The sequence below is a fragment of the Sphaeramia orbicularis genome, chromosome 9 (genome assembly GCF_902148855.1).
Source record: "Sphaeramia orbicularis chromosome 9, fSphaOr1.1, whole genome shotgun sequence".
Lineage (NCBI taxonomy): Eukaryota > Metazoa > Chordata > Actinopteri > Kurtiformes > Apogonidae > Sphaeramia > Sphaeramia orbicularis.
Genome location: NC_043965.1, coordinates 19,239,853 through 19,381,924, shown reverse-complemented (window position 1 = coordinate 19,381,924; position 142,072 = coordinate 19,239,853). Strand labels below are relative to the sequence as shown.

At 37.1% G+C, this 142,072-nt stretch overlaps 13 protein-coding genes across 18 annotated transcripts; 5 read left to right on the top strand and 8 right to left on the bottom strand.

Annotated features, from left to right (window-relative positions):
- Window positions 1-1,684: 1,684 nt before the first annotated feature.
- znf367 (zinc finger protein 367) lies at window positions 1,685-7,283 on the top strand. Its single transcript, XM_030144332.1, has 5 exons — window positions 1,685-2,236; window positions 2,970-3,120; window positions 3,249-3,368; window positions 4,636-4,774; window positions 4,927-7,283. The coding sequence occupies exons 1-5, from the start codon at window positions 1,958-1,960 to the stop codon at window positions 5,183-5,185; spliced, it is 948 nt and encodes a 315-aa protein (XP_030000192.1). The 5' UTR covers window positions 1,685-1,957; the 3' UTR covers window positions 5,186-7,283.
- Window positions 6,779-22,007, bottom strand: slc35d2 (solute carrier family 35 member D2). Its single transcript, XM_030144331.1, has 12 exons — window positions 21,744-22,007; window positions 21,616-21,649; window positions 16,934-17,020; window positions 16,786-16,853; window positions 15,214-15,285; window positions 14,621-14,689; window positions 14,426-14,528; window positions 10,635-10,727; window positions 10,480-10,547; window positions 10,303-10,381; window positions 8,951-9,033; window positions 6,779-7,582 (listed from the first exon to the last, which is right to left on the bottom strand). The coding sequence occupies exons 1-12, from the start codon at window positions 21,875-21,877 to the stop codon at window positions 7,483-7,485; spliced, it is 990 nt and encodes a 329-aa protein (XP_030000191.1). The 5' UTR covers window positions 21,878-22,007; the 3' UTR covers window positions 6,779-7,482.
- Window positions 22,008-39,918: 17,911 nt separating this feature from the next.
- On the bottom strand, window positions 39,919-40,747 carry ccl27a (chemokine (C-C motif) ligand 27a). The gene is made up of 3 exons (XM_030143119.1): window positions 40,591-40,747; window positions 40,247-40,367; window positions 39,919-40,145 (listed from the first exon to the last, which is right to left on the bottom strand). The coding sequence occupies exons 1-3, from the start codon at window positions 40,652-40,654 to the stop codon at window positions 40,031-40,033; spliced, it is 300 nt and encodes a 99-aa protein (XP_029998979.1). The 5' UTR covers window positions 40,655-40,747; the 3' UTR covers window positions 39,919-40,030.
- Window positions 40,748-44,781: 4,034 nt separating this feature from the next.
- Window positions 44,782-47,610, bottom strand: avp (arginine vasopressin). Its single transcript, XM_030143116.1, has 3 exons — window positions 46,679-47,610; window positions 45,565-45,769; window positions 44,782-45,460 (listed from the first exon to the last, which is right to left on the bottom strand). The coding sequence occupies exons 1-3, from the start codon at window positions 46,796-46,798 to the stop codon at window positions 45,324-45,326; spliced, it is 462 nt and encodes a 153-aa protein (XP_029998976.1). The 5' UTR covers window positions 46,799-47,610; the 3' UTR covers window positions 44,782-45,323.
- Window positions 47,611-50,205: 2,595 nt separating this feature from the next.
- On the bottom strand, window positions 50,206-61,603 carry ubox5 (U-box domain containing 5). Of its 5 annotated transcripts, none has more exons than XM_030143107.1 (8): window positions 61,487-61,603; window positions 60,605-60,666; window positions 59,586-59,687; window positions 57,917-58,662; window positions 55,881-56,476; window positions 55,594-55,779; window positions 53,071-53,358; window positions 50,206-50,592 (listed from the first exon to the last, which is right to left on the bottom strand). In XM_030143107.1, the coding sequence occupies exons 2-7, from the start codon at window positions 60,656-60,658 to the stop codon at window positions 53,132-53,134; spliced, it is 1,911 nt and encodes a 636-aa protein (XP_029998967.1). In that variant the 5' UTR covers window positions 60,659-60,666; window positions 61,487-61,603; the 3' UTR covers window positions 50,206-50,592; window positions 53,071-53,131. The 5 variants fall into 5 exon arrangements, with proteins under 5 accessions (XP_029998967.1, XP_029998969.1, XP_029998968.1 ...); XM_030143109.1 differs by having other exon boundaries at window positions 50,206-50,581; XM_030143108.1 differs by having other exon boundaries at window positions 60,605-60,725; window positions 61,487-61,594.
- Window positions 61,604-62,106: 503 nt separating this feature from the next.
- Window positions 62,107-71,441, bottom strand: LOC115425492 (leucine zipper putative tumor suppressor 3-like). The gene is made up of 7 exons (XM_030143106.1): window positions 71,150-71,441; window positions 69,825-70,298; window positions 69,567-69,734; window positions 68,493-68,621; window positions 67,856-68,047; window positions 66,893-67,123; window positions 62,107-65,197 (listed from the first exon to the last, which is right to left on the bottom strand). The coding sequence occupies exons 1-7, from the start codon at window positions 71,345-71,347 to the stop codon at window positions 64,115-64,117; spliced, it is 2,475 nt and encodes an 824-aa protein (XP_029998966.1). The 5' UTR covers window positions 71,348-71,441; the 3' UTR covers window positions 62,107-64,114.
- Window positions 71,440-74,319, bottom strand: LOC115425686 (serine/threonine-protein kinase fray2-like). The gene is made up of 3 exons (XM_030143373.1): window positions 74,125-74,319; window positions 71,517-72,118; window positions 71,440-71,443 (listed from the first exon to the last, which is right to left on the bottom strand). The coding sequence occupies exons 2-3, from the start codon at window positions 71,993-71,995 to the stop codon at window positions 71,440-71,442; spliced, it is 483 nt and encodes a 160-aa protein (XP_029999233.1). The 5' UTR covers window positions 71,996-72,118; window positions 74,125-74,319.
- Window positions 74,320-78,100: 3,781 nt separating this feature from the next.
- Window positions 78,101-80,577, top strand: sprb (sepiapterin reductase b). The gene is made up of 4 exons (XM_030143114.1): window positions 78,101-78,196; window positions 78,722-78,950; window positions 79,069-79,356; window positions 80,423-80,577. The coding sequence occupies exons 1-4, from the start codon at window positions 78,101-78,103 to the stop codon at window positions 80,575-80,577; spliced, it is 768 nt and encodes a 255-aa protein (XP_029998974.1).
- Window positions 80,578-86,247: 5,670 nt separating this feature from the next.
- smyd1b (SET and MYND domain containing 1b) lies at window positions 86,248-96,431 on the top strand. Of its 2 annotated transcripts, XM_030143112.1 has the most exons (10): window positions 86,248-86,472; window positions 87,394-87,570; window positions 87,835-88,048; window positions 89,388-89,518; window positions 89,691-89,729; window positions 91,486-91,681; window positions 94,098-94,190; window positions 94,291-94,454; window positions 94,563-94,731; window positions 96,123-96,431. In XM_030143112.1, the coding sequence occupies exons 1-10, from the start codon at window positions 86,351-86,353 to the stop codon at window positions 96,285-96,287; spliced, it is 1,470 nt and encodes a 489-aa protein (XP_029998972.1). In that variant the 5' UTR covers window positions 86,248-86,350; the 3' UTR covers window positions 96,288-96,431. The 2 variants fall into 2 exon arrangements, with proteins under 2 accessions (XP_029998972.1, XP_029998973.1); XM_030143113.1 differs by lacking the exon at window positions 89,691-89,729.
- Window positions 96,432-97,559: 1,128 nt separating this feature from the next.
- Window positions 97,560-98,486, bottom strand: LOC115425499 (fatty acid-binding protein, liver-type). The gene is made up of 4 exons (XM_030143118.1): window positions 98,378-98,486; window positions 97,972-98,144; window positions 97,706-97,798; window positions 97,560-97,617 (listed from the first exon to the last, which is right to left on the bottom strand). The coding sequence occupies exons 1-4, from the start codon at window positions 98,442-98,444 to the stop codon at window positions 97,567-97,569; spliced, it is 384 nt and encodes a 127-aa protein (XP_029998978.1). The 5' UTR covers window positions 98,445-98,486; the 3' UTR covers window positions 97,560-97,566.
- A 2,295-nt stretch (window positions 98,487-100,781) lies between these two features.
- On the bottom strand, window positions 100,782-102,465 carry oxt (oxytocin). Its single transcript, XM_030143115.1, has 4 exons — window positions 102,376-102,465; window positions 102,153-102,274; window positions 101,698-101,902; window positions 100,782-100,927 (listed from the first exon to the last, which is right to left on the bottom strand). The coding sequence occupies exons 2-4, from the start codon at window positions 102,270-102,272 to the stop codon at window positions 100,782-100,784; spliced, it is 471 nt and encodes a 156-aa protein (XP_029998975.1). The 5' UTR covers window positions 102,273-102,274; window positions 102,376-102,465.
- A 1,644-nt stretch (window positions 102,466-104,109) lies between these two features.
- On the top strand, window positions 104,110-114,057 carry znf366 (zinc finger protein 366). The gene is made up of 7 exons (XM_030142512.1): window positions 104,110-104,257; window positions 106,013-107,028; window positions 107,319-107,486; window positions 108,489-108,639; window positions 109,112-109,303; window positions 112,483-112,657; window positions 112,741-114,057. Exons 2-7 carry the CDS (start codon window positions 106,016-106,018, stop codon window positions 113,379-113,381), a joined length of 2,340 nt encoding a protein of 779 aa, XP_029998372.1. The 5' UTR covers window positions 104,110-104,257; window positions 106,013-106,015; the 3' UTR covers window positions 113,382-114,057.
- Window positions 114,058-118,072: 4,015 nt separating this feature from the next.
- mrps27 (mitochondrial ribosomal protein S27) lies at window positions 118,073-126,960 on the top strand. The gene is made up of 11 exons (XM_030144435.1): window positions 118,073-118,154; window positions 118,454-118,531; window positions 120,471-120,541; window positions 120,637-120,695; window positions 121,171-121,285; window positions 122,044-122,122; window positions 122,606-122,721; window positions 123,030-123,132; window positions 123,250-123,392; window positions 125,043-125,210; window positions 126,531-126,960. Exons 1-11 carry the CDS (start codon window positions 118,082-118,084, stop codon window positions 126,774-126,776), a joined length of 1,251 nt encoding a protein of 416 aa, XP_030000295.1. The 5' UTR covers window positions 118,073-118,081; the 3' UTR covers window positions 126,777-126,960.
- Window positions 126,961-142,072: the final 15,112 nt, after the last annotated feature.

Sequence of the window (142,072 nt, the reverse complement as noted above, 5' to 3'; positions counted from 1 at the left end):
ATGTTGTTAGAATCCATATTTGATATGTTGCAGTGATTATTTGTTAAATAAAACAACTAACCAGCTAAAATATGGCAAAATATGCAATGATGTCTAGGAACTATATCCAGAAAAATTATACAAACTCAGAAACAGTTTTCTCAGTTGAGATAACTGGCTAATTGGATTAGCTAACATTGCACCTTATATGACTTTGGAAACCATGGCAACACTTGTATGAAAACCTTTTTTCTCTACATAAGCAAGGCTAGACTTAGCTACCATGAACAAAATGTCACAGCAATAAAAAGACTGGGAAATGACAAAGTACAAAAAAACAAACAAACAACTGTATATGATATGCTTTTATTTTTTAAAGTTTGGCTGGCTCCATAAACCATCACATAACTTTGTTAGTTGGCTTTTATTTTGAAAGTCAAACTGGTCCTGAAACATTTGTCAACTTCCTAGAGGCTTTCATTTTAAAATCCAGGCACATCCGATGTGTACACTCAGGATCATGATAAGGGGGAGAAAAGTGATGAAGATTCTAAGGGCCCATGACTGCCAGGGGTCCTAGAAAATGGTAGAGCATTAGTCATATTTTTTTAATGAAAATGATTAACCTAACACCATAAAATGTTTGCTTCACAAGGTACTACTAAAAGTATTTGTTTCTTTGCATTAGTTTTTTGTTTTTAGCAGAAAGCCAAATAAAATTCAGCCAGCCTCTGCACCCCCTTAAAATATCAATATTTTAATACGAGAATCGATTCTACAACATAATGGAGGTATCGATATTTGAATGTTATTTCGCATGCTACTATTTGGTGGCCAAAAAATGTATGGAAGTGGAAAAATAAACCAAAATAATAAAAAAGAACGAACAACAATAGTAATCACTTAATTATTAGTCTACAAGTGATCATTTTACAGTATGATTTTTAAAATATTAGAATGTGTGTATAGTCTGATATACAAAAAAATCATCTGTGGGCTAGACTTGCAAAAGTATGTTTATAGCATGACAACAATTACAAAAAGGAAACAGTGTATAGGTTGTTATGGTCACATATAGTGAAAGACTGTAATGTTATGTTATTTCCCTTTTGAAGAAAAAAATCTATTACATTAGAAAGTCCCTCAGGTGGACGTTTCCTTTAAGATGAATGAGTGCTAATTATACAGCATGAGAGACCGTTTCTGATAACTTGTAGTTTCTATTTCTTTTTCTCTACACAGTACACCTTTTGTTCAAGCACTTCCGCCAGCAGATGATTACGTAACTTTGGCGCCTCTGTACCATAGTTCCCTTTCCCTTTAAACTGACCAAAATGCAATAATATAAACAGACTCCTCAGCGCGGGAAAGGGCCATCTGCTCGTCTGCAATGTAAAAATTAACCGCCCTTCACTCTTATTGGCTCCATCGCCCTCGAGCGTATGTTCATTGGCTCAATCTCGTGAGCGTGCCCCAGAGCGCGTCTATTGTTTAAATTTGATTGGTCAAAATGTTGGACCAATCACGCGCATATACCGCTGCGGGTACTTCGTGTCGGATTCGCAGGGTGGATCAGCTCCTCATTGTGATTGGTTACTTTTCACACGTGGTATTAGATCCATGCAGTTGATTGGCTGGTTAACTGCTCAGGCGCGATTTTGCAACGCGGGACAAGGCTCCCGTGGGCGCTCACAGATCAGTTCAGACGACCCGCTGCGAGAAGGGAACTTATCCTCATCTTCATATCTGACTTTAGCCTGTATTTTCCGGACACTTTACAGCGGAGGACGAATCTGAGGTCGTTTTCTATTTTCTCTTTGGAAATGAAGGACATATTCACCCCAGATTAAAACGGAGAAGTGAAGTTACTTACTTTTACCCGCTGATTTTTTTTTTTTTTTAAATAACCGTCAGAGGATAGTTTTTATAGGGTCTGGTTTGTTTTTACGACTAACAACCGGATTATAACGTCTAAACCATGGCCGATAACAAGCACCCACAGGTTATTTTTTGCAACGACTCGCCTAAAAGAGTTTTGGTGTCCGTTATCAAAACCACGCCGATCAAACCCAGAAAGGAGCAGGCTCTTACACCGACCAGCCCCGGCTTCAGCGACTTTATGGTCTACCCGTGGAAGTGGGGGGAGAACGCCCACAATGTGACCCTGAGCCCGGGCTCACTGAGCGGGGCTTCGTCTCCTACCGGGACCCAGACAGTCAGAGAGGCGGACACGGCTCCTTCACCTGACCAGATGAAGGTAAAAACACAAGAAGTATGGGATGACAGACATGCTAACAATGCACAGTAGCATTTAAGCTAGTTGGCAACACTAATACAACAGTTTGGAGAAGTAAAAACAACATGTCTGCCTACCAGGTGAAAAGTATAGTTATAAGTTATGTGTAAGACAGTCATATTTAATGTAAACTAGCTGAAAGTTTGTGTTTGAAGAGTATAAATGGAGTTAGTAACTATTAATGTGTTAAAATAAGGTTAGTGTGCTTAACATTATGAGTGTATTGATGTATAGTTTGATTAACAATATGGCCTGCATAGAGTCCTTTAAAGAAAAAAAAAAAAAACGCCCGCGCATTAGGGTGTGACATGTTGGATTTTAAACCCCAGTCACTTCCTGGTTCTGCAGCAGCTGCTCATTCATGACGTCTACATGCGCGCCAAAAATGTAACCGGATGGAATGAGTTATAATGAACAAAACGTGCTACACTATCCCACGTGCACGCATGAAAGGAAATTACAATGCACTGTGAAACAAAGAAACCACTCAGTAATCCAATAAAAAAAATACACCTGTGTATTAAAAAAGTTTTGACAACTACAGGTGGTTTTATGAAACTGATATAGAGGTTTAATTATATATGTATGCAAGCATTCTGGGAACATGGATTGGACAGAAATAAGCTTCAGTTCTGTCACTATAAAGCAGACAGCAGGTGTTACTATCACTGATTCCACAACTTTGTCCCCTTAGGATGGGATCCGAAGAGGCCGTCCACGAGCTGACACCGTTCGAGAGCTGATAAGTGAGGGGGAGACTTCATCCAGCCGTATTCGCTGCAACATCTGCAACAGGGTGTTCCCCCGAGAGAAGTCTCTGCAGGCTCACAAGAGGACGCACACAGGTGAGCAGCTGGCCTAATGCACATGAGCTGCTTGTTTGGGCTATTAAAAAGATTTTTCCTAATGTGTGAGTCATCAGCTGTTTAATAATTTGTAAAATGTTAAACAATGATAATTTGTTATTTCCTAGGAGAGAGGCCCTATATGTGTGACTATCCAAACTGTGGCAAGGCTTTTGTCCAGAGTGGACAGCTGAAGACACACCAGAGACTGCACACTGGGGAAAAACCCTTTGTCTGCTCAGAGAAAGGTGAGTGTGCTTTGAAATGCAAATTTATGCTGCTAACAGCAAGTGTCGGTTAAGTGTTGTTTATCTCGTAAACACAGTAACGTCTGTTGACTTTCACTTTTCCCTTTCTTGGGTGCTTTCCAGTGACATGGGTGACTCTTGACTGGAGTTTTACAGTTACATTGTAGTCTCTGGGAAGCACCTGATAAACCACTGCTAAACTAACTTTACCATCTGGCATGGTTTATAACAACATTAATCTTTGTTTCCTGTAAATACTGTTGTATTTACTGTTTTTTCTTTGGTCATTTCCAATTTCTTTACCTGTAGAGAGGAACTGTCTGTAAAGAGCAGTAGTAACTCCTGCACATAAGAGGTGATGTTATTGAGCAAGGCTGTTATAGAATTATCACTTTTTATGGCTCTACAAGGGCTGGGTGATATGACCCAGAAACATTATCATGATTTGAAAAGAAAAATCATATCAGAGATTGATGATTATCACAGTAAGTGTCAAATTTATTTAGAGGCTGATAAATTTATTTATTTATTTATTAAATAAAAGTTGAATAAGCTAGATTTTTGTTTTTAGTCCAGGGTTCCTGCAGGATCTTAAAAAGACTTGAATTTACAAATCTGGAATTTAAGTCTTTAAAATTTATTACATTTTATATAGTAGGTCTTAAGTTATGGTGCCATAAAGGTGTTTAAATGTGTCTGGGAAATGTCCAAACTGCAAAGATAAAAACGTTAGCCTACTCAGTTCCACCTGTTCCAACCCGACAATTTATAATGAAATTAGGAGCCAGTTATCGTTAACTTCGCAGCCCCTGGTGAGAAATGACTCGGAACGGTGGGAATGGAGGCATTGGAGTAAATAAAGACATTTTTCCTAAAGTCTTGGAGTCAAGAATTTTTGCCACTATGGCTGTGAAGTAGGCATTAAATTCTGTTCTAAGTAGTCTAAAAAGTCTTAAATTTAACTTGTAGAAACCTGTAAGAACCCTGTAGTCTTAAACCATTCTTTAAGGATAGAGATGACAAACTCTTTCCTAAATGTCAATATATACATGTTTTAATGACAAAGCATTGAAGCCTTTTTAAATGTAATGACATGAAATGTAAACAGTAGCCTTCAACCCAAAAACAAAGTTTGTGACATAATTATGCTATTTATAAGAATATGAAGTAGTTAGTGGTTATTATCATTGTGTTATTGCCTAATCCTACTTTACTGTTCATACCTTTTCACTAACCGGGTGCTGTTTGATTTCGCTTTTTTCTGTAGGATGTGGCAACCGATTCACACATGCCAATCGCCACTGCCCTAAGCATCCTTTTTCCCGTCTGAAGAGAGAGGAACCAAAGGAAGACCCGGGGAAGGCCCAGTCAGTTGACAACAAGGCTGTGGCAGAGTGGCTGGCAAAGTAAGCAAACACACACACACACACACACACAAGTGGACTGAGCAGAAAGGATGCAGTGACCTGTTTTACACGAGGTTCCATAGTTTCAGACAGCAACTATTGTGTGTATTGCCCAATTATTCACTGAATGTGCTCTTTCCTGTCTCCTGCAGGTATTGGCAAACCCGTGAGCAGCGCGCCCCCACAACAACCAAGGTGAAACAGCATGGCAAGGCCAGAGCCGAGGACCAGGAACAGCAAGATCCCATGGAATTCCTCCAGTCCGATGAAGAGAACGGAGAAGATGAAGAGATGGCAGATGAGGAGAAAGGGAACCAGGGTGGAGCAGCAAAACGCCGTCTCCAAGAGCAACGAGAGCGTCTTCACGGCGCGCTGGCGCTCATTGAGTTGGCCAACAACTTGTCCGCCTAAACACCGACCCACTACCTAATCCTGGACTCCCCGTACCCTGTCCCTTCGTGTCTCCATTCCCAACCTGCCTTCCTGCTATATGTGCTGTTGCTAGAGTCATAAATGCAGATTTGTGGCTAGTTTAGCTGATTGTATCAAGCTGTAAAATAGGGCTGAATGATATGCAAAAAAAAAAAAAAAAATCTTTATTTTGACAGGAATTAGGGAGAATTGTTAAAAAAAAAGACTTTGTAGCAGTCTGCACTAAACAACCAACCATGTGCTTCATTTCTAATGTCCAATTGTGACATTTGATCCAGAAAAAACTGCAGCTACATTTGGATATTGCACTTTGCCACCTTGCAATTCAATACTGTTATGGTAAGTTGTTCAGCCCTATTGTAAAAATCAGTCTGATGAGAAAGAGCTTCATTGGCCTGAGCTCAGTTTTCATACACAGCGTCATCCGTTCCCCCCCCCCAGCACCAGGAAGGCACAAGCTAAAGCACCTTATTCAGCTTCCATTTTATCCTTTTAGGCTGCTATAATTGTAGATTTGACTATATGAAGAATGTCTTTCTTTCTTCCGTCTTCTAAAGGCAAAGAAAGAATATCTTTTATGGTTTAAATTTTTGTTTGCACTTTGATGGTAACGAGTTTTTTAAGTATATTATGAGTGTAAGAGTGTGTGTGGATGGCTGATGTATATATGGATTAAGCTCAGATGGACAGATTGATACAGGGTGTGCTCAAACATAGGATATGGAAGTTGCATTCTGATTGTCAGGTGACCTCTGGTCATGCTCCTGGAAGCACAATTTTGCCACCACTGGTGACAGTAGTGGTGGCCGGAACGGACTGAGAAAGGTTCCAATAGTTCTCTCACCTCGCCAGTACAGTTCCTCCCAAAAGCTCTGAATATAGGTGGATTAAGGAGGACACAAGAAGAGTCTGTAGCTGGATGAGGTTGATATGTGATATGGTCATTCTAATATGGGATTGAGAGGTGACCATTGCAAGCCTAATCCAGAAGTCTGGTTAAGCACAAGCTTTCCCGTAAATCCAAACTCTAACAGCTTTTCCTCTTGTCGGTTTACTCAAAACTGCATCGACTTCTGGACTAAATTATTCATGTTTCACGGTGTTTGAAGGTGCAAAGTACCTTAACTGACATACCACAATTACAGTTTATTTAGAAAAAATACAAAACTCGCAGGCTGAAGGGTGTTTTCCCAACCAGACAGGATGATGGCGGTCATCTTTTATATTAAAAGGTGGCAGGTCTGCTATGGATGCAGTCATCTCATTTCAATGTTTTAATTATGAGATATTTATTTCACTATATTTTTCTTTTGGCTAACATTTTGTTTGGTCATTTAAGGGCAGAGATCTCATCAGTAAAAACCAAGTTTTAAAAAACGTATCAAATCTGGTCAGTATACAGTACATCAATCGAATTCTGTATCCTTTAGTTTAGGATCCAGCACTTACATCCTCTATTAAATCTTGGATTAAGCTTGCAATGCACTGAAGATTATTTTTGGCATATGTGTCCTGGGAAATGGCACCTGTTTGCATAAACTGTTGTGTGTAGTGCTGGATGTTTGATTTTGAATTTGTTTTTATAGCGACACTACATCCTTCAACACTGTATGACGCCTCTCATAACTGCCCTGTTTCTGCTCGCTCTAACAGTGATGTTTCAGTCTGTAGATTAACAAAACTGCCCATGTGAAGTTGATGTGAAACTGGAAGGCAAGTTAATTGTTGATTATCAAAACACCAAATGATTTATTGTACCCAATCATAGTATATTTTGAAGTATTTCTAACCCCTAGTTTCTTTTGTGGTTTGAGAAGATTATGGCATTTAATATATACACTTTGTGTTTGTTAGAGGATTGAGTGTGCACAATTTACCAAAAGCTTTTCAAGTTGATTTCTAGTTTGGATTTTTCCCCTTCTGCTAATATTTCCCAATGGTTTTCATTATTTGCGCATTTATAGATCAATCCTGCTTGCTTAGTAGGCATTTTGTTACACATTTTACAGATAAGTCTTCTCTGACAAGCTGTCCACACTGTTATGTAATTGGTCTTCAATAAACATTCACTGAACCTTAGCCACAACTGGTGTGCTCTTTTACCTTTAATTCTGCATAGCAACATGGAGTGAATGTATTCAGAAAAGCAATTTACTGATTGTAAATAAGTATAAAAGTTAAGAAGCAAGTTTGCTCCAATATGGAGAAAAACACTGCCACCAAGTGGCCAATGTGAGGACGCCCATTTAACCAGCTGGGTACTGTACAGCTGAGTCTTAAGTCACTTGAATCTTCAATTCTTTAGTTCCTTGTGTGGAATTTCCAGAAGGGTTGTCATTGAAAGTGAGATATGAGTACATCAGTCCACCAGACATACTGAAAACCAACACAGAAAAACAGGAAGTCATCAGGTGTATAAGAAGAAAAAATAAATTAAGGCAAAAGGTCGAAGTCCAAGTTGCAAGGCATGTTTAAGTTAGATAAGCAGATGGTGACGAGTTTAAAAGCTTTCATACAAGTTAACTATGAAAATAATTTTGTGTCTTTATTATGCAAGCAAAGGGAAAAACAGCAAACAAAAAATAGTTTTGAAACCAAAAAAAATCAAGATTTAAAAACAAAAATGAAGGTTTCAAAATTTTTAAGTTTAAAATTGATTTTGTTCTCATTTTCTTTCATTTCAAATCTGAAACTTCTGCTTGCAGGCCAAAATATTTCATCATTTTAAAAATTTTGTTTACAAGTCCAAATATTTTACACCTCTAAATCTTTTGCAATTCAAAAACTTTTGCTTGCACGTACAAGTGGTATTTAAAAATTTTGAAACCTTCATTTTTGTTTTCAAATCTTTATTTTTTTGTTTCAAAACTATATTTTTTGTTTGCCATTTTCCCCTTTGCTTGCATAATAAAGACACAAAATTATCTTCATAGTTAACATGTACACCTAGAACCATAAGAAAGCAGGAGTGGTAAGTGTGGAGGAAAACTCCAAGGTTTCAAAGACATCGTTAGAGTGGAGGGACTTCCTCCAGATCAGTTTAAAACACATTTGTCCTGCCCAATAAAAACATGAAAGGAGGAATTTTATTGAAGATGTGAGAACATAAGCATGAGTCCTGTGTCCAACAAACTTTTAACTTGTGAAACATAAATATAAATTATGGGTTTTAAAATCTGAATGAATGTTTTGCTCATTTTCTAACATTTAATGTATGTTGTAATAAATTATGGGTGAATTTTGTTATAGACCTCTCCTAGTCATCTTCAGTTTTCCTTTTAAACCTCTTGAACATGAGCAGAGATTCTATTTAAACAGCCCACATATCAAAATTAAGTTGAAATATATCATATTTTCAAGTACCATCTGCTGTTTGATTTCTATGTTTTCATTTACCCTGGATACCATGTCATCAGTTCATCACAGGGCTAACTTCTATATTTTCTTTTACCCAAATACAGGTAATTCCATAATAAAACCAATACAGAATAGTGTCTGTGGTGCAGAGGTTACAAACTGATGGACCAGAATGCAGGATATTTACCATGTGACACTCAAAATGTCCCATAGGAAGAAACCTAAACCTCAGGTTATTATTGTTGTTACACCTCAGTTTAATTCAGAATTAGGAATTTAATAGTCACTGTCACATAATTAGTGGAGATTTTGGGGTTTCAAGAGAATTCATGAGTCACTCACAAATTGTTAGATGACAAAAACATACCAAAAAAATGTCACTCTTACCAAATACTGAGACCTATGAAGTTTGTCCAAGAAAACAGGTAGTCTCCACCCACAAAGATACCAATGTAGGCTACTGCGACATTCTGAGGAGAAAAACAACAGTGGATTTTATGTGATGATGACCTTGTCAGCAGGAAGAGAAGGGAATTTTATCACATCTAAGGAGATAGATTCAGGACAGTGTTTTCTTGACACTGTAAAACAACAGTAAATCCTAGTTTTATGTCATGAAAACACTGTTAAAGCGGGAAAACATCCTGACATGTACAAGTAGAAACACTCACTGATGACTCATATCATTTCAGATACTGGTGCTGTTTTCCTTTTTGACACATTCATGTTATCAATAATTTCTGTGGTTTCAAACTATGATATATCAAATATATTTGAGGGCTTTAACAGGGTTTCTGCAGGTATCAGCAAATCTAATTGAATGCTTTTTAATGCCACTTTAAACAAATTTAATGCCCATGTCCAACTGCGGACACAGTTTTATTCATAGTTTTATATATACATACGGTTTACAGTCAACAGGCTTGAACCAGGTTCTAAATAGTTCCTCCAATCACTTCTGCTAAAACTTGCATTTTCTCATTTTTCTGACATTTGCTAATATTCCCTCCGCTCTTTCGCCACAGCATGAGCACACTCACAGCACGATGCATTCCAAGCATCCGGTGTTGTGACTTTGTGCATCGGCCATACACTGCAAAAATCTAAATCTTACTAAGTGATTTGATGAGATTTTTTTGCTTAATTCAAGATTTTTTTTGGCTTGAATTAAGCCAAAAAAAATCCTGCCAATGGAACAAGTAAAAATTATCTTGGTAAGATTTCTTGAAATAAGATATTCAAGGCCTATTGTCTAAAAACAACCTCTTTTCCTCACTTACAAGTTACTGTTTAGGTGATTATATCTTATTTTAAGCGTGATGAGATATTTTGACTTGAAATGAGAAAAATACACTTGGAAAGATTTTGATTTTTGCAGTGTAAACAACAGCCAATTAAAGAATTCCGCCTGTCAATCATCACATTATACTTCTGATCAAACTATTAAATGTTTATATAATCAAAATAAATTGTGAATAATAATGCTTTTTTCCATCAAGTGTATTTAATTTTTTAATGCCTCTGGACATTGAATTTAATGCTTTTTATTGCCATTTAAGGCCTTAATTTTCATAAAATCTGTTTTAATGACTTTATGATTGGATATGATATATGATTTAATGCTCTTTAATGACCCGAAGAAACCCTGTTTAAACATTAAACAGCTGCATTAAACAACAAATGCATACGTAAGCAGTACCTTTTCATCTATGAGTAGTTTTCTTATCAGCGTTTCTTACCTTTACTGCTCCTACCACTGTTGTAGTAAGTGCTGAGTTATAATGGCTGCACAGGACAATGGAATACATCAGCACAAACCTGAACAAAACAAACACAAAGTTAAAGATGAATGACTGTTCTTATACTTCTACAGATACAGTAGGCGTATGATTGTAACTGAAACTACTGCGACGTACCCCATGAAGCAGGATAAGAGGAAACAGAATATGAACGTAGTTTGGACCCAGGACTCGAACGCGACTGCCTGATGATCGAAACATACAAGCAGGTCAAGAAGGAAAGGAATATGCATGAAGTTCTGCGCAAATTCAACCACAAAGAAAAGGATCACCTTGTGTAGGTCTCCTGTAAATGCACTCGCCAAAAATGTGGGGATGACAATGATCAGAGCGTTATAAAATAAGACGCCGTATTTTCCCAAACCCTGTGCAGACAAAAGGGGAGATATTATGACGACAAACACAGATTTTGCGTTATATCCTTGTGATGATTTGGTATAATCGTGTAGTCCTGGTGTGGTTGAATAAGTCAACTTCTTTAAAATACATAAAAATGCTATGATATATTTATTAATTTTTTCATTTCCAGAAGTGCTTATTCAAGTACTTTATGTATATGAAGTGCAGTTTTTACATACTAGTACTGTACTAAAGGATTTCCATTTAATTCCATTATATACTCCATTGCATTTCAGATGGAGATATTTTTTAACCCATAAAGACCCAAACATTCACCGCTGACTGAAACCATCTACTGATCTAAACTGTTGATCCACTAATTCTATCAATACATGTAAATAATTGTTGTAAAATACAGTTTGCTAACTTTTCATGGTTATCAGATATGACCTATTTAGACGTTCTGAGGCTCCATAGTTACCATGGAAACACTGTCATCTTCTACAACATTGATTCACCAATAAAACCCATGGAGTTGGATCAATGACAGTGGATGGACATAGTGGGTTTATATTCAGTTAATGATAGATTTGACTGAAAAAGGTCACTTTTTCTCCAGTTTTTTTCTGTTTTCATACAATAACCTTTGAGTTTAATCTGAGCTTTTCTGAACATCTACATGATCAGTGAATTAAATAAAGGAAAATAGATGATTTTCACTGGAAAAAAATTAAAAGACAGAGGATAACATCATAATAAATGGTGATAAATCACTCAGAAAAGGTTAAACAGAGAAGAAAATTCATTTGGAAACTCACAAAAGTCACACTGGGTCTTTATGGGTTAAACCAGTGCATATATTTGACATTTTCTTATATTTTTTCACAAGCGTATGTACTTGTATGCAGTAATATACTACTAATCCTACCTGTAGTAACAAATTAAGACTCAAAAAGATTAAAAGAGACTCCACAGTTCATATAGCATTAAATTGCATGCATGCTATTAATAAAAAACAGTAATATAATGTTCTACAATTATATGACAACTTGAAAAGAGGATACTAGAGCTGTGTGATATGGTCAAAAATGTTATGATAAACATTTTCATGTCAATAAGTGTCAATAACCATCACAATAAGTGTCATCGTTATCATTAAATGTCCTTATTAAATCAGATTATTGGTCCTGAGTGACCATGGAAGACATCAGACAATTATTTATAGCTTTATATATAAAAGATGAAACACAATGAAAACAAGAGAACAACATAAATGACGCAAATAGATGAATACACTGGAAAACATGCAACAATATGAGAATAACAATGTAAAAGAAACAATGAGAGGAAAGTGACTTAAACCACAAAACAAGACGAAAACATCTTAAAAGATGTAACAAGAGTGTGTGTAGAGTCGTGAAATGCGTGATTTCTTAAGTTAGGACTTGTGTTTTATTTGACAATGTGTCGTGATAAAGAAAATGAGCGTAATTTAAGAATATATGATTATAATATAAATGATCATTATTTTATTGTTCAGCCTGAATGAATTCTTTAAATCACAGGACTTTTTGCATCTCAGCCTATGTTAAACAGATGATGTTTCATTTTGTCTCAGTGATCAGTTTATCTCAGACACTGAATCTAAAGATACAACTGAAAAGATAGAAAAAATTGAGAGTTTTTGGCAGTTTATAGTAAATTTAGAGAAAATCTGCTGTTACCATGTGTCACCGTATGTATTAGACTTAAACTTTATTCGTCCCAGAAAGGAGATTTGTTTCCACTTGACTGTGCATAGAATTGTCACACAAACACACACATTGACATCAAATACAAAAGAAAAACACACAGAAGAGGCAGACGTATCACAAATACACTTAGTTGTGGCGGACATGGTGACAAATATGGTGACAGATATGAGGAGGAGAATGTCAGTGGGGTCTGTTGTTTAAAGTGTCTATGGCTACAGGGATTAAACTCCTTCCCAAGCGAGCTCTTCTGAAGGATAATGTCTGGTATCTACAGCCTGAGGGTAGTGGGATGACATATCGACTGAGTGGGTGTGTACTCTCCTTTTCTATTCAGACTGCAAAGCGTCTTATGGATCTGTTGTTGAGTTCAGTGAGGTTGGGTGTGGGAAGACTGATGATTTAATATATAAAACAAACAAATCGAGAACTATGCAAATGTATTTTATAAGCACACTGAGTCTCATGTTAATGTGTTTTCATATTAAACTAGTGGTACCAGGCACAACCAACCCCACCCCTCATACATATTGTAGCTTATTTTGGCATTAATCCAGTTGATGTCATCATGTCTTTGCATGTGGTGATGTCAGCATATCAGTTGCATCTATACATGTGCCAAGTTTGAAGTAAATTGAAAGATTAATGTTTTTATAGACATTTGCAATTTCTGCCATTATATGTAAATGGGAGAAGAAAAAGATTGAAAAAATTCATACAAAATTGAAACTTTGATCTACGTTTCCCAAAATGTAATCACATCTATTCCAGGTCACTGGCAATCTATAAAGTCAATTTGGTATGAATTCAACCAATAGTTTTGCTGCTACAGACATGTGATATTTTGCCCATTATAAGTAGAAGGGGGGGTTAAAAATTCATTAAAAATTTTGAGTTTGACCTACTTTTCCAAAATGTAATGAAATCTATTCTGGGTCACTGGCAATATATAAACTAAATTTGGTATGAATTCACCCAAGAGTTTTGCTGCTAGAAGCATTTGAAATTTCACCCATTATTAGTAAATGGGGGAAAAAAAAAAGATTTTAAAAATTCATACAAAATTTAAACGTTGACCTACTTTTTCCAAAATGTAATGAGATCTATTCTGGTTCACTGGCAATATATAAACCAAATTTGGTATGAATTCAACCAATAGTTTTGCAGCTACAGACATGTGAAATTTTGCCCATTATAAGTAGATAGGGGGGCGGGGTTAAAAATTCATTAAAAATTTTAACTTTGACCTACTTTTCCCAAAATGTAACATCTATTCTGGGTCGCTGGCAATATATAAACCAAATTTGGTATGAATTCACCCAAGAGTTTTGCTGCTACATGCATTTGAAATTTCACCCATTATGAGGAAATGGGGAAAAAAAAGATCTTAAAAATTCATACAAAATTTAAACATTGATCTACTTTTCCCAAAATGTAACCAGATCTATTCTGGTTCACTGGCAATATATACACCAAATTTGGTATGAATTCAACCAATAGTTTTGCAGCTACAGACATGTGAAATTTTGCCCATTATAAGTAGATAGGGGGGCGGGGTTAAAAATTCATTAAAAATTTTAACTTTGACCTACTTTTCCCAAAATGTAAAAACATCTATTCTTGGTCACTGGCAATATATAAACCAAATTTGGTATGAATTCACCCAAGAGTTTTGCTGCTACATGCATTTGAAATTTCACCCATTATAAGTAAATGGGGAAAAAAAAGATTTTAAAAATTCATACAAAATTTAAACATTGACCTACTTTTCCCAAAATGTAATCAGATCTATTCTCAATCACTGCCAATATATAAACCAAATTTGATATGAATTCAAGCAATAGTTTTGCTGCTAGAGTGTTAACAAACAAACAAAGAAACAAACCAACCGAACCAAAAACTACCCCTTGCCTCCCCTTCGCAGGGCGGGGTAATAAAACAGTAAACTACTATTAATTGTGTTTGTGTGCTACCTCTGTGCACAGTTTCTTCTTTGTGTATACGCTACTGGCTGCAGTAAAGACATCATTGAGCAGGATGAGCGTGTAACCCTCCAAATCGAAGGCCAGATCAGAACTAGACGACAGGGAAACGTACAGATGGTTTAATGTTTACTGTGAGGACAAGTTTCTTCCAAATACATCAGGTGTCTCTAGAAAAACCCTTACCTTGCAGCCACCATGGCACCCAGGACTATGGTCACAATGCTGTACACCAGACGCTTTGGAAACGTTTTCCTGAAACAAAAACCCCAAAATTAAACCACAACACATTATAAGTTAAAAGTCTTAAAGGTTCCTCTTCTATATAAGTATATCTTATAGTAACTCCTATCTCGTACATTATCTAAGTTTTATATGAAAGAGAATACATCCAGATAAATAAATAGAGGAAAAAAATGCAAGAGGGGGAATAGTGGGAATGTAAATATGACTGTATGAATTTAAAAAAATGACAATAAATTAATAAGATGTCAGATGAAAATACAATATATAAATAAATAAAAAAAAGAGATAAAGGAAATGTAAATAGAAAACAATGCAGAAATAAATGCAAGGATAAAAATTAAAGAAAGAAAAATATAAATAAGGACAAAATAAATAAATAAATGGTACGAAAATTAATTTATCAAGCCATTTTTATATTTCTGTGTATATTTTTCACTATGGCAAGTTCGGTCCTCCATAAATAAATTCTAAAAAGGCTTTATTACAACAATATCTCTACTGTTCTGAAGTTGTAAAATTAAAATTACACTTACCTCAGTATATAGATTTCTAAAATCATTGTCATCAGTATTGTGAACTTCCTTAACACTGTGAACATGGGCAAGCTGGAAAAGACACAATGTTTTGTCGTTTTAATTTCACTCAAACATTTAATCGTTCAAACTGTTGTGAACATTCTGTACTAGATTTGTGAAATGTTCTGCTGTTTGTTATTTGTCCTGTTCTGATCATAAAGATGAGTCATGACCGTCTTATCGCTCATTTTCATCTGTTTGTGTCTTTCACATGGTTTTTGTTTAGTATCTTTTACACCGTTTTCATCTTGTTTCGTCTTTTACATCATTATCAACTTGTTGCATCTTCTATGTATTCTTCATGTTGTTCTGTCTTTTATATAATTTTTGCTTTGTCTTGTCTTTTTGTTGCGTCTACTGTATATTGTTTCATTATTGTGCAGTTGTTGTCTTACTGCATTTTTTAATTGTTTTTATCTTGTGGCATTTGAATCCCGTTTGGTCATTTACATCATTTTTATCTTGTTTTATCATTTTCATGTTCATCATCAATTTTCATGTCATCTTTTAGCTCAGTTCAGTTTAGTTTTATCTATCTCATTGTATTCATCTTGTTTCATTTTTTACATCATTTTTGTTTGGTTTGGCAGAGAAGAATTGTACAAATATTTTTCAGTTTAAGAGCTTGTATAAGGAGATAATAGATAAGCTTTCTAGAAGCATATAATGAAATAATTTTACTTATAGATTTTGGATTTGTTTTATTTTCATTGACTATCATGTAAACTGTTTTGTAATAGCTGTAACTTCATGCCCCGCCCCCTCCAGGTTATTGGCTGTGCTGCTCTGTCCCATTCAACCAACAAATGAACATTTTAGGTAATCGGCTCAAAGTTTAGACATATTTTCAGCATGGACTACAACTGCTGCTGCTGACAAACAGTTACGGCGTATTCTGAGAAATGTTCGTCGGAAGTCTTGACCTTATATGTGCAAATGTTGTGACGTAACTAGTTATAGACGTAACAACTTTTAACTTTTCATAAAAGTCCATCTAGGGACCGATGCTGCAAATTAGCTTTTGCTATAAGCACTATGATGCATGCATGGGATTGCTGTATTACAGTTGGTATGTTGGTCTATGTCTTTTGTATCTGTCCCTATCAAATAAACCAAATAAATAAATTAATTAATTAAGTAGGAATTAAAATGGGTTGTAGAAATTCGCTTGATTTTTGCCAAAATGAATATAAAGATAGCTTTGCAGCACCTGGAGGGTTCAAATTCAAACTTTTTGAACTATTAGGGTCCAAATACACAAATAAATGTACCAAAAACTAATAGAGTGAGTTTAGCAAAATATGACCCCTTTAATGCTCCTTCACAGATGGATGTGGGTCATGTGACTTCTCAGCACAGCACAGTTAGACAGAGATCTTACTGGGCTTGAGACCATACAGTTTTTCTACCATGTGACTTTTTTGTTTCATTAAAAGTTCTGAACCGGATTATATCTCCTGTCATTCGCATTAGAAGCTCATACATTTTTTTTTTTTTTTAACAAATGGAGGGAAGACCATTAGAGTTTACCTGAGTTTTTTGGTGCTTGCCAGTCCTGTTAAATGGTTCCCCACATACAGCAAGGGAAGAGGAAAAATCTGACCAGAAAGTAAATATGTCAACACTTACATGAAGACAAACAATAGAGACTACATTTTTAGCGATGACACATGCTTACTTTTAAGAGAACACCTCTGTCACAGTCTTGGAACTGGATAGTTTTGCTCACTTTGGCGATGTAAAGGACAACAATAGTGGTGATCATCTGGAAGGACAACAATGTAACACACAGGTGTCAAACATGAGGCCCGCGGGCCAAAACCAGCCCACCGAAGGTTCCAAACCGACCCTTGGGATGAATTTGTAAATAAAATAAAAGCATAATAACCCATAAAGAATGACTCCAAATATTCCTCTTGGTTTAATATGAATAAAAATTTAGATTATGCCTATAAATAATGACAACTTTTCATTTTTTCAATGTTTTAGTGCAAAAAATAACATTAAATTGTGAAACTATTTACATTTACAAACTATCATTTAACAATAAAATGTAAATAACCTGAACAAATATGAACAACCTGAAATGTCTAAAGAAAATTGAGTGCAGTGTTAACAATATTCTGCCTGTTACTAAATGTTTTGCGCCTTTGTAGATCTGACCCCTAATGCACATGCATAAATGAGAAGTTTAGGCATAATAGTGTGAAAATTGCATGAAATTTCCTTTTTTTTCAGGTTATTAATGTCTTTTTTGTCTGGATAGTTTGTAAATGTAAATATTTTTATAATTTAATGTTATTTTTTGCACTAAAACAAAGAAAAGTTTGGAGCTGTCATTAGTTAGGGCTTCTGTTTTACTGGTCGAGCTCAGTTGAGATCAAAACTGAACTTGGATGAGTTGTAATGTATTTTCAGGGGCCACGTAGCTACAGCTCAGTTTGATCTCAAGTGGGCTGGACCAGTAATAGAACACCCTATAAATAATGATAACTCCAAATTTTGTCATTGTTTTAGTGCAACCCCCCCCCCCCCCCCCCCAAAAAAAAAACCCCATTACATTAGGAAAATGCTTACATTTACAAACTATCCTTTCACAAATAAATTTGAATTATCTGAATATCCTGAAATTCCTTAAGAAAAATAAGTGCAGTTTTAGTAATATTATGCCTCAGCTGATCAACTATACAACAATAGACCTTTTCCACACTTGCTTAATTCAAGATTTTTTGTTTTGCCTAACCTCCTAAGACCCAGGAAATGTCAGCAAAGTACAAGCTTTTTGTGTTTTTTATTAAATAAGTGCCTATATTGGAGACATCATGATGCAACAGTTTTTTCAGATGTAGTATTTAAAATTTTTATGGAATGTCCTTTGTGGTGGACAGTTTTCTTTTCTTTTCTTTTTTGTTTTTTTTTTGTATAAAGTTGTGAAACGCTTGTCCACAAATGTGGACAGAAAACCCATAGCTGGATCTTAGGAGGCTAATTCAAGCAAAAAATCTGCCAATGGAACAAGTGAAAAGGATCTTGGTAAGATTTCTTGAAATAAGATTTTCAAGATCTATTGTCTAAAAATAGGACCAATGGCCCTGTAGCTTACCAGCCAAATTAAACGCTTTGGGAAATGTGATGACATTTATTATCACCCAGTTATGTGTATTTATTATATTACAGAAATAGCCCATGTTTTGGTCATATTCCAATCCGATCTGTAAAAACTTCAAATTCCGACTTGATATCATTGATATTTACTGATTTATTGGATTGATCCACTTCCTATCTCTTATAATGGGAAAATTTTTCAAAGTCGCACCAAATCCAGAATCAGCTCCGGATGGAAATAACTGCAAAACCTTGTGTTGACATCATCATACGGAAGCTGTATACCAAGTTTGAAGTCAATCAGAACTGTAGTTTCAGAGAAAAAGACAACTGAAATTTTTTCCCCATAAGAGCCCATGTTAAATTTTCCGTAAGTTCCCGGATCCAGAAGTAGATCCTGATCAGCATGTGGACATTATGTTTTGGTCATCTCCCCATCAGGGCTGGACTGTAGAAATTTACACTTGATATAATTTATATTTACTGAGTTATTGCGTCAATCACTTCCTATCGCTTATACTAGGGAAATTTTTCAAAGTGGCACCAAATCCAGAATCAGATCTGGATCCAAATAATTTCAGTAACCTTTGTTGACATCATCATAAAGAAGCTGTATACCAAGTTTGAAGTCAATTGGAATTGTAGTTTCGGAGAAGAGGACGATTGAAATTTTTGTAACGGATGACGGACGACAACGACAACGGACACCACATGACGACAATAGCTTACAGCCTGTCAGCCGGTAAGCTAATAATAAGTTCTTAATATCTCACTGACAACTTGGTAAGATTTTACAAAACATCTATCTACATGCATAATACTGTTAAAATTTTGGACATTCTGAGTTTGGAGCTAAAATGAGTTTGACACCTTGAACTGTTCATATCTTCACTGTAATTTTTGTACTTGGCAACTTCATCCCAGGGGCCAGGTTGAAACCTTTGGCAGTCCAGTTTTGGCCCGTGGTCCTTCCCCAGAGTTTTCACACAATTTATCAGTAAATACATGTTTCTGTGTGTCAAAAATGAAGCGTGTGGTGTCCAGCTAAGTGGACATTTTTGCAACTTCATGAAAAATAGGTTAATAAGATCTTTTTTTTTTTTTTTCATTATTATTTTTAAAAAAAAATTTTTTCTTTTTCAATTATTTTTATTTTATTTATTTATTTGTTTTTTTTGTTTGTTTGGTTTTTTTTTTTTCAGAAGAAAATTTTCAATTGCATTGTTTTTTTTTCATGCCTAAAGAAAAATAAAAACACTCAGGAAAAAATTTTGATTAAGGTTCTCATAATTCGTGCATGAAAGGGTTAATCTGGCTGCAACTGAGAAAATTAGTCAGTGTAACCTAAAATGCTGAGTTGAATGGTTGGATAGTGGGGTTGATTTTACAACAGATTTAACCCTCCGGTACCCCGTCCAGCAAGGCCCTTACTAAGCACCAAGTGTGCCATTTTGGCACACTTGTGGAATAATGTCAAAAAAAATTTCATACAGTTTATTTTTAATTCTTTTACACTTTTTTTTCTATTTCATCAACTTGAGCCATAAATAAAAATACCAAATCCTCAATAATTCTCACATTTTTTTAACCCTTTAAATGCCGTGTTTGTATTGTAAACAAACCTTTTTTTTTTTGGATGCAAAAAAAACACAAAAAATATATTTTTTCAATATACTGCATAAAAAGTGGATCACATATTATTTGATTTTTGCAGCCTGGCATATGTCAGTGATTAACTCCAACACTGGTTAATTAGCATTATTATTTTTGGCGCTAGGTCAAATGTTCATAAATACTAGTATCTGTCAAAAGTGTGCAAAAAAGGCACAACTATAAATCAACTATTAAATATTTTTCTGCTCTAATTTGATTTTATTTTTGTAAATCAAAGTCAGCCCTAATCATACATATCAAATGGAAGAAATAGTACGTTTTAGGCACACCTGGGAGACAGATGCTAGTCTTGTAATTTTCTTTTATTTACAATGTGCACATTTTTACGGAAGCGTATTGCATTCACAAAAAAAAAATAATTTCGGCACTGTTTTTCTGAATTAATGAGATAATTATCTCATAATTACGAGAAAAAATAAGTTTAAAAAAAAAAAAATCGGCGCTGTTTTTCTGAGTTTATGAGAAACTGTTTCCTGAAAAAAAAAAAAAAAGCTCTGTTTTTCTGAGTTTATGAGATACTGTTTTCCGAAAAAAAAAAAGCTCTGTTTTTATGAGTTTACGAGATACTGTTTTCCGAAAAAAAAAGCTCTGTTTTTATGAGTTTACGAGATACTGTTTTCCGAAAAAAAAAAAAAAAAAGCTGTTTTTATGAGTTTACGAGATACTGTTTTCCGAAAAAAAAAAAGCTCTGTTTTTATGAGTTTACGAGATACTGTTTTCCGAAAAAAAAAAAAAAAGCTCCGTACATTTTAGTTGGTGGCCAGAATTTTAAAGATCATGCACAAATGAACAACTTTTGAATTCTAAAATTCCAGTATCAACATTTCCTGAAATTTTTATCCAAATTAAAGGCACAGTAGGCCAAAAAGTAAGGGCACCCCCATTTTTTATATAAATTGAGATAAAATCCGCCTTCTGGATCAGATCCGGATCAGCCTTTGAAATGTGATAGAGGACCCCATTGTCAATTCCTGAGTTAAATTTCATGAGTTTTGGTCAATAATTAAGCGAGATATTGGGAAACGAAAATTTTGGCCCCATTTACCACAATGTTAACGAAAATTTCAAAGTGATCCAGAATCCAGGATTTCTTCCGGATCACCCCCAAAAGTTAATCATTTCTTCCTTATCCCATTTCCAACAAACCCTGAAAATTTCATCAAAATCTGTCCATAACTTTTTGAGTTATGTTGCACACTAACGGACAGACAAACAAACAGACAGACAAACAAACCCTGGCAAAAACATAACCTCCTTGGCGGAGGTAAAAATAATATGAAGTTTTTTAACACAAAGTGCCAAGTGTGCCTAAAAGGTGCACCTGGATACCGGAGGGTTAAAGTAAAAAATAACTTGTCTTTTAGTGTTTTCTACTTAATAGTTTAAGTTCAATACTTTTAGCATTAAAGTTGAATCTACTTAAACCAACTGATTAGTCGATCATTACTCAAATCATTTAAGTGCAATCACTTGCCCCACATTTTTGGAGTAAACTCTACTTATCCAGGCTTACAGTATGTAGAAGTAAAAGTGTGTGTTTGGATTTAAATGCCAAAGGGCTAAAAGTGAAAGTAAACTCACCTGACCGAGCCCTAGACACATGGAAGAAGGAAACCTGCAAAGCCAACAGGTCCCACATTATAATCTGACACTCAGAACGTGCGTATTTTTGCCCTTCTAATAAAGTTGCGTCAGTGTGCGTCACCCACCTGAAAGTCGTCAACACGGTTTTATTCACCACCGTGATCAGGAAAGAGCTGCCGGCGTAAAACACCGCGGAGAGGAACTTGACCAACCCGGAAGGCTGAACAGACTCCTGCAAATATTTATTATTCTCAGACATTTCAGTCCAATAGAAAAACACCGACGGGCTTCAAAGTGCGGCTTTGCAAATGGAGGGGTCTAATTCCTGGTTCGTCTGGGGACACTCTGATGTTTCCTGTCAAATCCAGAATGGACAAGGGGCGGTCCAGTCCTCATCCTCCACACTAAACGGAGCCTGAACGCCTCCTTCTGCTCAAACAAACATACTTATTCTACATGCAAAACACCGGATCCCACTACACCAAACGTGGGTCTTAGACAGGGGTGTCAAACATGCGGTCCGGGGGCCAAATCCGGGCCGCCAAAGGTTCCAGTCCGGCCCGCGGGGTGAATTTATAAAGCGCAAAAATTACACTTAAGATATTAACAATCAAGGATGTCGAAGTCGTTTGAGTTGAGGTTCCACATACAGAACAATGTGATCTCAACTAAAATAATAACATAATAACCTATAAATATTGGCTCCAAATGTTCTTAGTTTAACCCTTTCATGCATGAATTATGAGAACCTTAATCAAGATTTTTTTTTTTTTCCTGAGTGTTTTTATTCCTCTTTAGACATGAAAAAAAAAAACAATGTGATTGATTTTTTTTTATTTTTTTTTTTTTAATCAACCTGTTTTTCATGGAGTTACAAAAATGTCCACTCAGCTACACCATGAATTTTATTCTTGAAGCAAAGGAACATGTATTTAAAACCCAATATCATAAAGTGATATGAAAACAGTGAAATGAAACCATGTTTAATGCAGCTAATCTGATGTTTTCTCACATTTTAACATATTCTAATACTAGTCATTACTCACTTCATGGAGATAATATGCAAAAAATAAATATTAACAATTGATTTCCACTCAAGAACCAATCAAGAACAGCAAAGTTACAATAATGGTATGAATTGGAGTTTATGGGACAATGCATAAGTGTCCGCTGTGTTGGTTGATATGGAACTAAAACAACAAAACCATGAATATACAAGAGTAAAGCTGTAGAGCAGACCTGGGCATTGTAAGGCCCGGGGGCCACATGCGGCCCGGCAGCTGACCCTAACTGGCCCACATGAGGTCACTGGCAAATTAAAAGTCAATGCAAATATATATCATCATAATAGACGTAACCAATACAACGCCACTGCTTTTATTTTGAAGGATCTGCTAATTAACCGTTTTTTTTTTTTACACATACTTCCTGTACTTGCATAAGGCTTATGCACTGATTGGTTTGTTGGTCAGTTTTAGCTCATGAAGGTGTCAGCTAACAGCAAAAAAGAACGATTGATTCCGAATGCAGAGTTTTTAACAAGACATGGACTTGAAAGTATTTCTTTACTGAAGTCAGAGGTAAAGAAAAAGAAAAGGAACTGTGATATGCAAACAAAGCTGGATGCATTTATAGTTTTTCATGTAAAGTTAATGTGGAGCTGGTTTTGCACATTTTCAAAAGTCTTTTTGCGGATATTCATTAAATAGTTGTATTCTGCGCTCCACATTTTCATTTTATTGTTGTATTGTTGCATTTACTGTTTTTGTATTATAGTAAAGTATATATATATATATATATATATATATATAGAGAGAGAGAGAGAGAGAGAGAGAGAGAGAGAGAGGGAGAGAGAGAGAAAAAGAGAGAGAGAGAGAGAAAGAGAGAGAGAGAGAGAGAGATATTAAGGAGAGCTGCAAGTGTATTGATCCGGCCCTTAACAACTGTCAAAATTTCTCATGTTGCCCCATAGGAAACTTAATTGCCCACCCCTGCTGTAGAGTAACTGTCCACTGTAGTGACCACTATGCATGAAAGGGTTCATGTGAAAAACATAATATTACATTACACCTATAATGAATGAATGTTTTTATTTCAGTTATGTACAAAACACATACATATTAAAAAAAACAAACATAAAATTAACACAATTATTAACTGAAAAAGGAAGAAGCTGAAGCGAGGCTTATTTCTGCCTCTCCTACTCCCATCCTTTCTCCAACTCCACACCTGAAGTCACAGCAGATTAAACATTAACACAAATTAGTCTACATTCGGTTTCTTAAGTCACTTTGAAATCGTATTACTTTCATAGCCCTCGAGAATTTGACAAATTAAAGCTTTTTTGAAACTCGACAGCGAGCTACACAGTTTCACTTCATCCTTCAATTTGCTCCATAATCTGACACCAGTAACAGAAACACAGTGATATTTAACATTTGTTCTTACTTTACATGTTTCAAACATAAACATCCCTCTTAAATTATAATTCCCTTCTCTTAACTTAAAAATTTTCTGAATACAAACAGGAAGATTTTTACTTTTAGCACGAAACATAAATTCCATTGTTTTTAAATATACAATATCAAAAAATTTTAGTAAACCAGATTCTACAAAAAGTGGATTACTTGATTGAAGATAACCAGCTTTGTTTATGACTCTAATAGCTTTCTTTTGGAGTTTAATTATCGGGTCTATATTAGTTTTATACACATTGCCCCATATTTCCACACAGTATGACATATATGGCATTACAAGTGAACAATACAATATATGCAAACATTTTTTGTTTAACAGACCTCGAGTTTTATAAAGAATCACAACAGTCTTGGACATTTTACGTTTGATATACAGGGTGGGGAAGCAAAATTTACAATATTTTGAGGCAGGGATTGAAAGACAGTGTATGACCACTTAGTTTATTGAAAGTCATGAGAATTTATTTGCCACAAGAAAATTTACATAATAGAAAATGTTTTTATTCTATGTGTCCTCCTTCTTTCTCAATAACTGCCTTCACACGCTTCCTGAAACTTGCGCAAGTGTTCCTCAAATATTGGGGTGACAACTTCTCCCATTCTTCTTTAATAGTATCTTCCAGACTTTCTGGTAATAGTTTTGCTCATAGTCATTCTCTTCTTTACATTATAAACAGTCTTTATGGACACTCCAACTATTTTTGAAATCTCCTTTGGTGTGACGAGTGCATTCAGCAAATCACACACTCTTTGACGTTTGCTTTCCTGATTACTCATATGGGCAAAAGTTTCTGAAAAGGTATGGATAATAGTGTTAGGTATGATTATGACATCAATATATGTTTGGTTTCAAAACAATTGACGTAGTGCCTGCTGAGAAAAAACAACTAAATGTTCATTGTAAATTTTGCTTCCCCACCCTGTATTCTATTTGTGGTTTCTATATAAATAATGAACTCCCAATTTTTCTTAGTTTTAGTATAAAAACTTACATTAAATTATGAAAATTTAAAACATTTATGCATGACACATCCAAAAACCCTGACCATCAGTTAATACATTTCAAGTTTATACACAGGATGTATTTAACTCCCAGGAAACGTCACGCTATGAAAATTATTCCATCTCCTATGTGTGACTTATGTGCACTAGATACTGTAGGATCATTTATACATATGTACTGGGAGTGTCCTGAAGTGTATGATTTCTGGAAGCAAATGTCTGTTACTTTGAGTGATATGCAGAAAATTAATATCCCTTTATCACCATCTTTACTTCTGCTTAATGATGACTCTACCTTAGAACTTTCTCTTCAGCAAAGGCGTATATTATGGGCTACTCTCACTGCAGCCAAGAAAATGTCGGCATTGAGATGGCAACCTCCTCATACTTTATCACGGCAACAATGGATAAATTATTTTCTAGATATAGTTATGATGGATAGGTCAGTGGCCCGGATGCATGCAGCCAGTCGAAAAACGCTTAGAACACAGGTGTCAAACATGCGGCCCGGGGGCCAAAACCGGTCCGCCAAAGGTTCCAATCAGGCCCGCGGGATGAATTTGCAAAGTGCAAGTTAGGGCATCAAACTCAAAAAGAGTATCATAATAATCTATAAATAATGACAACACTTATTTTTTTCTCTTTGATTTAGTGCAAAAAACATTAAATTATGAAAATATTTACATTTCCAAACTATCCTTTAACAATAAAATGTGAATAACCTGAACAAATATGAACAACCTGAAATGTCTAAAGAAAATCAAGTGCAATTTTAACAACATTCTGCCTGTTACTAAATGTTTTGTGCCTTCATAGATCTGATCTGTAATGCATATGTATAAATGATAAGCCGAGGCATAATATTGATAAAATTGTACTTATATTTCTCAACAAATTTCATTTTTTTCAGGTTATTCACATCCTTTTTGTTTGCATTGTTTGTAAACGTCAATATTGGCATAATTTAATGTAATTTTTTGCACTAAGGCAATTCGGAGTTGCCATTTTTTAGTGGCTATCATGCTATTATTTTACTGGTCTGGCCCACTTCAGATTAAATTGGGCTGAATGTGGCCCCCGAAAGAAAATGAGTTTGACACCCCTGGCTTAGAATGTGGGATGGTGTTTATTTTATGGTTAAAGAAAGAGTGCAACATAATTGTCTATGACTCTCCTGATCACTATTCTGTTTATATCTGTAAATTATATTCTCTTTCATCTATATACATGTATTTGTCTTTATTTGTCTTTATTAGTTGGTTTTTGTATTCTGAGATCCAGATTAGGTTGGTATGGGGGTCGCCACTGGTTCTGAGGGGGAGCGGGTTTATACTTTGTGTGTCACAGAATCTTGTATTATAAAATATGAATTTCTTTTTCTTTTGTATTGTACTTCTAAGATGCACAATGAAAACAAATAAAAAATTGATAAAAAAAAAAATAAATAAAAAAATTAACATTTACAAACTGTCCTTTAACAATAAAATGTGAAAAACCTGAACTTTTGAAAGTGAAATTTTTAACATTATTCTTCCTGTTATTAAAAATTTTTGCCCTTGTAGATCCAATCTCTTATATGAATGTATAAATGGTAAGTTGAGGTGTAATATTGTTAAAATTGCACTTATTTTTCTCAAGAAATTTCAGTTTTTTCAGGTTATTCACATCATTTTGTTTGGATAGTTTGTAAATGTACATATTTTCATTATTTAATTTTGACTGCAGTAAAACAAAAAGAAAAATTTGGAGTCGTCATTATTTACAGGTTATTATGCTACTGTTTTACTGGTCTGGCCCACTTGAGATCAATTTGGGCTTAATGTGGCCCCTGAGCTAAAATGAGTTTGACGCCCCTGGTCTAAGGCAAGGAAAGGCAAGTTTATTTGTATAGCACTATTCATACACAGGGTGTTTTACAAAAGGATTAAAAAATCACAACTAATGCAAAAATAAGACATTGAAATTACATTGAAATTAAAAAAAAAAAAAAAAAAATAGGGGGGTGGGGGGGACATTAAAATCATCAGAAATAAAACGTAATTTTAAAATACATTCACAGAACAAAAGAAAGACATTAATTATAATAAAACCATACATTAAAATTAACATTAAAATTAAAATAGAGTAAAGCAAGACAAAATAAACAAACAACTCAATAAATAAATAAAAATAAATAAATAAATAAATAATAATAATAATAATAATAATAATAATAATAATAATAATAATAATAATAATAATAATAATAATAATAAGTGCATTTAAAAGACAAGGGGTGTCAAACTTATTTCAGTTCAGGGGCCACATTCAGCTCAGTGGGCCAAACCAGTAAAATAAGAACAGCAGAAAAAAGTCCAATTACATTATAAAAAGGTTTATATCTATGAAATTTCCTTAACCCATAAAGACCCAGTGCAACTTTTTTTTGCCATTTCCTAAATTAATTTTTCTCTCTATTTAACCTTTCTTAAGTGATTCATCATTTATGATAATATCATCCTCTGCATTTTGCATTTCTTCAATAAAAATCAGGTATTTTCCCAAATTTCATTTACTGATTATGTAGATCAGGGATGTCAAACTCATTTTAGTTCAGGGGGCCACATCCAGCCTAATATGACATAAAGTGGGCCGGACCAGTAAAGTAATATAAACAATAGGATAAGAACTTTTGAATGAAAAAAGTAAATTCTGTAAAATAAAAAATACACTTAAATATGCTTAAATATCCTATAATACATGCAGAAATACACTTAAAATTCCATAATTAAAATGTTTACATCTACGAATTGCAGTTGAACGTAACATGAACAAATATGAACAACCTGAAAATTCTTTAGTAAAATAAGCGCAATGTTAACAATATAACATCTTAGTTTATCATTTATACATGTGAATCACAACTTAGAGATCACAGCGGATCTACAAATACACCAAACATTAAATAACAGGGAGAATATTATTAAAATTCCACATACTTCTCTTAAGACATTTCAGATATTCACTTTTTTTTTGTAAAAGACTAGTCTGTAAATGTGAACGTTTTTGTGTAATTTTACATTTTTTACACTAAAACAAAGAGACAAATTTGCAGTTTTCATTATTTATAGTTTATTATGATAGTATTTTACTGTTCTGATCCACTTTAGAATTAATTGACCTAAAATTATTTTAACATCCTTGATTGTTAATATTTTCAGTGTAATTTTTGTACTTCACAAATTCATCCCATGGGCCGGATTGAACCCTTTGGTGGGCCGGATTTGGCCCCCGGGCCGCATGTTTGACACCCCTGATGTAGATATTCATAAAAGCTCAGATTAAAGGTAATTGTCACAATATCAGAAACAGAGAAAAAAATAAGAAAAATTGACTTTTTCAACAAAATGTATCATTAACTTAACATAAACCAAGTGCGTCCATCCACTATCATCTGATCCAACTCCATGGGTTTTACTGGTGAATCCATGTTGTAGAACAGGGGTATTCAAATTCGGCACTTGTGGGCCGGTATCCTGCATGTTTTCGATATTTCCCTCTTCCAGCACATCCAGAGGCCGTTACATCGTTATCAGCGTTCTGCAGAGCTTAATGATGAGCTGATCATTAATTGAACCAGGTGTGCTGAAAGAGGGAAATATCGAAAACATGCAGAATACCGGCCCTTGATGAATGGATGTGGACACCCCTGGTCTAAAGGATAAGAGATCTGCTTTCTGTTTCCACAAGTTCTGTTCCCCGCCTGTGTTCCTGTTTGTGTCAAAGTCTGTTTCCAGTCCATGTTCCTGTCTGTGTCATGAGTCCTGTGTCTGAGTCTGTCAGGTCAAAATAAAGGACATTTAAGACTTTCACCCCAGTGTGTTGCATGTGGGTCCTCCATTCTCCACCTCCATAATACTGGTGACCAAAGTCATCTACTGATCTAAAATGTTTAATAACTTTTGATCCACTAAACTTATCAATACATCATCAATTGGTGTAAAATGCAGTTTGTCATCTTTTCATGGTCATCAGATATGACCCATTTGGACGTTCAGAGGCTCTGTAGTGAACATGGAACCACTGTCATCCTCTACATCATTAATTCACCAGTAAAACCCATGGAGTTGGATCAATGACAGTGGATGGAGACACTTGTTTTATGTTCAGTTATTGATATCTTTTCTTCAAGTCACATTTTTTTCAGTTTTCTTTGTTTTGGTTTTTTTAAAACAATAACCCTCAACTTTAATCTGAGCTTCCATGAATATCTACATGATCAGTAAACTAAACACAGAGAAATAGATGATTTTCACAGAAAAAATGCAAAATACAGAGGATATTATTAGAATAAATGGTGATAAATCATTTAAGAAAGTTTAAATCTGGAGGAAAATTCATTTGGGAAATGCCACTAAAGTACAGTAGCTCTGGGTCTTTGATCGGTTATTGAGTTGATTTGGCGCACCATGAAAAAACATATCACTGTGGGCCTCACCATTTCAGTGCCACAAAGCCTAGAAATATAATAGGCCTATTTGTGCAAATTAATATTTGGCTGACAAAAAATTTTAAGATTTTGTGCAAGATTGATGAGAAAAGGTGGAAGTTGTCTTTTATATTTCAATAATATTTTTAAGAACAGCATTATTGTTTTTTCCCCCCATTGACATACAAATAAAATGCTTTTTTTTTTTAAAATGGAAGTAAATTTCATTCTGTCTGCCTCTCTCATGTGCTTCTTCCTGCTGTTCTTCAATTCTCCCTCCACTTACACACCTGTCTTTGACATTACAGTGTCACCTACACATGGTCCTGACTCATAATATAGCCCTAATAGCAATAATAGCAAAATAAAAGCAAAATAACTTCATGATTAAAACTGACCAGTATCCAATAAGTACTATAGGTTCTTTTTGTTTTGTCTATGGATCATTATATGGAATATGATAATAATAATAATAATAATAATAATAATAATAATAATAATAATAAGAAGAAGAAGAAGAAGAAGAAGAAGAAGAAGAAGAAGAAAGAAGAAGAAGAAGAATCATCATCATCATCATCATCATCATCATCATAATCATAATCATAATAATTAAAGCCGCAAGCAGCATCGAAAGGCCCTCACCACGGGCACGTCCAGTATAAGTATGTCCATCGTTCAGCAGGTGGCGCTCTAGCACCAAATTATAATGTCTTATGATGAATGGGTGTAGGCCTGGGAGATTGACAACTGATTCAAATTTGAGGCAAAGTGGTGTTCGTATGTACAAACGGAGACAATTTTCATCAAGTTATATTTGTAGGGGGTGCAATTGTGGCAAATTTCAATTTCCTTTGATGAATGGGTGTAGGTCTGAGAGATTGACAATTGCCTCAAATTTGAGGCAAATTGGTGTTCGTATGTCTGAACAGAAAAATGTATTGTATAAGTAAATCTGTAGGGGGCACTATGGAGCCAAAATTCAATTTCTTCCATTGAATGGGTGTAGGCCTGTGAGATGTACCACTGAGTCAAATTTGAGCCAAATCAGTGTTCGTATGTCCGAACTGATGCAATTTTTGTAAAGGTAAATTTGTAGGCGCTATAGTACAAAATGGAAATTTCTATTGATAAATGGTTGTAGGGCTGGGAGTCTGCTTCAAATTGGATTTTAGAACTGGGGGACCAAACTGTAAATATTTGTGTGTGTGTGTGTGTGTGTGTGTAACTGTATGTATATGTCATTATTAGAATCTTGACTTTTCTGACGCACTACCTGATCAACAGTAGTCAAACATGATCAAACTGTTATTTGTCTGGTGTGTCAATCATCAAACTTCATGCCTCTACTTATTTCGACAGGATGAAGAATCTCATTCTCAGCACAGAAACTTGAACTGAATTCTGACAAAAAAGCAAAGAACCTATGTGCAAAAATTACTAACAAAATAAAATTGAAGTGATTCACAATTGTGCCTTCATGTAAACCATTATAAACATAACAAAATTTTTTCCTGGTATTTTTTCCCCACTAATGTTGTTTTCCAGGTATTTTTTTTGCTCACTAATTTTTTTTTTTCCTGGTATTTTTTTTCCTGTTTTTTTTTTTCCTGGTATTTTTTTTCCCCGTTATTTTTTTTCCCACTAAATTTTTTTCCTGGTATTTTTTTTTTCTTGGTATTTTTTTCCCCGGTATTTTCTTTTCCCACCAAATTTTCTTCCTGTTAACCAAGATAATTTCAAGATTTTTTTTGCTTAATTCAAGCAAAAGAAATCTGCCAATGGAGCAAGAGAAAATGATCTTGGTAAGATTTCTTGAAATAAGATTTTCAAAATTGATTGTCTAAAAATAAATTCTTATATCTCACTGAAAAGTTACTCTTTTAGGTGATTATGTCTTATTTAAGTGTGATGAGATATTTTGACTAGAAATGAGAAAAATACACTTGATAAGATTTAGATTTTTGCAGTGAACTATTGTGGTAGCAGTAGTCTGCAAACATTATACATCTGACTGGTAAAAGATGAACTAAGACACAGCAATAAGAGGTTTTATAAGAGGTTAAAGTGGATCCGCAGTGGTAACTAATTGATGTGAAATCTGATGTTGTATGAAAAATGAAAAAAATAAAATAAGACTTGAGTCCAATCATGGAATTGTTTACCTGGTAGATGTTGTGGGCGGTGATTGGTTTATTGAATATATTTGCTATCACCTGCCAACCATCAGGTTCACTTTCACAGGATATTTGTGAAAATCAAGTCACAGCCTGAAATATGCCAAAGCAAATATTTGGAGTGTGTTTTGTGTCATTAAAGTATTTTTTTTTCTTCCACAAACTGGTATGTGGATTAGCATGACAGTGCAAACAGCAAGAAAAATCTGTAATTCAAACCTTGACACCGACACGTGACACTGATGGATCTGTATAGAGCTTATTTGAAGGAGAAAAATATCAACCTTAAGGAATTTGAATGTATTAGTTTTCACATTTTTACCAAATAATTCCACTAGAGGGAGGTATAGCACTGATAACGCAACACAAGTACATCCTGCCTTTCCTTTTAACTCTTTATTCTTCTCTGTTATATGGTACACATTACATTTGTGACTGATTATCCATGTGCTTTTTTACTCAAATTACATTATATTTACATTTATGCATTTGGCAGATGTTTTTCTCCAAAGCGACTTACAAGGGAAAGATTAACAATTAAGCTCTCTCTCTGTCTCTCTGTCTCTGTCTCTCTCTCTCTCTCTACTTTATTTGTAAAGCATTTTAAAACAACCACAGTAGACCAAATTGCTGTACAGAAGAATAAATAAAAACCAAAATATAAGAATAAAATACAAGAATAGATTAAAGACATATAAACATCTGTACAAATAAAAACAGTGTCATACAGTCGAATAAAAAAGCAAAATAAAAGAATAAAATACAAGAATAGATTAAAGACATAAAAACATCTGTACAAATAAAAACAGTGTCATACAGTCGAATAAAAAAGCAAAATAAAAGAATAAAATACAAGAATAGATTAAAGACATAAAAACATCTGTACAAATAAAAACAGTGTCATACAGTCGAATAAAAAAGCAAAAATAAAAGAATAAAATACAAGAATAGATTAAAGACATAAAAACATCTGTACAAATAAAAACAGTGTCATACAGTCGAATAAAAAAGCAAAAATAAAAGAATAAAATACAAGAATAGATTAAAGACATAAAAACATCTGTACAAATAAAAACAGTGTCATACAGTCGAATAAAAAAGCAAAAATAAAAGAATAAAATACAAGAATAGATTAAAGACATAAAAACATCTGTACAAATAAAAACAGTGTCATACAGTCGAATAAAAAAGCAAAAATAAAAGAATAAAATACAAGAATAGATTAAAGACATAAAAACATCTGTACAAATAAAAACAGTGTCATACAGTCGAATAAAAAAGCAAAAATAAAAGAATAAAATACAAGAATAGATTAAAGACATAAAAACATCTGTACAATAAAAACAGTGTCATACAGTCGAATAAAAAAGCAAAAATAAAAGAATAAAATACAAGAATAGATTAAAGACATAAAAACATCTGTACAAATAAAAACAGTGTCATACAGTCGAATAAAAAAGCAAAATAAAAGAATAAAATACAAGAATAGATTAAAAAGACATGAAACAGCTGTACAATAAAAACAATAAACCAATACCAAATTGTAGTATAAATCAACATTTTACCCTCTGTCATGAACTGCGGTTCCTAAAGATAACATCTGTCTGGAACGTGTTGATGATTTAGGAGACTTAAGACAACACCTGAGAATGTTGGCAGGAGCTCAGCTGTCAACACACACAGCATGTTTTTAAGTTGTTCAGTTATTTGTTTTGCTCCTGATTTATTATCGTACTTTGGCGATAATATCACAGAGGCTGACTTATTTCACAGTTTTGACCTCTATTTGGCCGCTGATTTAATAAATTTACACTCTAATGGTTCATTAAAAGATGCCAAAACATTGCTGCTTAAATGTCATTGCTGTAAGGTCTTTATGAAAACGGTTCTGCCTCAAGACACATGAGGGAGCGTTCAAGTGTCTGTGCGATGCAAAGGTGAATTACTGTCAACACATAACCTGATGCTTTGGTCTGTTGGGGCCCAAGGCAAACATTCCTAAAGGGCCCCTTCGACAAACGTTCTACACAGTTACGGTCTTACATCAATCAAAGAGCTACAGGCCATCCATATTCAAAGAAAATTTTAAAATGTAATTTGAGAGAACAACAACAATTAACCCTTTCATGCACAAATTATGAGAACCTTCAAAATTTTTTTCCTGAGTGTTTTTATTCCTCTTTAGGCATGAAAAAAACAATGCGACTGAAAAATTTCTTCTGAAAAATAAATAAAATAAATAAATAAAATAAAAATAATTGAAAAAAAAATTTAAAAATAAATTTAAAAAAATAATAATTAAAAAAAAAAAAAATTCTTATAAACCTATTTTTCATGAAGTTGCAAAAATGTCCACTCAGCTGGACACCACACGTTTAATTTTTGATGCACAGAAACATGTATTTACTGATAAACTGTGTGAAAACTATGGGGAGGGCTTGTAATTCTGGGGGTTTATGATCAGGAGAGATCTACATAATGTTACCAGTTCATGTCAGAAAAGATATGTAGTGTCTTAAAACTTTAATAAAGAAATGTGTAAAAAAAAACAAACAAAAAAACAACAACGAAAAGAACAACAAAATCCATGAATATACAAGAGAACAGCTGTAGAATAGCTGTCCACTGTAGCGACCACTATGCATGAAAGGGTTAAAATAAAGAATTAACTAAAGGTCCAGAGAATATTGTCTTTAGCTTTGATTATGACATGCTTTTACTGTGGCATTGTTTCAATAACTTTATGCAATGTGACAATTTATTTCCATCATTTTTGGACACATAATGTTAGTGAGCCAACCCCAGATCATAACACTGCAAAAAACAAAATCTTCCCATGTGTATTTTTTCTCATTTCTAGTCCAAACATGTCATCACACTTAAAATAAGACATAATCACCTAAAGACTAACTTGTAAGTGAGATATAAGAACTTATTTTTAGACAATAGATCTTGAAAATCTTATTTCAAGAAATCTTACCGAGATAATTTTCACTTATTCCATTGGCAGATTTTTTTTTTTTTTTTTTTTTGCTTAATTCAAGCAAAAAAATCTGCCAGTGGAACAAGGGAAAATTATCTTGGTGAGAAATGTGCAAAATGTAAATTGTGCAATAGAAAACTGGTAATGGAAACAAAAAAATGTTGCAAAAACTGTCAAAGATTGCAAAAAGTTTTTACAATCTCATGAAGCGGTTTGAATTAAACAAAAAAATCTTGAATTCAGCAAAAAAAATCTGCCAATGGAACAAGCAATCCAGGTTGCTCTAGTTATGCCCAAAAGCAGCCGTATCTGTCTTTTCATTCTTTTCCTGTGGACAGTGACGTTAGGCGGGAATGGATTCACAATTTTTTTTTTGCTTAATTCAAGATTTTTTTTGCTTAATTCAAGCAAAAAAGTGAAACTTATCTTAGTAAGATTTCTTGAAATAAGATTTTCAAGATCTATTGTCTAAAAATAAGCTCTTATATCTCACTGAAAACTTTCTCTTTAGGTGATTATGTCTTATTTTAAGTGGGATGAGATATTTTGACTAGAAATGAGAAAAATACACTTGGTAAGATTTATGCTGTGTAACACTGCACTCACAGGCTTGTACTGAAGGCACTAGGCATGATGGGTAATCACTTCGTCCCCCTCTCTTCTGTTTTGCACTAGTTATTCTGTTGTTTACATTTTGTTTAGCTATTTATTCTTTATTGCACTCATTTATTTTTAGCTTGTATTTAAAGTTATATAGATTATATTTTAATTCTGTGGTAATCCGGAAGCCAAGCAACGACATTTCGTTGCCAAAATCTCACTGCTGTGTTTTTTTGTGCAATGACAAATAAAGGAAGTCTAAGTCTAAGTCTTCTAATCCCGATGTATCCATCACTCTGTAAACAGGGCCAGTCTGGACTCATCAGACCACATGACCTTTTTTTCCATTGAAACACAGTCCATTATTTATGCTCTCTATCAAACTGATGGATGTTTAAGAAATGAAAATGAAAGAATTTGTCTCCACTTGAAACTTATGAATCACTTGCAGTAATTATCTAGTGGACGTACTTTTTTGCCAGTCTATGGATATGTGTAAATCCAAACTGAATTTTTTTCCTGGGGAAATAAAATCCTCATTTTAAAGCTGGTGCTGATCAGCATTGTTCTGACTGCTTTTCCAGTCATAGACTTCTTTTTGTTTTTGTTTTTTTTGTGTGTTACCTTTAAACACAAAGCCATTAAATTACAGACTATTTCATGTGCTACCAATTAGCAGTGTAAAATACATGACATCAAATAAAAATGGAAATCCATTTTCCTAATTAAAATATAAAAATGAAGAGTTTATAAACAAGAATAAAAGGAAAAACTAAATAAATGACAGCACAAGAAGACAATTATGAATAAGATAGAATAAGGCAAATAATTACAAAAATTTTAAATTAAATAAATAAAAAAAATAGACCAAAAAAGAAAGAAAAAAGACATAAACAATGGAGAAGAAAAATATCACATAAAAGTTGTACAAAGTTGAAAAAGACATGAAAGATGCATTTTGTGACTAATTTTACTTGTCAGTTTTAGAAGTGATGTTGACAATATCTGTGTTTTAATGTTGTGACATCTCAGTAAAGTATATTTCATTCCATGTTGCTTTAATAGTGGAAGAATACGTTAAAATGTGAACATGATAATTCATGACATATTTCTGTAAATGTGGATCCTGAGGCGACAAGAGAGATAAGATTAATTTTTGAGACCCGGTGCTTTACGGGAATAACGAGGGAAATTCCCCACTGAGACGTCAAAGATGACGACTTCTGAGATTTATTCACTGTTTGTACATGTTGAGGTATTACTCCATCACTTTTAACCTACACTGAGTTATACATATGATTTTCCCCTTGTTATGGTGTGTGTCAACCAGATATTATATTTTCAGTGTGTTTGTGTAACTCTCTTTATTCAAATGGGCAGATAAAAGGTTTGTTTTAATTGACTTTTTAAAGAGGTGGATTGGATTGGACTGGATTGGATTGGATTGGACTGGATTGGACCGGACCAGACCAGACTGGATTGGACTGGACTGGACTGGACTGGATTGGATTAGATTGGATTAGACTGGACTGGATTGAATTGGATATGACTGTTAGTTTGGATTGGATTGAAACTGCAGAAGAAGCCTCATATTGCAGAACCACGCTGGTGGATGACTTCACTTTCATGTTGACACTTGCACAAAGTGTAAGTACAGATGTTCATGTACCGTAGCACTGTTTTTAAGTTTGCTTATTTGTACTCTACTAACTCTGGCAAAAAAGTTATGTCTGTCTGTCTGTCTGTCTGTCTGTCTGTCAGTCAACAGGATTATGCGAAAACTGCTGCATGGACTTTCCAGAATCTTGGTGAAAGGGTGGGGATGGATAGATTTTGGAGCAGTTCCAGTGAAAGAGGGAGGATCCCGATAGTTTGTTTTCACATTTACTGACATTGCGAAATAGGGCATTGGGTTAAATGACGGGACCGGGGCCATGATGTGTAACTGTAGTAAATACACTGAGCAAAAATATAAATGCACCATGTGACACTTTAACTTTTTTATAGCAATAGGTGTTGCGCAATAGTTTGGATTGCACACAGTTTAGTCCGGTCCTTGTATGACCGAAGCAGGAGTCTGGTTTGCATTGCCGGGAGTAAGTCAGACCTGTTCCAGGTGCATGTTGGACTCCGGCAGGGCTCCCGTTTGTCACCGGTTATGTTCATAATTTTTATGGACAGAATTTCTAGGCGCAGCCAGGGGCCGGAGGGGGTCCGGTTTGGGAACCACAGGATTTCATCTCTGCTTTCTGCAGATGACGTTGTCCTGTGTGCCTCATTTAACCTGGACCTTCAGCTTGCCCTAGGGCGGTTTGCAGCCGAGTGTGAAGCAAGTGGGACAAGGATCAGCACCTCCAAATCCAAGGCCATGGTTCTCGACCGTAAAAAGGTGGTTTGCCTTCTCGGGGTCGGTGGGGAGTCTTTGCCCCAAGTGGAGGAGTTCAAGTATCTTGGGGTCTTGTTCATGAGTGAGGGAAGGATGGAGCGTGAGATTGACAAACGGATCAGTGCAGCGTCTGCAGTGATGCGGTCGGTTGTGGTGAAGAAGGAGCTGAGCTGAAAGGCGAGGCTCTCGATTTACCGGTCAGTCTACGTTCCTACCCTCACCTATGGTCATGAGCTTTGGGTCATGACCGGAAGGACAAGATCCCGGATACAAGCGGTCGAAATGAGTTTCCTCTGTAGGGTGGCTGGGCGCACCCTTAGGAATAGGGTGAGGAGCTCAGTCACTAGGGAGGAGCTCAGAGTAGAACCGCTGCTCCTCCACATCGAGAGGGGCCAGCTGAGGTGGCTCGGGCATCTGTTTTGGATGTCTCCTGGACGCCTCCCTGGGGAGGTGTTCCGGGCATGTCCCACCGGGAGAAGACCTCGGGGAAGACCTAGGACATGTTGGAGAGACTATGTCTCTCGACTGGCCTGGGAATGCCTCGGGGTCCCCCCAGAAGAGCTGGAGGAGGTGTCTGGGGAGAGGGAAGCCTGGGCATCCATGCTTAGACTGTTGGCCCCGCGACCCGGCCCCAGATGAAGCAGAGGATAATGGACAGTTTATTCTGTTGATCAGTGTGGTCCGTTAGAACATGATAGTGGCATCTGATATTCAGGGACATTCAAGTGGACACGGTGGGGGCCAGTTGAAAGAAATCACAACTCCGTATCTCATGTGTCCACCATTGGCTTCCTGTAGAGCAACAAATCATCTTCTCATTGAGTTGGCAATATTGTCAATTGTGGCCCGTGGAATGTTATTCCACCGCTCTTTGAGAATCACACAGAGCTATGGGATACTATCCAAAACCATTTACGCATGATTCATGACATCTGAGGAAATGTGACATTTCGAGGTGTCCTTTTATTGTCCCCAGTATAAGGAAGGTCTGAATACTGTTAACGCTGTTTTAGCAACGTCTGGACATGCTACACCTGTGTTGTGGGTGGAATCACTAGACCACTGAGCAAGTGCTCACTCCCAGAGATGGACACAAAGTTTATTTATAAGTCAAGAGAATTAACCATGTTTTACAATTATGACATCATGAGCTCATTTTGAGACATCCGCCTCTAGTTACACAAATACTATACACGGTGTGTTTATATTTTTGCTCAGTATACTTCACGTACATTTCAGGCTTTAACCTTTGACCCCACCACTTCTCAGAAGAAAATAATCAGTACTTATTTGACAACTTTAGTTAATATTTTCCTACATCAGAAAAAATGTATGATCTAAAAAAAATTACAAGTTGTCCCTATATTTATGAATCGACAGGTAGAGTACATGGCAAATAATGATGATACGATCCTATTCTTATGGACTTTTACTTGTAAAGTACTTATAACATTAGTTTAAGAGAAGATCTACATTTTGTTACTTTTTCATCTACTGTTTGAAAGCTTGAAAAGCAGCTTCTGACCTCAGATTCACTGAATTACTTTTTTATTTCTAATTACTATTATTATTTCTCCATCTCTAGGATCAGTGAGAATCCAAAGTTGAACTATTATCGTCTTTTAAATGCTAACCTCTTTCCACAATATGACGGAAACAATCAACACCCAGTTTTCTTTGGTTATATTTTATTTAAGTTTAAAAATCAGAATAATAAATGACATGTTACCTGAGAGATGAAAGATTGCAATGTTTTTGTAATTTATTTATTTATTTATTTATTTTACAACAAAAGTCATCATAGTGCATAATATGCAATGCTCATAAAAATGCAAATGAAAAATGATCATAAAATTTTCAAAAGGCGAGGCTCAGAAATGAGTGACAGCAGTAAACACAGTTAATTATATTACAGATGCCTGCTTCTTGTCACCAGTGGTTTGGAATATTTACATACTTTGGAATGAAATCAAACAAAGGAGCTCATCAAAACTTTCCAGCAGTTTTTATAGTGTTTTCTCTTTGCAGTAGGTTACCTCTTTATAGACTAGTCATGCCACAGGTGAGTCAGGTCAGGAATTTGACAAGACTGAACACAGAAAATACTTTTAAACATACACGGCTGAATTTCTCATAATGTGGTAACTTACTTGAGCTCTGATTGCTTTTCCTGAGTTACTGTTTTCAGGTATTTAGAATTTAGTATTATCGATAAAAGAAAACAATCTGAGAAACATTAGAGCTACTTTACTGTACAAGCTCTTGAAAGTCTTTGACATGCAGTACAACTACACGGGAGGGAGAGGTTTGTCATTTCACATCTCAGAGAGTTGTTGATTGGCTCTGGCTCCATCTCTTCCTTCGCTGAATGAGCATCAGAGTCTTCTTCAGCTTTGGGTGGGCACATATGGGCCTCCTCATGTCCTTCACATGAAGTCTGTGAACCCAAACAGACAGGACAAGAAATTAACCTACACTTGTACCGTCAATAATAGCCAGGATGTACGGTACTGCGCCTCCTTTTTGATATGAACTTACATCAGAGCAGAAATATCACAGACTCCGCTACTGGCTAGCTGCATATCCCATCTGTGTACCTTCATCAGAATGCGCAAAGGGATGTCCTTTTTTGTTACCATACAGCATTTTGGGATGCCAGCTGCAATGATGGGCAAATATTATTGTTAAATGTAAAATTAAAAAAAAAAAAAAATGACATTCATTTTTGACTGAAATTTTGTTTGTGCAAAGAAAACTGCCTCTTAAACTGATGACATCATCTTCTCCAGAGTATATATATATATATATATATCAATTTTTTTTTTTAAAGTTTTAACAGCATATTGTGCAGAATAAATAAACATATTGAGGTGTTGTCCTACCGTCACTGTGGTTGATGGTTAGCGCCCACAAGCAGACGATCACAAACCCAAGTTTCAGCTCCATGGTAGCAGAGGAAATGAGGGTGAATGATGGGAGGAAAATGGTGCAAGCTACTTAAACACTGTCACCAACCCACCCCCCACCTCCACCTCCACCTCCACCTGCTCCTCCACACACCCCAGGGTATGTGCGATATGTGAACACTGGTTCGATCAAACCAGTTCTACATCCTCTTAAGAGCAAAAGTCATAACTCATTTAAATGTGAATGCATCCATGAAAACAAATCTTACTTTTACGTTAGTTTTTTTTTCTTTGTTCAACCACCTTGTGTGTGGTACAGATAGGTTTATTCTAGACAGGCTTGAACAAGTTTAATAACCACTTTCAAAAGATTGGATCTTATTTGATTGATAGATACTGAATGAATGCAGATGACTCATCCCTAACACGTACTATTTTACAGGCCACAGTTACACACTTGAGGCTACTTGTCAGTCTGATTGAGGTCAAATGCGAGTTTAACCGATAAAGTTACTTTTATGGCTGTTCGCAAAGGAATTTTCTCTTTATTGAACCTTTCTTAAATGTTTTATCACCATTTATTTTAATATTATCCTCTGTATTGTGCATTTTTCACTGTAAATCATATATTTTCATGTATTTAATTTCCTATATTTAATTTAGATGTTCATGAAAACTCATAGTAATGTAACCCTGAAATATTGTTTGTCTCACCGGGGCTGTGGGTAAGGCGGGTTACAATGGTATTCTTGGTGTTGATGTTTTGCTATCTTCCGTGCTAATAATCACCAAACGGCAGGACAGTTTCAGCAAGCTTTATTGTCAGCAGCTCAGGACAACATACACTGCTCACGCTCCACCATGGACTTAACTCTCGTGTCACGCCAAAACAGGTTGTACTACAAACAATAAGCAGGAACCAAAATATTAAGAAAAAGGCAAGAAGAAACATAATAAAAGAATATATAATATAAATTGAGTAAATAATTAATGAAATAATATGTAAATTACAACATAAACAAATGTCAAAATAATCAACAAAAATTAATGATTTGGAAATAAAATAATATTCAAATTAAACGTTACAGTAATATCAAAACAGAGAAAGTGACTTCTTCAGCAAATCTATCATTAACTGAAAATTAAAAAGGTGTTTATCCACTGTCATTGATCCAACTCCATGGGTTTTACTGGTGAATCAATGTTATAGAAGATGACAGTGTTTCCACATTCACTACAGAGCCTTTGAACATTCAAATGGGTCATATCTGATGACCATGAAAAGATGACAAACTGCATTTCACAGTAGAATAGAGCAGAATAGAATAGAATAGAATAGAATAGAAGCGTTATTGTCATTGCATAATGAATACAACGAAATTGCACATGCCCCCCACATAAAAAAAAACAAAAAAAACCCAAAACACAAATAACATTCAAACTACACTCTTCCCACTCATAAATACATTCAACAAGCACAACAAACACACCAAACACATCAATTTTAAAATAATTCAATATAAAAGTGCAACTGTATAAAAAAAGTGCATCTGTATTTAAGTCCCCTGGCTTGGATTTTAGTGTGCTGGTGACGATGGTGTATGTTGGTGGTTTAGAGCGTGGATAAAAACTGTTAATGAGTCTGGTGGTACGTGATCTGAGTGACCTGTATCGTTTCCCTGAAGGCAGAAGAGTGAAAAGGTGATGACCTGAGTGGGAAGTGTCTGCGCTGATGTTCCTGGCTCTTGTGTGGTAACGGGAGTTGGCAATGTCCTGAAGTGAGGGAAGAGGGCAGCCAGTGATTTTTTCTGCAGTTCTTACAATCCTCTGTAGTGCTGTTTTGTCCGCGACAGAGCAGCCTGCATACCATGCCGTGATACAGTATGTTAAAATGCTTTCAACAGCAGAGCGGTTAAAGGTCACCAGCAGCCTCTTGCAATTTTACAACTATTATTTACATGTATTGATAGGATTAGTGGATCAACAGGTATTAAATATTTTAGATCAGTAGATGCCAGTGGATGTTTGGGTCTTTATGGGTTAAGAAAAGTAGGGAAAGTCCTTAAATGACAAATATGAAGAATGAAAATAAGCAGGGAAATCAAGACAGGCCTCCCATTGTATCTGACATCTTGTAACAAATTTGTAAATATTGCTTTTTGCAAATTTGTGATGTTCAGGTTCATTCTACTGCACTTAGGTGAACAGATTATTATTATTATTATTATTATTATTGACAACAACAACCAGTATCAGATTAACCTGAGGTAAAACACTTGAATCAACATGTAATAGCCACAGTTATTGCATTCAGGTGTGTTGTACAAACCATTATTACATGTTGTGCAATATAACAGTGCGTGCAATACAGACAATATAATTAATGAAAAGAAAACAAAACCAAACCGTTCCCTTGGGAATTCTTGTATCAGGACTGGTGACAGACCGAACACTTGGTTGCTGAAAGCCGGAGTTTCGTTTGTATTTCAGTGTTTCAGCCCGCAATAGAAAAAAACATCGTACTGAATCTTAACAGTTCTCAGGTGGTGTATTCATGGATGGTTTATCCATTTCTGCATCATAGTTCAGAAAAATGTCTTCTGTCCTTATCTTATCTTATCCTATCTTATCTTAACTTAACTTAACTTAACTTATTAATTCTTATCTGATCTTTTCTTATCTTATTTATTCTTATCTTATTTGATCTGATCTGATCTTATCTTATCTTTTTTATTCTTACCTTATCTTATTTATTCTTATCTCGTCTTGTCTCGTCTGATACTCATTTATTGTTGTTACATGCCCTCCAGAGTACACACACCACATACGCCCATGTGGTTGATACTGGTAGAATGCTTTAATAATTCCAACATGTATTATTGGTGTGATAAATAAAATTAATGCATGGATTAATATGAATGATTTAAACTGTACATTAGCATTTTTAATACTAATCTTTGTAATGTCACGGACGTTTTTAACACTGGACACAATTTTGAAGCAAGAACACAAAAACTCACTGAATGAGGTTAAAGGAAATATATTGCTACATATGTAAGAATATTGACACAACAGACCGCACCCATCCACAGCCTTGCCCCCCGCTGTCTGACCACCAGAAGAGTTTTCAAAGCTCATATATGTTTAGTTCTTTCCTGTGTTAGGTTAACTACCAATTCGTTGGTTACTTCTCAACTCCACCTATGGACACATTTTACCTTAAACAGTAAAAGGAGGACGCTTGGACAACGAGAGGGTACACAGTAAGTCTCTGACTCATCAAATTGTGGACAGTGAAGGAAACAACAAGCTTAACACATAACAGCAGGTGGTGAAATGTTATGTCATATTTAAAACACTGCAACATTCTACCTTTCTTCATCAGTGCCCCGTTAAAAGGCCAACCAGAAAAGATTTTTTTTAACCTGTTCCTGCATGAATAGAGTTTATATGTAATGCATTTGGATGCACCATGTAATTCTAGCTTTCATTCATTCACTGTGCAGTTAAGTGAAAAAAAGGAAGCATAAGTGGCAAAAAAAAAAAAAGCAGATATGCCAAACATTAGTTATGAGTAGCGTCAACATTTGGGAGGTCTTGCATCTTATTCCAGCTGGATCTGGGAACACGTTATTTAACTTCCAGTAAAATTTTGGCAGACAGACCAGCTTTCAATCATCTTATGCATGCAGACACTTTGAAGTCATCTCCAGAAATTGGGCACGTTTTATACAATGGAGTACAATTTGTGCCCATAGATTACTCAACAGGCTTTATCGATTCCTTATCAACACTTTGAATGACCATGATGTGTGATCTTCACCTTATTATAGTTAGGATCTAGTGTTCTTAAATGATCAGTGTTCTTACCCATTTCCTAAAGCACGGTTCACAAATAAATTGTGCATTTTGGAGGAATAACATGAGAAGATTTCTCATCAATTGCAGACAAATTCAAGTAAACTACATGAGTTCGCATAAAGCGGTTAGAGTAGCTGTGGATTACACAATAACGCATTCCTTTCACTCTTACTCACCTCTATAAAATACAAGCAAGAACAAAGAGGATTAACGATTTTATCAGATCATCAATTTATGGTGTCATTTTGTCAAGTGTGAAACAAGAAGGGACAAGATGAAGCTATTTTGGCAGTGATACATCATTTATTGTTTCACCCCTGTTGTGAATATACAATCATATTTCTACCACATATTATTTCAAACAAGAAGCAAATGCACAAGTGTGGTCTTCCAGATATCTGACACTGATGTCTTTAACAGCTGTAATCTCCAATATCTGACTTATGTACAGTGTTTTTCTTCTGTGGCTTTTTTATTTCAACTAGAGCACTGTGGTCGTAATATTTCTCTCATTCAGAATAACATTTGTTTACAGTATGTGCATTTGTATGTACATTCATATGAGGGAATCAAATGGGGAATGTATAGTCGCTGGCATTATCTTGATTCCTTACCCCAAGGATGTGGAAGAAGAAAAACTGTACCAATCACAAAAGAAGTTAAAGGTATTCTCTTGTGACCAAAGGTCGTCCTTACTGATACTTAATTATACAGGATTAATAGAGTTCAAAGTTTGACTTGGCACAGGGTTTGCTAGAAGGTTTCGAGGCTTGTAGTGGAGCAGGGATGATGTTGGTTTTTGCTGCACCTCTGGTCCCTGAGGAGCAGATGAAGTTCCAGGCACAGTGTCAGTACTCAGTCTGTCCTCTGCTGGCCACGTGCAGCAGACGCAGCAGCAGGTCTGCAGGCAAACTCCCCACAGAGCTGTGGGCTGGTTCTGAAGCCTCGGCCTCACCCAGGCAGTCGGAGTCAACCACACAACTCTCTGTGCAGGGGAAAAGAAAAGAAAAGAAAAGAAAAGAAAAGTTATTTCCACTGTTACCTTGGAGAACCCAGTATTACCTCTATTCCTCGTCCCACCGACTCTACCTGAGTTACAGCAGAGTCCAGAAGCAGCACAGTGTCCTCCCTCAGATCCACAGGATCTCCCTCCGGCCTGGCAGGGGGTAAACAGGTAGTTCTCCTCCACACAGTGAGCTGTTTCCGGGGAGCCCATCAGGCAGCCCAGCCCCTCCGCACAGCAGATACTGGGGCCAAAGCAGCGGCCCCTGTCCCCAGGACCACATGACATGCACTAAAGGTAGAGACAGGTTATTCTTTCTATTTTGCACTGGAATAAGTAGTCAGATTTCCCCTCTTTTCAATTTTTATTTATTTATTTATTTATTTTTTACCATATTGCATTTGCATGGATAAATGGTGTTATACAAATAGGCTGAAGTGCTGTTGCAATATACTACTAATATGCAGAGCATCTATCCTGACATGTTTGACTCTGGAGAAGACCCTCATTTTCAGACACTAATAGCTGATGAACATATGGGCTGACAAGAAACTGATCTGTAAATACATATCTCACATACAAAAATTCTCTGTTTCTATGTGTAGATTCAAGATTTTTATTTGTCACGTTTGTGGCATGAACAGTGAAATGCAAAAAACTGTCCGAAAGACCATGCATAAAAATGAGTCAAATCTACAAAAACGTACTCTTAAGGAGTAAAGTCCCACAAAAATAGACATAAAATATTAAATATATAATAATAATAATAATAATAATAATAATAATAATAATAATAATATATTAAAGTGACTGAAAATGCTATATTACATCTCATATACTTAATGAAATTTGTTTCATAATTGTAGGTCTCGTCTGTCACATAAAATTGTGACAAAAGAACGATTAGAATAGAATATTATAGTGCTCATACGAACATATGTGCAATGACATAAAAATTTTTTTACAGCAATATTGAGCCATTTTATTACCTTTTTCTTCTGACAAAATACCAACCAACCAAATAATAATAATAATAAAAATAATATTAAATAATCATAATAATATCCTTTTCCACTTCTAGGCTATTTGGTAAAATAGACTCGTGGTGAACTCAAAATGTGTCATTTCTCAGATTAAATCCTTATTAAAGGTCTGATAAAGTGAACTAAAGGTCCATAATCAAAGGGTGTGTGTCCTCACCTGTCTGATCCCGGTCTCGGGCAGAGCTCTCTTGCCTCCTCGAGGACAGTTCTGGATGTAGCACGCGGAGGAGAGCGCGATGAATCCCAGGACGCACAGGGGCAACATGGAGTGAGACATGGCTGCAGGTTGTGGATGATCGGAGACTGACAGGCTCCATCCGCCGATTTCTCACTTATAAAGTGATGGACATAATCTGGCAAAGCCATTGACACTCGTATCTGACGTCAGTGTCGCGCGGACAGCCTCTCCTCCGCGCGCCGGTGGCCTTCGGGCGCGAGCGTATGCGTGCGGAGGTGCGTGTGCGCGAGAGGTCACGGCAGATGTGGTTGTGCATTGGATGTGTGTCATCAAACAAATATACACAAGAAAACAGCGGAGGGACCGACTGGTAGAAGATGTTCGTTCTGTATTCCAGACTGCGCTACACGCATTTAGAATAACTGAATAATGTCATCAGCTGTGGAAGGTAACAGGAGGGCACGCAGTGAAAAGACACCCACTAACACCTGATTGGACTTTGTGGACAGATAATTACATTTTCGCAGATAAGGCCTCTGATGAAGTACATTTCATGATGATCATGTAAAGACATACTTGTGGATTTTTGTCTCATTAGAACATCTGAACCAGCATCATGGAGACCACAGGGTCACACATATTACACCCCTGTTATATACAACTCTGATAATGAGACAAACAAGATTAGCATTTCAAATAAACTAAAACACAGCAGGGTCATTATTCTGATCAGTGTATCCATGCTTAGAGATGACTCACACCAATTAGTTTTTATGCAGATGATTAACATGTAAATTATAAGTGGTAAACTGAGCATCAGAGGCAGGCAAAGGTGTCAAAGACTTTGTCTAATATTCAAAATCAGAAAGTCTGATGTTATAACACTGAAACTAGTTAGTATTAGTCTAAAACATGATATACTGTATATTAGTATTAATATTATTAGTAGTAATGTATTTGTCCATTTAACGGAACATAATACATATGTACAGGGTGGGGAAGCAAAATTTACAATGAACATTTAGTTGTTTTTTCTCAGCAGACACTACGTCAATTGTTTTGAAACCAAACATATATTGATGTCATAATCATACCTAACACTATTATCCATACCTTTTCAGAAACTTTTGCCCATATGAGTAATCAGGAAAGCGAACGTCAAAGAGTGTGTGATTTGCTGAATGCACTCGTCACACCAAAGGAGATTTCAAAAATAGTTGGAGTGTCCATAAAGACTGTTTATAATGGAAAGAAGAGAATGACTATGAGCAAAACTATTACGAGAAAGTCTGGAAGATACTATTAAAGAAGAATGGGAGAAGTTGTCACCCCAATATTTGAGGAACACTTGCACAAGTTTCAGGAAGCGTGTGAAGGCAGTTATTGAGAAAGAAGGAGGACACATAGAATAAAAACATTTTCTATTATGTAAATTTTCTTGTGGCAAATAAATTCTCATGACTTTCAATAAACTAATTGGTCATACACTGTCTTTCAATCCCTGCCTCAAAATATTGTAAATTTTGCTTCCCCACCCTGTACATACAATTTGGATATCTATATTAACCCTTTCATGCATAAGTCACTCCAGTGGACAGTTATTTTCCAGCTGTTCTCTTGTATATTAATGGGTTTAGTTGTTTTAGTTCCATATCAGCCAACACAGTGGACACTTACGCATCATCTCATATCCTGACATTCACACCATTACTATAACTTTGCTGTTCTTGATAAACTTGATCTGCATTAACATGTTTGAGTGTAAATCAATTGTTATTTGTTAGACAAGAAGGTTTTTTTTTTGCACATTATCTCGGTGAAGTGAGGAATTAATAGCATTAGAATATGTTAAAATGTGAGACGACATCGGATTAGCAGCATTAAACATGTTTTTGTTTCATTGTTTTCATATCCCTCTCTGATATTGGGCTTTAAACATGTTTCTTTACTTCAAAAATTAAATGCATGGATATTTTTGTAACTCCACAGAAAAAAAAAAACTCAATCGCATTGTTTTTTTCATGCCTAAGGAGGAATAAAAACAATGAAAGAAAAAAATCTCGACCATGGTTCTCACAATTAATGCATGAAAGGGTTAAGTATGGACGAAAAGGCATAGGCTGAAGCAACAGCTTATTTTTGCCTACCCCATTTACAAGACGGAAAGTTGCAGAACCAAAACAAGATGGCACAGTTTTAAACAGTATACTATAAATAAAACAAATAATAGAAATCTAAGCAAAATTTGGAATTATACTGATAATTGGCTTACTTTAGCCTAATATTTTATATTTATTGAATACTTTAGTTTTAAACATCCTTTTAAATTCAGTGACTGATGTGCATGTTTTTAATTCTTTATCAAAGTTATTCCTTAAGTTTGCTCCAATTTCAGATATACATTTGCCTTTTGTGTAAGTCCTTGCCTTTGATATATTAAGGATCAATCAGCACTTTTGTCTGCTGATACTGATTATTAGTAGCCTGATCAACTGCATATATTTAGTACTGATTGCACTACAGACTGACTAATCTTAGTATCAAGTAACCCAACACAAAAAAATTCATTGAAATATATTAAAGCACATAAAAACAGAGACCATACACAGTTCAATATTATGAGTTTTCACACTGAACTGCAGGGATTATGAATAACATCACTACTGAATGACTACTATTTTTAGATGTCAGTGCTAAAAGTATCATTTGTCCGGTAGATTTCACTATGGGCCAGACACTGATAAGGTTGTCACATTTATATATTTAAGGTGAAATTGGATAAATTAAAATGTAGCGACTGATCAAGGCAAGAATAGAAATATCAGTCCCTATATTTGGTCATTTATGCATTAGTTACATATTATCTGCATTATACGTACATATAAATATATTTTAAAGATATGATAAAAACTGAAAGCGCATTTTGATTTAATCTTACATTTGACAGTGACTGCATAACCTGAACATCAATAAAAACACCAAACCTCATTATTAGCATTATTAAATTTTAATGTGTTTAATGCACCTCTTACATTAAACCTGCTCATCTGTGTCTGTGTTTCTCAAGCAGAAAACTGATTCTAGTCTGTTCTTACCAAGCGGATACAGGATCATGACCTTGGTTAAGTTTAATGTTGTCAGGGAAACCAACATATAAATTATGCTGTTTTTGATTTTGGAGCTTATAACATACAGTTTTTCCTCCCTACTGACTTCGGCCGATTTGACTTGTTTGTGTGACAAATGACTAAAGTAATGAGGGTGAAGTGTTAACGGGTAGAAAAAGCATAGATGTACAAGGACACTCAGGAGATGTTATAGGCTCTGCTTGGAAACAGCGAACATAATGTACTACTTAACAGTGCGCCATTTTGGGAAAGAAGAAACATACTGAATAAATATACTGGGAGATGGATGTCGTCAGCAGCATTTCATAAACTTTTACAGAAACACAAAACTGATTCTCTTGAACACACTAACGGTAATAATTGAAAAAGTATTGAGAATTCAGTCAGCAAGTGCACTTTATTAACATGTCAAAAAAACATGTACATCTACAGACAGGTCACTAATATTAGACTATTTTCCATTTATTATCTACTTACGACAGCAGAACCTATTGGATTACACACGTGGGTAGATGAAAAGATGTAGCAGAAGGAGATGGACCTGAGATGAGGCCAGGGTTGATATGAAATTCGGTGGTCAGCTGAAAAGGTGAGCAAGGCTATGTCTATTTCCTCACAATGATCCTACAGCCTTGGAAAACCTACTTGAATTCTTCTGTCCTGTTGCTCTCGGTGCGTCTCTTCTCCAACCCTTCCTTGTTCAATCTCAAGACATCCATAAATGTTCTGTACAAGGCTGCGACACTTAAGTCCTCTATGAAAAGGCTAAGCCAGAGAGAGAAAGAGAGGGGGTGAGGGGGGTGATAAATATTTTATATATATATTTGTTTTTACATTCTTTTCACAAGATTTTTATAAAGTTCTTTGCTTTCAGTAATTTCCTTTATTGACCTGTGACCTTATTCACCTGTGGAAAGTAAAAAAAAACCCCAAAGCCATTTCGATTAATGTTGGTGATGTTGCGACTCTAAGGGAAAGTTTAAGATACTTATCCCATAAAGACCCAAACAGCCACTGGCGACCAAAACCATCTACTGATATAAACATGGGTAGATGGGATAAATTATTAGCATAATACTGGACTGGTTTGGATTTCACCCATAAAGACCCAAACAGCCAGAATCATCTACTGATATAAAATGTTAAATACCTGTTGATTCACTAATCCTATCAATACATGTAAATAATTGCTGTAAAATGCAGTTTGTCATCTTTTCATGGTCATCAGATATGACCCATTTGGACGGTCAGAGGCTCCGTCATGAACATGGAAACACCGTCGTCTTCTACAACATTGATTCACCAGTAAAACCCATGGAGTTGGATTAATGACAGTGAATGGAGACACTTGGTTTATGTTCAGTTAATGATAGATTTGACTGAAAAAGTCACTTTTTCTTCAGTTTTCTCTGTTTCTGATAAAATAACCCTCAACTTCAATCTGAACTTTAATGAACATCTACGTCAGGGGTGTCAAACTCATTTTAGTTCAGGGGCCACATACAGCCTAAAAAGATCTGAAGTGGGCCAGACCAGTAAAATACTAACACTAATAAGATAAGAACCTATAAATAATGTTAATGCTAATGTTTTCTCTATGTTTTAGAATGAGCAAAGTAAAAATCCAATATGAAAATATTTACACAACAAACTGTACTTGAACATTACATGGAAGAATATGAACCTAAAAATTCTTAAGAAAACAAGGCCTAAGTGCCAAATAAAGAATATTATGCCTCAGTTGATCATTTATACATGTGCATTACAACTTACAGATCACAGTGGATCTACAAATACACAAAACATTCAGTAACAGGCAGAATATTACAATATTTATTCATGTTTTGGTTTGTAAATGTCCACATTTTCATGTAATTTTACTTTTATACACAAAAACAAGATCCCCTTCAGATCCAGTTAGTGTGTATGTGGTCCCTGAAGTAAAATGATTTTAAAACCCTTGATTTTTAAAATTTTCAGGGAAATTTTTGCATTTCACAAATTCATCCCATGGGCTGGATTGGACCCTGTGGCGGTCTGGTTTTGGCCTGTGGGTTGTATGTTTGACACCTGTGATCTACATGATCAGTAAATTAAACAGAGGAAAATACCTGACTTCCACTGAAAAATGCAAAACACAGAATATTATAAGAAATGGTGATAAATCACTAAAGAAAATTTAAACAGAGGGAAAAACTCATTTTGCGAACTGCCACAAAAGTAGTACTGGGTCTTTATGGGTTAAATGAAAGGCTGATGCCAGTATTAATGAGAAAGTTCTGCTGCACCAAACCACCAGCACATAAAAAAAAAAGACCAATGGTCCTGTAGCTTACCGGCCAAATTAAAAGCTTTGGGAAATGTATCCAGATGCCATTTATTATCACCCAGTTATGTGTATTTATTATATTACAGAAATAGCCCATGTTTTGGTCATATTCCAATCAGATCTGTAAAACATTCAAATTCCAACTTGATATCATTGATATTTACTGATTTATTGTATCAATTCACTTCCTATCTGTTATAATGGGAACATTTTTCAAAGTCTCACCAAATCCAGAATCAGATCAGGATTGAAATAATTGCAATACCTTGTGCTGACATCATCATAAAGAAGCTGTATACCAAGTTTGAAGTCAATCAGAACTGTAGCTTGGGAGAAACAGACGATTGAAATGTTTTCCCCATAAGAGCCCATGTTAAATTTTCCGTAAGTTCCCAGATCCAGAAGAAGATCCTAATCAGCATGTGGACATTATGTTTTGGTCATCTCCCCATCAGGGCTGGACTGTAGAAATTTACACTTGATATCATTTATATTTTTACTGAGTTATTGCGTCGATCCACTTCCTATCTGTTATAATGGGGAAATTTTTCAAAGTCACACCAAATCCAGAATCAGATCCGGATCCAAATAATTTCACTAACTTTTGTTGACATCATCATAGAGAAGCTGTATACCAAGTTTGAAGTCAATCGGAATTGTAGTTTCGGAGAAGAAGACGATTGAAATTTTTGTAACGGACGACAGACGACGACGACAGACGACGACGACAGACGACGACGACAGACGACGACGACAGACGACGACGACGACAGATGACAGATGATGATGGACGCCACATGATGACAATAGCTTATGGCCTGTCGGCCGGTAAGCTAAAAAGGCCATCAAGGATCTGCAAACTGCTTGTACATTTGACTCATCATGCCACTTGTGGTGATCGGCGCTGTGCTCACCTTGAGACAGCCCTGACCTCCTTTGAATATGAAGGTGTACGTTGGTCTGTTATGCCATCTGTCAGTGATGCACACGTGTGACATCACCACGCAGAGTACAGCTGTGGCAGGTGGGACACAGGATGTGATTGGATGTAGAGGTAGTGACAGAGTGGAGCTGCGGTGACGATCGCCTTTGTTGTAGACAGATGCGGCAGAGCAAGTGTCCACAGGTGAGGCTGTAGACGGGGGAGGCAGAGGAGGAGTAAACAGACAGTGAACGGGAACAAGCACAGCATGTCTTGTCACCTGGAAGGAAAATATAAAACCCACTGTTAGAAAAAAATCAGTTGACTTATCAAACACTTCCGTTTCAAGACAGAGTAATCTATAAATAATGTTTTTATGTCACAGCTTCTTATTTGTGGAATAAACCAATTACATAAGTCATATTTCAATTTCATGGATAAACTAAATAACTGGACACTGCCACAAAATGAACTTGGCTTGTATTTTGTGAAATAAACTTAGACTTTCAAAAGTTTATTGAGTACTTCATTTTATTTTATTTTTTTCAATTGTGTGTGCCAAGTAATAGGTTCAGTTTAATCAAGGAAAGCACTTAATAACTTCTAATAGTTGTAGAAAAGGTCAGCTAATTTCCCAATTAAACATAAAACAACAAGACAATTTAAAATGGATTTGGAAAAAAAGGAAAAGACCCCTCCTCTCTTCTCAATGAAGGAGTGAGAAAAGCTGTAAAACAGAAATAAAACATTATTTACAAAGTTGTTTCACAGTGGTTTTATTCTAAAGTACAAACGTGAGTCCATACCTTTCCTGAGTGTAGTCTCACAGGGAGACATACCTGCTGCACACTAAAACTAGAAAAGGGATGGAAATGGCAGCATACCCTTAGACTGTACAGTTTATAAGAACAAGACAAAGCCAAAATTATGACTCCCACTGGCTTTTGCAGGTTTGAAGTGAAGAATCTTAATTTTTTCTGTTGCCATATTGGCTTCTGGAACCTGAAGTTCTAAGAACAGACATGTAGGTATTTTAATTGATGACTCACCATCTTTCATCCCTCACATATAGCAAGTTGTAATGAGACTGAAACTAAAATTGGGTTTTTATTTTAGGATAAAATCTTGCCTTTCTTTTGAGGCTAAGAAGAGACATGTTGCTGCCACTTTTGTCTGTGCTTGATTCTGGGGACATTATTTATATGAATGCGTCATCTCAGTGTTTAAATGCCCTTGATACTGTTTATCACGGTGCACTGAGGTTTCTTTCAGGCCTCAGAGCTCGGACTCATCATTGTGTTTCATACACTCGAGTTAGATGGACAGATCTTTTTACACACAGACTAAAACACTGGTATTCTTTTATCTACAAATGTATTTTAGGACTGCTTCTATCATATTTGCTGGTCTATCTGTTGGAATGACTTAAATAACTGTAGTCTCTGATCCCAGGATCTGTTACCTCTACAAGTTCCACAAGTCACACCAGAACTGGGAAAGAAAGCTTTTAAATTTTCTGCTCTCACTGCCTGGAACAACTTAAAGGAGATAAAACTGAAGTAACTGGTCTCTTTAAATACATTCAAAGTCATTCTAAATCAATGGGAAAAAGATAAATCCAGATGTAGATGTTTTCCTAATTGACTAAATCTGCTTTGAGATACTTTTAAGGAACATTGTTGTTATACATTTAGTACCTTTTAAACTATTGATAGTGTTTTATATGGATGTTCTCAGTTTAGTGTTTTATGTATGGTTTTAGAACTGACTTTTATTGTGTTTTATGTATATTTTCATTGTGGATGTATGGTTGTGATTTCTATTTTATGTAACTTCTGCTGCTGCTGTCTTGGCCTGGACACTCTTGAAAAAGAGATTTTTCATCTCTATTAGCTTTTTTCCTGGTTAAATAAAGGCTAAATAAATAACAAAAGATCATATGTGGACAAAAGGGGTAGATATGAAAAAGTGAAACAGGAGATGTGTGAGCTAATGCTATATGCTAGTTTACCAACCAACTTGTAGTTGCATAAAAACCCAAGGGGATACATTATTTTTCATATTTTGGAGGAACTAAAGGATTCTAGGTGTAAGTTACAAAAATTTTAAGTCAGTAATAACAAGACTATGAGTATTATTACTATATATTGTCGTGTTGTCGTTATTATCATTATAATAATTAGTTGCACTCTCATCCCCCCCTTTTCTCACTCTCATTCACTCTCCCCCCTTCCCTTTAACCTATTGCCCCTAATCAATCCATATTGTTTAGTTGCTCTTTACATTATCTTTTTCATTGTAATATGATGTTGTCGTTGTTTATCATTGTTTTTTGTTTGTTTACTTGCTCGATTTGTCTTTTGTTTGTTGTTTTTTCTTTCCACTGTCTCATTAACTGTATCACTAATAAATAAATAAATAAATAGAAAAATAAAAAAATTTGAAGTCTCCTTTTAGAGCAATTTTCACATTCACAGGACTTGTGTGTTTCAGAGTAGCTTTGAATAGACCCTACCTGTTATGATACTTGCTGTGCTGTTAATCTGACTGTGCTGAGGCTGGTCCAGTGCCTCAGGGTCAGGACAAACCCGTCTCTGCTGGGACAGGTTTGATGTGAAGGAGGGTCGGCCTCGCAGGGCGGAGGACAGGGCCTCGTCCAGGCTGGCTGACAAACGCTGCTCATGGGAGCTGCAGGTGGGGGCTGGGAAAATAAACAGGAGCAAATATCCACAAATAAACATGGCTGCTATGACTATGAACAGGATTTGTAAATTTAACAAAAAAAGATATTGCTAGACTGACTTGAAGCCTCGTCATTTCTTGGTCTTTTTGATTCAGGGGGTTGGTTTTCAGCTCCACTATCTGAAGTTTCTGTTGAGTCTGTGGGAAATCTATTAGGATCTTCTTTCTTTTCTCTGTCCAACTCTAATTTAGTATATTTGTTAAGAAACTGGTGGTTGGATGAGTCTTCCGTTTCTCTAGTCCTTTTTGTGCTTCCTGTACCAGTGTTACTTTCAAGAGCAGTACAGTTCATGGAACTTTCACCGGTACACAGAGACTTTAGTGATTTTCTTTCTACTGTAGATGCCACAAGCCTTGATGGATGTGGATTTTCTCCTTCCATTTGTCTCCCCAGCTTCCCATCTGTCCTCATCTCTCCTTTCTGCAGGAGGAAGTGGTCAATGCGACTCTTCAGCTGTGGGTTGGGAAGGGGTTGGGAGGATGCAGTGAATGGTACGCCAGTGAAGGGGTCACTGGGTAGTCGCCCCCAAGTGGCTTCTCTCTTCTGATACTCCTCCAAGGTCGTGTTATCTACAGACACACCACTGGGCAGCAGCATTGGTAGCGTCATAAGCTCCTGAGTTATGGGGTCAAGGAACTCTTCGGGGATTGAAACGCTGTAAGATTTAGGAAAAAAAGAGCAAACGGATGATTATTAATAACAAATTAAATATATTTTACTGTTACAATCTGTCATGTATCTATGAAAGAAGCTCAGAGACAGAGATCCAGATTGCCACACTTGGGTTGCAGTCTGTCTTTGTTGCTCAGGAAGGTGAAATGACCCTGAACCATCCAAATTCTATAAAAACTAAAGAGAGGAGCCTCCATGCTTCATATCATAAAACTTATAGCAGAGGATACACAAAGCATCTTTTATCAAAATACAAGAAGCAATGCAGTCCCATAATTTCTTGCAGCATCAGCCGACATCACAAAAACAAATGAAAAATAGGTTCAACTTGAAAATTACGAGCTTTCCCATTTTATGCCACTCCTTGCCCTACTTAAATATTTTGGGGTTTCAACAACATGTTACTACTAATAATAGAGTGAAATTAACAATGTAGCACAAATGTACAAATAATACATTCAGTTTACTTGAGTTGTTTTCTAATTCTCAAGTAACAGATGCCTCACAGGTTGTCTATGTATGATTTGTGACCATGCGCGTATGTGAAGTTTGTGCTGAAGTGTGTAGCTGACTAGAATTCTATGCTAAAGGTAGCTCGTAGTACACACTGTTGGATGAGGAGAAGAGGCAATGAAGAGGTTGAGTGAATGATTTTCACAACCCTCTACATAGAAATCTGTGTACACTGTGTATACTGTTATTGTGGATAAAGACAGTGAAGACTGTTGTTAGCTCTGTAAAGGAGTTCACTATTGTCAACAGACATCAGCTACCAGCACAAAACAGACTCCAATATAAATGTAATGTAAGCACACAAGGACAAATCTTCCACACTGCACATTTACACCAGATAAAGGTTAAAATGGATCATCTCTTCAGCAGGAGGAGATTCAACTTAATCATCAGTTAGTATATTAAAGGCTAAAGAGGTTGTTGTTATAAATTCAGACAATAAGATGCTTTTAATTGAACTGGGATTCATAATAAATATCAGTGGACAGGAGGGTGAGCATGAGCAACAATTCTGAATCTGACATCTGGTTTCATGTTTTTAACTGGTATTCTATATTTTCAGGTTGAACGCCCTCCTTGGTAATTTAGTAATAGTTTTCACCAGACCATCCACATTTATTTCCTGTATCAAACAACACAGTAAGAACATACAGAACAGAGCATGCTCCTAAGTCGTTCGTTTTCAGATGAGTCATCACAGCAGATCTACATCAGCTGCATTTGACATCACATTATTAGAAAGCTTAGTATTGTGTTCCGTCCCATCCAATTCAGTACATATTGTTCTTTATGAATCCTTATTCCTATCTTTCCTTGACCTTGAGACCTAGTCCAATGAGGTCAAAAAGTAGACTATTCAGCTGCAATCTGGAAAGCCTTATAAAGAAAACAATGGCTAGTTTAGAAATACCTTTGAGGTGTTGCTACTTGCTGTGGCTGTTTGGTTGGTTTGCATGAGGGGGCCAAAAACACAGGGCGTGGCAGCGGTCTGTCGTTGGCCTCATGGGCTTGTTTAATTCTCTCCACATCTTCTGAACAACAACAGCGAGCAGGCTGTCCCCACACAGACAAAGACTTGAGTCCCAGAGCAGATCCAGCACCGCCAAAAGGCACAGTCACACGCAGTTGTGTCACAGCGCCCAAGGAAAGCAGACCCCGGCTCCACAGCTCCACTTGCCGACAGTCTGAAGGTTGCGCAGGTGGAAGGGAGAGGAATGGAGGCCGTGGATGGAAACGTGAATGTGCGAAACACACTTTGGTTTCTTCTTTTAGTTCACAACGACCCACCAGTTTAAACTCAGACTCATTATTACTGGATTCAGTGTTTGTCTGATGTTTGTATGTGTGGTGTTTTTGCTCAGGTTCATCTATTGCCTCTCTACCCCACTCTTTGGCCTGAAGACTCCACTGATGGCCCTTACTTTGCTGGTATTTACTGCCACACTCCTGTGGCTTTTCTTGCTTCTGTTTATTTTGGTCCCTTGCTTCTTTCTCCTTTTGCTGAGCTGCTTTGCAGTTTTGGACTGGTGGAGATAGTGGATCAGAGCTGGTGCTTATCTCTAGTTTCTTGCAGGCTTGTCCTCGGTCCATACCCCAGGGCCACAGCTCCACATCCACCCTGCACAGCTCCACCTGGAAACCAAACTTCAGTGTCACCTAAGAGGAATGAAACATGGACACATAATGATAAGGACGAACTCTTTAAATCAACAAGTTTACAAAAAAAAAAAAATCACTTTTAAAAGTAACTTTCTAAGGATTTACTTTCCCCATTAGAAAGGAGGTAAATGTTGCCTTAGAAAACAGTCTGCAGACACACTTTCAGGGTTTCTTCAAGTTTCAACATTTTCAGTGATTAAGTTTAAGACCATTTTAACAACTACTTCATGTCCGTAATTTTGAAGAAAGGGCAAAGGTTATGAAGTTTCATATGGATAAAATTCACTACTAAGATGCACTGTTCCACTGTTCTCACACCAGATCTTCTCAAACTTGCACTTACCCATAATGCTTTTAATTTGCTATACTTAAAAGTAGCTATTTTTTACAACACTTTTTTGTCTGCTCCAATAAATTCTGACCAGCCTGCACAGTTTACATCAGCTATTACAGGTTTTATATTGGTCTCATTTTACAGCTTTGTTGAAGTCTGATCAAATACAATTTTCCCTAGTCAACATTTGATGCAAAGAGGATGATAATGAAAAAAAATCCTATTTAAGGCATTTAGATGCCTAAAATTCAAATTATTTGGATTTAAGGCTTTTTAACATTTCCTAAGGACCCACATGAAGTCATCTACTGAAAGCCTCTCTTTAACCATAACAGGATAAACTCATCAGTATTAATGCTGTCAGATGGGAAATGTTTAAGGTCTGAAATGATACTGTATTTAATAGAAAATACCTTAAATTACCTAATTAATAAAGAGAATACTAGTACAACGTCACTTCTGAGTCATACTCATCATCACAACAAATATGACTGTCTGAAAAAGTGGGAGGATCAAAAATTAATTCTCTTGATATCTGAGAAATAATTAAAAAGGCATAATCTTGACTGATTACAACAACACTGACCTGTACCGGTGGACGCAGGAAGTACTCCAGCTTGAAGCCCCGCCTTCGCACAGAGGGGTCTGATGACACAAGATTTGTGACATCATATCCATCAGCACACAGCTGTAAAAGAAAGGGAAAAAAATCAAAAAGAGAAATCTCAAACTGTGTATTTAAAGTTGGGGTACTGCTCTGCAAATGCAAATACTGGTCTGACAATGTAATTAGCCAAGATTTTGAGAAAATTGCAGTTTTTACTCTGCTGACATTTTACACTTAAAAAAAAAACAGTCTATTTATTTATTTGTATTTATTTATTATGTTTCATTGTGTTTTTATCTTAATATTTTATCTTCTTATTATAATTTATTGTGTTTATTTTACTGTACAGCACTTTGGAAACCTTTGTGATTATTTAAATTTGTCCTTTATAAATAAAAATTTATTGGATTGGACAAAAAAAAAAAAAAAAACATGTCGGTGCACACTACAAATGACAGCTAAGAGGTTGCTGGTACTGGTAATTTACAGTATGTCCATCTACCAAATTTATCTTTTTACCCCTTTTCTCCACTCTGTTGCAACTTGTAAGTGATTTTATTCTTGATAAATTAGAAAAAACAGCTTTAAACCATATAATAGCAGAGGAAATAAAGCATCAGATTACAAAATACCAACAAAAAGAACATAACAAGGTCAGCAGTGATTCAGTCTCCCACACAGCACTTTGTCCCTCTGCTTTTTTTTTTATTTTCACATCTTCATCCTCCTCCTCCTCCTCCATCCAGGGCTACTTCATGTCAATGTGACTGATTCTCTTTTCAATGTGGAATGTATTGGACCACCTTTGACAACAGTATTCTCCTAAGATGCAACTTCAAAGTACAAATAAGGATTGAATGAAAAATTTATTCAATGTGACTTGAGTGGTGTTGACTGCAAAAATTAACATCCCTAAGAGAAAACAATACAGAGGGGTCATCTGCAAACCTGTAATCCATGCATCCATACTTATCACATGTCATGGAACAGTGCGTCACCTTGTTGCAGTGGGCTGTCGTATGAAAGTGAGGCAGGCAGAGGTTCACAACCATTGTCCAACCTGTGAAGGCACATTGATTTCAGAGTTGTACACATCTCTTTATGCCACTTAGGCAGCCCCTAGGTCAAGGTAAAATGTGGTATGAATGGTATCAACTGATGACAACTATTCAGCTCTTACTGTCAGGCATCCGTCCTGCTTTATTGAAAGGCTACTTTTTGTTTACATCTGTGTTTATGCGTTTGACCTCCAAACAAACTTGAGTCATTTCAATTTATGTATCACGAAAGACCAGAATGAAGTAAGATATCTAGTAAAATGTCAGAATAACTTACTGAACACCAGAGGGTTGAACCTACCCAGTGTCACTACGTTCACTGATTTGTAGTACGTTATGTTAGCCAAATAACCAACAACTGGTTAAATACAGAACATATTTCAGTATCTGGAATATGAAGCATTTCCGTTTGCAACAATGCTAATCGCTTAATGGACTGTTTAAACATACAAGACAGACTTTCATGAAAACCAAGAAAATCAAGAGACAGCTAAAGCAATTAGCTTAACCAGATTCTATTTTAATTGTGTTTAATTGTAATAAATAATTAGCAGATTCGCCTTGAATTAAAATGACATTACGATAAGCACACGGCCCTAATATTGAGGTAACTAACGCTGGTAATTTAATAAACATACTGTATTTTATGATCTTTACACACCGTTAAAACCATAACATATCACAGTGTATTACATTTATCTGTACCGTTAGCGTTAGCTGTTGACATGAGGCTAGCTACGTAGCTGCGGTAGCTAATATAAAATTAACAAACAAATCCTCTTCAAATCCCCTTGGTAAACTAAAGGATCTATAAAAGCTTACTTTCGATCGGGGACAAACTGCGTTACACTCCTTTTTACGATTCCTTTCACTGACTTTAAAATGTTGCTGCTAGCCTCAAGCTAGCTAAACTAGTGCAACTACGGAAGCCGGAAAGGACATACCTTCCAAAACTATCCTTTAAAATTGAAATGTTTACTGTTGCGGGAAAGGAGGCAGCTGATGTTTAGAAAAGTAACATTTAACATTTATATTTTTTCTCTAGCATTTATGTGTTCTACACTTCAGTAAATAGCCTAACACTTGTTATAGATCTTCCCCTCCATGAGGATTAAACCAGAATTTACCCATCTTTAAAAGCTGCAACCTTGACAGACTGTGGTTGTTTTTATTATTTTGTTGTTGTTGTTTTTGGTATTTTATTGTTTTGTTCGAAAGCATAATAGGAAAAACAAACACTTATGTGTAGTTGTGCTAGTTTAGCTAGGTAGAGGCCAGTTTCCATGATTTGAAGTCCTGACACTATTACCATGGTGGTAATCACTGAAGGCCTTGAAATATAAATATTTTAATTTTTCTGAAGGGCCACTATGAGCATGTGATCAAACCATGAAGATTAAAGTCCAAAACAAAGAACAAACAATTCCTCCAACAACAAAAACTGCTGAATTATTCACATATCTTTATTAGTTCTGCTGAATTTTAACAAAGGGGTGGTTTAATCAAGCCAGAACAATACTAGTAACATAAATGCAAACAATAATTTTGAAACATGTATAAAATCAGTAGCATTTTGTTCTCTAAACAATGCAATACTGTAACTACATTTATCAACTACATTAAAAGGAACATCATTTTTGGACAGGGTTGCTATGATTGCACCATTATGGTAGGCCAATAATAGGCTATCTACACAGTTAAAAAAAACACATAAAAGAAAGCTCAAATGGCACATATTTTCTCTGTCAGTTCACCATAATATAATAACAGTAATAAAGATGATAATACTATGTAATACCTTAGAGATAAGTTAATATTCTTGAGCAACATCTTTGTATGCTGGCATAAACAACACATATAAAAGCCATGATATTCACATCTGAGTCTACTGTACATCATAACTTGTGTGTAGGACACTACATAGTGCAGTTAGCCTGAATGCTCCATTTAAAGAGGCAGACTTTTTACTTTTTTGTTTTTTTTTCTTTTATTTTCGTAACCTTTCTCTCCTCTGCTCAGTCTAAACGAACTATACAGAAGAAAGAAGAGTTTTCCAGTAGGATATACAGACTCCTGTTGTGTGAAATGTTCAGTCTCACTGCTCTTGTATCAAGCTTTGATGTACATTGTACTGTACGTAAAGCCCCCCCATCCCAAAACCCCTTTACTTTTAATATATCTTCACTTGCTGTATTGCCACTAGTCCCTCTATCCTCAATCTCATAAGCTGAAGCTTTTCATATGTATACACTCATGCGCACTCCCTCACACACTCCCACACACACATTTACAATCTATAACTATTATAAGTATTTCTTTCTACTATATCATACATTCTATAAAATGTTTTTAAACTTTGGGGATACTGACTGCTTTCTCTTATTTCTTGGCTGTAAATGCACCAGGTGAATGATACAACAACACTAGTAACCAAATTCACATTGTGTGCTTCCATTTGTGGTTTCATTGCACTCTTTCCCAGTTCAATACTTAATGTTTCGGTGGGATCACTGTCAAAGGTCTTTAACGACCTCTAGTGTTCATTCTTACTCACTGCAGGGACCTTGCATTGAAGCTGAACCAGGTTGTACAATGTCTTAAAACATATTTAGTTGGGGTTGATTATCTGTTAAACATATTAATTTAAGTCAGTTTGTAGAAAATATAAACTCTGTTTGTCTTAATGATATATTTAGATGGGTCATGCATGTTGGACCCTGTGCAGGAAATGAAATGCAATCAAGAATCGTGAAATAGTCCAGTCGTGTGCAATAAGATGTGACCTGTTTGCTGATGTACAGTTAAAGCACTGGAAATGATAATCACACTTGATTTTTTTCATCTATTCCCAGCATTAGTTATTATCTTATATCATGCTGGAAAAAATGGAGTAAGGCGCTCTCTGGCCAAAAATGCAAGGTAACATCACACACTCTGACCACTAATTCTACTTTTACATTACCAGTGACACAGACTTACAATTAATAAATACCGCATAATATTCTTGTTGATCATTTTTGACAATATCCCTGATTGTCTTGGTCCTTTTCTAGCATGGGCGTTCGATGACCCTGTCTTAGTGCTGTAATCAAAACATTGTCATTTAATATTTTGTTTTCTCCCATCAATCAGTGTGGCACACTTTTCATGAACACTGATTATGTTGAATGTGCAATTATTAAGCGAAAGGCTGCTTAGGAGGTTGAAAAATCACTGATAAATTGAGTGTAGCTCAACTTATGTCTAGAGGATCTGCTTTTTACAGCTACAGTATGTTACATTTTACAGTCGGCCTTTACTGCTGCTTTGTGTCCGTAATTACTTTGAAAAGTATGTCACTCTGTGCTGATTGGTTTGAGTATAGGATGAAATGTTTTTCTAATATTATGCTGAAGTTGTTTCGTGTCAGAGGCCTTGTAATCTGTGTTTTAGACTGGGATGATGATGTCTTTAAATCTCAGTGGATTCTATCCTCTCCAGGCGAGATGGTCCTGCCCAGGGAGGGGCAAGTTGGTGGAGAGAAGGTGGACCCTTCTGGTCTTCACAGGGTGGAGAGAGCGTGAGAGCAATAGGACCAGGCAGAGAGGGAGGAGGCTGAGGAGACAGAGGTGAGAGGGCTAGTGCTGGAGGTGGAGAATTTGACGAGGAGGGGGATGTTGTGGTGGTAGTTGTAGTGGTGGTGGTCGAGGTTGTGGTTGGTTTGGTTCCCAACTGGCTCATTCGTTTTTCCAGAGCTTGGTTCTTCTGCAGTGTTTCCACATAGCTGAGCTGCAGCTGAGCCTGGTATTTCAAAACGCGTTCTTTCTCATCCTGCCAAGTGTGTCGCTCCTGGTCGAAGTTGAGGGCCTGACGCTCCCGTTGCTGCCGCTCCAGACGTAGTGCCGCCTGTAGCTGCTCTAGCTGTCTACGTAGCTCCCCTGCCTCGTCCCAGTGACCCTCCTGGACTCGCTGAGGCTGGTGAGCATCCTGTCGCAGCTGTACCTCCTGGCAAATTTGGGAATCGTGACGGAGCTGGGCTTCTTGACGAAGTTGGGCCTCATGGCGGAGTTGAGCCTCCTGGCGAAGTTGAGCCTCTTGACGCAGCTGCACTTCCTGTCGGAGCTGGGCCTCTTGACGTATTTGAGCTTCATGGCGAAGGTGAGCCTCCTGACGTAGTTGAGCATCTTGGCGAAGTTGGGCCTCTGGTCGGATCTGCATATCTTGCGGCATCTGGGCGTCTTGCCGCTGCTGCACATCACGCCACTGCGCTTCTTCACGTTGCTGCCTCTCTTGCCTCTGAGCTTCCTGCCGCTGGGCTTTGGCTTCATCACTTTGAAGGCTCAGCAGGGTGTCAGAGGTGGGTGTGAGGGAGCTGGTTGAGGGTTCAGTTGGGTTACGGGGACAGTGAACAACTCCCCAGGGAGGCAACAACCCCGCTGCAGCTAAGTTTGGGCTCACAACAACTTCTGCGCCCCTGCTCACTTCACTCAAAGCCCGCTTTAAACTAAGCACCTCTGCCTCAAATACGCCCAACTTCTCTCTGAGGATGGACACCTGTGGGAAGGGAAAGATTTATCACAGGAAAGTAATACTGTATAGTGGGCATTTCAAGTCACAAGTAAGTGTAAGTGTCAGTATCTATGTACAGAGAAGAACTGAACACAGATATGGACCATTCCTTTAGATAAGAGGAAAATAGGTCCTCATTCAAAATCTGACACCAGTGCACTTACAATAGACTTATTAAAACTGTTGTCATGAAGTTTTTGAAGTGCAGGACTTTTTTGATTAGTTTCTCATTTCATTGTAATTGGCATACATGGATACTTTTCTGCAGATGCTTAAGAAATATTTACCTATTTCATTATTACATATATTACAATTTGCTCTGAATACATGGTTGGTGGAACCATAATATAAAAAAAGACCTTAACTGTAAAATATTCTCAACATCGTTTTTCTTGTTATTGGTACCGCTTGTTACTCACTGTCCCTTAAATGCTGAGCTCACAGTGCATAGTACAAGACAAACACTGCTATAAATGTCTCCAAATCCTCAATTTGTCCCAGTCTCTTAACAAAGACTTTACAATCCGTATTTTTTCTGAGGATAGATTTTGAGGATTAAATATTCAACAATCTAGATTTGATGGTAAACTTAACAATCCCCAAATCTTGCTTTCTAAATTGTATTCTTTTTGTTCTGCGCTGTAATAACATGGGCTTAAAAAGCTTTCAGTGAAACTTATCATTCCCTGGTGCTGCAGGAGATAAATCTATAATAACGTAAGCCTTAAATCAAATAGATTGTAGTAAGTGTCATGCATTGCTGAATGATGATAAACTACAGACCATAACTGTGTGATAAACACACTGTGATGTATATGTCTTGTGTATAAATGCTACTAATACATAGTACAATAGCAGATAAAATGTACAGCTCTGGAAAACAGAGAACACCCACACCCTTTCCCACACTAAGACAGAGGTTATTCCTCCAAATACTGATTTCTGAACTTACACTAAATTCAAACATCAGTACTGTGTTGTTGAATATCATTATATTCTTTGCATTATTTTTATTACTTGACTAGTCGTGCCATTTCATGCTTTTTTCTGGCAATAAATACTCTACACAACAATAGTTTCACTTGAATTATTTAACACAAATGTTGCCAGTAGTTGCAGGAATGAACAAACATGTTCATTTTACTCATCGGTCTGATTGTTCCCAGATCTGTAACTGCTGGATGTTGAAGTCTATGGCTCTTTTATAACATTTTTGCATTAATAGGAGGGTAAGGTAATACATCCTCTGCATTATATTTACAGAGATAAATAAACAGATATGTCTAATTATGCATCCTTAATGATGATGATCATACTAACACATATAACATGTAATTTTAGGGATAAATTCACCATAATATCATAAAACACAGTAGACAAATGTGCTAAGGAGGGCAGATGTACAAAGAGCAGGTGCATGAACACAGCCCTCAGTATTTTTGTCCCCTTCAGTCCATTGGTAGTGGTGGCTTAATGCCCTGTACTAAGTAAGTCATGTCTTCAAACATCAAACCCTTGCACAGTTCAGTTAAAAACAATTGTAAAGTGGCTGTTGGAATATTATGATGATATGTTCTTACTGGGTGAAGAACCTGTTAAATAACATTAGGTTTTTGTTCATTACCATTCTAAGTTTTGAAACTTTTTCTCATGTTAAATAGAAACTGAATGTGAACATACCTCTGACAGAGTCCGTCTCAGCTCTCCCTCACACTTCTCCAGCTCCAGACTCTTGGTACTATAGGAGTCCTTCAGGCCCAGCATGGCCTCCTCCCGCTCCCTCAGCTGGGCGTTGAGCTCCTTCAGCTGGCCTCTGAGGGCCACCATCTCTCCTGCTCGCTGGGTGACCTCGGCCTGGCTCTCCCTCAGCTGCTGCTTCAGCAGGGAAATCTCACCTGCTTTCTGACACACCTACCGCATGAACAATGAAGGAGTTCCAGTTAAACCATAAAGACCCAGGGCTACTTTTGTGGCAATTCCTAAATGATTTTGTCTCTCTATTTCACCTTTCTTAAGTGATTTTTCACCATTTATTATGATATTATCCTCTGTATTTTACATTTTTCTATGTAAATCATGTATTTTCCCCTATACTTAATTTACTGATCATGTAGATGTTAATTAAAGCTCAGAGAAAATTCAAAGGTTATTATATCAAAACAGAGAAAACTTAGGAAAAAGTGACTTTTTCAACAAAATATAACTGAACATAAATCAAGTGTCTCCATCCACTGTCATTTTTCAAACTCTATGGGTTTTACTGTTGAATCAGTGTTGTACAATGTAGTGTTTCCACGTCCACTACACAGCCTCTGAATGTCCAGATGGGTCATATCTGATGACCATGACTGGATGACAAACTGCATTTTACACCAATTATTTACATGTATTGATAAGATTAGTGGATCAATAGGTATTAAACATTTTAGATCAGTAGATGATTCTGGTCACCAGTGGCTGTTTGGGTCTTTGGGTTAAATCCAAACCAGCCCAGAATTATACTGATAATTTATCCCATCCTTGACTGCACAAGCAGTGATCATTCCCATGTTTGCTCATACATACACACACACACACACACACACGCCCTGTTCAATCTACTTGACTTAACCAGGATTATAATTTAGTCAGTTCATATCTCACCTCCCACTTAGTCTCCTCCAGACGAGGTAAGATGTCAGCCTGCTCCTTCCTATAATCCAGACACTTTCTCTCCAGCTCCTCTCTCTGGGCGAGCAGAGCAGCCATCTCCTCCTGCAGCCTCCTCTTGTCCTGGGATAGACGGGATATCTGGGCCTGCAAGGCAGTCTGGGAGCGCTGAGCACGACGTGTGACCTGCAGATGGTTAAAAAATGTACAATGTGACTGAGAAACATATCTACTGTAAATAATACAATACAACTCAACTCTTGTCAAGTAAAACTACTGTATTTTTACAACACATTATTTCAACAAGCGAACAATCAAAAGTCATTTTCAGATAGAGCTGAATTTGTCTAGAGGTTTCCAGAATCACCTCAGCATAAGAGAAACTCTTTATGAGCTATTATTTTGAATGAAACAACAATGAACATTCCACATCAACTCTAAAAGAACAACCAGCAAAATCAGTTCTGTCAAGTCAGTAATTTGACCACATGTATCTTCCTTATTATTTTTTGTCAAGTCTCCGTACAGGAGCTTACTCAGGGTGTCTATTTAATGAAGTTATGGGTAAATGCAGATAAAGCATAGATGCATGCTGAAGTTGTTTGTTGGATCAGAGTATTAGTGAGGTCACCTGCTGCAGCCGTGAGGCGTAATTCTGTCTCAGTTCATCCATCTGCCGCTCCCAGACACGTTGCTTCTCCTCAAACACCTGAATAATCGCTGCCTCACTTTGGTCCAGGTTTCGTCGCATATGCTGCACCTAGTAAAAGGATAAATAAATCAGGACGAAAAGCAGACACTTGATTGGAAAAACCAGAAAACAACTCATTTAGATAAAAAAAGAACTACTAAGAAATAGCTATTTTTTTGCCTGCAGCCAAACTGGATCTACAGATGATTTATTCATCTACAGGGAGGTAGGGTACCCTACTACAGGTTTTACAAAATATGTTCCTAAATGTTATTGATATAGTCTTTCAGAATCCTTAACATAGGTACAACATTTGAAATACTTAAATAAAAGTGCTACCTACTGAGGGCTGAAACCAGGAATCATTATGAATATATATAAACATTTACTATAGAGATACATATGTATATAAAAACACACAAGCAGCGTGATGTATCTGGAATTAAGTTAAAGTGGAAATTAGTAAAGACTGACCACAATGAAACAACATGACATTACAGCTCTATTGTGGAACATATTGTATTTCTTTCATTTGAAAAGAGACAAAGATCTAAAACAAATAACACAAAGTTATTGTTCAGTCAAACATGTAATTTATTTGCCCATATTAATTCCATCCTCTGCAGTGTATGGACAGGCAGGCTGGGCCCCCCTATGGTGCAGATATCCTTTGGTTTGAAATCAGGTTTATGGGAAATTAGTGATGTGAGTAAAATATAAACAAAAACTTAGATTACAAATAATTGAAACTAATACATATTATTTTACTGTGACAGAAACACCTGATAACAGAACTGTTTCTCTACCACTACACAAGTGTTCTCAAAAAGCAGGACTTCAACTTAAATTGATGATGGGTGAAACCTAATTGTTGGTCAAAGGCTATGTTACTCTTTAACAGCAGAGCTACAAACATTTTGGACAGAAAGTAGATGTCCAAAAAGCAAAAATGAGGTTCACCTCTTTGCTCGTCGCTATATTCTTTGATATAAACACCTCTTTGAGACCTCTGACCTCTTGCTCTTTCTCCCATAAGCGATCCTCCAAGTCTTGGATGATGTCATCAGAGGAAGGGGAGGGCCGCAGAGGTGCTGGAGCATCACTCAGGTGGCTCAGCCTTTGATAGGACGAGGAGCTCTTTCCTGATGAGGAGCGGCCACTGTCTGAGGCGCTCAGTCCATTCTGGAAGAACCGGTTCACACTCACATGATGCCAACAGCAAGAGCACATTTACAGTTATCAGCTGACTGTCCAAGTGAGTGACCGCCCTACCTGGTATCCAGGCTTTTCCAGCTTGTCCAGGCCTGCAGCTGCCCCAGCCATGCCCAACCTGTTGATGTGGCTGGTGGAAGCACTAAGAGGCCCCAGGACTGCGGGGGGCCCACAACCAGACCCCGAGCCTGTATAGGTAGGCAGGCTGGTCAGGGAGTTCCTCCCTGAGTCCGACATCCCTCCCTGAACCACCTCATTGCTATTTCCCACGCCCTCACTTCTGCTGACCCTCACTGGGCTGTCCTGGTCGAGGAGCAGGGCCTCCGGGACCTCTCCTGACTCCCCTCCTCCTCCTCCGTCCCTGCCTCTCCTGCCACCTCTGCCCTCACTGAAGCCCTCACCCCTCGCCTCAGCCTTGCCCTCGCTCCCAGCTCCTCCTGCCTGCCCTACCAGGTTCTGCATGGAGTGGAAGCTCTTGGGAACCACCGGCTTGAAGGCAGAGGGACGAACGAGGCCTGAGTTGTTCTGCATCGCCTGCAAAAAAGACAGTGACATATGAAGAAAGAAAAAGAATAAACAAATATCATTGCAAGATTGGTGGGCAAACCACTTAGTTCCTATTTGGTACAAAAATGCACAGAACAAGGACTGGAATTTTGTCTCCACCTCCTACAGTGGAGCACTCAGAACAGACTGCTTTAAGGCAAGTATGGACAGGAGGAATGACAGCAATGACAGCCAAAATGTCTTTTAGGATACAGTACAATTATAGCTTTTTTCAGACCCATGAGTAATTAAACCATTTTAGATTTGCTCCTTGGACCTGTTAAAATCCACTGCATCTGTTATGCATTGAAGTTTGTGGCTGTTAGTGACGCCACAAACTAAAAACTCATTGGTTCCCATAAAGTCTCATCCTCAGAGCTCAAATTGTATGTAGATGTATTTGACATGGTATGTGGTGACTTGTAGCTCTAACAATGAGCATGGCCAGGTTAATGCTGTTCTAAGATGACCAACTGAAAATGAGAAACAGAAAAGTCACTTTTTAAATGTTTGAGCTGATGTAGTGTGGGATGTGTTCTAACCTTGCACTGAATGAAAACATTTTCACAAAGTAGAGTGTGTTGCCTTTTAAATAAGTCCTCATATGTGTATTTCAGCCTCATAATTTTTCTGTTACAAATGTTTTTAAATGGATTGCCAATGATGAGGGTTTAAAAAGTTGTAGAGGCCTTAAGAGGCTTCTAAATGATTGGAGTTTTTTTTTTAGTTTTGTTCTTTGGCTTTTATATACATGTAATTACCTTAGTCCCACCTAAACAAACCCCTTGTGAAGTTCCTGACCCCCACTTTGGGAAACACTGTTTTAAAGCCTGAAGTACCTGCTCTAGTTTTCCGGATACTGGCATAATCTTGGGCGGGTTGTGGTTTGGAGGGTTGTGGCCAGTTGGATTGTTCTCACTGTCATTTCTGATGGCGGCCATCTCTCTGTGCTGGTGCTGGTTCATGATAACACCGTTCTTCTCGTTGGCTCCTCGTCCCACAATGTTCCCACAGACATCTAGACCTGCAGCCTGCATTTCCCTCTCTCTTTCTCTTTCCAACCTCTCATTCTCCAGCCTCTCTCGTTCCCTCTCCCTCTCTCTCTCCCTTTCCCTCTCCCTCTCCCGTTCTATCTTCTCCCTCTCAATCCTCTCTCTTTCCCGTTCTCTAGCTCTCTCTCTCTCCCTCTCTCTTTCTCGTTCCAGCCTCTCCCTCTCCACTCGTTCCCTCTCTCTCTCCCGGTTCCTCTCCCTCTCTCGTTCCCTCTCCAGCCTCTCTCGGTCCCAGTCTCTGTCCCGGTCCCTATCTCGCCCCCTCTCTCGTTGCCTCTCCCTCTCCCTTTCCCACTCCCTCTCCCTCCTGCCTGCTCCGTTTCCACACTCCAACTGGTTGTTGTTGGATGGGGCTGTCATGGTACATTCTGTGTTGGTGGAGGAGGCTGTTTCGGTGGGCCGGTCAGTCCCGGTACAGGTCCCAGTCCCGATACTAACACTTCCTCGTTCATCACTAGAGGCCGTCCCGTCTGATATAGTGGCCGGGAGGCGGGGCAGTCGCTCTGCGCTGCAGCTGCGGTCGGCAGGGCAACGGCGAGAGAGAGGAGGGGCCCGGGGCAGGGTGGTCCTCGTGCCCACAGACTTCATGGCAAACTCCTGCTCTCCTGCCACCCCACTGCCAACACTGCCCATAGTGGGGGTCAAAGGTCAGGGATTAGAGGTTAGGAGTCAGGATTGGGGGAGGGGGGGGTCACAGATACATTTGGAAGTAGTGTGGGTCATCACAACCTAATGCAGGTAGTGGGGGCACACACACTAGGGGAACACAGAAAAACGAAAGGAGTTATACAATAATGTAATTACATAATGACTAGTTATACAATAATAGCTAATGCAGAATAGCTTCCAGCCCACATACAGGGGCAGCGTGGTCCTCCCACCATGATAAAAACTGAGAAAGGTCAAATAGATAAATCTGGACAATCACACATATAGTGAGGGCATAAGTAAGTGTAACAGCACCTTTCCTCCAGTTGAACGATGCTAATGGAGACAAATCATAGTGTTACTCTCTGTTTATTATAAAAACACTGAGCAGAGCTATCCTTGCTTGTTTTTTTGTTTATGTTGCAGTCATGCAGTGAAGGGATGCTGGATGAAGAAGTCACTCATGCCACACCACTGTACTGCAAAACAGACACCAGACACAACTTTTTTTGTCCATTAACATCACTGAACTGGAGCTTTGTATTTGTCTGTTTCTTTGCATTTTTGTGGACACAAATACAGGAACACCTTCATACAACAGGCCTGAAGCAATCAAAGCAACAAAAACAAGAGGCCTGCAATAAATACACATCAGGGATCATGCTCGTCTTTTCTTTTCTTTTCTTTTCTTTTCTGTCTTTTTTTTTTTTACAGCATCAACAGAGGTGTTGATCCAGTTCTTTTCAACTTTTTCAAGCTTTGGTCATTGTATATTAGACTACCTATATAGCTCTAAGGTTGAACAAAATGTATGTTTACATGTACATTGTCTGTTGCTTCATTAGTTATAACTAGTTACTAAGAAAACTAATGCAGTCATGAGGGTAATAACATTCAGGTTTTTGTTGGAACTCATTTATTTGACTCTATTAGTTCTGGTTGAAGTTGACTTGTATTTTACCCAAGGCCTCAACTACAAAAACCTGTCTGTGTAGCAGTTATGGTAATCCACTTAACAGCAATTTAGTTTCTAAAATGAACAACCAAAATACACACAAAAAATGTAAACACCCAAGAATAATCCTGTCATGTGACCCCATGAAATCTAACAATCATTATTTTAGTGCTGGGTATTCTTCAGAAATGTTAAAGTATTGTATGATTAGTAACGAACAGCAACATTTAACTAACCAAGTCTTTTAGTTTAGTAATATTTGGTAAGTTCTTGACCTTTATAGACAAAAGTGGTTATGTATAATGTAACTGTGGAAGGCCAAAAAGGCCAAACAGATATGTGTGTGTGTGTGTTTTAATCCAGACAGTTATTCCAGCCTCAGAAATTCTTGCTATATTTGCTTTACCTTGGTTGATAGATGGAATGGGCAAAAAAAAAAAAAAAAAAATCAGAAAAACAAACTACAGCCAACAAAAAGACCTATAAATCAGCTTCACCTACAACTAAAATTTTATAACATTCATTAAGTTTTTTTCAGATCTAGTGTTTTAGACTGCATTTATATACATTTATATAAGACAGACATGAATTGCAATGTGCAGGGATAAAAAAAACTTGGTATTATGTGGACATTAATGCACTAAAATCCTATAGCAGATGATAGACAGATAGATAGATAGATAGATAGATAGATAGATAGATAGATAGATAGATAGATAGATAGATAGATAGATAGATAGATAGATAGATAGATAGATAGATGCATTGGTGCCAGTGCACCTCCCCTTCTCAGCCCATTTACTAGAGGTTTACTTCCACTTGGGTGAATAGTAGTAGTAGTAAAATACACTGCCTATCTATCTGCTGCTCTGCCTCAATCCCCTCCCCTCACGACTGCCTCTCTCTCCCTTTTTCTCTGCATCCCTGGTCGGCAAGGGCGGCTTTGGCAGCATCCGCATCAAGCCTTGAATCGACTGCGCTACCAAACAATTACTCGCTAGGCCTGTGACAAAACCCAAACGCACGACACTCGGTGAGGGGGGGAAAAAAAGCCCCTAAATTAAAATGCACAGCGTCATTGACATTGACGACGTATCATGCAGTAGCTTTGATTTACCGATTGTAGCATCCTGGCGGTCCATCATCAAAGGCTACTCACTATTTTGCAGCTCGGTGGTTTGTAAGATGGCAGCCTCAATAAACAATATTGTCACAAGAGAGCAACGTCAGTCCTGGTCGGTCGGGCTCGGAAATATCCTGCGATGTTACCGTGGGTCGGTAATATTAGGGATGCTGTCTTCGACCGCTGTCAGCCAGCGTCGGATGCTGATGATGGAGTCGGCTGATACGCGCATCAGCTGAGAGACACACACCCACCTCTGGCCCCGCCCCTCCGGCTACATGATACAAACGCCCCCTTTTGGCATTAGTCCAGTGCTTTCCCTCGGGAAAAACCTATAGAGTCATATACGGTGTCCCGGATGGATGGATGGATGGATGGGACTTTATATGGAAATGGCACTGTTACGTTGCTTTGTTAGTATTAGTCTACAGAAAATGTCAATTTTTCTAGCTGCTGAGTGAAATCTACATGTCCATAATGTCCACATTCACTGTTTAAGACTTGTTTCACCTTTCATGTATTACATCTCATCTTTCAGAGTGAAGCCACACCATGAAACTGCTTAACAAAATTCCCAAAATTCCTAATTCATGCATCTTTACAAAGTGCTTTCCTCCTGGTGTGTAACATAAATGTCTAAAAGGCCATCTGCTCTCTATGTTACATGTATTTTGTCACATGTCATTTGGGGGAAAAAAAAGGATTACACTACAGAAAAAGGAAATTTTCTAGCTGCTGAGTGAAATCTACATGTCCATAATGTCCACATTCACTGTTTTAGACATATTTCACCTTTCATATAATACATCCCATCCTTCAGAGTGAAGCCACAGCATGAAACTGCTTAACAAAATTCCCAAAATTCCTAATTTGTCCATCTTTACAAAGTGCTTTCCTCCTGGTGTGTGACATAAATGTCTAAAATGCCATCTGCCCTCTATTTTCCGTGCATTTTGTCACATGTCATTTAAGAAAAATTATTGAAAAAAGGATTACTCTATAGAAAATGTTGATTTTTCTACCTGCTGAGTGAAATCTACATGTCCATAATGTCCACATTCACTGTTTTAGACATGTTTCACCTTTCATAGAATACATCCCATCTTTCAGAGTGAAGCCACACCATGGAATTGCTTAACAAAATTCACCAAATTCCTAATTTGTGCATCTTTGCAAAGTGCTTTCCTCCTGGTGTTTAACATAAATGTCTAAAAGGCCATCTGCCCTCTATTTTCTGTGCATTTTGTCACATGTCATTTAGGAAAAAAAAAAAAAAAAGGATTACTCTACAGAAAATGTCAATTTTTGTGGCTGCTGAGTGAAATCTACATGTCCATAATGTCCACATTCACTGTTTTAGACATTTTTCACCTTTCAAATAATGCATCCCATCTTTCGGAGTGAAGCCACACCATGTAATTGCCGAACAAAATTCCCCAAATTCCTAATTTGTGCATCTTTACATAATACTTTCCTCCTGGCGTGTAACATAAATGTCTAAAAGGCCATCTGCTCTCTATCTTACATGCATTTTGTTACATCTCATTTGGGGAAAAAAAAAAAAAAAAAATGACTCTACAGAAAATGTACATTTTTCCAGCTACTGAGTGAAATGTACATGTCCATAATGTCCACATTCACTGTTTTAGACTTTTTTTTTTTTTTTTTTACCTTTCATATAATACATCCCATCTTTCAGAGTAAAGCCACATGAAATTGCTCAACAAAATTCCCAAAATTCCTAATTTGTGCATCTTTACAAAGTGCTTTCCTCCTGGTTTGTAACATAAATCTCTAAAATGCCATCTGCCCTCTATCTTACATGCATTTTGTCACGTCATTTGGGGGGAAAAAAAAGGATTACACTACAGAAAATATCTTTTTTTGTAGCTACTGAGTGAAATCTACATGTCCACAATGTCCACATTCACTGTTTTAGACATGTTTCACCTTTCATATAATACATCCCATCTTTCAGAGTGAAACCACACCATGAAATTGCTTAACAAAATTCCCCAAATTCCTAATTTGTGCATCTTTCCATAGTGCTTTCCTCCTGGTGTGAAACATAAATGTCTAAAAGGCCATCTGCTCTCTATTTTCCATGCATTTTGTCACATGTCATTTAGGAAAAATAATTTTGAAAGGATTACTCTACAGAAAATGTCCATTTTTCTAGCTACTGAGGGAAATATACATGTCCACAATGTCCACATTCACTGTTTTAGACATTTTTCACCTTTCATATATTACATCCCATCTTTCAGAGTGAAGCCACACCATGAAACTGCTCAACAAAATTCCCAAAATTCCTAATTTGTGCATCTTTCCATAGTGCTTTCCTCCTGGTGTGTAACATAAATGTCTAAAAGGCCATCTGCTCTCTATCTTACATGCATTTTGTCATCTTACCAAAATGGCTGCATTAGTTAAACGATTGTATAATGTTCTGAAATTTCCCAAAAAAAAGTGTAAAAAGAAAAAAACAAATTGCAGCAGAAACTGGAGTTGGAATAAAACATTTTCACCTCTTCTTATGAAATGATTGTGACAGTGTAATTTATTCTTGATAGATAAATTGTAAATGCAACAATGAATCTGAACATAATCCCATAATGCAATGCAAATTCCATACCACACACATGATTGCTTGCTTGTTTGTTCATATCAAAATTATTCAAAGTGAAGCAACACCTTTTATTAATATTGTTTTGGTTTTTTTCATCCTTCTGTCGCATTTGTCAGGTATGTCTTAGTATTGTGTTCATTCATAAGACTAACTCACACACTTCTCATGCCGACTGTAACAGATGTGTCAGTCCTCAGCTGGGTTGTGTGGCATGTTGTGACGGTTTGTCATCTTCGCTTTGTGTTTTCCTTCTATGCTTTGGCCTGTTTCTCTGTTTCTTAGATAGAGGCCTCCCTCCTCTTTTTACTTGTTTTATCTTCCTTTATTTTTTTTACCCTCTTTTTCCATGAGCTTATTCTGTTGAAGCTTGAACGGGCATGTTTACAATAAATCTACCCAGTTCTCACCTCTTTAAAAGTTAAAAGTGATTATCAATCTATACTATAATTAGACAAAATAATGGCGCAAAAAGCAACTTCACATAGTTATCCATGTTCAAAACTGGTTTCCATGTACGATACAGTAAAAGGCCTCTAATATAGACCTCTGTATTATTGTTTTTCCATGTGTGTTGGTGTACATTTGTGTCTCTGTGTGAATCAATCTCCTCATCATGGTTTTACTTGATGGAAACTATCATTGTTTGTGAATTCACCATCTTTGCTGCTACAGTGATGAATAAAAAAGGTAAAAATGTGCCTCCTATGGGTTGGAAGTGGTAGCTCAACTACTTATTCTGACAAAACTACAGTATACTCCATGTTGGGCTTGCTCTGCAGGACACACTTTTACCTGTCATAGTGAAATATAACAGTTAAACACCACCTGCTACTGATGTGCATAAAAAACTAAACACTAACAAAGATAAGGTTTGGAAATAACATACTTTAGCATTCAACTTCCAGCTTTTGCCACACTAAAATGTAGATGTGTGCAAACTTAATCAGATTAAATCAGTGTAGTGGCAGTTCCTCATCTGACTACTATGAGCCTGAGAAAAACTCAGAATGCAGGACTTGTATGATATAATAAATAGTAAAAGTGCCAATGTGCCTTTTTGCCACATTAATTCAACTGTCCATGAGGTGGCAGTGTGGACTTAAATTTGCAGTAATACAACAATGTATGAAAAGTTTTTTTTTTTTTTTTTAAATCCTTGCACAGTCCAGGAAACTACAGATAGATCCTTGTAACACTCATTTGTTCTTATTTTCTTTAACTTAACATGAAACTGATTAGTTCTACATTTTATTTGCATGTTATAAAAGTAGGTCAGTGTTCATATCTCTGCAGACTGTGCTCTCATTTCATCCTGTTCACTCACTTTGCTTTAGTTCTTATAATTCTAACTTTCTCCATCTGTTTTCTGCTAATCAAAAGGAAATGTCAAACATAACTACCTGCATCAAGACTCTCGGTCGGGGCATCTGTATCATCACTGGAGCTTCCAAGGGTTTTGGACATACCTTGGCGCAACAGGTAAGTGATAAACATATTAAATGTGGTTTCAGGCACAACAAACCTCCCACCTCGCACATATTTGGCCCATTATAAATAAATGGGAAGATTTTTAAAATTCATAAAAACTTTGAACTTTGACCTACTGTTCCTAAAATGCAATGAGATCCATTCTGGGTCACTGGCAATCTATCAACCAAATTTGGTATGAATTCACCCAATAGTTTTGCTGCTACAGATATTTGAAATTTCACCCATTATAAGTGAATGGGGAAAAAGAAGAATTAAAAAAAAATCATGAAAATTTTAAACTTTGACCTACATTTCCCAAAATGTAGTGAGATCTATTCTGGGTCACTGGCAATCTATAAACCAAATTTGGTATGAATTCAACTAGTAGTTTTCCTGCTAGAGTGTTAACAAAGAAAGAAACAAACAAATAAACCGAACCAAAAACAATATCCCTTGCCTTCCCTTCGGGGGATAGGGTAATAATCTGGTTTTACAAATGTGATCAAACATGTGGAATGTGTTGTGTTGGTCCAGGTGTGTAGTCTGCTGGAGTCTGGATCTGTCCTGCTGCTGGTGGCTCGCACTGGGACTTTGCTCCAGAAGCTGACAGAAGAGTTGCAGAGCTCCACATCAGCCCAGCAGCTGGTGGTTCGCTGTATAGAGGCTGATCTGAGCACAGAAGAAGGGGTGAAGGAGACAGTGAGGGCTGCAAAGCAGGAGGATGTAAAGGATGTAGACCATGTGCTTCTTATCAATAATGCTGGTGAGACTGATTGAGATTTCCCATTCAGGAGCTTATGTTTATGTTTAGACCATTGTTTAACCCATTCTTTTTTTTTTTTTCAATGCCTTCCCTCCTCCTCACCCACTGCTACCCTCAGCCTCTCTCCCCTCCATTTCTCACTTTTCCAGCTTCATCAACCCTGATGAAGTGAATTCCTATCTTTTCTTTAATGTGACTTCTGCTTTGACGCTGACTGCTGGGATCCTACAGGCATTTCCACCAAGACCAGGCCTGAGATGGACTGTAGTTAACATCTCCTCAGCGTTTGCACTGCAAGCTTTACCATCCTGGGTGCTGTACTGCACCGGTAAGGCCGCAAGGGAGATGATGTTCAGGGTATTGGCTGCAGAGGAGCCAAACGTCAAAGTCCTCAGCTACTCTCCAGGTAAGCATATGCATTTTAATAGAAGTTATTGTCAAGGGGAATGGCCATAAAAATAACAGAAGAGAGAGAGATATGATGCTGTTCCACATCCCTGTGGATAAACAAAGCCAAAATATCATGATGAGTTTATATTAGAGGATCTGGCGTGCATCTGGAGAGTAGAGTCTCATCTGACAGTGTCTCAACAGGCATCAGTGATTAAAGCTGTCAGTCATATTTAACCCACTTACTCTGAAACAGTGGCTCCCACACTTTTCCAACCCAAAATCTAAAAGAGAAGTTTCCTCGAGTGCAAAATTTACAAAAAAAAAAAAAGCATCACAAAGGACCATAAATGTACATTTTTACTCTGTCTTACCACAGTAAGACAAATTTCATTCCTCTTGTATCTTTGACATTGTTTTCAACTTGCTAACTTTACAGACTTTCCTCTATATTTCACATAGTTTTGTTAGTGTCAACATTTATAAACTCTTCCGGAGACCACTCCTCTTCTGTTTAAATTCACATGTTATTTCTGCATTTTTCCTCTAACAATTAGTGAAGCGTCTATTTTTGAAGTGAATCAATCACTCACTGGGCACTGAGCATGCTCAAAAGTCACTGGAAAGAACAAGGTCTACTCTATTAACATGTTTTGAAATTTTTCTTATTGAGCAAATGGTTTAAGTTTTAGGAATATTTAAGATAATAAATTCAGAACAAGCACCACAGACACGTTAGAGGTTAAAGGGTTAAACAAGAGTAAGACCCAAAAGCAGACCTGAAAAAAGACAGGAGGGGTAAATTTATAGTGAAAAATAAAAACTTACAGGCAATTAGGTGATTATTTACAGGCTGTCTACAAACAAAGCCAAACACAACAAATCACAGCAGGTTCACAGCAGGAGAAATCCATTATAATATAACAAAGAAGAGGGCAAATGAGAAGACAGAACAAGTGGAACTGGAAGCAGGAGGGACGATAACACTGTCTATCTGTACAGTAGAATTGTTTCACATATATATTAAATGCTGTATTCAAAAGCAGGGCTTGTGTCTCCTAACCCTGTAAGTATTCTCCCAGGTCCTATGGACACAGAGATGCAGGAGGAGATTTGCAGGTTGACGGGTGCCTGTTACGATTTACTCCCATGTCAGGAACCTGGAGCCAAACTGATGAAGTTACTTCTGGACAACAACTTTATCTCAGGATCACACATCGACTTTTTTGATGCATGACGTCTATTTGAAACAGGAAGGATAACAAGAGCCTCTTACAATTCTTTTTAACACAATGATATTAAAAAAAAAAAAAAAAGAAATTCCCTCTGTTTGGAAATCAGCTTTTGTTCTGCCTTTTTTGAAAGGGGGTGACCCGGTGGTTTTAACTAATTACAGACCAATATCTAATCTGTCAGTGCTGGCCAAAAGTCTTGAAGCTCTTGTGAGTGAATAAGTAAAGGAGTTTTTAAATTCAAATACTATTTTATCAGAATATCAATTAAGCTTCAGAAAAAAGTACCATCACTGCTGCAATGAAAGTGATAAGTGATGTTGTTGCACTTGATAGGAAACATTATTGTGCATCACTTTTTACTGACTTGACATGACACTGACATGATACTTTAAAACTAAGACTTCTTCAATTGGGACTCTCAGAGAATATAATCGCTTGGTTTTCTAATTATCTCAGTGATAGGACTCAGTGGATTAAATATACTGGTCTGTGTTCTGAATTTGTTGCTGTCCAAAAGGGGGTGCCACAGGGTTCTGTAATAGGCCCCCTTTTATTTACTTTTTAAGTTAATGATCTGGGTGTACATGTGTCAAATGTTCATTTGCACTTTTATGCTGATGACACAATTATTTACTGCAGTGGATCAACTCTTGTACAGGTCATTGAATCCCTGCAGAAAGACTTCGTTGTTGTCCAGCACTCATTAATTCATTTCAATGCAGACCGGACGAAACTTATGCTGTATTCCAATTTGAGGAAATTTCCACAAACGCTCCTCTTAGTGACCGCTCTGGAGAGAAATTAAATAGAAGTGGTTCACATGGATAAATACCTGGGTCTATTTGTTGATGACTTCCTCACTTTCAAGCCACATTTGAAGAATCTTGTGAAGAAACTGAGGCAAAAGCTAAGTTTTTATTTTTGAAACAAATTGAGTTTTTCTTGTTGCTGCAACTTTTTTAAAATCTGTGTTGGAGTATGGAGATATTTTATACATGAATGCTTCTGCGTAATGTCTTCAGATGGTTGACACTGTCTACCATGATGCTTCTCTGAGGTTTATTACCAATTGTAAAGCATCAGCTCATCTCTGTGAGTTGTACTCTTGGGTAGGATGGCCACCAGAAGGATCAGTCACTGGTACATGTTTATATATAAGGCAATACTTGGCTTCTTGCCTGTCTACATTTGGTTTATTGGTTTATTGTTCTTATTTTTATTGTTTTAATTGTACAGCTTTTTATGACTTTTTAATCTGCTCTTTTATTACCTCCGCCAGGGAGGTTATGTTTTTGTCGGCGTTTGTTTGTTTGTCTGTCTGTCCGTGTGCAAGATAACTCAAAAAGTTATGGATGGATTTGGATGAAAATTTCAGGAAATGTTGATACTGGCACAAGGAACAAATGATTAAATTTTGGTGGTGATCGGGGGTGGGGGGAATGGGGGGGGCCACGGGGGCACACTGATCTGCCTTGGCGGAATTCTGCGCTCTCCAAATGCTTCTAGTTTTGGTTTTGTTTATTCTTCTTCTGTACTACAGTGTGTTTTTTGTATAGTTGTTTGTTTTTTTTATAGCACTTTTTCTCGTTGGCTTTTAATCAATGAGTTAGATGGTTTTTTTTGTTTTGTTTATATATATATATATATCTTAGGCTGTTTTTACCAGATTTTAATTTGTCTTTATTTTTATGATGGTTGTATTTTGTTGTTCTTAGCCCACTTTACACCCTATGTTATCACTATTTTTAGTTATTTATTTCCTTGTTTTGTGATTGATGTACGGCACTTTGGCCAGCTGTAAAGTTCTTAAACTGCTTTATAAATAAAGTTGGTATGGTATGGTTTTATGTATTTTAATCTATTCTTGTATGTCATTGTATTATTTTGGTTTTTATTTATTCTTCTGCACAGCACTTTGGTCCACTGTGGTTGCTGTGGTAAAGTTGGATTGGAGTGGATACATTTGTACATTCATTGTAAAGAGACATTCTGATATTTATTCTCTCCATACAAATGACTGTTGCTTTCGGTTTTATTCGCTCAAACAAAACTGGGTCAAAGGGCTTTGTTTTCTCTGCACCTAATCCATGGAATCAGCTGCAGAAAAACTGGAAACTGAGTTAATTCCTTTGAATGCTTTTAAGTCCAAACTGTAAATTCTTGAGTCCAACTCCATAACTTGAACTTGTTTTTCTTAATCTGCTTGTTGTTATATCTTGAGCATATTGGGGTTATTGGCCACTACTGCCACCCGTTGTGGTGCGTAGGTATTACGCTATTCACTGTCCTGGGTACGTTGTTGTGTAGAAAACAAATAAAGCAGGCACATGTTGCTCCCTGTTCCCGAGCTGAACTGTTCCGTTCATTCATGTTGTATGAAGTATAAATTGAGGAAATACACAGAAGATACAACACTTGTAAATGTTATTTTTACTTACTACTCATTGCCAAATGTGTCTGTTATATGTTTTTTAACTGTGTAATCTTGTAACTGTGTGTTGTATTTGCTGTTGCCTATCTTGGCCAGGACTCCCTTGTAAAAGACGTTCTTAATCTGAATGGGATTTTTTGTGGTTAAATAAAGGTTAAATTAAAAAAAAAAAAAAAAAATCCCAAACACTGAGGGCTTTGTTTAAGTGTTATCTTTATCAGCGAGTCAGTGCAATCCTGTTTGTATCAACACAATCAGCACAGGAAGTTATTAATGTTTCTATTGTTTGTTGTCTGGGCTACTGACAAAAGCCCTTTTACTTGGAGGTTGTCAATCCCATGTAAATAACCCAATTCTATTATTAGTGAAAGTAAAGATTAATTAAGTAAATATTCCAACTCAAATTACATTCCCTATTTCAACAAATGCAGAGGTCCTGCTTGAAAAGTCATCGCACATTTAGGGTTATGCTGGTGATGATAAAAGTATTTTGGTGGAAATTCAGGAGGCGTATGTTAATGATATAGTGTGTATGTGTGTACATGTCTATTGTTTATCTATTGTTCAACAGTATGGTGAAACCAGAGCCAGCCAGTCACTTAGAGCAAAAACTTCTTATAATGTAAAAACGTGTATGAAATACAGATATGGAGGATTAATTTTTTAACACCCAGAAGTAGCCAAAACCAAACATTCCTCAAACCAGTTACCATTTTCTTTACCTCATTCAGTTTCTTTATTTCTGGAATCACAGTCATGACAAGCACCAGTTACATCTGTAGATCTGCTGGGTCAGGCCAGATCAAGGTCTAAGGATGACTGAAAAATTTCACTTCATTTTCTTTATTTCTTCTTTATAATTGTAGATTTGGTTCTTCTGCTATTTTGAAAAGTTCTATAGCAACATGACTACGATCAGTGCCATAGCAATCATTGTATATAGATACAGTCACAGAAAAACTTATTAGACCACCACTTGTTTCCTTCAATTTCTTGTTCATTTTAATGCCTGGTACAACTAAAGGCACATTTGTTTGGACAAATATAATGATAATAACAAAAAAATAGCTCATAAGAGTTTAATTTCAGAGCTGATATCTAGACATTTTCCAGGTTTTTCCTGATAATATCCAAAATCAGTTAAATTCTTACATCAGTAGCTATGGCAGTGTTTTTCAACCTTGGGGTCGGGACCCCTCGTGGGGTCGCCTGGAGTTCAAATGGGGTTGCCTGAAAATTCTAGTAATTGATTAAAAAAAAAAAAAAGACTAATGAAAAATATATGTTGAGTTGAGATGTCATGTCTGCTCCCAGACTGTGTCTGTCTGTTCTGTTTTGTCTGTCATTTCCTGTTTTATTTGGTTAAGTTTCCCTCTTGTGTCATGTTTGGTGTCTTTACTTCCCCTCCTTGATTGTTTCACCTGCTCCTGATTACCTGACTCCTCCCTGATTTTCTCCACCTGTGTCCTATTGTCTTCCCTCCCTCTTGTGTATTTAAACCCTGTGTTTTCCCCTGTTTCTTTGCCAGTTTGTGTTCTACCTTTGTGTGCTCACTTACCAGTGTTTTTGGATACCTGTCTGCCTGTTTTTGACCTGTTTTGCCTTCCGACCACCGATTCTGCCTGTTCCTCGTCTGCCTGCTCGTCTGGTTCTGACCTGGTTTGTACATCGACTTCTGATTCTGCCTATTCCCTGACTACCTCAGCCTCCAACGTGTTTCCTTGTGTTTCGACCCTCGCCTGGCCCTTGACCGTGAGTAGCCTTTCCCTCATGTCCTGTTGCCTCCTGAATTGCCCTCCTGTGTATGACCTGGCTTGTTTTTTGACTATCCTCTGTTTTGCTCTTGTCGGGGTGTTGACGGGAATCCTCCGGCTCGGCCGTGCTGACCATCCATATTCCCACGCTCACAGCCCGGACGAAGAGTCCAGTATCACACGCCTTCACATACGTGTTAATCTTTTTGTGCTGTGTTTTTACTACTGTGATTGTGTTTAATAAACACACTCAATTGGTCATCTGTGTTCTGGTAATGCACTTGGGTTCAGCCTTTGTACTAGTCCCATTACATGAGAGAGACAACTCCAATACGTAAAAGACATGACAAACTGTGAAGCTGTTTATCTTTCAAATGTTCATTGTGGTCAGTTTCAGATGCTGCAGCTCTTTCATAATTCATAGTTTGAGTTATTGATTGTTCAGTATTATTTGCAGCCTTGTAAATATAAGCTCAACTGACTGTACATGTTCTGACCAAGGAAAATAAAATTCTCCCTTTGTGCAGTAATCTACACCTGGCTTTTCTGCCTCCGTCCATAATAATATACATTATTTAGCCTAAATGTCATCTAAAATTACTGTATATTTGCAACATAGTATAGCAAACTATTACATGGTCAAAAACAAATTAATTTCAGCCAAAAAAAAGGTCTCCGTTTTGAACATCTGGGGTCACCAGAAATTTGTGATGTTAAAATGGGGTCACGAGTCAAAAAAAGGTTGAGAACTTCTGAACTATGACGTTGTACTGCCAAAAACAGTACTTTTATGCATTCCATGTTTTCTTTTGTGTCTTTTAGTCACATGATACACACAGGAGTTAGTACTTGATTGCATAACCATTGTTTCTGCTGACTTTTGATGGTCTAGTAATTTTTTCACCGACTGTATGTGTGAGTAACATCCAGCTGAGAGGACCTGAACCTGGAAGACCGGCCACGTTTGCGACATCTGACCTCTACTTGTCTTTAAGGGTTTCCGCAACATGTACTTGATATATCCATGTAATGTGAAAATTGAGTTGGCTTGTTGTAACTGAAGTTGAGAGCAAGCACCAGAGAACACACTAGAACAGAGTAGAGACAGACGGATCCACCCTGTCAAACTTCACACAGCTGTCCAACGTCACCACAGCCTCCTGACAGACAGGCCCAGATGAGGGACAAAAATAACCAACAGGGACCGGGTACCTACCAAGTCCTTATCGAGGGGGTGGGAGAACATATCTATCAATTTATAAGACAAAAAAGAATGTACGTTCGAACCCTGATGAGTGTTATTAAAATCACACTGAGGTGTTTTTGTGGGTTTACTGACAAATCTGACAAATGGAAGCAATTTATGTCTCAGTGGAGTAATGACCCAAATTATCACCCACCCATTTTTGTGTCTCTTGGTACAGTTGAAGAGGTGGATGGTCTATTTTAATACCCTGAGTGTAGAATGTGCAGTTGTCATTCTTGAGGAGTGCAGAGGGCACAGACTGGTCTAAGGGTTACTTTGAGTCGTTTCTCATTCATTCAACTCACCGTCCGTTCTCCTACTTCTGAGGAACCTGTACAGCTACCATGGAGAACGTCGCAGTATTTGACTCACCTGGGAAGGGGAGAGGGCTGAAGGCTTCCAAGGAGTTTTGGGCTGGAGATGTGATCTTTACTGAGCCCAGTGTCTCAGCTGTTGTGTTTGACGGGTACAGTTTTTCTTATTTTGGAAGGCCTCTGATGTAACAGTGGGTGAAGTATGTTATGCAGCTGATGTCATACATGTGTTTTTGTTGAAAGTGTTAATTCACAGGATGCGGTTTATATGATCTTGTTTAAATGTAACTGCAATAGAATAATCAGTTTGGGGCTTTTTTTTTTTTTTTAAATAGATACCCAACGCTCTTTAGAAGTGGTAAATTACAATGATGTGTTGTAGTACAAGTACTTTCTATAATACTAGTACTTTGCATTGTGCAATTCCAATTTTTCACTATAGTTTTATTTATTTATTTAAGTTATTGTACTGCTTTTTGCTTGTATTATTTCTTGTGTGTATATTTAGTGTTGTGCTGCTTCTGGAATCTAAATTTCCTGAGAGCTCTGCCCAAAGAATCAACAAAGTTCTATCTAATCTAATCTAATCTAATCTAATCTAATCTAATCTAATCCAATTTAATTTTATTTCCTTTTATTTTATTTTATCTTATCTTATTTTATCTTATCTATTTTCTTATATCTTATCTTTTCTTTTCTTATTTTATCTTAGCTTATCTTTTCTTATATCTTATCTTATCTTATCGAGGAATTGATGTTGTTTTTGGAAGTTCTGTATGTAGATTTCTTGAAGTACAGCATCAAAATAGATCAATAGTGAGTATATTTATTCTGAAAATTGGCTTTTATCCAACAGGGTGGTACATCAGGATGTATTTGTTGATTCTACGTGTCATAAATCTACATTTCTATCAATATATTTTACTTGACAGCTCTATAACTAAATGTATTGAAAGAAGTACCTTAAATTTGAAGAGTAGTACTTTTTTTTATGATTCATTTTCACCATCACAACGTGCTCTTTGCTCATACAAACTACCATTTCTTTTTCTGTTTCCTCTGTTGTTCCTCAGTCATTCAGAGCGCATTTGCCACAGCTGTTTCCGCAGACAAGACAAGCTCCAGAGATGTGGTCAGTGCAAATTTGCTCATTATTGTGACCGGACCTGCCAACGTGCCGGCTGGGCCGAACACAAGCAGGAGTGTAGTGCCATCAAAGCTTACGGCAAGGCACCCAATGAGAACATCCGGTGAGTGGAAGTGGAGAAAAGTGTCAAATATTTGAATGTCAATAAAACTAAAGTCAGATTTTGAGGTTAGGTTAGTTTCCACAAGACCTAACTGATTAGTTGTGAATTACAGCAGATTTTTCTTAATTTTCTCAGACCAGCAGCCCCCTTAGATGTTACTTAAATGTACATTATCATTCACAGTGAGCGGTTGATCCACTAAGCCTTTGTTGATGACCCTCACAGTCACATGTCTTCACTTCCTTTGTTTCCTATTGTGTTCAGATTGGTAGCTCGCATCATGTGGCGCATTGACAAGGAAGGCAGTGTGATGTCTGACATGCAGCTGGTCACCCTGGATGAGCTGGAGGATCATCTGAATGACATGACTGAGGATGAGCTCAAAGAGTTTAAAGTGGACATCCACAACTTCCTGGACTACTGGCCTCGTAACAGCAAGCAGCACACAGTGGAATACATCTTTCATATTTTTGGCGTGGTGTGTTTGCGAAATTTATCATTTCGGTTCAGTTTGTTTGTTTGTTTGTTAACACTCTAGCAGCAAAACTATTGGTTGAATTCATACCAAATTGGATTTATGTATTGTCAGTGACCCACAATAGATGTCAGTACATTTTGGGCAAAGTAGGTTAAAGTTCAAATTTTTTATGAATTTTTCAAATCCTTTTTTTCCCCATTTACTTATAATGGGTGAAATTTCAAATGTTGATAGCAGCAAAACTATAGGTTGAATTCATACCAAACTGGGTTCATAGATTGCCAGTGACCCAGAAGAGATGTGGTTACATTTTGGGAAAAGTAGGACAAAGTTCATACTTTTTATGAATTTTTAAAAAAAATTTTTTCTCCCATTTACCTATGATGGGCGAAATTTCAAATCTCTATAAAAACATAAATTTTAATAGTCAAATTAGGTTCATACTGTCTACTAGAACTTATACAGATTTCCTTTTCTTTTTTGTCAGACAGCTGGAACAAGAGTTAATTCTTTTACCTTAAGGTAAAAAATGAACTCTTTCCATCTGTCTGACAAAAAAGAAAAGAAAATCTGTGTAAAAAAACCATCAATTTTGTTTTGATTTACTTCAAACTTGGCACACATATAGAGGCAATTGATATGCTGACATCAGCACGTGCATAGACATGATGACATCAGCTGGATTGATGCCAAAATAAGTTACAATACATGCGAGGGATGGGGCTTGTTGTGCCTGGGATCACATGTTTTTTTTTGTTTTGTTTTTTTACATTCACTTCTCCAAGTACCATGATTTATAGGATCATTTATTTACAATAGTGTAAATACCCCGTAAAACATGAAGTTGCCATGACATTTAAAATATGTGCTGAGGTGTACCTGATCTGACGGGACAGACAGACAGACAGAAAATAGTCCTAATGCCGTACAAATAGTCTTTACTGTGAATATTTCAAGTGGCTTTAATTCTGGTGTCATTTAGTTTTCAGAGGCACAAAGAGACAAAGAAATGGAATGGAAATTACAGTTACACACAAGAAAATGAATGTGGCCAATACAAATAATTCAGATGGAACTGACCAGATACATTTAAAGACTTAAATCTTAAGACAGACTAATTCAGATATTACATTGGCTGCAATCACTGAGTCCTTAAGTCAGTTCTGTTTCATTCTTTGAGGAAATTAGTGACAATCGTTCCAACTAAACCCTTTTTATGATGCAGATTGTCTTTGAATTGATCTTGCAGAAGCTGTAAAGTGGACTTTTGTGATTTAATGTGAGCACTCTCTGAAATGTTAATACATTCTCACACTAATATTTTCACTCAAATTTTTAGATCAACTGCAATGGCTTCAGTGTGAGTGACCAGAGGGGTCTGCAGGCAGTGGGAGTGGGCCTTTTCCCAAATCTCTGTTTAGTAAACCATGACTGTTGGCCAAACTGCACCGTCATCCTCAACCATGGAAAGTAAGTAAACAATATCACTTTTTTTATCAAGCAGGAATTGATTTTAACTCATAAGAAATGTTTTCAAGACTCAGTTTGTGTTTCTGTGGTGTTGTGTGTCGAGGATAATGTGCGTAAATGTGTGTTTATCAGGTTGCTATTTGGTGTAAACTGCTTCCTGTTTGTCTTTCAGTCAATCGGCTGTGAATACTATTTTTCATTCTCAACGGAGGTGCGTTACCTCAGCCTAAGCCGTTCTAAGTGCCGTCCAGAGCCACACTCAGATTTGACATAGCTTCATCACTGTTAACCATCACCGTCCTCACATCCATCACCCACAGAAAACAGCCCCCTGTAGTTTAGATGACACTCACTGTTCACATCACTTTTATTGATGTAACACATGACTTGGATGCTCTAACCTAATTAGTGTCACATATTTTGATGTGATCCTGCATAAGTTCACTCCCTGAACGTTTTTATTTATATCCATTTGTGTGTTTGTCACTGTGTGTTCTGCATTATGAGTGTGTTCATAATGCTGTGTAACAGTTTCTCTTGTAACAACATCCTTTCCCACCGAGTAACATGTGACCAACATGGCAAAAGTCACATTTACATGTACTGTACATTATTATCTTACATTTAAGCCAAATACGTTTTATGATAATTTGTTTAAATGTTCATAAGATGACAGAGAGGACAATAAGTACTTTCAGCTTCAACTTTTATCTTCCTTTATCTTTACTGATTTATCTTGTCTCTTATCTGTCTTAACCCTCTCTTTTTAATTAATGTGCTGTAATACATTGTTTTTTAGGGTGCCTATTGGGACTACAGCAGGATACTAGCCATGTTGGCTAAAGCTGCCCCTTTTTACAGTTGTTGATGCAGTTCATTCATTGGGATTGTGCACGATACAATAAACGAATAAACTAAACTAAACTAAGTACTTTCAACTTCAACTTTTCAACTTTATTCATCCCCCAACAGCAGCAATGACACAATATCACTTACGCACAACGATGTATTATGATGAAAGAAAGAAAAATTTAAGAATAAATGAATGCCATTTTGTTAAAAAAAATAAAGTTAGAAAGTTAAAGCAATGGTTAATAAGTATTCTAAACTATGTGAGCAGATAAGAGAAAATATCTGTTGAAGTATGGTTGTCCTCCAAGTGTAAAAAGTCTCATAGCATGATTGCATGAGATTATTTATACTGAATAGTAAGTTTGACCAGAAAAAAAGACAAAACAACTATTGAATAACAAATAAATCTGAAAAAGTCAAATACGAATCATATTCATTCATTTTCTGAACCCGCTTTGAATCTCACTAGGGTCACAGGGGTCACTGGAGCCTATCCCAGTTACTTATGGGTGAAGGCGGGGTACACCCTGGACATGTCACCAGTTCATCACAGAGCTGACATATAGAGACAAACAATCACTCTCACATTCACACCTATGGGCAATTTAGATCATCGAATTAACCTATCAGTGCATGTCTTTGGATGGTGGGAGGAAGCTGGAGAACCTGGAGAGAACCCACACAGACACAGGGAGAACATGCAAACTCCCACCCTCATCAATTGGTGTTGGAATCGAACCCAGGACCTTCTTGCTGTGAAGCACGAGTGCGAACCACTGCACCACCCTACAAATAACATATTATATGAATAATATACTTTGCCAAATATGACTTAGGCAGCTATGCTATGAGGCTAACAAAGTGTTAAATTTGAACAATTCACAATTTTTGGCTTAAATGTGACATAATATTTCTGATGTTTGTCCTCAAGAGCTTCAGCTGTATTGACTGAACTGAAAGCCACGCTATGGAAGTGGGTTTCACCTTATTTCAAAAACTGTAAATGAAAGACTAATCCTGAAATTTACATCCCAAATAAAGGCCATTGTGCATGTTTTTTTCTTTGTAACCCCCTGTGTTTTGGATTCACTTTAACTGCTGTTGTTTTCCCCCAGGATTGAGCTTCGTTCTCTGGGTAAGATCGAAGCGGGAGAGGAGCTGACAGTCTCCTACGTGGACTACTTGAACTTATCGGAGGAGAGACAAAGACTTCTGAAAACACAATACTTCTTTGACTGCACCTGTGAACACTGCAAAGGCCGCATTAAAGATGATCTGAAGATGGCGGGAAGGGAAGTGGATGGAGTCAAGGTGTGTGTCCCTCTGTGTACTCCATTAACCCATAAAGACCCAGTGCTACTTTTATGTCACTTCCAAAATGATCCTTTCTCTTATATTTAACCCTTCTTATGTGATTTAGCACCATTTGCTATAATATTATCATTTGTATTTTGCATTTTTTCAGTCAAAATCATGTTTTTCTATATTTTACAGGGTGGGGAAGCAAAATTTACAATGAACATTTAGTTGTTTTTTCTCAGCAGGCACTACGTCAATTGTTTTGAAACCAAACATATATTGATGTCATAATCATACCTAACACTATTATCCATACCTTTTCAGAAACTTTTGCCCATATGAGTAATCAGGAAAGCAAACGTCAAAGAGTGTGTGATTTGCTGAATGCACTCGTCACACCAAAGGAGATTTCAAAAATAGTTGGAATGTCCATAAAGACTGTTTATAATGGAAAGAAGAGAATGACTATGAGCAAAACTATTACGAGAAAGTCTGGAAGATACTATTAAAGAAGAATGGGAGAAGTTGTCACCCCAATATTTGAGGAACACTTGCGCAAGTTTCAGGAAGCGTGTGAAGGCAGTTATTGAGAAAGAAGGACACACAGAATAAAAACATTTTCTATTATGTAAATTTTCTTGTGGCAAATAAATTCTCATGACTTTCAATAAACTAATTGGTCATACACTGTCTTTCAATCCCTGCCTCAAAATATTGTACATTTTGCTTCCCCACCCTGTATTAGCTGATAATGTGGATGTTCATAAAAGCTCAGATTGAAGTTGAGGGTTACTATAACAGAAACAGAAAAGGGACTTTTTCAGCAAAATTATGAGCAACTGAATGCAAAATCAAGTGTCTCCATCCACTGTCATTGATCAAACTCCATGAGTTTTACTGGTGAATCAATGCTGTTGAAGGTGACGGTGTTTCCACATTCACTACGGAGCCTCTGAACGTCCAAATAGGTCATATCTGATGACTATGAAAACATGACAAACTGCATTTTACACCGATTATTTACATGTATTGATAGGTTTAATGGTTCAGAATGTACTAAACACTTTAGATGAGTAGATGGTTTTGGTTGCTAGTGGATGTTTGGGTCTTTATGGGTTAAAACAGAAATAATGGTACTACTGAGTGCAGAGCAAAGAGGACCAAACCAGTCCCCCCACATTTAGTAGTGACACAGGTGATAAGGACGGACAGGAAACATGAGAAGCAGAGCCGCTGGGACTATTTTAAGCCAATATACAACTCAGCTTCCAAACTGCACGTGGTTTCACACATGAACCAGAATGATAATACCGAGGAACTTGTTTTAATTTTCACATTGTTACCTTCATCTGATCAGACTGAATTTAAAGTGTAATATGTTTATGACTTTGGATGTTATCAAAGTCAAGGTAAAGGTCAAGTTTTTAAGTTTTTATATAGCACATTTAAAACAACGCAAAGTGCTGTACAAATCTACAGATACAAATACAAGATATGCTGATACTAGTAAAATAAGAATAAATATAAGATACACTAAAACGGATAAAAAAACAAATACACAGTAAGAGGATAAATAGCATCTAAAACAAAACCAGAAGATAAAACAAATAAAGCCAGTGCAAATAGATGCACTTTTAAAAGAGATTTGAAGTGGTCAATGGACCGTGCACATACAGTATCATATTATGGCTCTTCAATAGTTTTGTCTGGCATTACACTTCTGTCAGTGTGACAGAACCCAGCCCACTTTTTTTTTTTTTTTTTTTTTTTTTATGTATCTGAGTAAAGTAGTTATAAATAGCGTGAGTAGGATTTATCATTAGAAAGACTATTTAACTTTTAACCCATGAAACAAATAACAACAGCTATACATTACTACTGGAATATGTAAAAAAAAAAAAAGGTAAACGTGGTCATTGTGTTATGTTATGTTATGTTATGTTATGTTATGTTTTCTACTTCCAAAGAGCACCTCAAACAAACTCTTTTTTGGGTCCTAGAAGCATTCCTTCCCATTATTTTTTAAAAAGTAGTCATTATTTTTATATATTAATTTACAATATCAACAATATAATATGGTTCGCACTTTGTGTTCTGAGCAAATACATTGTTGCCCATGAAATGATTGTAACCATGTGATTTACTCTTGATAGATAAAGTGCAACTGGAATCATTTCACCAGGCCAAAGGTGATTACTGATGTGTAGAAATACAAATAAAAGGAGGAATGTGTCTGAAAACAAGATTATTTCATCCTTATGGGCAACAGTGTATATTGTCCGACTTCCTTTAGCAAACATCTGCTCAGGAATGAAGATGAAAATGACCAGCCTTGTCTTCATGGATACAGGCATTGAAAGACTGTGTTTTGTTTTATTTGCTGTCAGTGTGTGTCCTTTGACTGGTCTCTTCCGTTTCCTCCCCTTAGCCTTCAGAGGATCAGGTGAAGGAAGCAACAGATTTTTGCTTTGAGATGCTGGAAAAAATGGAAAATGCCCGGATAAGTGGAAACTACCACGAGGTATTGTACCAAACCCATCAGTGACACCAAATACAAATTAATCCAAGACTTGTTTTGACCTTTTCCTCATTTTTTATTTAATTTGTTTTAATTATCACAGTTGGTAAAAATCTGCCAGAACACCGTAGACAAAACAGAGCCCATTCTGGCGGACACACACATCTACCTACTGAGGATGTATAGTACTTTAAGTGAGGTGCAGGCTTATCTGCAGCACTTTGAGGATGCAGCAGAATATGCCCGCAAAATGGTAGATGGATACATGTGAGTACAAAGATGCAGAAGTCTCTTGTTTGGTGAAAAAAATAAGAATTTTGGACACCATATTTCATCTGTAGCAGTAAATATTAAGTCAAATTCTCCCTCTTTTAGGAAACTGTACCATCCGAACAACGCTGCCCTCGGTATGGCTGCTATGCGTGCAGGAGTGACCCACTGGCAGGCAGGACTTATTGAGGTTGGTCATGGGATGATCTGCAAAGCCTACGCCATTCTCATGGTCACGCATGGAGCAACGCATCCAATCACAAAGGACCTTGAGGTAAAGAACTTTAACTTATCTTAGAGTCTTATGATACAACATTTAGACATTTTGACCTGAACAGGCACATTGTTCTTACACAAATATCTGATATAAGGGTAATTAGTATTTAACCCATGATGACCCAAACATCCACTGGCAACCAAAATTATTTACTGATATAAAACATTAAATCACTGTTTATCCACAAATCCTATCAATACAAGTAAATAATTGGTGGAAAATGCAGTTTGTCGTCTTTTCATGGTCATCAGATATGATGATGTTTGGACGTTCAGAGGCTCCGTAGTGAACGTGGAAACACCGTCATCTTCTACAACATTGATTCACCAGTAAAAACCAATGAAGTTTGATAAATGACAGAGGATGGAGATGCTTGTTTTATGTTCATTTAATGATATATTTTACTGAAAAAGTCACTTTTTCTTCCATTTTCTCTGTTTTTGATATAATAACCCTCAGCTTTACTTTGAGCTTTTATGAACTACATGATCTACATGATCAATACATTAAATATGGAAAATACCTGATTTTCACTTAAAAATGCAAAATGCAGAGCATAATATAAGAGTAAATGTTCATAAATCACTTAAGAAAGGTTAAAAATAGAGAAAGATTCATAAGGTGTTTCAGTACTGAACATGGAAACACCATCATCTTCCACAACATTGATTAACCAGTAAAACTCATGGAATTTGATGATCAACAGTAGATGGAGATGCTTGTTTTATGTCTAGTTCATGATATCTTTTACTGAAAAAGTAATCTTTCTTCTGTTTTTGACATAATAACCCCCACTTTAATTTGAGCTTTTATGAACATCTATATGATCAATACATTAAATATGGAAAATACATGATTTTCACTAAAAAATGCAAAACACAGAGGACAATATATGTTCAATATGTTCAGAAATCATTTAAGAAAGGTTAAAAATAGAGAAAGATTCATATGGTGTTTCTGTGTTGAACATGGAAACACCGTCATCTTCTACAACAAAACCCATGGAATTTGATGGATGGAAATGGTAGATCTAGATGTTTGTTTTATGTCTAGTTCATGATATATTTTACTGAAAAACTCATTTTTCTTCTGTTTTTGATATAATAACCTTCAACTTTAATTTGAGCTTTGTTGAACATCTACATGATCAATACATTAAATATGGAAAATACATGATTTTCACTTAAAAATGCAAAATACAGAGCATAATATAAGAATAAATGTTCATAAGTCACTTGAGAAAGATTCATTTGGGAATTGTCACAAAAGTAGCACTGGGTTGTTATGGGATAACAAGTAAATACAATCAGATTCACACTGTTTAGTTTTTGTGCATTAGGGTCACGTCAGTGTAAACCACTCATGTTTTCCTGTTGATATTTCCACAGGCTATGCGCATTCAGACAGAGATGGAGTTGAGGATGTTCAAGCAGAATGAGTATGTTTACCACAGTATGAGAGAGGCCGCTCTGAAGAACAAACCAATGACCATGATGCACGAACCCAAGTCTGTGGAGGAGGGGATCAAGAACCTGTTCCACCGGAGGAAATAACTACAAGGCATTAAACAATCCAGAAAACCACCCTGTTGTTTTATTGTAATTCATTACCTGTTGGTGTGAAGGTCTGAGCATGTGGTCATATTATTCTTTTCTGTATCAATCACTTTTGTAGAAACAATTTTCATTAAAATGATTTCACACGAGCATTAGTTAGAATCAGGCGTCATCATTTTGAGATAAAAATCACCTTTATATATGCAGTGGAAGTATTTTGCAGTTGTATCTTCAGATGAAGTGCAGGAACACACGGAGTTCTCAGTTAAATTCCAGAACAGACATCATCGCTTTATAGAAAATAAGACAATAAGACAAAATATTGCCAACTGCCTATATTTTTAAATCATCTTCTCTCTGTTCTGTGTTATAAAATTCTAATAGAATATTAAAATGATAACACTGGAAAAAAAAAAAACCTGACAATTTCAATAAAATAAAAGTATCAAGTGTATTTCATGGTAGTTTCATTCTCCAATGCATTGATATATTGAAGCTAACAAATTTTATATTTAGTAGCTTTGAGGGAAAATACATATTTTTAACAGTTTAATTTTAGAAATGAGAACAATTTCTATAGAAAATATTTATATGCCTTTGTTTTAGTCACAAAAAGTATTTAATAAAAGTTTTTCAGATAAAAGGTAAAAAGTAAAAAAAAGACAATAATGAAAACCAAACAAAAAGAAAACGTCATCATTCATGGCAGGAGTATTTTATATGGTCAAACCTGAATTATGAAAAATTATCTGACCTTTGAGAACACTCAGACATAAGAGGCATCCAATAGATATCATGGACTTGTTATCAGTTTCAGGTAACTGAAGATAAAACCAGAGACAAAGTGTCATTTCAGGGTCTCCAACTTCAGAGCTAAAACCTGCAGCTGAGTAAAGTGATATCAATGTATCTGGTAAGTCTATAATTTCATTTATTCTTAGTTTTACATTTTCTATTACCTCTTGTCTTGCAGAAAGATATGATGCAGATTTTGGGCCATGATTCAACTCAATTTTCTACATTCAGACTTCTAAAACAATCTTATACCCATATTAAGCAACTCTTGATTATGCAATCAAAGGTTGAGTAAAGCTCAGAAGTCCACAGTGAAATGATACATGACTGCTGATATGCGTGGAAGTAATTTATTACTCCCTTACAACTACTACCACCACTAACCATTCTGCCATCTGTATTAATTCTTGTGGTAATAATGCAAAGGCAACCAGACACTTTTTCATTTTTTCCCACATTTTATTATCCAAATACCAGACATCTACATGCGTTTGCTTGTCCTCTTGTACACAATGCTGCCAAGAGTCATAGTCTAGGAGAAAAAAAATAACACAAAGATAATTACAAACTTGTTCAGAATGATTCAACACTATTTTAGAATCAGGGGTTATCCTACTCACGTTGACAATTGTGTTTGCATCCACCAGTTCTGTGACGGATTCGATTCCCTTCAGGGACACCTTGAGTTTATTGCCGTCACGTTTAACCACCGCCTTAAAAAAAATATGACAGTCAAAGTAAAAAATCTCAATAACCACGAAATCACACAGCCTCAAACATTGCATATTTCAGTTCTATCAATCACTACCATTTTTATTCACTAATTTAAAAGTAAAAGCCTCATTTGTGTGTCCCTGAATGCAGCATCCTGAAAACACCCTCTTACCTTGACCTTCTCTCCGGTAAGCGTATCCAGTTCGGTCTCTTTTCCGATGGTGAAGGTGTTTGTCAGGACCTTGGTGCCAGTTGTGACCGTCACTTTGAAGTCATCACCGTTCTCCTCGATCTCAGAGATGCTCTTGATGTCTTTTCCTTTCTGGATGAGATCATCAGGAAGACCTGAAACATTACATGGAACAGTGTCATGCAGTGAAAGAAAAGGATTTATTTACATATTATTTATGTATTACTATAGTTAGACATGAAATACAAAGATTATGAACATGGCAGAAAAGAAAAACATAATAATGATGCATAAGGTTATAATACAGCTTCACTACTCTTGGTAATGCTGAATTACAGAAAGAGTATTTTAAAGAGAACTGTCATAAAAATAAACTTCAGAGTCCTACCAATGGCCTTCATGAAAGGCTCAAAGTTCTCCTGAGACTCCAGCTGGTATTTTCCAGAGAAGGACATGGTGACAGACAGTGAGGGTGAAGCAAGAGCCGGTTTTCTGCCTGCTTTATACCCTCCAACCTCAGCTCTTCAATCATTAACCACAGGTGTCTGGAATCAGAGCAGTTCCGACCCTCTCCTTCCACCACAGATAACACTGGCACATGGTGACTCCATCAAAATGAAGAAATGGGGGTGCGCTTTCACTCCAGATACAGTCAGTGCATATGAAACATCATGCAAAATATAACGGAGTTGCATATGTACTGTGTGACTCATATTCTAAATACTGCTGTGTGGACACAATATAGGTGTCATGTTTCTCTTTGCATTTTTTTCTCCTCTTCCTTCGTTCCCTTTTCCTTCCTCCCTTCTCTCAACTTTGGCCTCTTGATTTCTGTTCCCTCTTGTGGTCTTGTGTCTCTCTTCTCCCGTCTTCTTTCTTGCACCTATTTTATTTCTCCTCCTTTCCCTGTGCCCTTTGTTCTACATGACTCCATAAATCTGTCCATGACCTAAGTCAGCCAGTTAGTTGGAAAATACAAAAACGCTTGCCTTTTTCTTTAATTTCTAGAGATACTTGTGCAGTAAAAAGCCTGAATTGATATTTAAAATTTACTTCCAAGCCATACTTCCAAATTGTCAAGCTTCAAAAGCCCTGCATAGGTTCATTTCCACAGTGTGAACTATTCTCTACAATGCAAGACATAATATGCAGTACTTTACTCAGGTGACGTCACTGCTGGAGATAAGCTCCATAAAAGCTCGTACACTCACATTGCAGTCAATGACACAACAAATTGGGCCAAAAAACTTGTGTCCCTGTGCAGTTTTGGGAAGTCAGAGATGAGTTCTTATGCTTCTGAAAAAATAAATGTAACTTTGATTTTAATTATTTCATCAGTAATGTAGGTAATTGCACTTTATTATGGGACAAACAAATGGTTACAACTGGGCAATAAAGCCAAAAACTCAGAAAAACATGCACTGAAGAGTGTTAATATTGTTAAATTTCCAGCACAAATAAGATTTTAATGAAACAGATGAAAAATTATAATTTAATTCCATATTTTCGTAGAAAGTGTAACTAATTAGTTACATTTCATTTGTAATCTAACTACCCAACATCTACTATGTGTCTTTGACTATGATTTGATGATAGTCTTTCATTTGTTGTGTTTATTGTCATTTTTTACCTCTCCCCATCACAAGACAGATTATAAACATGAACTAAGACGATGGATCAAAGGTGACTGTGATACGATATAATCAATAAGAAAGTGTTGCAACGGGGATATTGCGTCACTAGAGTAACCAAGAAAACACAAACTCGTGTCATGTGAGATTCCTTGGGATTCACAGCGTGGCCTGTCACATGATTAGGCAAATCTGAACATCTGAAAGATAAAGACGGCTGCAGGCTTTGTACATGCGATGATAGTGAAATAGAGCAACAGTTTAAGCTGATAAGGTCTACGCTGACTCAGAGTTAAAATGATTGAGTAGGTTTGAAATTGAGTTTAGCAGCAGCACATAAACCTGCATGCATGGTCAATATTTATTTTATTTATTTTTATGTATTTATTTGCACATCATAAAACAGCAAGGGTAAAAAAAACAAAAAAAAAACAACAACATTCAAACAAGTAACATTGTGCAGGAGAGGATAGAAGCCAAAAGGCCTCCCCAGAAATAAACAATACACAGGAAAAAAAGAAAAAAGAAAAAAAGAATTAAAAATATGATATAACTGAAATAACAAACTAAAGTAAAAACAATAAAAACGCAAATCAAATTACAAATTATCAAATACAAATCAAATGATCTACAGCCTTACATTTTTTTCATGAATTTGAGTCCTTTTCAGTTACTTTTTAAATAATGATAAAGAAGATAGATTATTACAATACATACAATATGTAACGCACATACTAATATTATTATCAATATTTTTTTTTTATTCACCGTAGATCTTAATGAGGGGTGTTAGAAGGGCTTTTTGTTTGTTTGGAGTGTTATATTGTTGTGTTTATGATCATATGTTCATTAGAATGGAAAATCAATTAAAAAATATATATTAAAAAAAAAAAAAAAAAAACATGTTTGGTGGCTTATGTGACCAAAAACAGACACAGGTGTAATCTCTCAAAACTTTATTTCAGCATGCAGATATCTGGATGACCACTGTCAGATTCATCCTAGTTTTCATGCATAAAAATATATTGACAAAGGCACTCTACAGAAGTACTCCAGGGGAAGGACTAAAATGACATATAGAAATACAACTATCTCAGCTATAGAAATACAAGTCCCATTTCTTCCCTTCAGGCGGAGCATCCTATCGGAGTTACGAGCAGCTCATTGGTGAATTCGATGAGGAGAAGCGTGACCGGCCAGATGCAGAAGCCTGAGAATGAGGTCACTGGTGTCGCTGCCTTCCAACTGGCTGGTTAGATCATCACCTTCCTCGTCCGTGAGGCAGGTTTGGTCTGTGGTGCAACTCTCTGTAGAGGGGATTAAAAAGACACTCAGAGTACTGTCTATCACACCGCCTGTTTGTACAGACATGGCGGTTTACAACATGGGGCAATAACCCTCTGTTGTTATCAGGGTGTGTGACCTGGGACCATGAACCTTTTCAGAACAGATATTCAAATGTAGGGGTGTATTTTACTCCTGATAGGAATCAAGCTTGTAATTCTGGCATCTGGGTAAAATACACCCCGACCTACGTACATGAGTTAAGTCTGTCTGTCAAAATAGCTTAAAGATTTCCTGGAATTGACTATAAATGTTGCAAAGAAACATGAATCAAAGCCAAAACTAGAAGCACTTGGAGAGCACAGACCTCCGCCAAGGCTGATCAGTGGGCCGCCCCGTGGGCCCCCCCACCCCCGATCACCACCAAAATTTAATCATTTCTTCCTTATCCCATTTCCAACAAACCCTGAAAATTTCATCCAAATCTGTCCATAACTTTTTGAGTTATGTTGCACACTAACGATCAGTGGCCCCCCCCCGTGGGCCCCCCACCCCACCCCCGATCACCACCAAAATTTAATCATTTCTTCCTTATCCCATTTCCAACAATCCCTGAAAATTTCATCCAAATCTGTCCATAACTTTTTGAGTTATGTTGCACACTAACGGACAGACAGACAAACAAACAAACAAACAAACAAACAAACAGAGAAAACAAACAAACAAACAAACAAACCCTGGCAAAAACATAACCTCCTTGGCGGAGGTAATAGTGATCTGGAATATGCCAGACCTGAATCGCAGCAGAGTCCAGAAGCAGCGCAGTGTCCTCCCTCAGATCCACAGGGTCTCCCTCCAGCCTGGCAGGGGGTCAACAGGTAGTTCTCCTCCACACAGTGAGCTGTTTCCGGGGAGCCCATCAAGCAACCGAACCCCTCCGAACAGCAGATACTGGGGCCAAAGCAGCGGCCCCTGTCCCCGGGACCACATGACATGCACTGAGGGTAGAGACAGGTTATTTTTTCTGTTTTGCACTGGAATAAGTGGTCAAATTTCCCTCTTTTCACTTTTTATTTATTTATTTTTTTACCATATTGCAATTGCAGAGGGGGTTCATTCAAATAGCCACCAATGTTTTGCATAGATAAAACTTATTATGATGAAGAAAATGTGACTTTGCTAATATTAATTACTTAAGTTAAGATAGAGTAAGGTGCTCAAGGTTTGAGAGTAATAAAGTTTGCTCACCTTGCGCAACGGGGCATCCATAATAGACCTTTTCCCACCAATAGGGCAGTTAGAAATGTAGCATGCCGAACAAACAGACATCAGGAAAAACAGACACACAGTCACAGCAACTCCAGTCATCTCTGAAAACAAAAGGAAAGAGAGGAGAAAATCTGTCAAAATCACTTAGTATCTCTGATCTCGCACAATGTGACTGATGTCTTGCAAAACACAGCGCGCTCACCTGCTTCCTAAACGCTCAATGAACAGCAGACTTCAGGTTGAATTAGACGCTTCTTCAGGATCTCGATTTCGTTTGTTCTTGGTGCTGCTGAAATGTCTTTTTATACTTTGAGGCGTCTTTTGAGAGTGACACAGAAATCCAAAAGCCACTTAGAAGTCCTTAATGAGAGCGTTTGAGTTAGTCACCTTCAGTGACGAAGATGACCACTGAGCAGGACAGGTCAAAGGTCAGAGCAGCTCAGACCTGCTTCATATCACGGCATTGAGAGTCATTAGAGAAAGGTCTTGGGCTGCGTGACAGTGCATGTTAGCAAGGACAGGAAAGCACAGAGGTCAACGAGAGGAGACAGAAATTATTTAAAGCATGAGTGGACACGTGTAGTGGAGTGTAACTTTGATCTCCTTAAAGGTACATGTTACGTTTTTTGTTCTATTTTAAGGATTGCACTGATCTGCTTCGGCAAAGACGGCACAAAGTGAATGAAACCTGCTCTCAGAGGTCATCGTGACACTCCCTGAAACACAAAGAAGGCCACATCCGAACTGTGCACACACTCAGCCGCCATTGCAGCTCAAGAGGAACTTGTTGACTGGATACTTGTACACAAACAACAGGATGTTTTACTGTACTCACACAGTAGCACACACACATACACATTGGCCAAATTATTAATAAAAACCTTAATTCCTCTGTGGAATTGGTGCACACATCATCCAGGTCTTAGGTTAATTGGCCTTATGAGCTAATTAACACAGCTAATGATCAGCCACAGCCCAAAGAGGACAGTTACGCTGTTTCAATAAGATGAGCTCAATTACTGCAGCGCCACATCATCTCAATTAAAAAACAAGTCGACAAAGTCATTGTTCACTAACTTCTGCTGCAATAGGGTGAGGTTGAATGTTGAAACAGAGGCTTAAATCTATTTTATTTCTTTTCTACCTCCATCTGCCAATTTCTAAAGACAAAAACATGAGCTGCTGTCAGTAAGTGGGAGTGTCACTGAGACAAAGACCTCTTTGGTCATGGACTGCTCTTGCCTCCTAGTGGATGCACCGACCCATTGTACATTTAATTGTTTTGCTGTCTTGTTTTACGGCTGTCATGTTCGCACAGGAGATGGACAAAATAAAGAGAAAGGCGCAGACTGTTAAAATATTGAAAAACAAATAGGAAGAAGAACTAGATAACTAAAGTGCACAGAGATAATGTTTGTTGCATGACATTTTTGCACGATTGTCATATATAATGCAGGTGCTTGTATTATTGTGTTCAGTCACTATGTTTAACACTGTGCATCTAGACTAGAAACATCATCTGCTGGATTCTGAGGACCCATATATTTACTTCATATTTACTAAACCTCAGAAGATGAACTATAGAAGTGAATAAAATAAGATTTTGCTTTGGTTTAAAGATGAAGAACAGGATGAATAGTTTTAGAGTAAGGTCATCTTCTATAACTGTCTACCAACTCATAGCTGTTAAACATTCAAACCACATTGTTTTTCTTGTGAAACATCAAATCGTGCCTCCCCGCGTGCTTCCAAAAGCTGTGCAAATCACTATTTCATAGAGAAATGGAGATGTCTATCTAGTGTTTCCTTATTTTTCTGCAGGAAGGCACTAGGCTTGTTGACTTCCTCTCCCCTCCCTTCCTTCCTTCTCTCCGAAGGTACTCATCTGAAAAATGAGAACAAAGTGATTGTTCCTGTTCTCTTTCTTAAGTCACTTCAAATGCTATCCGTGGACGGGCGGCTCATTGTCAGGAGAGTTGAACTGCGAGCAGGAGGGAGAGAAGGCAGGTACAGGTACTGGCAGCAGCCGCAGCAGCACTTGAGCCAACACAGAGCCACAGCATCTGAGAAAACACACTGAACTGGTAAGTTCAACACTCAGGCTTAGAGCTGCAGCCTCACACAGAAGCACACACTTGGATGTAAGGAGGGGCTTCAGTTTTAATGGATTGTTTGGAATGCATGGTGGGGTAAAGTACGGACTGGGGTCTGCACAGTGCACCGTCCTCATACATGGAAGAGGGGATTGGAATATATAGAAGAGCTTTTAAAACCTGCTGCAAAGGACAATTTCAGCTCACAATTCTATGGTTAGAAAGTGGGAAAAGGATGGAAAAAAGGCACATTGTATTCTACTGTATAAGTTTTATGTGTATTTTCAATGTGCATCAAAGCTTTTGTCTTTGTAATGTATTTTTCCAGTTTACGCTGATGCATAAAATTGTTTATTTAAATTTTTTTTTTTTATAGCTGTTCAGAGTTTGTTTGTTTGGCAGGAAAAATGACAATAATACAAATGGAATTAGTTTTGCACTTGAAAAAATGTATCTGAAATTATGTATCTTATTTATCCTAAATTATCTTCATTTCATTCACACCACATGTACAGTTTTGTTAGTTTGTTCAATTTGATGTTACTTTTTTTTTTTTTTTTTTTTTGTTTAAATAATGTCTGCATGCAATTCATATAGATCTGCATGATTTTACTGAAAAGCTTAATTGTCTGCATTAACTGTTTGAATGAATTAGTTCAAATTCTATTGTGTGGTTATTTGCTACTTATAATAAATGGAATATCTGCGATTTTGGACTGGATATTTGAAGATCTCACCTTGGACTTTAGAACACTGTTGCTGTTCCAGGAACACTTCATTTGCATTTTCGTTGTAAAAGTGTAATAGATTAGAAAATGAGATTCAACCTGTTGAACATCATTAAGTTTTTCAGCTTCTGATGCATGAATTCACAGAAAAATTTTCCATAATGTTATCCAGAATGTTGTTATTATACAACATTGTTCTGAAATATGCTTATATTTAGTAAAAGTCTGCTTAAAATCACCTATTAAATAGAAAACATAAGGTGCTGAAATTACTGTAACCTCCTAAATAATTTCTAGCACTTTTAGACCAAACATTTCACTGAGATAATTCAGTTAATTCAACATGACTTTAATTTATACATGCATTAATGGGCAAATATTGATGTGAATTGTGTTTTTTTATGTTATAACTTGAACTCACCAACAAACGCAGTGTCTTGATGTGGATTTCATTAGTTTGTCACTGAGAAGCATTGAGGCATTTCCAAAAATATAACTGATGTCTAGCACTGTACAATGTACAATGTCATGCAGAAGTAAGACAGTTCCCCTCTGAGTGTCATCATCTTTTCATCCATGACCACTGTCTACATTAAATAATAACATGAATCAACACAATCAGATCAGCTTATCAAATACCTTGGTACAAAAAAAAAAGAAAAAATACGCAGGGCAATCAGTGGAGGACAAAAGGGGGAAGTACTTCCAGCCTATCATTGCAGAAAAAGATGAACAGAGCAGAGAGAAAGAGATGGAGAAGCGAAAGGTGTGCGGGAGGTAGAGGTGAACTTCCTAATTTCAGGAAACGAGGAGATCTGTGAGAAAGGGAGAAGTGAAAGGTTTCAGTTTGAACACTGAAAGGTGTGGGTGTGGACGCCATACAGTAAAGAAGTGTTCGGTCACTTCCATCCCAGAAGCCAGACATCGACATATTAAATGTGCTTCTGTTAAATCTGCCTCATAATACTGTGTCTGCTTTTGCAAGTAAAAATATTGTAACCACCTTTTATTTTTGCAGAGGATGGAAACAGATGCAGTCAAGTTCTCACCAGTGAGAAGTCCTCCTCCTCTCAGGGATGAGCTGAGACAACCTTCTGAGCGCAGCTTCTACCTAAGCCCACCTCCTCCTTTCTATATCAAACCCCCGAAATTCTCCCCTCCAGGATACCCAGGTGTGTCACCCACCAGAGACACCTACAGCGTTTTCAGCCCACCTGCTTTCTTTCCTATGCTTGGCCCCGGTTACGCCCAAAAGGAGGGATCACAGAAACGAAAAAGAACTCCTTTTAAAGTCGACGCCCAAGACGGTGAATCTCCCGACAGAGTGGATGAAGACGAAAGCAGCAGTAAGAAGACCGTGGACCTGTCTCACTTCCAGTTTTCTCGCCCTGTGTCTTCTCGGTCTCCAAGGCCAGTCCCTGGTATGATTGAACTGAACAGACTGCAGCTCCATCACAGATCACCTGGTCTGAATCTACCTGTGAGGGTCAAACAGGAACCTCTTAGTCCGTCCCCTGTCTGGCCCCCATCCCCTCTCCTCCTACACCCTCCATACTTCCCCCCTCTCCACCACAGCCTGTTACCTTACCCGTTCTTCATGCCTGGGCCAGTCATGCACCTCTCCCCAGGTGCTTTCTACCCCAGAGAAGAACACCGGCCTGCTCACAAAAGCCGTGACGGACCTCCTCGCGGTGGAACGACCAATCCTGAGAAGCTAGGCCTCAATGTCCACGTGGATGAGAGCTACTACGTGGACGTGGGTGGAGACCAGAAACGCTGGAAGTGTCGTATGTGTGAGAAGTCGTACACTTCCAAGTACAACCTGGTCACGCACATTTTGGGGCATAATGGTATTAAACCACACGGATGCCACCTGTGTGGGAAACTGTTTAAGCAGCTGAGTCACCTGCACACACACCTGCTCACCCACCAGGGCATGCGTCCACACAAATGTCAGGTGTGCCATAAAGCTTTCACCCAGACCAGCCACCTGAAGAGGCACATGATGCAGCACAGTGACGTCAAACCGTACAGGTACATAGAATAGAATAGAATTGAACAGAATACATCTTTATTGTCATTGTTCATTGTACAAGGAGATTAAAAAGTGTGATCCTAAAAGATGCATAAAAACACTGTAAAAACAAACACAAACCACCTAATAAATAGAATAAAAAGTAAAAACACACAGACACAATCACACTCTATTGCACTGTCTTTTAGCAGCATTGAGTGAATTTACTGCAAATACTGTGACACGGATCATTTTCTTCTAACTTATCTTCCCCTTTTTCTACACACACTCTTTGTTTTTGTTTCTCCAGCTGCAGTGTGTGTGGTCGGGGTTTCGCGTATCCCAGTGAGCTTCGTGCCCATGAACTAAAGCACGAAAAAGGCCAGGAGAACGTATGCGTCGAGTGCGGTCTGGACTTCCCTACGCTGGCTCAGCTGAAGAGGCACCTGACCGTCCATCGTGGCCCCACCCTTTACAGGTACACACCAAAAAACGTCCCCCCTCTCCACTTCTATTTACATCCACGTTTTCTATTTTGCTCTGTAACCCTTTAATCCTTGATGCATCTGTGGTGAGCATTATGAATGTGTGATTTATTTTAAATATTCATAAAAATTCAACCCGTTTGCTCAATAGTTAAAATGTCTAAATATGCTGATAGAATAGACCTTGTTCTTTCCATAGACATCTGAGCATGCTCAGTTTACCTGACTATGGAATGGGGGGGGGGGTAAAACACAGAGCAGTGATTGAGACTGACTTGCTTTGAAAATAGACAGTTTTGCCTTTTTTTTTTTTAACACCGTTTTCTTTGCTGTTTTTTGCTTTTACTGTTGTTTGCAGTGTTTTTATAATTGAACACGCTTGTGCTAAAAGTACTGAAGTAACAAAATAAGTCTGTCAAAAATATTTATAGGGTGGACTTAGCTAAACAAATAGGCTACGACATGTTTATATGCTCAGCTTGAATTGTCCAAAAATGTGACTTCAGTACTTTTAGCACCAGTCATCAATTTTCATTTATTTATTTATTTATTTATTTATTTATTATTATTATTTTTTATTTTATTTTTTTATTATTATTTTTTTTTTCCCACAGTATTTTTATCAAGTTTTGACCATGTAACTGCTTTTTGGTGTTCAACCAGGTGCCAAATAGTAGCTGGAGTGATTTGGAAAAAAAGAACCCCAAAACAAAAACTACTGGACCAATATTCAAATACTTGTTGTTGTTCAGTGTATTCATCCTAAATCTCTTATTGATGTACATTCTGTGTGCCTTATTTACTAAAAATCTGTCAAATTTCAATTCTTCTTTTTGTCTTTTTCTGTTATTCCACCCTGTTTTGACCTTAAAACATGCAGTAAAGCATAAACCACTGAAGAAAAGGAACACAATACTCACAACAGCAGCACGTTTACCTGAAATAATGTCTCAGGGGTTAAAGGGTTAAAGAGGTCATACTGGTTGTTTTGGCAGGTGTGCAGAATGCCAGAAGACTTTCCAGTACCCGAGTCAACTTCAGAACCACATGATGAAACACAAAGACATCAGACCGTACATCTGCAGTGAATGTGGGATGGAGTTTATCCAATCACACCACCTGAAGCAGCACACGCTCACTCACAAGGTAGGTTTCATTAAGAAGACGATGAGAAATGATGCAGCATTTGTGTTGTTTTTATGGATGAATAGACATACTCTTGGCATCAGACTGAGAATTCTGCTCCTATGAATTCTGCTGTCACATTACTATTTGTCTGCGTTCACATTTTGGAAACAGAAGATGGCTAAAGAGTTTGGACATTAGCCCAGTAGGCTGATTTGGCAGCAGCCTCGAAACAATTCTGGCTCCTGAGGCTATTTTAATCTGTCAACTTCCATATTTTCCTCATCTTATTTCCCCTTTAGTAACTTTAGCAGCTCTCGCATATGGTGCCCCAGTATCACCACATGGTAACATTGTTGTGCATTATCGAAAAGCATGTTCCTCAAATGCAGCCCAACACTGAACATGAACTAGAGATGAAAATAAAGACCTGTCTCATGCAGTTGACCACATCTCTCACACCACTACTTCCACATTCTGTCGTTCTCCTCAGGGGGTGAAAGAGCACAAGTGTCGAATCTGTGGTCGTGAGTTCACCCTGTTGGCCAACATGAAACGACACGTCCTCATCCACACCAACATACGAGCCTACCAGTGTCACATGTGCTTCAAGAGCTTTGTCCAGAAACAGACTCTCAAGGCTCATATGATCGTCCACTCCGACATCAAACCATACAAATGCAAGGTTTGTCACATGAATATGTCAGATATGGCTGTTTTTTTCTTTTATGTGTAAGTGTGTTTTAGCTTAAACAGAAAAATCACATATACAGCACCATCTAAAGCATTGGTTCCCAACCTTTTTTGGGCATGTGACCCCATTTTAACATCACAAATTTCTCGTGACCCCAGACATTCAAAACAGAGACTTTTTTTTTTTTTTGCTAAAATGAATTTGTTTTTGATCATGTAATAGTTTGTAATACTATGTTGCAAATAAACATTAATTTTAGATGACATTTAGTCTATATAATGTATATTATTATGTATGGAGGCAGAAAAGCCAGGTGTAGATTACTGCACAAAGTGAGAATTTTATTTTTCTTGGTCAGGATATGTACAGTCAGTCCAGCTTATATTTACAAGGCTGACAATTAATTCTGCTGAGGTGGCTCGGGCATCTGTTTCGGATGCCTCCTGGACGCCTCCCTGGGGAGGTGTTCCGGGCATGTCCCACCGGGAGGAGACCTCGGGGAAGACCCAGGACACGTTGGAGAGACTATGTCTCTCGGCTGGCCTGGGAACGCCTCGGGGTCCCCCCGGAAGAGCTGGAGGAGGTGGCTGGGGAGAGGGAAGTCTGGGCATCCCTGGTAAGACTGTTACCCCCGCGACCCGGCCCCGGATAAGCGGAAGGAAATGGATGGATGGATGGACAATTAATTCTGAACAAACAATAACTCAAACTATGAATTATGAAAAAGCTGCAGCATCTGAAACTGACCGCAATGAACATTTGAAAGATGAACAGTACCACAGTGCTTCAGATTCAGCTTCAGTTTGTCATGTCTTTTATGGATTGGGATTGTCTCTCTCAACTCACCATATATTATTTATTAGTCAGTTTTTTGTGTTTTTTTTTTTTTTTTCATCAGTTACTAGAAATTTCAGGTGACCCTGCGTAGAGTCCCAACCCAAAGATTGAAAAACACTGACTGTGGCATTTTTCATCTTCAGTGATAACTTAAATCCTTATCTTTACAGCATGAAATTATTTAGCTCATAACCCCATCGTCAAATTACAACAAACTGTTTTAACCTGCAGATTGTTTTACACAAATTACATAGCTTATAATGTGTTAGGTAGAGTTTAGAAGAACTGGAGGGCAGACATTGTTACTATCAGAACCAGATCAGCTGTGTCCATATTGGACAATGATGCGTTTACTTACCAGACTATTACAACTAAGGTATTTTATTAACCTCTACCTGCTGCCTACTGAAATGTAAATTATCCAACGTAGTACAAAGGGTAAAAAATGTTTCCATTGTATCCTTGTGCAAACTATGCATGATAATTAGGTGTACTGTGTAATTTCTAAGCTGCTCTGCCAAAAATGCATTTTATACTGACATATCTAAATACATGTATCCTATATTAACATTATAATAGTTGAACAAACCCAGCCCCCAGAGGCTTTTTTAGCCTTTCCTAAATATACAGGAAATGGTTGGGGTTGGTGGTACTTGTATCCTGACTTCTGTTTTTCAGTTTAAATGTTAAGGTTAAGGTTGGAATAGGACTAAATACTTTTTTTTAATCATGTCTTTATATTTAGCCTAAATCTATTAAACTAAGCCTTGGTATTTTTTTAAATTACATTTAATCAACTATTGTCCCTAAACCTTACCAAGAAAAAAAAAAAAGAAAAAAAACTCAGCTGTTACATAAGAATACCTAGATACATAAGATACTATAAGGGTAATATGTACGGTAAGTATCTTTCTCAATATGTTGGATTGGTTTTTGGTTCAGAAAAGCTACAATGAAACATATCAAAAAGGATTTGTAGATACATACAATTGCAACATTTAGAGATTAAGTTGAATTATTACTGACTTTAATTGACAAAAACAAATAAAACAAATAAAACAAATAAATAATGTGATATTTAGCATGTGCTGCCACTGGAGGATTCGTCCACTTTTCTTAGGTGTCTGCTTTGACCTTGGTGTTTGGTAAAAAGGTTGAAACGATGACCAGATAGCAAAGAGGCTTTTGGCAGCGGGAGCCTCCTTGTCCATAGGAAGGATATCGCCGCACAAACTGCCTCTCTAACAATGGCCCCCAGCCTCCCCCGAGAACGGGGCCCGCAAATAGATTTCATCTCGCTTTCTCTCCTGCTGGAGGGAGCTTCCTGTTTTCTCACGGTCCTCTTGGACAGTTTACAGTCCCTCTCTCCTCCTGAAGGAAAGGACCACCCTAATAAAAAAGAATGCAGAGGAAGGACAGCGCAGGAGCTGCCCTTCCCTGTTCTCCTCCTGGCTCTGTCTGGATGTTGCTTCCTCTTTCACTCTGTCTCTCTTTTTGTGTTTTTCTTCTGTATATGTGTGTGTGTGCATGTGTGTGTGTGTCTGAGTGAAAGAGGGGAGAAGACAAAGAGGAAAAGAGGAAAACAAGTCGAGTGGGAGGGAGGGGGTGTGATTGTGTCTATGTATATCTGCCTGCACATTCATTCATGATTACGTGTAGCTCTACAACTCTGCATTCTGAGAAAATTCGTCATATAGAAAAGAAAATTTGGCAGAGAAAGAGAAGTAATAGGTGGCTGATGTACAGTAGCTCTATTGTTTCTGTATCCTGAATCCTTCTGTATTACATTTACTATTGCATGATTTGGCTCAGTCACAAGGAATTCATACAAGTACTGTTGACATGAATGTACATTTGTCTATAAAAAGACATTTCAACTGGTAGTTTTAGATGTAGTTGTAATTATATATTCCCACTATTGCCTCACTCACTATTGCTTATCCTCACACCCCTTTGTATAAAACATCTTATGAACAGTTTTCTTTAAAATATCTAATGAAATGTTCTTTTAAGGGATTCCTTTGTGTCGCTATGTATGAGAAATTTCCTGCAATAATGATCATTCTTGGTGTCTGTAAATGTGATCATTACTCCTGCTTTTATTTTTAAATCGTAATTCTATGTTATGTGCTTGTATTTTTGCATGTTTCTATTTTACCATTGTTTGTACTGTTTTAGGTGTGGTTTACCAAGGAGCCTTTACTATGATCTCTAACACCCTTATGCATCTATCTGTATATATTTACTTCATTTCCATTGATAAAAAAAAAATACAGTTCAGGTGTTCTAACTAGTTTCACTCAAGCCTGTAAAATGCATGTTTTTTCTTGCAGCTTTGCGGGAAGGAGTTCAACCGAATGCATAACCTTATGGGCCACATGCATCTCCATTCAGACAGCAAACCCTTCAAATGCCTTTACTGTCCCAGCAAGTTCACCTTGAAGGGCAACCTCACCAGACACATGAAAGTCAAACATGGCGTCATGGACAGAGGGCTGGATGAAAGATGTAAGTCTGCATAAGGATGATATGTTTTTCATAAAAGCAATACTTTGATTTCAGTGATGTAATTCTTATTATTTTAATTCCAGTGTTCAGGCAAAGGGGCCGATTCTGCCTGTCCACTCCCATGGGCCTCCTCACCCATTTCAGCCAAGAAGAGCCGTTCGATCTTTCCCAGAAGCCCACGGGCCTTCGTCTCTCCCAGTCTGATGGCGAGAGCGTCCCCGGAAGCTCGTGTCAGGAAGAAGATGAGGAGAGTCTTTACAGGAGGAGCCAGTACAGCCCTGAACCAGCAGGTGAGGACCAGTACATCCAAGAGTTGGAGGAGAGGAGGCGGGGGTCTCCAGCTGAACCCCAAGAGAAACGGAAAAACCATGACACGGAAAAGCAAGCGCACCCCCCGTATGACCCAAGACGTCAGATGGAGTCAACAGCCGAAACATCTGACATGACTTATGAGTCCGACTTAGACTTAAATGAGCAGGTATACCAGCACGAGGCACCACGTCGACGATCACATGACTGCGACTCTGATTCAGAGCCTGAAGAACAAATTCATCGACAGAAGATAGATAAAGCAAACAGAAACAAACAGTGGGCTGATAGATTGCCTGGGTCAGCTGAGAGGAACCGGAACACAGAGGAGAAAAGTGAAATGGCAAATCACCTTCACAAATGTGAGTTTATGGAAATGACAGGTTCAGAGAAAGAGGAAGAAGACAAAGAATGAGAGAGACAAGTGGAAGAAGGGTTTATTTAAACAGAGAAAAAGATGTAAAGAGAGAGGACAGGGGAAAGTTGGTGTGCATCGAGTGATGAAAAAGGAAAATAATGTTGGAGAATGTGGAATATAGTAGCGTAACTGAAGACAGATGTGTGTATTATGTTTGTTAAAGCAAAAAATCAAACTGAAGTCACTGAAATAAAAAGCTGTGAAGCAAACCGCATGTACATATCAAACATAGATTAATCACTGACAAAATACTATGATTATGACTGAGACTGCAAATGAAATACAGCATATTTAATAGTTTTTTGTTTTTTTTACAAACTTTTTAGCAATGTTAACGCACCATGCGATTTTAGTGTGATATTCAATGTGGGTTTAACTTTTTGTTTAAAATCACACCTTTGTGTTTGTTCAAAACCTTGGTTCGATTATAAGGTTTTATGTCTTTTGTTGAACATCAGAACATTTGTGTAACAAATGTGTAATAATCTGGTTTATGATGACAGTCTCTTTAAGTCTGCTTGTGAAATAAACTGTGATTTAATGTTTTTAATTGTTTTTTTATGACTGTTTTAGTCCTAAGTGTGGGTCATGATTGAATCTTTATTGTATGTCAGTGTAACAATGGGCACCTAAATATGATTCCTAAAAATAAAGGTTAAATTTCAAGATTGAACCTGAGCGGTAAATCTCCAGTTTAGTCTGTTTTTTTTCTAAACATAACCAGATATTAAACCTCTGCCTCAGTGTCTGACATATTTACCAAGCCAGAGATGATTGCCGTGAGTTACAAAAAACTTGCCTGTCTCCTCATGCTTCTCTTTCAAAGGAGAGGAAGAGGAAGAGAAAACACCTCTCCCCTTCTCTCTTTTAGGTTGTGATCAAACAGCAGTGACGGACACAGTGGGTGTCCCAGACAAAGGCTTCATATGTCTGTATGAGTCAGAATAAAGCATTGTTTCTGCTCATTGCAGAAGCCTCGCTGAAAATAGAAAGACTGAAGCAATGAAAGTGCAGAGAAGAAACTTTTTATATCAAAAAAGGAAGATGTGTATTACTATACAATGAACCACCTGCAATTTCTCACATGTGTCTTGTATCTACAAAGAAATAATTTATCACGGCGCTGCAATAGGTCATATAACGCTGGCTTTACAGACAAATTATTCATCTCACTGGACACATCCTAGTATCTCACACTTCATCGTGCTAGTTCAGGTAAACAGAGTCATTTCTTGTCAGATAAAATGCAGAACAGCAGCTTCTCCTTTTCTACCAGTGAAGACCACCGTGTCCTAAAGGGCGAAACTGCAAACAGTTTGAGGAAGTTCTCACATCCTCCTCTCCTTTCCTTTCCTCACCTACATGTTTCAATCCCAACCACCGCCTCAGAAAGAAACCATGGCGTGTAGATTAACATGTTAGAGGCATCACACAGAGCTATATATGACAAATCAGAGGTGGTTCCAGGAGGCATCTTGTTCATAAAGAAACAGATGCGTTTAATGAAATGAAACTGCGGTGACCACGAGCACCCAACGATCTCTCATGCTCTCAGGAGAACAGTCAAATACGGCCCTGAATATATACTATGTAGACTGAAAAGACTGCTCTGATACAGTTAGGACTATTCACAGCTTTTCATGACCACAATGAGAGACAGAATATAAGCATTTGAGTTTATTTTGATATGTTGAATATTTTTTGTGTTTTGTGCAGGATTGTTCAGAATTTATTTTGACATGTGTAAGATTTGTTAAGGTATTTTCAGGAACTGACATGGGACTTTGTGATCAGTAGAAAAAGATGGGGTAAGGGGGCAGGGGTATGTAAGCTGTACTGCATCCCGCTCCTTTATCAAATGTTTTTTTTGTTTGTTCGTTTGTTTGATTTTTATTTTTTTTTTACATTTTCCTCTTTTTTTTTTTTTTTTTTTTTGTAATATTTGAAATTTAAAAAAAAATTGCTAAATAAATAAATAAATTTATTCTTTTTTTAATCACCTTCCTGCATCTGCATGTAAATTACTTTCTCTCATTTTGGAGTAAATAATGATAATAATGCCCCCCCCCGCAAAAAAATACAACTCCCTGTGAGTCTTCATCCCCTCTAGATCAATCCCTCATACAAATTGAAATTTGTGTTGACCCTCAGTGTAGTACTGTATTTATGTTCAATATACAGTACTGTGCAAAAATCTTAGGCCAATAATAGGTTTGATTTTTCAGTAAAGTTTTAAGGACCACACATATGCATTTCTCGGTCTCTGTTTTAAGGAACAATCTGAATATATGTGAAGTCTGCACAGCAGCAAAAACAAAGGTTTCAGAGAAAAAAACAGGTTTTATTAAACAAAGTGGCAGAATTTACTGTGATCTCCCTTTGTACTTAACATGCCTTTATCCCTTTTGTTCAGACAATAAGAGATTTATGGCATGAATTTTGTGATTTTATATACCAGCTTTCATTCAACACATGTCAGATGTTTCACTAAATAGTCGCTTTAATCTTCAGAACCCATTTAGTTTACTTTTTATGTGTTTTTTTAAGGCTATGCACATATTTCCTGTTTTTTCTAGGGGCATCTGAAGAAAAGAGAATGAGAAATAAATATGTATGTTCAACCCTGCACATACAATAAACCTACAGGTTTCACTCAGAACCATTTGAAAGTTTTCTTAGTTTTCTGTCATTTTTTATGTTTGAAGTTGCAGTTTGTAATACGGAGATTGCACCTTTTGCGTCATTAAATTACAATGAGCAGCTCAGCTATTATAATGATCCAATTCCTTATTGTTAACAGCAAATACCAAAGAGGTAGTATGTCTGGAATGATAACAATAATACATTTTATTTGTAACACACTTTACATTTGACACCAAATCTCAAAGTGTACAATACAAAAACAACATAAACAGCAACAATATACAATAAAAAACAACAGATAAAATCAGATAAAATCAACCAGAAAATGTTTTTCTAAAAAGGACAGTTTTTAGTTTTTTACCTCTGCCAGGAGGTATTGTGATCGCTTTGCTTTGTGTGTGTGTGTGTGTGTGTGTGTGTGTGTGTGTGTGTGTGTGTGTGTGTGTGTGCGTGCGTGCGTGCGTGTTTGTTTGTTTGTTTGTTTGTTTATTTGTTTGTTTGTTTGTTTGTTTGTTAGCAAGATAACTCAAAAAGTTATGGACAGATTTTCATGAAATTTTCAGGAAATGTTGATACTGGCACAAGGAAGAAATTATTAAATTTTGGTGGTGATTTCTCTTGGTGGAGGTCTGCGCTCTTCAAGTGCTTTTCTTGTTTTTAAAAGCATCCACCATCTAGAAAAATTAATTTTAATATGTATATGAATAAAGAGGAACAAACATTTTTATAATGGAGTGCAGATTCAGCAACAGGGCGTTGCCCATCCTCTGAAATCTATTCTACAATTATACAGATAAATCAGTGAACTGAAAAAGAAATGACCAAAGAGAGAAGAAAGAAAACAGGGAATAGCCATAACCAAGACATGGAAAACACACGTCTGAGTTCTTAGTATCAGTGAAACGTGTAAGGGCTTTTCTTTTAGGTGTATGTTTTACATAAACACTGAAGGACAGATATTGTAGCTGCAAACCCTGATCCATCCCCGTCTATCAGCTGCAACTACAGCAGAACACAACAGAGTGTAGACTGCATTCATTTATTCCTCAAAAGTCTAAACTGCATCGGCACTTTGTGTGTTGAAATGTTTACTTTCTTTGTGTTCCCTCAAGTGCCGCTCAGGTAAAAGCTTCCTGTTTTGCTGGACAGTGAGCGGACTTAGAGGATGCTAAAATTCTTCCACGTTTTGTTTCAAGAAAAGTGTCCCACCCATAGGATCCCACCCCAGATTCAACCTGTCACCTCCTTTGACCCTGAGCCAAGCAGATTACTGTAATTATAGCAGAGGGCTTTCCTCCTGGGCTACCTATGGCAACGAAAAACACTGGCTTTATGAAAGGGGGGGGAACGGATCAAAAGGCTTTCTTCAGTGTACACACATAACTGAATATATATCATCTGCAAAAGTGAACCAGAGGAGCTTCATGTTTAGGTGTTGATGTATCCTTCCTGTGAACGTGTTACTATTTTAGGGATTGTGTGCAATCATTTATACATGAGTGGACAAATTAAATATCCTGTCAAGCTTCAGGAAGTAGTCAGCCATAACGCTCAGTAAAACTAGACCTTTTCATGATTTTCTATGAACGGTTGCAGGGCAGACAGCTCCCTGATTTTGGACCCAAGTAGTGATTGTCTCCTCCATAGAGAAATTGCGCCCTCTATTGTCAAGATTTCCTCATTAAAAAATAGGTTCATAGGTAAGTGATGCCCCTCATAATTCACACTAATGATTCTGACATATTGTAGCATCAGTCTCATCAGTGTATGAACTTTAATAATATCTGACAATACAATAACAGAATAATTTTATAATTTGAAAAATAAAAATAAGGGCTGTTTTGTTTTTGTTTTATTTTTGGGTTTGTTTGTTTTTTTGTATTTTGCTTTTTTAAAAAAATTACAAGAAATAAAATATAATAGGAGTCTTCACGTGGTATTTTTAAACTTTGATTTCATGTATTTCTTCTGATACTTTAAATAATGGTTTGATCTGCAACGTGAGTAGCAGTCAAACCTCCCCCCGCTCTTGGACGTACTTGGTATCGTCCAAAATGGCCGCCTCCGTGTTGAAACGTTGTGTGACTGCAGCTGTCAAAGTTAAAGGTTTTTCTCCGTCTCTTTTAGGTATCCATATCGTACTTTCATTCATGTTACATGCAGATATTGTTTTGATAATGTGTTTATTTAAAGCCCGTTTTACTTGTTCTTTCGTGTCCACATCAGAACGTTTAAGCAGGCGGAAGCTAAATGTCCTCTGTTTGTTATTAGCCAAAATTAGCCGGGGCTAATGCTGTATTTAAAATAAAGGTGATAGGTTGTTTTTTTTTTTTGTCTTAACAGTCACTAAATCCCAGCTATTAAACAACCGACTATTGTGGATACTGTAACGGTATACTCTGATATGAGGTGTTTGGGTTTTGCAGGTAGAAGATGGTTGCTGTCAGCATCTTATACAGACACCAAACTGTGGGAGGCGAGAGAGAAAGACCCACAAAACTTAGGTAAGAAACTGGGTAAACTTCACATTAATACAATGATTCTGACACTGATATGACAAAACAAACACACTGTTATAAAGTATATTGTTTCTTGCTTTGGTAATGATGCATGTTAAGTTGTTTCAAACATGAATAAGAGTTAGTTCCTCACAAATACAGACATGACACTGAACTGACACTGAACTAACCAAGGAAACAAGTGTGGAAGAAAAATGGTCATACATTTTATGCTATGTGAACTTTTCTAAACCTTAATTTTTAAATCGTTAGACTTTTCAATACCACACATTAGCTTATCGACTCACAATTATAGGCTGGAGAAATTCAAATAAAGTAATACACTCTTAGACTAAGTAACGGATACCTAAAAATATTTATTATTAGTATTACAGTCCTGTGGTATCATTCATCCTCTTGTCTCTTCTCTCTGATTACACTGGTCTACAATTTTTTAGACATGATTTGCTTCAGACATTAAATGTGCTAAATGTTACGTATTTTAATAAGATTAATTGGAAAATAAATGACAAAAGTGCCGGTTTGCTGATGTTTTCAAGGTATATGATTAAGTGTTATTACACACATATTTTGGTTTATGTACATTTGTATAATAGTTTTAGAAATCTTCCACTAAATAGAACCTGTAAAGTGAATGTATTCTAATGTGCAGACAGTGTTTTGAAGTAGATCTTGTAGCTCTGATACAAATATTCCTTTTGAGTCAAACCCATTCTCTTGTTAATTCTTGAGTTTCACATTTTGACCCAAGGCTGTATCTTGGAAAGTTCAGCCAACCAGCATTTTTGACTTGATTTTTCTTTATCAGTGACTCTCATGTGGTAAAATTTCATTACTTTTATTCTGGAAGCATTTTCCTTGTAGACCAGTGTTATGTTTAGACAACACACAGGGATGAGGGACTGATGGTCACCCTCAGAGTTTAAGTGAAATATTTTAACTGATAGGTTAATGGGCTCTATGCACAGTCCCACTACTTCCTGGGTCCGTGATATCCTGTCTTTCATTATTGGACACACTGATTAATCCAGGTGTGTCTGCTACTTGTTGGGACAACTAATTGATTAGGCACACCTGGATTAATCAGTGTGTCCAATAATGAAAGACAGGAAATAAAGGACCCTCCTGAAGTTCAGTAAGTAGTGGGGTTGTGCGTAGAGCCCATTGGTTAATCTAAAATTGCCCATGGGTGTTAGTGTGAGAGTGATTGTTTGTCTCTGTATGTCAGTCCTGCGATGAACTGGCGACATGTCCAGGGTGTACCCCACCTTCGCCCATAATTAGCTGGGATAGGCTCCAGCGACCCCCCCCACCCCATGACCCTAGTGAGGATAAAGCAGGTTCAGAAAATGAATGAATGAATGAATGAATGAATGAATTGAAATTTTGCTAATTTCCACTGAAATATGTGAATAAATAACATGGTCCTGAATCTTTAGTTTGCTCTAAATTTTAATCAGTAAAATGGTGTTAAGGAAAAATACAGATGATTAATCACTGCATTATCCATATCAGTCAGTGGAGCTTACATTTGATAGGTCGTGTTTTCTGTACTTACTCCAAGGAGAAATAATGAAGAATTCTTTTGCAGTTATAGGCAGCAGTTTAGCCTCAAATGTTCCTAAGTTTTACACTTGAACACAGGGTGGCACTGCAGCTTCAGTACACTCATTAGTAGTCTCTCAGCACTGTGCATGTAATTAATATGAATGACATACTTAAGCTTGTGTAAATTGGGATTAGTAATGCCCCAGTTTCATGTAAGAAATGTATCAAAACTGACAATTAGACATTTAATGACGTAATCAAATTAAATCTCTTTAGTTCAGGCCACATGTTACACCAGCATCCCATAAATAACTTAATGAACAGGTGGTTTATTACGTAAAACATTTTAATAGTCTTCCTGCTGTTGTATTTACAGCTGTGTTGGCGAACATTATGGACAGAACGTATGACAGAAACCTTCCCGTTAGCTCTCTGACCGTGTCACGGGTAAGATGTTTACACATTAAAAAAACACACTTGGTTTGCTTGTATTAAATCTTTCAAAGTTTTCAGCACTGAATTGTTTTATTTTTTGTTATCAGTTTGTCGACAACATTTCGTCCAGGGAGGAAATTGACCAAGCAGAATACTATCTTTACAAGTAAGAGCAGCCACTTTCTGTATCCATGTTTCTCTCTTGGAATGGATTGTCTGTTTAGTTTGTCTGTTTTGGTTTATGTTCAGTCACATGCTTTTCTTTGTTCACAGCAAATCCAGACCTTTCCTGTTTACTCCTTTCTCTGGAATCTGCACCCATTCTTATGATTACAACATTTTGTATATTTCCCACTAGCACCCTTGTTCAGACCACATTCATTTACATAACTGTGAAATGTGAGTTAAATAAGTACCTTTTAACTGTGGGAAATGTGCAAAATTGCTATTGATTCTTATATATTTGGAGTGATTTACTTTGCTCATTAGTGTTTCTTTTATGAAGCTCACATGATGTATTGTGAAGACAAGTACCACATTCTGCAGCTTGGAGCTTCCTGTTATCTTTCCTGCTACAATAAATCACACCTATGTTGTTTGTGTTTTTTGTTTTTCTGTTTTTTTTTTTTTCTCATCTGCAGGTTTCGTCATAGTCCAAACTGTTGGTACCTACGAGACTGGACCGTTCACAGTTGGATCAGACAGTGTTTGAAATATGATGGCAGGGAGAAGGCACTGCATACAGTCAAAAATAAGGTACCCAAACCACTTCGGTGACACTTTATTAGTGCTGTAGTATTTGAAATTGGTCTGTTTGACCTACATTTGATTCATCTTCCACAACACTCCTACCTCTTTTAAAAGTTTATTCACCTTTTAAGATGATGGTTATGCCAGTTTTATGGTAAGAAACTGTTTTGGCCATATCATACCAAACACTTTTGCTTTGTGTGTGCTTGGTTTAAATGCTCTTGACTGCTACTTAGTTCTTAGGATATATTCTAGTAAATGCTATGGAAAATTTGGGGAAGGCCTGTTTTTATAATCAGGAGTCATGAAAACTGATCTTAGGCTCCTGGTCAGGTCTGGCAGCTGCAGAGGGTTTCTGATCTTGCAGTTTTAACCACCCTGATGCGTTTTCCAACTTATCTGATCAGCCCATATTACCTCAGATGTGTCTGATGTTGTTAACCCCACATATAATGTTCCTCAGTGAGATTTAGTATCTGGGCACCACTGGATTATTCCCACAGCAGAGAACACTAGTGGCCATGAGGTGTTTATACTGAAGTAAAGTGAGGTGTAGGCTGTTAATATGGCTCCCTCTGTTGTTTTTCATTTTTGTCATGTCACAGAGAGATTAAAGTGGCTGATGCATCAAGAGTCAGCAGCTCTTTGTCTTTACCACATCGTGTAACATAAGTACTGGCAAAGTTACAGATGTAAATGCAAACAAGAGAGTGTTCTACATTTGATTTGCTTTGTAGATCCTTCTTAAATGTTTGTACTTGCAGGTCCAGTATGGAATATTCCCAGATGACTTCACCTTCAACTTGCTCATAGACTCTTACATTAAAGATGGAGACTTTAAAAGTAAGCAGCATTAAATATGGTTTCAATCCAAATGAGTAATAGGCTAAAGGTGCAGACTGACTGAAAACTGGAACGACTCCTACATGTTTCTAAATGCAATCTCATTAATGTAAAATATCATCCGTAGTGTGACCAGACAGTCTGTTGAATCAATTGGTTCATATTTCAAACATTTCCTGTCATGTTTGTGCAGTACAGAAGTTGAGGAAAGCCTCATTGTTTTGTGTATAATTACAATGGTCAGTACATAATGTGTTATTTTCAAAGTGATGCCACATAGTTGCTGATTCTACCAAAAATGTGATTTTAAAAATGAAATTAAGAAAGTTATCATATGGTATTTTTTTATTTTCAGTATTTCAAGGTAACTGTAGGCGTTAATGAGGGGTTTTTTTTTTTTTTTTTGAAGCAATATTAAGTTACATCCTGGCAAATAAAAAGAAAAAGCTATAATAAAGTGTTGTTTATGTTGTAATTCTTCAGGTGCATGTTCTGTGGTTGAAGAGGTGATGCTTCAGGAGGCCTTTGACCTTCCCTCCACACAGATCCTGTCTTTGTACGCTCTGGGCAGTTACTTAGCAACCAGACCACAACTCACAGTGAGTGAAAGAGCAGAGACGACAACATGGGAGGTGTAATGAAAACAAATGACTCCAGAATATTTCTACGTTTGGAAATACACAACCGTCGGTACTAGAATGAAGTCATCAGTTTCCTGATACAAAGAGTGATCTATGAGGCCTTTCATTCTAAAATGCAGCACATTAATTTTGATAAATTACATGAAACTGAAACCCATATCCCAGTTTTCACATCAGTGGTATTTTTTTAATTGTACCAGCACATGGAACTGTACAGTGCTGAACTGTAGAGATCCCAAATTCTGATGTTTATTTGTCATATTCAGGTGTCAGAGGAGCGGGCACTGGGAGCATCACTGCTTATCTGTGGTCTGATGAAAGATGACACTGTGGGCCTCAATGCTCAGTTACTTGGAAACGCCCTCTTAGGTGTGTATTTACGTGTTTCTACCGCAGACTTGCATACGTAACATTTACTGTGGTATATCCAGTCTTGTGATGCTACGATGGTGGTCTCATTTACTTTCCACTCCCCTTCCTGTTCAGGTAAAGTGGAGATGCTAAATGGAATCCATGCCGTGTTTAAAGGGATGCCTCTCCTCTGGACTCATGGGTATTTGGGCCGAGCACTGGCTGTTATGGAGCAAGTGGCTGCTGAGCCTGGTGATGTGAAGCTATCCAAAGACATAGTAAGGATGTAAATGATGTCAAAGAATTCCCACATAATATATTTACAGATAGCTGACTGTTGTGATCTAGAGAAGTCTAATGTAAAGTGTCAGCGGGTGATGATGAATGAATAATTGGATAATATCGAACTGAGAATTTAATTAGATGGAGAAAAGTGCATCATCGTTATTAAAATTGCCTGCAGAAATTAAAGTAAATAATTTGGTTTGTATTTGGCTCAGAACAGCAGCAGTGAATTTCATTGTGTCTCAGACTTCCTGTTTAATGTCCCTGTTAGATAAGAATGGAACAACCTGCTGATGTGTATCTGCATATTAAGAAACCAAAATGACTCAATTTAATAACAAAATATTTAATCATGAAATCTCAAAGATGTAATTGTTGTAAAAAGGCATTCTGTACACAAAAATCCACATCCACAGAACATGAGGGGTCACATATGGATGATGGGTCTGAACAGAATGTTAATCACATGCTATGGACTTCAAAGTCACCAGATCCCGACTGTTCTGGAGCTTTGGGACCATCATGTTAGGAGCGCTTTCTAACATCATCATCAAAATGACAAATGAGTGAAAATATTTTGTTAGAAGTAGAATAGATTAATACTAATTAATACTAAGGGAGATAAGGCATTAGCAGAGAACCTGAAACCTTACTGAGGCACTTAATACTAATTTTTCAGGTCACCTATTTGTATGTATATCTTATATTATCTTAAGTGTGGTCAAAGTGTGTTTTTAATCATTAGTTCTAATTCTTTGGACTCTTTTCATGTCTGGTTGTTCTATTGCGGCTCTTTGTGGGAACATTTTGTCAGAAGTATGAGCCTGTGGGTTGTTAGACATGTTATTATGCTCGGTTTCTTTCTGTATTTGTGCAGAGGTGAACTCCTGTTATTGAGATTTTCTACCGACTGTGTCTTTGACGTCAAACAAAGATAATTTCCACAATGTTAGTCTGTTGCCGCAAGATGAAAGCGGATTTAATTTTCTTTCAAACAGCGTTCTATGTATAAATGGAAACATTAAATAGTCAGTCTCCAGTCACCCAACAGGATCAATAGCCCACTGCAGAGAAAAGACTGTTTGTACTTTCCAGGTGGAACATAACACAAACTGTGTTTCGTCATGCTGTCATATTGTTGGTGTTTTTTTACACATATGTGTACACTCACAGCCGGTGTAGTAGCGTCTCTAATCCGGTCTGTCCTGTCCAGTTCAATTGTTCAGCTTTGTCCATGTCTAATGAGATTCTGAGGAGCCTGGAGCATGCGAGGATGTCTGAGAGAATCAAAGAACAGAAGCTTAAGTGTCTGTGTCAGACAGAGGCACCGCAATAATGTAGACAGAGCAGATAAAGCCACAGGACGGGGAGGAAATATTACATCTCAAATGCCGCCTCGGGTCCTTGTTAATCTTACCTGTTCCTAAGATTAAGAGATGAGTGGTCAAGTACAGTGCTCGGCCTCTTTAATCATCTCTTTGTCTGTTGTGTAATGATCCAAACTTGGAGTGGTATCATTGTAAAACTTTGAAAATATCGAGTGTTTCCAACAAATCAAGGTTGTTCAGGTACTAACCGCCATCCCAGACTCCTTTAAAATGATGTTAAAATCACCATTTTCACACACAAACATTACTTTTCAGCTCGACTATGTGAGCAACATCTTGCAGGAGCTATCGTCTACTGCAGACACAGACAGCTCTGGAGACGAGTCAGGGGGAGAGGAGGAGGCGGACAAAAAGCAGGAGACGGTAGACGAGGAAGACGAGGCGGAACGAGCAAAGTTACCTCAATATGTGTCCAGATTCAAGGTGGGTGTTCGGTACTCATTGCAGGTGTGCTTTTGTTTGTTGCAGCAATTAAATCCCAGACCGTTTTCTTCTAAACAAGTGATAACAGTGTTTCCTCCTGTCATGTCTCATGGAGAATTTATACGAGAAGTGTATTGAAGGTATTCTGAGGCTAAATTCTTGCCTCAAAATGCCTCACACTTTGTCTGCAAAATGGCAATTATACAGCAGGTTTGTCAGTGTGGTTTATAGTCTGATCTGGAGGTCCGTCAGACATTTAAAAACAAACCAAAACAATCTGCTCTAGACTGTGTCTCAAAACACGACTAGTAAAGTTTGAATCCCAAAATGATACTAATGCAGGAGGTTTTTGTTCTTTTTCTCCTGAGTAGTAATAAAGTACTAGTTGAGGCATTCAGTCAAAGCTGTGAAAACTAGACACAAAATAAAATAAAGATCCGGTCATAAAAAGTTCTATGTTATTATATCATGACATATTTTATATCTTGTTTGCTCAGAAAAAAACATAGAAATTGTCAGTATACCAACCTTTTTTTCATTTAAATAAAAAAATAAAATAAAATAAAATATGGACACTCCACGTTTATTCATCATGACACAAAAACCTTAGAATCAGTCTTGTTTTAGCATTTGAGAATGATGATGAGAAAATTTAGTTTTTTGACAGCTTTGGTTTGCAGAAATACGACTTAACTGTGATGGAACACTTCAATGTTTGTGATAATCTACATAAAAATCGGCAAATCAACCTTCACCCTCCCACCTTGATCATGATGCAGAGTTAACAGTGGGAGATTGGTTTTGTCTTTTAAAAAGAAAAAAAAAAGACCCTTTGTACCGTGAAATCAGATATGTGGCCCAACCATCCCTCAGTTTTCCTGATTTTCTGATGGAGAATTGAAGCACCTATATTAGTACGTGTTTTATTGCTGCCTTTGTCAGGATCTGAACTAATGTCTTAAAACACCCAAATCACCCAGTAACACAAGCTGAATGATGGAGGAAACCACAGAATTGTCAGTTATGCAAGTCTGGTATGTTTTAAGGGTCCTTTTAAGGTTTACGCTCACTTAAAGTGAAATTAGTAAAGCTGTACAAAAACCCAAACTTAGCCCCTCATCTGGTTCTTTGTATTATGTCTTGTGATTCTTTGTCCTAAACTACTCTATCACACATTCACACCTGAACATCGAGCCTCTTTCGGACTTTGTAGCACTGTTCATAATCATGTAGTTGGTGGAGTTCGACACAGAATGGAGGTGAAGTTAACTTTAAATGAAGCTCTGACTGGTGAGGTCACTTGTTTCCCTACTTGTCTAGGAGCTGAGCAGCCAGCTGGAGTCTCTGGGTAAAGTCGACACCGCCTCCTTTCAGACTTTAGTGACCAGTCTGGCCCAGCAGAACCTGGAGGCGTCTGAGAAACTCGACATCGAGCAGTATGAGAGCCGGGTACAGGCCTGGGAGTCGGAGAAGAGGCAGCTGATCCTGAGGGAGAAGGAGATGAAGGAGAAGGCTGAAGAGGAGAAACGAGAGCGACTGGCCGCTAAGGCTGCAGCTAAACGGTAGAAACACTGAAAGCTGTCCTCTGAGTATGGATCATCCACCTGTCTGTACTGAGAACGTATATGCAAATATTCACCAACATCCAGCTCCTGCTCACTGTTTCTTTTGTACATATGACATGTTATCAGCCTTTTGTTCTTTTTTAATAAATTAAATATTCTGTCTGAATAAAACTGATATTGACTCATATGAAGTTTTTCTTTTTTCTGGAATTTAAGCCTGATGTTCGAGTGACCTCATGTAAGCAAACGAAGGGAAAGCTGGGAAAAACTCACATCCTCCCAGCCCATTTCCTCTTTGCGTTCAGTGGTGTGTCCATCTTCTGTGTTGTGTTTGTGCGTCTGGCCAAAGCATCTTTGGAAGTTTTCTCACAGGAGGAGAGAAAGGGGTATTGCACTGAAGAATTTGCTGATAGCTGATCTAGAAAATGTCTTTCCTTTTGAAAGGAATGCCTTCATAAACATAAACATTTGTCTTCACATAGGAAAATGTTTAATTATACAGTATTGATTTTGATAACAGTAAGATGAGACACAAATGTGCAGAACTCTGTCAACATATCAGCAAAGAAGTGCAGCATCAGCCATAACAGGCCTAATTTGTAATGGCAGCTTATTGGTAAAGTCTCAGTTATTTAAACTCTGAATTAAGATAAGATAATAGGTCTTAGGAGGAGAAAATGCACTTGTGGAAGTGCCTTCATTCCACATTATGTTTCAGCCATTCAGTATTCAGAGCATGATCTTGGGAAACAGCCTGGTATGCAGTAGAGGATTAATGGGCTGCACAAAACGCCTCAACAGGAGCCATTGTGATCCTGAGGCTCCTCATGGGCTGATTCTCTGAGAACAGCTTCTCAATCAATGTCACTGTTTTAAATGCAAGAAAAGTAATTTAGCAGAAGGAAAATATCTGTCATTTTTGCCACCTAAATAAAAAACAATATGGAGCTGTTAATTTTCCCTGAAATTAAACCTGACAGTGTAAATGTTTTTCTACATTATTCTGAGACGTCTGTTACACCCAACAGGACTTGAAGCTGCAGTTGGCAATTCATAGCTTCTCTTAAAACGGCAAAAGCTCAGAGTTTTTAAACAATCTTTATTTAAACTGGAGTGAACTACTGGCAGCTATTGTCACCAGCCGTGGAGGAAATATTCCGATCCTGTTCTAAAGTAACAGTAATGCCCGTGTGAAAATATTCCAGTAGAAGTAAAAGTTCTGTCAAAGCCATAACTAGAAATATATGAGTATTATATACACTAATGAGCCTTTGAAGTGGTCATAAAATTGGCTATTTCATTACAATGGCCCTTTACACGTATTTTGACTTTTTTTTTTTTTGCCGGCAGGTGAACAATTTCACCTAAAAGTTCAGGAGGTCTTTCTGTTTTGGAAGCAGCCAAATGGACAGTGTAACAATCTGAGTGACTTTGGCAGGGGCCAACTGGTGATGGATAAGATAAGATAAAATAAGATAAGAGACTTAATTGTCATATTTCTTCTTCTTCTGAACCTGCTTTATCCTCACTAGGGTCATGGTGGTGCTGGGGCCTATTCCAGCTACCTATGGGTGAAGGTGAGGTATACCCTGGACATGTCGCCAGTTCATCATAGGGCTGACATATAGAGACGAACAACCAATCACTCTCACATTCACAGCCATACAACCAGGTAAATTGTTCATGTTCATATTCATCTTCACTGGAATCAAGTTTTCTCGGTTTTGCGCTGCATGACCACCTGCCCATGCACCAATGTCTCTCCAGGTGTTTGTTACTTAATACTTAAAGGTTAACTGTGTGTACTGTATATGTGAACTAATGCTATGTAATGTGTGGGTGTAGCCTTATTTTTAAAATGTGTCTAATTTTATGAATGCTGGCACTTTACACTTTATATTGTTGGGGTGACTGTGGCTCAGTTGGTAGAGCGGGTCGTCCAGTGACCGAAGAGGTGGCGTTTCGAATCCTGGCTCCAACTGTCCACATGTCAGAGTGTCCTTGGGCAAGACACTGAACCCTAAATTGCTCCCAGTAGGGCCTGGCAGCTCCTTGCATGGCAACAGCCACCTACTGGTGTATGTGTGTGTGTGTGTGTGTGTGTGTGTGTGTGTGAATGTGTGTGTGTGTGTGTGTGTGTGAATGTGAGGTATTGTAAAGTGCTTTGGGCACCATTAAGGTGTAGAAAATGTGCTATGTAAGTTCAGACCATTTACATCTTACCCAGGGACAACGGTTGAAAAACAGCTTTTTTGCTAATAGTGGCACATTTACAGAATGTTCATTCATGTGTGCTGTCCCTGCAACAACAAAAAACAAACAAACAAATAAATAAATAACAAATATGGCCAATTTAGATTGTCATTATATTTCCATACAATGAAATTTGGGTGCACCTCCAAAAAAGATACTCTAAAAAATATACATACAAGTATCACACAATATATTGTATAACACAGAAGACACAATTAATTTAGTAGTTAGTCAGGTAAAAATCTAAAAAAAAATAAAATAAAAAAAAATAAAAAAACAACACAAAGACTTGCATATTTAAGCTAATAAGTTAAAATAATTAATAATTCCACTGTCTGGGCTTTCAGGATGGAGTTCAGTGTTGTTACAGCTCTGGGACAGAAACTCTTCAGTAATCTTGTGGTGTGGGATCTGATTGACTTGTAGCCTCTTCCTGACGGGTGGAGTTGGAACAGATGATGAGGGGGGTGTTACGGGTCCTTTGTGATTCAGGATTCTTTCTGGAGACAATGAGTGACTGGGTCAGAGCATCTCTAATCTGCAGGTCTTGTTGGGTGTTCCTGGTCTGCAGTGGTTAGTACCCACCAAACATGGACTGAAAAGGGACATTCCAGTCTCAGGACAGCTGAGCATCTGTGGGAGGTGATGGACAAATAAATCTGATCCATAGAGGCCCCACTTCTCTACTTCCAGGACTTTAAGGATCTGCATGGTGGAGTCTGGATCTCACATCAGAGTGGATTCAGCAGCAAAACATTAACTTAAACATTACTGGACAGGTGGTAATTATATAATGGTCCCACTGGTGCTGGACTGGGTTGAGATCCAGTTGTCCTTCAGGCAGGTACCAACCACTAGAGAACAGGAACGCCAAACAAAACCTGCAGTTATGGAGATGCTCTGAACCAGTATCACAGTCTGACCTTAGTCAAAGTCGCTCACTTTCACCTGCTTCAACCATGGAGACTAAATGTTCACTTGCAGTATAATAAATCCCACCCACTGAAAGGTGCCACATTAATGAGATAACCGACATAATTATCCAGTCCTGTGTCAGAGGTCATACTGTTATGACTGATGTGTCTATATTACCTTATTGTTAAAATACACTCAAAGTATTAAAAGTCAACATTGTCACAGAGCAATAAACTGACATTACTGACGTATTAATGTGATGAACTTCACCGCTTTTCAAAGCTGGGCTCATTTTAGCTACTTTATATAATTGGGGGTAATTTAGTCTACACCAACTGATCATGTTTATGTTCTGAGATCATCACATATTTGGAGTTCCTCTGTTCTGTGAGAAACTCATATTTCTAAAAAGTCAACTCTTCATGAGCTCAGAAAAAGAAACTAGTTTTCAACTTGGTGAGAATGTATTTTCCAGTGAATGCAAGAGGGTTTTACTTATTTAGACTAACAAGGGGAAGGCTGTTAAACACCAACCATGAAGGAGCAATTCATTCTTCAGCTTATAACATGACACAGTGTTTTCACCAGACAAATGTGATAAATAAACCCAGTTATAATCTACTATGTACTAATGTGCTGTGTTATGTACTATTCTACTAATGTACTGTCTGACATACTGCAATACTGCAATTCTACTGCTATGTAAATATGTATGTATCCTATACAGGTGTCAAACATGTGGCCCGTGGGCCAAATCCGGCCCACCAAAGGGTCCAATCCAGCCCGTGGGATGAATTTGTAAAATGCGAAAATAAGACTGAAAATATTAACAATCAATGGTGTTAAAATCATTTTAGGTCAATTCAATCTAAAGTGGATCAGGTCAGTAAAATACTACCATAATAACATATAAAAAATGAAAACTGCAAATATTCCTCCTCGTTTTAGTTTTTTTTAAAAAAAAAGTGAAATTACACAAAAATGGTTACATTTACGGACTGGCCTTTTACAAAAATGTCTGGAATGTGGAATTTTACCAGCGTTCTGTCTGTTATTAAATTTTTTGTGTAATTGTAGATCCACTGTGATCTGTAAGTTCTGATGCACATGTATAAATGATAAATTAAGGTGTAATATTGTTGACATTGCACTTATTTTTCTTCAGAATTTCAGGTTGTTCATATTTGTTCATGTTATGCTCAAGTACAGTTCGTAGATGTAAACATTTTCATTATAGAATTTTACTTTTTTCAATCAAAAACATAGAGAAAAGTTTGGAGTTGACATTCTAAGTTCTTATCTTATTATTTACATTATTTTACTGGTGCGGCTCAGTTTATATCATATTAGGCTGGATTTGGCCCCTGACCTAAAATGAGTTTGACACCCCTGCTATACAGTGTTGTGGAAGTTACTTCCAAACTGTAATATAATACATTACAGATTACTTGTTACTGTTATTTAAAATAAATTCCTTACCTTATAATATTGCTGTCTCAGAACCGGAGTGCGTTACATGACTCTTGTATTACTTTGAGTTACATATAGACTCTCCTTATAAATGGCACGTGTGCAGTAGAAGCAGCATTTTTGATTCATTTTTGAAAGTCTCACAGTTTTGATGGTTTTTTTTTGTTTTCTTTTTTTCATTTGATCAATTAAATTATGGGGAAGAAGTGTGTTGTAACAGAGGCGCTATTGAACATGTACTAAGTAAAATATTAATGAAAATTGATTAGTAATGCCTTACACTACTCCATTATGGCAAAAAGTAATCAGTTACTGTAATGCATTACTTTTGTGTTACTCCCAACACTGATCCTATAGAGTTGTATTACTTATTACCACTATTATTATTATTATTATTATTATTATTATTATTATTATTATTATTATATTGTTTGTCTTTTGCACTATGTTTACGCGTGTACATTTTTTTTGTGCTTTATTCTGTTGCTGCTTTGACCAGTGAATTTCCCCACTGTGGGATCAATAAAGTCTCATCTAATTTAATCCGAAAAGTATCTGAACAAATGCAGTGGAGTAAAAAGGTATATACAATAAAAACACTCAAATAAAATACTAGTACTTTAAATATGTACTTGAATAAAATCACACTCAGACTCCACCACCAATTAATACATATTTGGTGAGTACTTTTTAAATAATTGCATATCCTTGGGAAAATTAGTTCTTTTTCAGAGTCTGTCTTTTACAACAGCATTAGTGCCATTTAAGTGAATCTCAGTCCGTTTCTGCAGATGCTTTGTTTAAGTATAATTACCACATGGAAAACTGTCGTTTCTTTCCTCATTTCACGACAGTGGAGTTTTTCATCCCTCACCAGCATCACTTCTTGCACCGTGGTGCTCATCTCCACAAGTCTGTAAATGAGCTCTGATTTCAACCAAAAAAAGCTTCGTTCATCAGTCTCACACAGGCTGTAAAAGTGTAACTCAAGTGTTTGCATTTGCTCTTTTGCTGATTTTAGGTGTGTGAGCGAGTGTCCGACAGGTGAGCTAACAGCAGGTGAAGTCAGTCAGGTGCAGTGAGACGGAGGAAAAGTCAGTCACACTGAAGTTCACATCACTGCTTTATTTGATGCCCAGAGCCTTCTGAGTGTTTTAAAAGACCTGTGTTTGTGTAAAAGGAGGGATGATGGGGAGGAAACAATGTCCTGGGTTATGTGATTTATGTCAACATTAGCAAATCTGCAAAAGAGAGTAAAAGGAAGTATGATGTAATGCCTGGACACAGACCACCTGCCTCCTGTCTGCCAGGAAAACCTGTTTATTCAGCTGCTGAAACAAGTCCAAGCACATTAACACTTTGAATGAATCTGGGTCCCAGAGGAGGAGAATTAGGCTTTCTTTCTTTCTTCTTTCTTTCTTTCTTTCTTTCTTTCTTTCCTTCCATCTGTCTTTCTTTCTTTCTATCTGTCTGTTTTTCTCTTTCTTTCTTTCTTTCTTTCTTTCTTTCTTTCTTTCTTTCTTTCTTTCTTTCTTTCTTTCTTTCTTTCTTTCTTTCTTTCTGTCTGTCTGTCTGTCTGTCTGTCTGTCTGTCTTTCTTTCTTTCCTTCTGTCTTTCTTTCTGTCTGACTGTCTTTCTTTCTTTCTTTCTTTCTTTCCTTCTGTCTTTCTTTCTATCTGTCTGTTTTTCTCTTTCTTTCTTTCTTTCTTTCTTTCTTTCTTTCTTTCTTTCTTTCTTTCTTTCTGTCTGTCTGTCTGTCTGTCTGTCTGTCTGTCTGTCTGTCTTTCTTTCTTTCCTTCTGTCTTTCTTTCTGTCTGACTGTCTTTCTTTCTTTCTTTCTTTCTTTCCTTCTGTCTTTCTTTCTATCTGTCTGTTTTTCTCTTTCTTTCTTTCTTTCTTTCTTTCTGTCTGTCTGTCTGTCTGTCTGTCTGTCTGTCTGTCTTTCTTTCTTTCTTTCCTTCTGTCTTTCTTTCTGTCTGACTGTCTTTCTTTCTTTCTTTCTTTCCTTCTGTCTTTCTTTCTTTCTTTCTGTCTGTCTGTCTGTCTCTTCCTTCCTTCCTTCCTTCCTTCCTTCCTTCCTTCCTTCGTTCAGTGAAGTTCATCTGTATCCAATCTGAACAGAAAATCTGAATTGTTAAACTAATGTAATAACTTGTGGTTAATGTAGAGTATGTTTTGGTTTTCCACTGATCATCTAAATGCTTACTATACTGCAGTAAAACACATATAATTAAGACTGGTAAAAGTAACTACTGATTCAACTTCTTTTACTGCAGTAAAAGTACAGCCTCTGAAAGGTTGTCAAAGTATAAAAGCAGAAAATATAAGAGCCATTTCTGTGCAAAGGTAAATGAACCTCACGTCTGTCAAACCACTGAAAATACTGAACTGTATCTTCTGTCTGATTTGCAAATGAGTTTTCAGTGGATGCAACAGAACTCAAAACTTTATGATGCCTTTCCTCTGGGGTCCAGTACCCCCATCTTTGTCTTGCTACATCTCTAGGTTGTTTTCATCTTTTTACATCATTTTTGACTTTTTACATCTTTTTTGCAGTTTTCTTTTTGTTACCTCTCTTATATAGTTTTATGTTTTTTATGTATTTTTAATATTTTTTTTTATCTTTATCTTATCTTTTTATCTTTTACATCACTTTTGGTTTTTTTAAGACATACATTTTCATCTCATTTTGTCTTTTTCAGTGTTTTTGTCTTTGTTTGACACTCATGAAGGATGCACCACTGGATCATTTTATATACAGTATGTATTAATTTTCAGTCCATTTAGGTTGAAATTGGTCCTGATGCTGAGACGATGTACCAATAATTCCCCTCAGATGGATTAACGCTAAAGTAACAAGCCTGTTTTACAAATGTTAAGATTAGAAAAAACAGATATTTGTCTTAAAATGTAGACTAAACGTAAAATCTTCTCAGAAAAATATACCCAGAGTAAAGATCAATATAAGAAGTGCAATATTTATTCTTAGCCCGTCCCCATGCCTTCAGAGTGGGGATTTTTAAGTGTGGGATCTCTGTGTGAGTCCATGTTCTGTGAAGCTGGTTGTATTGCTCTTGGCAAAACAGCATCACGGTCCCCAGAGAAACATGTTTATTAATCTTTCATCATTTATCGGGGTCATCTGCTCCATATTTATCATTATAAAGAGATAAGTGAAAACAAATCACGTTTATATTATCTGTCTATTTGTTTCGAGGCGATGCGCAGCTTTTATGTGTTTTGACACTGGTGCATTGCTCACATATTAAACTGTAATGAAATAGACACTCATGAGTTGTAATTTGAAAATTCATTTATTTGCTGTCTGATTCATTTGATTGTTATTTTGCTGGTATCAGATGAGATGTATAACCCTTTAAATGAGAAAACCTGTACAAAATTACTGAAACACAATTCCTTTGGCGTACCATTAGAAGATCTCCCTCTACAAAGGCCACAGTTAAATAGTATAGCCTAATCCTCCTTTTTAGCACGGCGACTCATTCTTTTAAATTGGAAGAATGACAACCCCCCCCCCCCCCCTTTTGGCAAATTATATGTGATGTCATATTTTTCAAATTGAATGGATCAATAGGGAAATTTAATGTGGTATGGCATCCTTTTATTTCTTATGTAGAACAGCTGAAAATGCACCTTGACTCTGGATAATGTGTGCTGTGTACAAAGTGTACATAGTGGAACCCTTTATTATTTATTTATTTATTTAGTGGTGTCTTATACCTCTATTATATGTCTCAGTAGTCGCTTTTCCACTGGACGTCTGCGCAAAACTTTACTGGCATTTACTAAATGTTGAAAAAACAGAAGTCAGAAGTAATGTCGGTTTTTCCATTAACCCTTTCATGCAATTATGAGAACCTTGGTCATAATACAGTCCCGTGAAAAAGTATTTGCCCCTTCCTGATTTCTGTTTTTTTTTGTTTTTTTTTTGCATATCTATCACACACAAAGGTTTCAAATCATCAAACCAATTTTAATATCCCTCAGAGACAACCCAAGGAAATAGAAAATGCAGTTTTTAAATGACAATTTAATTTATTAAGGGACAAAAAAATCCAAACCTATCTCACCCTATGTGAAAAGTAATTGCCCCCTGAATCTAATAACGGGTTGTGCCACCTTTGGCAGCAATAACTGAAATCAAGCGTTTGCGATAATTGGTGATGAGTCTTTCACATCACTCTGGAGGAATTTTGTCCCACTCTTCTTTGCAGAATTGTTTCAACTCCGCCATATTGGAGGCTTTTCTAGCATGAACTGCCCGTTTAAGGTCACACCACAGCACCTCAATTGGATTTAAATCCGGACTTTGACGTGGCCACTCCAAAACCTTAATTTTGTTTTTTTTTTGAGCCATTCAGAGGGGGACTTGCTGGTGTGTTTCAGATCGTTGTCCTGCTGCATGATCCAAGAGCGCTTGAGTTTGAGGACACAAACTGATGGCCGGATGTTCTCCTTCAGGATTTTCTGGTAGACAGCAGAATTCATTGTTCCATCAATCACAGCAAGTTGTCCTGGTCCTGAGGCAGCAAAGCAGCCCCAGACCATCACACTGCCGCCACCATGCTTCACTGTTGGCATTATGTTCTTTTTACCAAATGCTGTACCATTTTTACACCAGATGTAACGGGCCGCACACCTTCCAAAGAGTTAAATTTTTGACTCGTCAGTCCACAGAATGTTTCTCCAAAAGTCTTGAGGATCATCAAGATGTTTTTTGGCAAATGTGAGATGAGCCTTTGCATTCTTTGCTGACAGCAGGGGTTTTCGCCAGGGAACTCTCCCATGGATGCCATTTTTGGTCAGTGTCTTTCTTATGGTAGAGTCGTGAACACTGACCGTAACTGAGGCCAGCGAGGCCTGCAGTTCTTTAGATGTTGTGCGAGGTTCTTTTGTGACCTCCTGGATGAGTCGTCGTCGCACTCTTGGAGTAATTTTAGTTGGTCGACCACTCCTGGGAAGGTTTGCCACTGTCCCCAGTTTTCTCCATTTGTGGATAATGGCTCTGACAGTGGTTCTCTGGAGCCCCAAAGCCTTGGAAATGGCTTTGTAACCTTTTCCAGACTGATGGATTTCAATCACTTTTTTTCTCATTTCTTCTTGAATTTCTTTGGATCGTGGCATGATGCGTTGGTTCTTGAGAATCTTGTAGCCTACTTCACTTTCTCTGACAGATTCTATTTAAGTGATTTCTTGATTCATCAAGTATGGTGGTAATCAGGTTTGGGTGTGGCTTGTGAAATTAAACTCATCTTTCCCAAATTTGTGGTTAGTTACAGTTATTTTGTGATTTAACAAAGGGGGGGCAATTACTTTTTCACGTAGAGCCAGGTAGGTTTGTAATTTTTTTCCTCTTGGTAAAGAAAATCATCATTTAGAAACTGCATTTTGTATTTCCTTGGGTTGTCTCTGAGTGATATTAAAATTGGTTTGATGATTTGAAACCTTTGTGTGTGATAGATAAGCAAAAAAAAAAACAGAAATCAGGAAGGGGGTAAATACTTTTTCACAGCACTGTATTTGTGTGTTTTTATTGCTCTTTAGGCATGAAAAAAACATGCGATTTAGGTTTGGTTTTTTAAGGAGTTACAAAACTGTCCACTCAGCCGGACCCTATGCGTTTAATTTTTCAAGCAAAGAAACATGTATTTAAAACCTAATATCAGAAAGTGATATGGAAAAGTATGCAATTAAAACATTTTTAATGCTGCTAATCAGATGTTTTCCCACATTTTAACATACTCTAATAGTAGTTATTGTTCATTTCATGGACATAATATGCAAAAAAAAAACTGTTTTGTTTGTTGATTTACACTAAAACATATCACTGCAGAACAGGTTTATCAAGGACAGCATAGTTACAGTAACTGTATGAAATGCACTGTATGGGACGATGCATAAGTGTCCACTGTGTTGGCTGATATGGAACTAAAACAGTAAAACCCATGAATATAGAAGAGAACAGCTGTAGAATAGCTGTCCACTGCAGTGACCTCTGTGCATGAAAGGGTTAAATCACAAATGCGATGATTTATTTATTTATTATCGCGAGATGACACGAGAAGACATTCCATAAACATGGTGACAAATGTAAATATGGTGTTGATTTACAGATATATTCATTATTATTCTATATTACCCCTCTATCTCGTACTAAATTAAAAAATGATTGGGTTTCCCGGTGTGTCCACACATACCGCGACATGTTTCTTCTTCTTCTTCGCTTGTTGTAATGTACGTCAACATCTGTTTGTTTGGTTTTTTTTATTATTCAACTGACTCTAGTTGCGAAAAAGGGTCTTTTCATTGCAGTTTTGCGTGATATATTATTTGCGCTATGCCCAAAAACACCACCTCTTGCCAGTGCAAAAACTTTTACTCGAAAAATGAGACTTGTGTTGAAATTGTCGAATTTCCATTAGGTAAATTTTTGTACCCAAGTTATATTTGCGCAATTTGAGGGTCAATGGAAAAGCGACTAGTGTTTGTCTTGCTTTTTGTATGTTTGAAAGACTGACTATAACTAAAAATACATTGATGGGAAAAAAAAACACAATTCTGTATTCCTTTTACAGTTTGTGTTGTAGCTATAATCAAATCCACAGTGTCGATTTATTTCTATATTAACACTTTACCTGCATTATAACAACTATTTTGACTTTCCTGACATCTCAGCAGCCTTTATCTATGAAACATAAAGTACCATAACAAGTCATTTAACGTGATACTCTGGACTAAAACTGCACTCATTCACATCCAACACACAGTTTAGGGTTGATGTAACTTCCTGACAAAGCAAACTGTGTCCCAGCTGTCGAATTGGCCTGATGAGCATAAAGCTGCACTAGACCTCGGACACACACTGAAACAGAAGTAGAGTGACTCATTAGGTGACTATGCTTTACTGCTATGTAAACACCTTATCCTCATTCTCAATTTAAGCAGCATGTGTGGGATGCTGACGGGTAACTGCATGTGTGTCACTGATGAAAGTGCACAGGAAATTTACTCCAATTAAAGAAAATTTTACTCCACTCAGATAACATTTGGTCCTTCTCTAAAAAGAATAAAAATTACTCTTTGGGTAGAGCTCGCCAACTCAAAATAGAGCTAAATTTACTCTTTTTGAAAATACTTTTGACAGTAATTTTTCCTATGTGGTTCCATTAGATCACAGGTGTCAAACATGCGGCCCGGGGGCCAAATCCGGCCCGCCAAAGAGTCCAATGAATTTATGAAATGCCGAAATGACACTGATGATATTAACAATCAAGAATGTTAGAATCATTTTAGGTCAGTTCAATCTCAAGTGGGTCAGATTAGTAAAATACAATCATAATAACCTATAAATAATGAAAACTACATTTTTTTCCCCCTTTGTTGTAGTGTAAAAAAAAGTAAAATTACACAAAAATGTTTACATTTACAGACTAGCCTTTTACAAAAAATGTGAAAAACCTGAAATTTCTTAAGAGAAGTATGTGGAATTGTACCAGTATTATGCCTGTTACTAAATGTTTTGTATATTTGTAGATCCGCTGTAATCCGTAAGTTGTGATTCACGTCTAAGGCGTAAAATTGTTAAAATTGCACTTATTTTTCTTAAGAATTTTCAGGTTCGTATTTGCTCATGTTATGCTCAAGTACAGTTCATAGATGTAAACATTTTTATTATGGAATTTGACTTTTTTTCATTCAAAAACATAGAAAAAAAACTTTGGAATTGACATTATTTATAAGTTCTTATCCTATTATTTGTATTATTTTACTGCTCCGGCCCACTTTAGATCATATTAGGCTGAATGTGGCCCCTGAACTGAAATGAGTTTGACACCCCTGCGTTAGATAAAAAAGACTCATTGAATAAACCAGTAGTTTCCTAATTTTTCCAGCTTGACCATGAAACACCATAATGTCCTCATTTTTACTGACTCAGAATAAAAACAGTACAGATGCAGTATGCTAGAATGCTTGAATGTCGATATGGATAAAAAGAAAACATCAGCAGATACTTTGGAGCCTGATAAGTGATGTCAGCTACACAAATCAAATCAAATTTTATTTATATACCGCCAAATCATAACACAAATTTTCTAATGACACTTTACATGTAGAGCCGCTCAAAACCAGACTCTCAAGTCAGTTTACAGAAACTCAACAGAATCCTCAGGAGCAAACACTTGTGGCTGGTGGCAGTGGTGATGAAATCTTCCTTTTAATACCAATACTAATACTAATAAAAATAATAATAATAATTTATATAGCTTTGTTCTAAGTACTCAAAGACGCTTTACAATAAGCAGCCAAGGGACAAAGACACAACAAACAGGGTAAAAACAGATATAAAGTTAACACAAAAGATAAACAAAGCACTAATACTCAAGCAAAAAGGAAGAGACAGATACAGAAAAGAAAACACATAAGAGAAGGTGGATGAGGTGGAACAGGCAGTCAGTTTTCGTATGATGATCTGAAGAGGCAGAAATCTGGAGCAGACCCTGACTCCTGGAGGATGGACGTCTGCCTTGACCAGTTGGGGTCAAAAGAAAGAGGGTAAAGGAGGAGAAAAGAGCGAGCAATAGGGAGACTGGGGGAGAAGGGGGCAAGTAGGGGGAGACACATGGATGCAAGTGATGCACAGAAAACTGAACTAGAACTGTCAATAGTAGATCAGCAGGTGTTAGTAGAATTACTAAAAACCAGAACAAAGGTCCATGACTGTTAATAGTACTACTACAAATACAAGTACTAACAGTGGATGTACTACTACTACATAACAAGTACTAACAGTGGATATACTACTACTACATAACAAGTATTAACAGTGGATATACTACTACTACTACGTAACAAGTACTAACAGTGGATGTACTACTACTACATAACAAGTACTAACAGTGGATATACTACTACTACATAACAAGTATTAACAGTGGATATACTACTACTACTACGTAACAAGTACTAACAGTGGATGTACTACTACTACATAACAAGTACTAACAGTGGATATACTACTACTACATAACAAGTATTAACAGTGGATATACTGCTACTACTACGTAACAAGTACTAACAGTGGATGTACTACTACTACGTAACAAGTATTAACAGTGGATGTACTACAACTACATAACAAGTATTAACAGTGGATATACTACTACTACATAATAAGTATTAACAGTGGATGTACTACAACTACATAACAAGTATTAACAGTAGATGCACTATTACTACATAACAAGTACTAACAGTGGATATACTACTACTACATAACAAGTATTAACAGTGGATGTACTACTACTACATAACAAGTACTAACAGTGGATATACTACTACTACATAACAAGTATTAACAGTGGATATACTACTACTACATAATAAGTATTAACAGTGGATGTACTACAACTACATAACAAGTATTAACAGTAGATGCACTATTACTACATAACAAGTACTAACAGTGGATATACTACTACTACATAACAAGTATTAACAGTGGATGTACTACTACTACATAACAAGTACTAACAGTGGATATACTACTACTACATAACAAGTATTAACAGTGGATATACTACTACTACATAATAAGTATTAACAGTGGATGTACTACAACTACATAACAAGTATTAACAGTAGATGCACTATTACTACATAACAAGTACTAACAGTGGATATACTACTACTACATAACAAGTATTAACAGTAGATGCACTATTACTACATAACAAGTACTAACAGTGGATATACTACTACTACATAACAAGTATTAACAGTGGATATACTACTACTACATAACAAGTACTAACAGTGGATATACTACTATTACATAACAAGTACTAACAGTGGATATACTACTACTACATAACAAGTATTAACAGTGGATATACTACTACTACATAACAAGTATTAACAGTGGATGTACTACTACTACATAACAAGTATTAACAGTGGATGTACTACTACTACATAACAAGTATTAACAGTGGATATACTACTACTACATAACAAGTACTAACAGTGGATATACTACTACTACATAACAAGTATTAACAGTGGATGTACTACTACTACAACAGTTAGTACGACTTTTCAAGTGCCTTCAACACGATCCAGCCGGGGCTGCTTGGTGTGAAGATGACAGAGATGCAGGCTGAGTCATGGATGGTCTCCTGGATCATGGACTACCTGACCTGTAGACCACAGTATGTGCAACTGCAGAACTGTGTCTGTGCAACACTGGAGCGCCACAAGGAACTGTTCTGTCCCCCTTCCTCTTCACACTGTTTACATCTGACTTCCAGTACAACTCAGACAGATGCTTTCTTCAGAAATTTTCTGATGACTCAGCAGTTGTCGGTTGTATCAGAGGAGAGGAGGAGGGGGAGTACAGGGGCCCGGTCAAGGATTTTGTGGACTGGTGTGACCTCAACCACCTTCAACTCAACATTTCCAAGACCAAGGAAATGGTTTTGGATTTTAGGAGGAAGAGGTCCAAACTGGTGCCAGTCACCATCCAGAACACAGAGGTAGAAGTTGTCTCCAGTTACAGGTACCTGGGAGTCCAGCTGGACAACAAGGTGGACTGGTCCTGTCATATGGAGACTCTGAACAAGGAGGGGCAAAGTAGACTTT

Excerpts from the sequence above, each read along its gene's own strand:
- znf367 (XM_030144332.1), top strand. The coding sequence starts at position 1,958 with ATGGCCGATAACAAGCACCCACAGGTTATTTTTTGCAACGACTCGCCT. Across the intron at positions 3,121-3,248 it reads TCACAAGAGGACGCACACAG|GAGAGAGGCCCTATATGTGT; the intron begins GTGAGCAGCTGG and ends GTTATTTCCTAG. Across the intron at positions 3,369-4,635 it reads CTTTGTCTGCTCAGAGAAAG|GATGTGGCAACCGATTCACA; the intron begins GTGAGTGTGCTT and ends TTTTTTCTGTAG.
- slc35d2 (XM_030144331.1), bottom strand. The coding sequence starts at position 21,877 with ATGTCTGAGAATAATAAATATTTGCAGGAGTCTGTTCAGCCTTCCGGG. Across the intron at positions 14,690-15,213 it reads TTAGAAATCTATATACTGAG|GAAAACGTTTCCAAAGCGTC; the intron begins GTAAGTGTAATT and ends TTTTTGTTTCAG. Across the intron at positions 10,382-10,479 it reads CTCTTATCCTGCTTCATGGG|GTTTGTGCTGATGTATTCCA; the intron begins GTACGTCGCAGT and ends TGTTTTGTTCAG.
- ccl27a (XM_030143119.1), bottom strand. The coding sequence starts at position 40,654 with ATGGAGCTGAAACTTGGGTTTGTGATCGTCTGCTTGTGGGCGCTAACC. Across the intron at positions 40,368-40,590 it reads AACCATCAACCACAGTGACG|CTGGCATCCCAAAATGCTGT; the intron begins GTAGGACAACAC and ends CCATCATTGCAG. Across the intron at positions 40,146-40,246 it reads TGTGATATTTCTGCTCTGAT|ACTTCATGTGAAGGACATGA; the intron begins GTAAGTTCATAT and ends TTGGGTTCACAG.
- avp (XM_030143116.1), bottom strand. The coding sequence starts at position 46,798 with ATGTCTCACTCCATGTTGCCCCTGTGCGTCCTGGGATTCATCGCGCTC. Across the intron at positions 45,770-46,678 it reads CCGAGACCGGGATCAGACAG|TGCATGTCATGTGGTCCTGG; the intron begins GTGAGGACACAC and ends CTCTACCTTTAG. Across the intron at positions 45,461-45,564 it reads TGGACTCTGCTGTAACTCAG|AGAGTTGTGTGGTTGACTCC; the intron begins GTAGAGTCGGTG and ends TCCCCTGCACAG.
- ubox5 (XM_030143107.1), bottom strand. The coding sequence starts at position 60,658 with ATGGTTGTGAACCTCTGCCTGCCTCACTTTCATACGACAGCCCACTGC. Across the intron at positions 58,663-59,585 it reads TCCTGCGTCCACCGGTACAG|GTGACACTGAAGTTTGGTTT; the intron begins GTCAGTGTTGTT and ends CATTCCTCTTAG. Across the intron at positions 55,780-55,880 it reads AAGAAATGACGAGGCTTCAA|CCCCCACCTGCAGCTCCCAT; the intron begins GTCAGTCTAGCA and ends TTATTTTCCCAG.
- LOC115425492 (XM_030143106.1), bottom strand. The coding sequence starts at position 71,347 with ATGCAGGCTGCAGGTCTAGATGTCTGTGGGAACATTGTGGGACGAGGA. Across the intron at positions 68,622-69,566 it reads TATGGGAGAAAGAGCAAGAG|GTGCAGCATATGCGACGAAA; the intron begins GTCAGAGGTCTC and ends TCCTTTTACTAG. Across the intron at positions 67,124-67,855 it reads TGGAGGAGACTAAGTGGGAG|GTGTGTCAGAAAGCAGGTGA; the intron begins GTGAGATATGAA and ends TTCATGCGGTAG.
- LOC115425686 (XM_030143373.1), bottom strand. The coding sequence starts at position 71,995 with ATGGGCAGTGTTGGCAGTGGGGTGGCAGGAGAGCAGGAGTTTGCCATG.
- sprb (XM_030143114.1), top strand. The coding sequence starts at position 78,101 with ATGTCAAACATAACTACCTGCATCAAGACTCTCGGTCGGGGCATCTGT. Across the intron at positions 78,197-78,721 it reads GACATACCTTGGCGCAACAG|GTGTGTAGTCTGCTGGAGTC; the intron begins GTAAGTGATAAA and ends GTGTTGGTCCAG. Across the intron at positions 79,357-80,422 it reads AGTCCTCAGCTACTCTCCAG|GTCCTATGGACACAGAGATG; the intron begins GTAAGCATATGC and ends GTATTCTCCCAG.
- smyd1b (XM_030143112.1), top strand. The coding sequence starts at position 86,351 with ATGGAGAACGTCGCAGTATTTGACTCACCTGGGAAGGGGAGAGGGCTG. Across the intron at positions 87,571-87,834 it reads GCACCCAATGAGAACATCCG|ATTGGTAGCTCGCATCATGT; the intron begins GTGAGTGGAAGT and ends TATTGTGTTCAG. Across the intron at positions 94,455-94,562 it reads AAAATGGTAGATGGATACAT|GAAACTGTACCATCCGAACA; the intron begins GTGAGTACAAAG and ends TCCCTCTTTTAG.
- LOC115425499 (XM_030143118.1), bottom strand. The coding sequence starts at position 98,444 with ATGTCCTTCTCTGGAAAATACCAGCTGGAGTCTCAGGAGAACTTTGAG. Across the intron at positions 97,799-97,971 it reads TTACCGGAGAGAAGGTCAAG|GCGGTGGTTAAACGTGACGG; the intron begins GTAAGAGGGTGT and ends ATTTTTTTTAAG. Across the intron at positions 97,618-97,705 it reads ATGCAAACACAATTGTCAAC|ACTATGACTCTTGGCAGCAT; the intron begins GTGAGTAGGATA and ends TTTTTCTCCTAG.
- oxt (XM_030143115.1), bottom strand. The coding sequence starts at position 102,272 with ATGACTGGAGTTGCTGTGACTGTGTGTCTGTTTTTCCTGATGTCTGTT. Across the intron at positions 101,903-102,152 it reads TGGATGCCCCGTTGCGCAAG|TGCATGTCATGTGGTCCCGG; the intron begins GTGAGCAAACTT and ends CTCTACCCTCAG. Across the intron at positions 100,928-101,697 it reads TGGACTCTGCTGCGATTCAG|AGAGTTGCACCACAGACCAA; the intron begins GTCTGGCATATT and ends TCCCCTCTACAG.
- znf366 (XM_030142512.1), top strand. The coding sequence starts at position 106,016 with ATGGAAACAGATGCAGTCAAGTTCTCACCAGTGAGAAGTCCTCCTCCT. Across the intron at positions 107,029-107,318 it reads AGTGACGTCAAACCGTACAG|CTGCAGTGTGTGTGGTCGGG; the intron begins GTACATAGAATA and ends TTGTTTCTCCAG. Across the intron at positions 112,658-112,740 it reads CAGAGGGCTGGATGAAAGAT|TGTTCAGGCAAAGGGGCCGA; the intron begins GTAAGTCTGCAT and ends TTTTAATTCCAG.
- mrps27 (XM_030144435.1), top strand. The coding sequence starts at position 118,082 with ATGGCCGCCTCCGTGTTGAAACGTTGTGTGACTGCAGCTGTCAAAGTT. Across the intron at positions 120,542-120,636 it reads GCTCTCTGACCGTGTCACGG|TTTGTCGACAACATTTCGTC; the intron begins GTAAGATGTTTA and ends TTTTGTTATCAG. Across the intron at positions 122,722-123,029 it reads CAACCAGACCACAACTCACA|GTGTCAGAGGAGCGGGCACT; the intron begins GTGAGTGAAAGA and ends TGTCATATTCAG.